The sequence below is a fragment of the Scyliorhinus canicula genome, chromosome 24 (assembly GCF_902713615.1).
Source record: "Scyliorhinus canicula chromosome 24, sScyCan1.1, whole genome shotgun sequence".
NCBI lineage: Eukaryota > Metazoa > Chordata > Chondrichthyes > Carcharhiniformes > Scyliorhinidae > Scyliorhinus > Scyliorhinus canicula.
The window spans coordinates 9,345,439-9,477,681 of NC_052169.1; the positions used below are offsets into that span (position 1 = coordinate 9,345,439).

At 50.0% G+C, this 132,243-nt stretch overlaps 2 protein-coding genes across 2 annotated transcripts in view; both read right to left on the minus strand.

The window, feature by feature from the left end:
• Window positions 1–12,708: 12,708 nt before the first annotated feature.
• LOC119956709 (synaptotagmin-2-like) lies at window positions 12,709–89,545 on the minus strand. The gene is made up of 5 exons (XM_038784043.1): window positions 89,277–89,545; window positions 29,048–29,952; window positions 19,597–19,765; window positions 16,535–16,701; window positions 12,709–13,269 (listed from the first exon to the last, which is right to left on the minus strand). Coding segments are annotated over exons 1-5 (1,392 nt in total). The 5' UTR covers window positions 89,278–89,545; the 3' UTR covers window positions 12,709–13,119.
• Window positions 89,546–128,481: 38,936 nt separating this feature from the next.
• The window catches only part of LOC119956748 (AT-rich interactive domain-containing protein 3B-like), a 184,461-nt gene continuing 180,699 nt past the window's right edge, over window positions 128,482–132,243 (minus strand). The window contains 4 exon segments of the mRNA XM_038784098.1: window positions 128,482–128,868; window positions 128,870–128,931; window positions 132,018–132,085; window positions 132,087–132,105. Coding sequence (XP_038640026.1) covers window positions 128,791–128,868; window positions 128,870–128,931; window positions 132,018–132,085; window positions 132,087–132,105 — 227 coding nt within the window. The 3' untranslated portion in view covers window positions 128,482–128,790.

Below are 132,243 nucleotides of genomic sequence, written 5' to 3' on the forward strand. Positions count from 1 at the left end.
TTGTTCTTTGATCTTTTGTAATGTTAATGTTGCTGGTATGTCACTGAAAGCTACCCTTCTGTTGCCTTGGTACCGTTGTTGGTCTGCAGGGCAACACCAAGCTTGTCTTTATGAAGCAGATACAACATGGGGAAAATATTCCGTCACTTCTCAGAATGTAATCTGATAAATGTTGGCACTGCGCCAGAGAAGGAGGTGTTGTGTTAGGAGGGCGGACTAATAGTTTGGTGAAAAAAGTAGGCGGGCTTTAAGGGAAGAGGTCCAAGGAGGAAATTCTAGGGTTTAGGACCTTTACCAGCAAAGGCAGAACCACCCTTATTTCGGTAAGAAAAGCTTGGGAGGTCAGATTGAGGTCAGTGCAGAGTTCCTGGGAGGGTGGCACACTGGACAAGGTTATGGTGTCGGGGAAGGTGGATGAATTTGACTGCATGGGCGAGTTTTTAAATTTGAAGTTATAGAGAACGGGAATGCAAGTCAATCAGCCAATATTGGGGGGGGGGGGGGGGGGGGGGGGGGGGGGTAGGATGGAACATATGGAGGCAAATTTTGCGTGGTGGGTGGAAGATGGGAGGCCGGCCAGGAAAGCGTTGGTGTCGTCAAGGCTTGTCGTCAAGTCGCTTCTTGATGAAAAGTAAGGACCCAAGGCATTGGGTGAGTCTTTCGTCTGCCTATGTGCTGAGGTAGGGACTGAGTCGGCCAATATTACAGCGGTGAAAGTTGACGATCTTTCCGATATGCGCTTAGAAACCGCTCGCGGTTAAACGGCACACTGAGGGTGCGAGAGGTTGGAATGGTGCAGGTGGGGAGCTTGTGGTGGGGTAACCGTTGAAGACATTTGGCCTTTCGGTGTTAAACTGGAGGAGATGGTAGCTCCAGCAAAATGTGGGAGAAACCGCATGTTCTGATAGAGAAGCCGCTCAACTATGGAGTGCATTGCCATTGGATAGAATCTGCCGTTAAATACACGGATGGCCAAGTCTTGCTTTACTGTATTGATGGGTCTTTGGCAATGAATGAGAAGTTACCCAGTAAAAATGATTACAGATAGATAAAGATCAAACCGATCTTTGCCAGTCCAACATGAACAATAACGATACATCCAACAGCCACCCCGCCAATCAACTTGAATGGGTATACGTTTTTCTCTACGTTTTCAGTACGTTTTCAGTACGTTTTCCCGTACCAGCCTCCCCGGACAGGCGCCGGAATGTGGCGACTAGGGGCTTTTCACAGTAACTTCATTGAAGCCCACTCGTGACAATAAGCGATTTTCATTTTTCATGTCTTTTCCAGAGCTATGGTGGTGCCAGTCTTGTTGTACTGAAGCTCCGTCTGCCTGTTCAGAATAACGTGAGACGCACAAGTCATTTTGTTGCTTTGTCCGCTCAGATGTGCTGAGCACACCTTGTCCCCCACACCTCCCGTAAATTGACCAGTTCGCCATTTGCCTCGGCGGTTGTTCCTGGGGGCATTCGCGATGTGCAAACTGGCTGCCGGGTTTGCCGATGTAAGTAACCGCGCTTCAGAGCGGTTCGTGGGACGTTGGAGCACCTTGAGGACGTGAGAGGTGCCATAGGAATGAAAGTTTGCCCTTTTCTGGGCGACGCAGGGATTGCACAGAATGTGGCTTTCGGGGATCACACCCAGCTTCGTGGTATTTTATCCCCAATGGTGCCAACTTCCCCATGATGCACTGATCGCTAGAAAAATGAAGAACTGCACTTCTTAATGAAAAGCAGGAATCCAAATTGCAGCAAACTTAAATTGATAACTGTATGAAATGGATTCATGCCAGATAATCCCTCTCGGACAAACCTACGCTTTGCAATTCAAAACAATATATATTTCATGGGATATGGATGTCACTGGCATGGGCAGCATTTGCTGCCTACCTAATTTCTCTTCAAACTGCGTGCATTGCCATTCCAGAGGAGAGAGTCGACCACTTTGCTGCGGGTCTGATGTCACATGTAGGCAGGCCAGACAAGGATGGCAGATTTCCTCCCCGAAAGGGACATTAAACGAACCAGATGGGTTTATTGGACAATCGACAAAAATGTCGTGGTCGTCAGTCAGACTTTTAATTCCAGATTTTTATTGAATTCAGATTCCACTACCGGGCATGGTGGGATTCGAATCCAGGTTCCCAGAGCATTCACCCCCTCCCCCACCAAAACAAAATCCAGAGGCGCAGTGTGTTGAAGCAAATCTGTGATTTTTGCCTCTGGAACTAACTTTCTCCCTTCAGCTCTGTGGGAAGACGAGGGAGGCCGGGGTTGTTTGCCCTCTGAGCAGAGAAGGTTAATGGGTGATATAGGGTGGCACGGTGGCGCAGTGGGTTAGCCCTGCTGCCTCACGGCGCTGAGAACCCAGGTTCGATCCCGGCTCTGGGTTACTGCCATGGACATAGAACATGCAGTGCAGAAGGAGGCCATTCGGCCCGTCGAGTCTGCACCGACCCACTTAAGCCCTCACATTCACCCTATCCCCGTAACCCAATAACCCTTCCTAACCTTTTTAATCAGGGGCTGTTTAGCACTGGGCTAAATTGCTGGCTTTGAAAGCAGGCCAGCAGCACGGTTCGATTCCCGTAACAGCCTCCCCGAACAGGTGCCTGGAATGTGGCGACTAGGGGCTTTTCACAGTAACTTCATTGAAGGTTGAGGAGATTGCGTTTTGCCCAGGCGCTGTTCCGATCTGGAATGTGCTGCTTGAAAGGGTGTCGGAAGTGGATTTACCAGGAGCTGGATAAATGCTTGAACAGGAAGTGATCCATTGTTAGGAAAATGAGGGGAGGGGAGTGGATCTAATTGGATGACGTCTGAATATCCGGTAAGACACCTCGGGCCGAATAGCATCCTTCTACGCTGTATGATTCTGTGTAATATCATCCGTTAAGCCCCGTGCGAATGACACACTCTTGACTCTTGCACCAGCTCACAGGAAGACGGCAATCCAATACGACTGTTGGCTGTACCCCTTCTTGATGGATTGATTTGTTAGCTCAGAGAGTTGGGGGTTATGGAGCCCAGGCTGGTGGATGGAGTTCGGATACAAATCATCCATGAGCCCCATTGACTGGTGGAAGAGGCTCGAGGGGCTGAATGGCTTCCTCCTGTACCCGCATTGCCAGGGTGTTAATCGTATGCACATGTGTACCAGGCAGCTAAAATAAAATTGTGATTAGTGAAGTTATGCTTCTCTGGTTTACAATTCCTATGGTCCACGTGCCAATCTAATTCTTTTTTAAGTTAAAACTTAGTACCTCGCGGCTCAGTGATAAAAGAAGGCGGCAATAATTGACTTTTATTCTTCCTCCTGCTGTGAAGGAATGAAGCTTCGGGCAAAAGGAAGCCACCGATAACCCCAGTCAGCGCTAAAAGTGCCTGATTGACGCATTCCTGGCTTAATAGGCTGCAGTTCTCTTTTATTCTGAGTTGACTAGCCTGTAGAGGGCGCAACCAGCTGATTCCAACAATTGTTACAGCAACCACTAGAAGGGCTGAGTGGCCGACTACTCCTGATTCGTGCGTTCTTAATGTCTTTCTTTTTGGGCAGCCAGGTGAGCCGTTTGGTTAACCTTGATGGTAAAATGGGGGAAATTAGACACCCTTGACGATGACGCCTGAGTTGCAAGTCCCTAATGAACTGCTGATCTTCTCATTCAAGCTAGTGTTAGTTCCCAGTGTTTTTAAGATTCACCCCCCCCCCGCAATCCCCTTCTTTCCAAAAATAAATTCCACCCACCTCCCAAACTCAACGTAACAGCATCTTCATGATGTGAAATGACGGGATGTAACCGATCACAGAATCGTTATGGAACAGGAGAAGGCCATTCAGCCCATCGTGTCTGTACAAGCTCTCCAAACGAGTATTGTAACTTAGTGCCTTCCCCCCCTGCCTTTTCCCTGGACACTGTCTCTCTCCAAACAATCATCTAATGTGGCACGGTAGCACAGTGGTTAGCACTGTTGCTTCACAGCTCCAGGGTCCCGGCTTCGATTCCCGGCTTGGGTCAATGTCTGTACGGAGTCTGCACGATCTCCCCGTGTTTGCGTGGGTTTCCTCTGGGTTTTTCCCAGAAGTCCCAAAAGACGTGCTTGTTAGGTGAATTGGACATTCTGAATTCTCCCTCTGTGCACCCGAACAGGCGCTGTAGTGTGGCGACTAGGGGCTTTTCACAGTAACGTCATTGCAGTGTTAATGTAAGCCTACTTGTGTCAATAATAAAGATCATTAATAATGCCCTCTTGAATGCCTCAATTGAACATGGAGAATCCATATATTCTAACCATCCTTTCACAAAATGCACATTTCACACATATATAGAGAGATATAGATACTAAAAAATTGATGTAATTCAAAGTCTTGCACAGACATTGCAATTCAATGTAACGGATTGGGATCAAGTAAATTGCTGTTTTTTTTTCTCTCTAATTCCCTGTGAATAAAATTGAGGGAATTCTTTGCTTTAAGCTATGCAGTCACACGAGAAAGTTATTCAAAGAACTGAGAATAATGGGACATTTTCCTTTGGGAAGAATTTTGCATTTTGCTGCAGGCAATTGTGCAATGCCGGGGCACGTGATTGTCCTCAATTGGAACACTGTCAATTTTATTTTACAATGGGGTGAGGGGTATTGGAGTTCTAACCAAAAAGGAGTTAATCTGACACACACACACACACACACACACATGCACCCTCACTGTCACACGTACACACACACACACCAGGAATTGTGACTGAGTGAAGCATAAATTCTTAATTCGAAATTTACTTCCATTTGCCACGCAGGCTGGTACATAGTTTGCCCTTTCGCATATGTCAAAATGGGAACAGAAATGCAACCATTCAGCCCCTCGAGGCTGCTCCACCAATCATTGAGGTCATGCTTGCGACAATCATACTGGTGATGGAATGTGTGTTTGATTGCTTTTATATTGTAAAGGTACATAATTGGCATGAGATTTTTTTTTGTAATTGTGTTATATACTTAATAACCAGAGCTGTATCTATATTGATGTATCATATTGTGTTTTGCTGAATTATTGATTGCTTTATGATAAAATGCTGGATAATATTCACGCAAGTAATTTTAGTTCTCTTTTCCCGTCTCCTGAAGTTGACATCTTGCACTTGGAAGCAAAATATGACACTTTAATGCCTGACGCATACTTCATGTAGCATGTTCTTTTCATTCTTGGGATATGGGCATCATTGGCTGGACCAGCATTTGTTGCCTGTCCCTCATTACCCTTGAACTGTGTGGCTTGCTGAGAGACCATTTCAGAGTTAACCACATTGCTGTGGGTCTGGAGTCACGTGTAGGCCAGACCGCGTAAGGACGGCAGATTTCCTTCCCTAAAGGGCAAGGCTGTACCCGGTGGATTTTTCTGACAATTGATCAGAGAAATTACAGTGCAGAAGGAAGCCATTAGGCCCATCAAGTCTACACCAGCCCGATAGAGCACCCTACCTAAGCCCACACCTGTACCCTGTCCCAGTAACCCAACAACCCCACCTAACCTTTGGACACTACATGGAGCGTGACCAATCCACCTAACCTGCACACCTTTGTGACTGTGGGAGGAAACCGGAGCACCCGGAGGAAACCCACGCACACACGGGGAGAACATGCAGACTCCGCGCACAGGCAGTGACCCAAGCTGGGAATCGAACCCGGGTCCCTGCTGCTGTGAAGCCACAGTGCCAACCACTGTGCTACCGTGTCGCAATGATCGATGAAAAGATGATCGTTTCAATACCGACGACTAGCTTTCAATTCCAGATTTATTCATTGAATTCAAACTCCTCCATCTGCTGCGGTGGGGTTTGAACCCCACGTTGTCCGAGCATCAGCCTGGGCCCCTGGTCCAGTGATGTTACCACCACACCACCATCTTCCCCTTACGCTACAAGGTTGAAAATCCAGATTTGTTTCTGACCTCATTTTAGACCCACATATATATTTGGCTCCACTCCCTCTCCCACTCGCCCTCTGGGTTAAGACGATGTCCTACTTGCTGTTGAATGAAGAGGAGGCGGGGCGCCTGCTCATGCACTGTATAAAGTCATTGCCATTCGTGACCCCAACAACCATAATTTCTCCATTTTGTTTCTTCTTCCTATTGTATTTCAATATTTTTGATACCTGAATTGTTGTGCTTCCCAGCACATGGTACCAGGCTCAAATGTTACCGCTATGTAACAGCGAGTGGAATATATCTGGACGTGTGCCATCCCAGCACAGAACCTGTGCAGGACTGTCAAACAGCGAATCGCTTTATTGCCCCTTTTAATGCGGGTGTGAAAATCTCACTCACGTGTGAGGACTTGGAACCAGCGAGGGTGAGATGTAGACCTTCTGGAGGGACCCGTTCCTGATCTTTTTCTTTTGCAGATACCACCTGGTCCGTTTAATCTGCTGGACTGGCCCTGGTAATCTAAAGAATGTTTCCGCGAGGAGTTTTCCAATGCTTTGTTTCTCCTCTTGGCTTCGGGGTGGAGTGGAGGGTCGTGTATATATAACTAAGTGTCGAGGCTTACTTTGATGTCACTTTTCTCCCCCATTTAACATCTTTTACGCTTCTGTGAGGCCCCCTTGCCCTCCATCTCCACTGGCTAAACCAGCACAAATTTCTCCACTTACCACTTGTTTCAATCTTCTAGACATTGGAAGCCATTGTGGCTATTCTCTGTATCATCCCATTGGCTGGAATTGTTTATTTTCAGATGGTGACTGATGGCAATGGTGAGTGCTGTCCTCACTTATGTCCATTCGGAAAGCAAAATGATGCAACGGTTCGTGGGGGGGGGGGGGGGGGGGGGGCGAGGGTGTATAATGTAACCAAAATGATTGAGGATGGCGTCGGTGATGCAAAGACAGCAGGACCAAGTGGGCAGGAAAGAAATGGCCAGTTTGACTGGCACAGTGGTGCTGCATTGCCTACCTGACACCAAGTTGTGGATGGCCCTTCTGCTCAAGGTCAGCTCAACAGTAGACGTCCACCTTAACCTCCCCTCCCACGAGAAACACTGATGTCTAACTCGATTCGTAAATAGGGTGTGCAAACGTGATGTCAAACTTGTTTGATATTTGATACAGTGGGGGGGGGGGGGGGGGGGACCTAAGAGTTACAGGAGAGAAGGGGGAAAGCTGGAGTGTAAGATGGAGAATGCAGGAAGGAGAACAATGGTGGCGATCAACTTGTTCCTCAATTTTAAAATTTTTCCTTGGGACATGGGTGTGGCTGGCAAGGCCTGCATTTGTTACCCATCCCGAATTGTCCTTGAACTCTACGATTCTAACTGGATGGCTTGAGGGGCGTTAAACGTCAACCGCATTGGTGTGGGCCTGTAGTCGCATGCAGGCCAGACCGGGTAAGGACGGAAGATTTCCCTTCCCTGCAAGACATTAGTCTTTACGACAATGGTTTCATTGGGGCTGGTTTAGCACACTGGGCTAAATAGCTGGCTTTTAAAGCAGACCAAGGCAGGCCAGCAGCGCGGGTTCAATTCCCGTACCAGCCTCCCCGAACAGGCGTCGGAATGTGGCGACTAGGGGCTTTTCACAGTAACTTCGTTTGAAGCCTACTTGTGACAATAAGTGATTTTCATTTCATTTCACGGTCACCGTTATTGGAGACTGGCTTTCAATGCCGGGTTGATTAACTGAATTTAAATTCTCCCAGCTGCTGTGGTGCATGTCCACAGAAGCCTGGGCCTCTGGAATTTCTAATCCAGTGACCTCGCCGCCACGTCATTGTCTCCATTGATTGGTTTCCCCGACCATTTCGGAAGGAAGTTAACAGTCGGCCATTTTGCTGTGCGTGACATGTCGGACAGACCCGGCCAGGATGGCCTTCCCCAAAAGGCCTCACTGAACCAGATGGGCCTTGACAACAATCAGTGATTGTCGTCAATGGCCATCGTTACTCAGACTGGTGTTATATTCCAGAGTTTATTACTGATTTTAAATTCCATCAGATGCCGTTACTCAAGACTGGTGTTATATTCCAGAGTTTATTATTGATTTTAAATTCCATCAGATGCTGCGGTGGGATTTAGACCTGTGTCCCGACAGCACGATCCTTGGCCTCTGGATTAATAGGCCACGGCACCGGTAAGGGGATGGTTTAGCACACTGGGCTAAACAGCTGGCTTGCAATGCAGAACAAGCAGCAGCGTGGGTTCAATTCCCGCACCAACCTCCTCAAACAGGTGCCGGAATGTGGCGACTAGGGGCTTTTCACTAACTTCATTTGAAGCCTACACGTGACAATAAGCAATTATTATTATTATTTATCCCATCCACTTTTTTTTAATCATAGTTTTTCCTGCTGGAAGTTGTTTGTGTCCATCTTAGGTGTGAACAACATCAGGCTTGGGTTAATGCTCACTTCTAGGCCAGTTGGTGACACAGCAGAGGATAAGAGGAAGACATAGAATCATAGAATTTACAGTGCAGAAGGAGGCCATTCGGCCCATCGGGTCTGCGCCGGCCCTAGGAAAAAGCTCCCTCCCGTAGCCCACACCGCCACCCCATGAAAAGTCTGCAGCGGAATTCTCCGTCGGTGCGTTCCCCCTGTCCGCCGGCAGCGCACTCACACCCGCCCGTCTCCCGATGTGGGATGGCCACAATGCGACAATCCAGCTTCCGGCAGGGGCACGCAGCGATGCAAAATGCGACTGCCGAACCGGCGAATCCCATCCCTGTACTCTTGTGGGCGGCACGGTAGCACAGTGGTTAGCACTGTTGCTTAACAGCGCCAGGCTACTAGGTTCGATTCCCATCTTGGGTCACTGTGTGCAGTCTGCACGTTCTCCCCGTGTCTGCGTGGGTTTCCTCCGGGTGCTCCGGTTTCCTGCCACAAGTCCCGAAAGACGTGCTTGTTAAGTGAATTGGACATTCTGAATTCCCCCTTCGTGCACCCGAACAGGCGCCGGAGTGTGGCGACTAGGGGATTTTCACAGTAATGTCGTTGCAGTGTTAATGTCAGCCTACTTGTGGCAATAATAAAGATTATTATTATTATGAATAATTAATATGCGTCAGGAGATGGGAGAACCAAAACAGGAAAGAAGCATAAATTGATGTGCGCTACACCGGGCCCTCTGTGGACAGAGAAATGCACTTGACAAGCCAAGAGGCAAAATTTGCATTTTTAAAGATTTAATTTTGAGACAACATTTACACAAAATATTGATGAAGAAAACAACCTATAAGCAAGGCTTCAAAAATATACATATATATACATATACTGACCACAATCATTCACTTTTTAAAAATTGATATCTGGTTCACGAGATGCTTAGCTATCAATGACCAATCAACAAACACATTTGATATTTCTATTAGTGAGCCAGTTAAGCCTGTGATATTTACATTCTCTGTAAGTGAGCGTAATGTGGAATAAATAATCACCACTGCATGCTGCCAGTCACTTAATGGGCACTGTCGCTGGCACAAATAGATGGCAGTGACTTGGGAGAAGGAATGGGTTGTGATCACGAGGGGCTCTATGTAATCCAGCCGAGTCAATTCTTTCCCAATCATTTTGGCCAATGCATCCTGCAGAAGGTGTGTGATTGGTCTATTTGGCAATGGAGGACTTGAGGAGCAGGTGTCGACCATTTGGCCCTTTGAAGCTGCTCCACCGTTCGATAAGATCGCGACCGATCGGAGTATGGTCTCAACTCCGCTTCCTTGTCTGTCCCAGCGTAACCTTCGACCCCCTTTGCCAATCAAAAATCTGTCCAATTCAGTCCTGAATTAATTCAAGTGGCCCAGCCATCTCTGCTGACCGGGGAAGAGAGTTCCACCGGCGAATGGCCATCGGAGGAGGAGGAGGGGAGGGGAGGGGAGGGAGGGGAGGGGAGGGAGGGGAGGGAGGGGAGGGGAGGGGAGGGGAGGGAGGGGAGGGGGGGAGGGAGGGGAGGGGAGGGGGGGGAGGGAGGGGAGGGGGGGGGAGGGAGGGAGGGAGGGGAGGGGAGGGAGGGAGGGGAGGGGGGGGAGGGAGGGGAGGGGGGGGAGGGAGGGGAGGGGAGGGGGGGAGGGGAGGGGGGGGGAGGGGAGGGGGGGAGGGGAGGGGGGGGAGGGGAGGGGAGGGGGGGAGGGGGGGAGGGGAGGGGGGGAGGGGGAGGGGAGGGGGGGAGGGGGGGAGGGGAGGGGGGGAGGGAGGGAGGGGAGGAGGGGAGGGGAGGGGAGGGGAGGGGAGGGGAGGGGAGGGGGGGGAGGGAGGGGAGGGGGGGGGGAGCCTCTTATTTTTAAAATGCGTCCCCTAGTTCCCGTCACCCCCACAACAAGAAACATACTCTGATATCCAACCAATCAAGTCCCCTCAGGGTCTTGTATCTTTCAATCCTTCTCAACTCCAATTTGGGGCAGCACGGTAGCATGGTGGTTAGAATAAATGCTTCACAGCTCCAGGGTCCCAGGTTCGATTCCCGGCTGGGTCACTGTCTGTGCGGAGTCTGCACGTCCTCCCCGTGTGTGCATGGGTTTCCTCCGGGTGCTCCGGTTTCCTCCCACAGTCCAAAGATGTGCGGGTTAGGTGGATTGGCCATGCTAAATTGCCCGTAGTTTCCTAAAAAGTAAGGTTAAGGGGGGGGTTGTTGGGTTACGGGTATAGGGTGGATATGTGGGTTTGGGTAGGGTGATCATTGCTCGGCACAACATCGAGGGCCGAAGGGCCTGTTCTGTGTTGTACTGTTCTATGTTCTATGTTCTGTTCTAATCTGTTCAACTTTCTGCATTGGATAAGCCTATCCTCTCAGGAATGAGTTGAGTGAACTTTCTCTAAATTGCTTCTAACTCCATTATATCCAGTTTCAAATAAGGAGATCAAAATTCTGCCCAGTACGCCAAACGTGGTCTTACCAAAACCCTGTACAACCGCAGTAAAATATCCCTACTTTTATATTCTATTCCCCTTGCGATAAACAGCAACATTCCCTTTGTCTTGCGAATCACTTGCTGTTCTTGCATACTAACTTTGTGCACCAGGACATAAGTGGCACAGCGGTTAGCACTGCTGCTTCACAGTGCCCGGGGACCCGGGTTCAATACCGGCCTTGGGTGACTCTGTGTAGAGTCTGCACGTTCTCCCCATGTCTGCGTGGGTTTCCCCCGGGTGCTCCTGTTTCCCCCCCCCCAGTCCAAAGATGTGCACGTTAGGTGGATTGGCCATGCAAAATTGCCCTTCACTGCCCCTTAATGGCAGCATGGTAGCAGTGTAGATAGAACAATTGATTCACAGCTCCAGGGTCCCAGGTTCGATTCCTCTGGGTGCTCCGGTTTCCTCCCACAGTCCAAAGACGTGCAGGTTAGGTTGATTGGCCGTGATAAATTGCCCTTAGTGTCCAAAATTGCCCTTAGTGTTGGGTGGGGTTACTGGGTTATGGGGATAGGGTGGAGGTGTTGACCTTGGGTAGGGTGCTCTTTCCAAGAACTGGTGCAGACTCGATGGGCCGAATGGCCTCCTTCTGCACTGTAAATTCTATGATAATCTGACATGGCAGTTTATGATACGAGTTGTCATCTACTATTAAAAGTAACAAGAGTACCCGATTGTACTGGGCATTCTGCCCTAAGCTTAGTTATTCCTATCAGTTGCATAGCCAATCTATCTAACCTGCACATCTTTGAACTGTGGGAGGAAACCGGAGCACCCGGAGGAATCCCACGCGGACACGGGGAGAACGTGCAAACTCCACACAGACATTGATCCGAGCCGGGAATCGAACCTGGCACCCTGGAGCTGTGAAGCGACAGTGCTAACGACTGTGCTACTGTGCTGCCCTGGACGCGACACCAGTCTGCAATCGATAAGTAAAGCTCCTGTAATGCTGAATGACGCTATTAAACTGCAAATTGCTCCCAGACCTACCAGCTCCAGCTGAAGGGATAGATGGGAATATTTTTCCTGTGTTTGTAAAGCTCAAGAACATTAAAAAAAAACCCAGCTCTAATTTGTTTATGATTGTAATTTGGTCATAATTGAGCACTGAAAGGATTAATGTTCTTTAACTGTAGGTGTGTGCTATCTCTTATTGGATGACTGGGTGTTTATCAGTTGGACCTGATTTTAGTTGATAACACTCTTGCCTACTGCCTCTATAAAAACTTTTGTTGTAGTGACAGTAACGTTCCATAAGGTGGCGCACAGTGTAGTACGGGAAGTTGTAGAAAATGTGGTTTTCTTGCCCAGCCTCCCAACTTCCAACTTGCATTAAACATGAGCTCATCCAGAACTCCACTGATTGAATCCACTGAGCCCCATTCATCCATCATCCCAGTTTTCAAGTCCCTCCATGGCCTCGTCACTCCCCATATCTCCAATCTCCTCCAGCCTGACGACGCCATGATGCATTTGCCCTCTTCCCACCCCCCCAACACACAACTCATTCACATCCATGATTTGTGCTCGTGCCCCCAGCTCTCCCCCCCCCCCCCCCCAGCATTGTAGATGATGGACTATGTATCTTCAGCTGCCAAGGCCCTAAATCCTGGCATATTCTCCGCCTTTTCTTTACCCTTGCAAGACCCTCCCAAAATAACCTACCCCTGGGCACAGCTCTCCTGAAACGTCCAGAGGTGTTCTTCTGTCAAATTTTGGCTGATGACGCTCTTGCGGAGCTCCTTTGAAATGCTTGACTCTGTTAAAGGTGCTATGTCAATGCAAGTTGTTGTTGTGGTAATGTTCCCCCCGTGCTCCCCCCCCCCCCCAACAACTACATGACAACCGCATGATATATTTATTTCACTCTGTGTAGAATGTCTTTTTAAGCAGTTCTCAAGCGCTTTCAATCTCCCAGTGTAGGATCAGCAGCGGCAAATAGGTTTACAGTGCAGACTGTGACCCTCTGGCATCACGCGCCCCTTAGCAACCAACCAGCCATCAGGGACAAAATGGCTGCCAACGGTTACCACGCACGTAGGCCTAGGCCAGGGAAGCGAGAGAGTCTGGAACTGTTTACCTTGCTCCTGCAACACTAAGCTCCTAAAGGACGTAGGGTTTTTAGCACATTGGTTTTCTCACATTTCACTGAATAGGTTAAGAGGAGTTGGCGGGGGGGGGGGGGGGGGGGTATACAAAACACATGCGTACGAAGGGTATCTAGAAAGTGTCTGGCTGGATGGTGTGCCACCTGGCCGATTCCACGTGCCCCCGGCTGGACATCTCCTTCCAATGAGTCCGTCCCGTCTCTGAAGCGTTTGCACCGATGAGCACGTGGCCAAGGACGCCACTGCGGGTATAAATGCGACCCTAGAAATCAAAAACAAAAAGACACTTACACCGAGTGAACCTGCACTGGATCCACTCCTTCACAAAACTTGGTGCTTATCAAAGTCGGAAAGAATGGCGCCAAACGCGAGAACGTCATGCGTCCATGTGGTGGTATGATTTGCATAGCTGTCTGCCATTGGTGCAGAACACTGGCTTACCATTGGCCCTGGTCGGTCATGTGCCTCTCGACCGATTGGTTGAGACCAGTCATGTGACGGCTCCCCGATTGGTCGAGGGGCTGGGTTAACCCCGCCTCCAGAGCGAGGTATAAATACCCAGAACGCCCGGCGGTCGTCCATTTACTGTAGTCGACCGCAGGGCTAACTTCTAGCTTATTAAAGCCTAACTTTTGTACAGCAACTCGTCTCGCGTTCGATTGATGGTTCATCAGTCCATTCCGAGGCTGTGCCCACATCCCTGAGGGGGGCACGCCCAAAGTATCTCCCGCTACGGCCCAAGGCCTTCAGCGAACGCTGGGCAACACGGGGACCTGAGTGTGTCCTTGATAAGAAAGGAAAAATTACAGTTTAAAAAGTTCAATCAGGACGTGGATTTATATGAATGAGATGTTGCTAGAATTAACAAATTTGTGGAAAATGGGTTTGGGGAGGGGGTGGGGGGCAGGATAGGATGGTTGGTTATCTTGTGTCTGAATGGACAGATGATAACCCCTTCATAAATAAAACTGCAGAAGAAAACATACTGGGTCCTCGGTCTGAACAAACCTCTCTAAATTTGTTAAAGAAAGAAACAATAAACAGTCCCCTGAAATAAGAATTCAATATCTGGAAGACCATAAATGATACACCTTCCAAATTCCCAGTGTGCACTCGTGTCACAAAAGATTCTTCCATGAGGAGCACAAATTTGGAAAGAATTCCATTCTCGGATATTCACCCCCTCCTCCGGGAAAAAGAAATCGGGCTGGACTCTCCATGGGTGGGAACCATGAGTTTCGCCAGTAGCGCACGCACGCCCACGGATTTCCCAACGACGTAGGGGCGCCAACACTGGGGAAACCCCATTGGCCCACTGCCGGGTCGGAGAATCCCAGCTGCCCACAGGGGCGCGCCGCACCGGAAAACGGGCGCAGCGGGATGCAGTGTCCCGGCCAATTTTCCTATCAGCTGTTTAGCTCATTTGAATAGGGTGTTGGTTAGGCCGCACCTGGAGTATTGTGGGCAGTTTTAGTGTCCTTACCTGAGGAAGGATGTTCTTGCTATGGAGGGAGTGCAGCGAAGGTTTACCAGGCTGATTCCTGGGATGGCGGGACTGTCATATGAGGAGAGACTAAGTCGGTTCGGATTATATTCATTGGAGTTTAGTAGAGTGAGAGGGGATCTCAGAGAAACTTACAGAATTCTAAGAATCAGACAGGGTAGATTCAAAAAAGAATGTTCTCGATGGTGGGGGGGGGGGGGGGGGGGAGGGAGTCCAGAACTTGGGACCGTCGTATGAGGATAAGGGACTGAGATGAGGAGAACTTTCTTCACTCAAGAGAGTGGTGAATTTATGAAATTCACTACCACTGAAAGTAGTTGAGGCCAAAACATTGTGGGATTTCAAGAAGGAATTAGATACCGCTCTTGGGGCTAAAGGGATCAAGGGATCCGGGGGGGAAGGCGGGATCAGGCTATTGAACTTGATAATCAGCCATGATCGTAATGAATGGCGGAGCAGGCTAGAAGGGCCGAATGGCCTCCTCCTGCTTCTATTTTCTATGTATGAAGCTGGCAATGGACTGATGCTTCTGCAGCACATTTGTTGTAACTGTATCAAAACATCGCATCCTATCTGTCATGAACAAACTTCTTGACTGTATCAAATTCCTAATTAAAAGCCTTCATCCTTAATTCTACAATTACGATGTGGTTCTATTCTATGATGACCCTGCCATGCGGTATCTTTTCTCTTGTAAGATAATAATGTTATTCGACCCTATGAAGATTGCTGAATGCAGAGACAATTTGCCAAAGCTTTTCTGTCTCACGCTCATCATGGCCAATGCAAGAAAGTCAAACAAAATGTCCCACTGTTAGATGTAATTCCCCAATTGGGGCAGCGCTTGCTGAACAATCCTGAGTGCGCCGACAGCTACAATAACAAACAATTTAAGATAATCAATTGAGCTTGTAAGTGTGGCTTATTTGCCAGAACTGATCTATATTCAAAAGCAAGGACACATTCTCTTCAAACAAAAGGAATATGTTCAAGCTTTGCACCTTTATCGAATTACCTGGGAAGCTTGAGGAACGTATTGTCCGCCGTGGCAAAGCCTCGGTCAATCAGAGTCAAGTTGTCAACCAGTCAGGACCCTTTTCAGCTGTCGTATAAATTGTCGTGGTTGTTTGAAATTTGGCATTCTTGTGTTTGTCCCGATGAGTGGGTGGCACAGTGGCAAGGGCGGCACAGTGGCACCGTGGTTAGCACTGCTGCCTCACAGCGCCAGGGACCCAGATTTGACTGTGCGGAGTTTGCACTTTCTCCCCGCGCCTGCGTGGGTTCCCTCCGGGTGCTCCGGTTTCCTCCCACAGCCCAAAGACGTGCCGGTTAGGTGGATTGGACATGCTAAAATTGCCCCTTAGTGTCCAAAGGTTGGATGGGGGTTCTGGGGATGGGGTGGGTGTATGTGCTCCTTCAGAGGGATTCTATGAGTGTGAGATGAAAACTGCCATAGCCCCCATGAGACAAAGCTTAAACGAAGGTCCAAGACAGGGACTGGCGAGACCTATTCTCCCAGTAAGGCCTACACTGGGAGTGCGATGCTATGTAAAGTTTAACCTGTATATACATAAATAAACTTTTCACAGTAACTTTATTGCAGTGTTAATGTAAGCCTACTTGTGACACAAATAAAGATTATTATTAAAAAGTCCACAAATATGTCTCTCTTTTTAACAATATTCCAGTTCTGTGCCACCAAATCTCTGAATCCCGGCCCGGGCCCTGACCCTAACCACCGTCCATAAGATGGTCATGTTCCGATGAGGAAAGAGCGAGGTTCCGTTTGCGCTGCTCCACTAATTGTACCCTTTGCGCCCTTAAATGTGGCTGCATGGTTTCACAACATTGAGCCCCCCATCTCTCCTTTAGAGCTGATCCTTCAGCAAGCCGAGTGCCCTGGGCTCAGCCGGCAGCTGGGCTTCATCCGCTGGTCCGACCTTGGCTGGGCAAGACCTAATGCTGGGCGTGAAGCTGTTCAAAGCGACGGGTTAGACGCATTTAGTTTGCCACTGCCCCTTACCTGCATGACTATGAACTCCAAGGAGAGCTGCAGACCTTCAATGTCACCCGGAGGAACGTCAAACAGAAATGGCGCGTTCCACACTGGGTTGTAGCCGCTCGCCGATTTGGTTTCCTTGGTTGAGAGGATTTTGCCATCTTGGTGGAGATTTATAATGACATAGTGATCTGCAAAGGAAGATCGGGAGATTAGCAATGGCGATACATTACTAATCAGTGGGTTAAGCACGCACCCCCCCCCCCCCCCCCCCCAGCCCCAGTCCAGCCACCCAATGGGGAGGATTAACTCATTCGCTGCATCGTTTGGCACTAAGACACTCGTCCTCTCAAACCATTCAGCGAACGTCAGCAACGAGGGCAACAACCGTTATCCTCAACAACTCGGATCTTTCGCTGTGGATCACCCCAAATGCCTGAAAACACAATGGCCGAATACTTAGTGACAAGCACTCCCTGGGTGAAGGTGGCAGCTGAGCACCGGAACTGTCTATCCCTTGCTGCTTCTGCGAAGCGCACTGTGTCGTCTAGCTTGCGTTTGGCGGCCGTCCAGTTTTCACGCCAGCCGAACGATCCAATTGATTGCCGAGCTGTAAATTTGAACCGGTTCCGTTAAGCGCTACTCCGGCGGATTACTGAAGGGTGGTTGTAGAAAATGCCCCTTGGGCCTATCTCAAATAAAGCAACTTGACCAGGAAAAGCCGATGAGCAAACCGTTTAGGTGAGCTAACGGAAGTGCACGCGTGGGAATAGACCTGACCACTGCTGAGGCTGTTTGCGGGAGTATTGGTCACTGAGATGAGGTATCACAGGGTGACCATTCCTGGAGCGATTGTCCTCGAGTGAGGACTCGCCCTCCGGTGGACAGAACGAGAGCTTTGAAAAAATATATACACACTCTGCAATTTTAATTTCTGCGTAAGCAGCGCCTGCTCACCCCCAGCTTCCATCGCCCCATGACTGCCGGCACTTCCTTCAGCTTCCTCGTTCCGAGACTCCGGAACTCCCCGTTTGAACCACTCCACCTCTCTCCTTCGCCTCTTCCTCCCTCTTTAAGACCTAACTCTTTGACCAAAGTTGCGATCATCTTATCCTGTGTAGCTCAGCGTCAGGTTTTGCTTCGTAACATTTTTGTTTGGGGCCTTGGGAACCTTTTTGCTACATTCCAGGCCCTGTATCAATGCGAGCTGTGTTTCACACCAGGGAGAAGACATGTGTGAACGCCGTACAGCTTTAGTTAACATCCCATGCGTTTTGAGAGGCCTGAATTTTTGTTGTGACATGCGCTCCAAAGTCGGGAAGGGACCAGCCCCTCTGCGGCTGACGTACCTCCAGGGGGTCTTTTTCCCAGTCGGTCTGATTATCTCATTGCCTTCCCTGTCTGTCATGACCAAGGGAAGTTTCGGGAGAGAGAGACAGGCACACAAAATTGGGAATGCTCCTGGACAAAGGCCCAAAATATTCTTTCACAGTGATACACTGTGTTCAGTTTTGATCACCTTGCCATAGGAAAGATGTTATTAAACGGGAGAAAGTGCAGGAGAGATTTACAAGGATGCTGCCAGGACCCAAGGGACTGAGTTACAGGGAGAGATGGGACCGGCGAGGACTTTTACCTTTGGAGCTTAGGAGACTAAGGGGTGATCTGATAGAGGGTGTACAAGATCATGACAGGCATGGATAGGGTGAATGCACTCAGGGTTTTCCCAGGGTTGGGGAATCGAGAACTAGAGGGCATAGGTTTAAGTTAAGAGGGGAAAGGATTGATGGGAACCCGAGGAGCAACTGTTTTTACACAGAGGGTGGGACGTATGTGGAATGAGCTGCCGGAGGAAGTGGTTGAGGCAGGGACACTGACAACATTTAAAAGGCATTTGGACAGATACATGGAGAGGAAAGGTTTAGAGAGGGATATGAGTCGGGATTCTCCCCTACCTGGTGGGGCGGGGGGTCCCGGCGTGCCGGAGCGGCGTGAACCACTCCGGCGTCGGACCGCCCCAAAGGTTCGGCAGTCTCCGCATCGTTAGGGGCCCAGCCCTCACATTGAGGGGCTAGGCCCGGGCCGGAGTGGTTCCCACTCCGCAGGTTGGCGTGAACGGCCTTTGACGCCATCCCACCCGGGGCCGAAAGAACTTCGCCGGCCGGCGTATGTCCGCGCATGCGCCGGAGCGTAAGCGGCTGCTGATGTCATCCCGGCGCATGCACAGGGGAGGGGGTCTCTTCATCCTCCACCATGGTGAAGGCCATGGTGAAGGCGGAAGAAAAAGAGTGCCAGCTCGGCACAGGCCCGCCCGCCGATCGGTGGGCCGCGATCGCGGGCCAGGCCAACGTGGGGGCACCCCCCGGGGTCAGATCGCCCTGCCCCCCCACCGAGGACCCCGGAGCCCGCCCGCGTCACCAATCCCGCCGGTCAGGGAGGTGGTTTAATCCACGCCGGCGGGAGAGGCCTGTCAGCGGTGGGACTTCAGCCCATCGCGGGCCGGAGAATCGCCGCCGGGGGGGGGGGGGGGGCGCCGACATGCGCGGCGCGTTTCCCCCCCCCCCCCGCCGAATCTTGTGGGGCGGAGAATTCGCGACATGGCGGGGACAGGATTGACGCCCCATTTTCAAATGGGGTTAGTTTGAATGGGCTTTTTGGTTGGCACGGACCAGTTTAGGCCGAAGGGCCTGTCTCCGTGCCGTAGATTCTATAACAGGGAGAGTTTTAGAGAAGCATTTTGATGTAGAAACTAGTTGTCTGCTTGGACTAGACACAGACCGACTGCGCTGGAATGATTAAACTCAAGGCCCACCTGATATTTGGAATAGGCCTAATTTTACACCAGGGCAGTGATCTGCAGGCAGCTCCTGACCATCCCCAGGCAACTTGTTGGCAGAACGATTTGAATCTTGCAGCATCACATTTTTTCCACTTTTACACTTTTACTTTAATGCCGCATTTCCGAGGCTAAAGCATTACTCTGTATTGGTTTCTGCTTCCACGGACAGAGATCAGGAAGATTGGGGCACGAGGAATGGGCTGTAAGAGTCTAACCCCACCGGCTCCCGCTCCCTGCACCCTCTCACCTGCTGAGCCTGGCATGCGGGTCAGCTTGCCCAGAGTCTCGGCCTTTCGAACCAGGACCTTGATTCGGTTAGCCAGGGTCTGGTACTGGAGTAGGACGAAGAGTTGGCCCAACAACTTGGGCTGAGCTGTGCTGCTTGTTGGACCCACCACGTCTTGCGAGCTGAGACACTGAAAATAACGCAAGGATTCTTCGTTACGACGGAAACACGAAAAGCGACTCAAAGCACGGAAGGCGGCCACTTGGCCCATCGCGCTATGCTGGCTCCTTGAAAATCCCATCATGCTCACTGCTCAATGCTCCCACCTCACTATTTTTCAACCAATAGGCTCCTCAACCTCGTAAAACCATTTATGGAATCAACATCTCTTTTTTTTTTTGGATCAATGTTTCCAAATCTTGACACCCAAATGAAAATGGTTGCCTCGTTTCCCGTCTGGATCTTTTACCAATCATTTTTATTTCCGGTCTTGAGTTGTTGACCAACATACCGGAGGGAATATATTTTCTCTAGGTACTGGGCAGCACAATGGTTAGCACTGCTGCCTCACAGCGCCAGGGACCCGGGTTTGATTCCGCCATTTGGTGACTGTGTGGAGTTTGCACGTTCTCATCCTCCGGGTGCCCCGGTTTCCTCCCACAGTCCAAACATGTGTAGATTTGGCGGGTTGGCCATGCTAAATCACCCTTAGTGTCCAAAGGTGTGCAGGATAGGTTACAGGGATAGCGAGGGGGAATGGGCCTAGTTAGAGTGTTGTTTGGAGGTTTGATGCAGACTTGATGGGCCGAATGGCACTGTAGGAATGATACGGGGCTGATTTAGCACACTGGGCTAAATCGCTGGCTTTTAAAGCAGACCAAGGCAGGCCAGCAGCACGGTTCAATTCCCGTACCAGCCTCCCCGAACAGGCGCCGGAATGTGGCGACTAGGGGCTTTTCACAGTAACTTCATTGACGCCTACTCGTGACAATAAGCGATTTTCAATTTCATTTTTCATATGGATTCTCTCTCAGAATTTCTTGTCATCCTGAAAACCTCAATAGTGCCCGCTTAACCTTCTCTATTCCAAAACACATTAGAGAGTTAGTGGGGCGTCACAGTGGTTAGCACTGCTGCCTCACAGCGCCAGGGACCCGGGTTCACTTCCGGCCTTGGGCAACTGACTGTATGGAGTTTGCACGTCCTCCCTGTGTCTGCATGGGTTTCCTCCGGGTGCTCCGGTTATCTCCCACTGTCCAAAGAGGTGAAGGTTAGGTGGATTGGATATGCTAAAATTTCCCTAGGAGAGATTACATGGATAGGATAGAATTTACAATGCAGAAGGAGGCCATTCGGCCCATTGAGTCTGCACCGGCTCTTGGAAAGAGCCCCCTACCCAAGGTCAACACCTCCACCCTATCCCCATAACCCAATAACCCCACCCAACACTAAGGGCAATTTTGGACACTAAGGGCAATTTATCATGGCCAATCCACCTAACCTGCACATCTTTGGACTGTGGGAGGAAACCGGAGCACCCGGAGGAAACCCACGCACACACGGGGAGGATGTGCAGACTCCGCACAGACAGTGACCCAAGCCGGAATCAAACCTGGGACCCTGGAGCTGTGAAGCATTTGTGCTATCCACAATGCTACCGTGCTGCCCAACAATGCTACCGTGCTGCCCAACAATGCTACCGTGCTGCCCAACAATGCTACCGTGCTGCCCACGGGGGATTGGATGGGGGATGGGGGATTTACCATGGGGGATTGGACCTAGGTAGGGTGCTCTTTCAGAGGATTAGTGCAGACTCAATGGGCTGAATGGCCTTCTTCTGCACTGTAGAGATTCCATGAGGTTGAGGATCGTATTAGATTATCGAAGAGCTATATAAATGTTGCAAAGAATAGTTTGAGGATTTGGAATGTTTTAGAAACCACAAAGTTGATAAAAAGGAAAAAGCATAGACTGAGAGAGTAATCTGACCTGGAATATATGGACTGATTATAAGAGCTTCCACAAGTATATTGAAAGGAACAGAGTAGCTAAAGTAATCTTTGGTCCCTTAGAAGTGGAGACTGGTGAAATGAAGTTAATGTGGGAGGAATTGTGAGGCTTTGATCATAAGACGAGAGAAGCAGGATATTCCTTGAAAAGGTGCGATATTTGTTAATGTTCAGACAGACTTGCGTACACTCGAATAATAAAATTGGCATGCAGGTAGAGAAAGCATTTAGAAAAGCAAATGGCGGAGGGCAGCGCGGGGGCGCAGCGGTTAGCATTGCTGCCTCTCGGCGCTGAGGACCCGGGTTCGATCCCGGCCCCAGGTCACTCTCCGTGTGGAGTTCGCACACTCTCCCCGTCTCTGCGTGGGTCTCACCCCCACAACCCAAAGATGTGCAGGGTAGGTGGATTGGCCAGGCTAAACTGCCCCTTAATTGGAAAACAAAATGGGTATTCTAACTTTAGTGGGAAACAAAGGAAAGCAAATGACATGATGGACTTTATTGCGAGGGGATTGGAGTACGAGAACAAAGCACAGTCGTTGAAAGAATCATTGAAACGATAACACAAGAGGGAAGCATTGTGATTCCAGTTATTATTTACAGGTTGCACTGTAGCAACTCCCCAAGGTTTCTCCGACCGCACCTCGCGAACCTACGACCTCCACCACCTTGAACGACAAAGGCAGCGAGCACATTGGGAATGTGCTCCAATTCAACTGATAAACAACGATGCCAATCCTCCCCGCGAATCAAGTTGGTTCAGTCGACGTCCAGAATCCATCGTTTAGTCTGGATGTTCAATCTCAGTGATCAGAAGGCGGCTGGTGTGGGAAATGGGAAACCCCTCGATCAGACGGGTTGGTTTTAAGGTACAGCGCCTGTTGGAGTGGGGTACAGGAAACGTGACTCTTCTCGTCACCGATGCTGGGCGTAATTCAGGCTCACACTGAGAGCTACATTACTGCTCTCTTTGATAAGTCCCACATTAATAAAGATAAATGGCCGTTCAAATGCAATGGGGCAGAATTGGAACCAGAAATCAAGTCAATTGCGTCACAAATGAGGATTTATGTTTCTTGTTACCAACTTACTGCTGTCTGGCATGAGTCAAGCTGATTGATAAAAGGTAGTGTGCGCGCTTTCTAAAGTCAAACAGTCACTGGCTAATCATTCATATTATGTCCGCAATTATGAAATATTTACACAAACTGCTGCGTACACGGAGAAGTTACCAATCCGGTGCCCTGTGGTGGAGTGACACGCAGTAAGGGGAAACAGTGGGCTTTAATTATCATCCCATGCTCGCGCATAAGTACATTCACATGAAATGAAAATGAAAATCGCTTATTGTCACGAGTAGGCTTCAATGAAGTTACTGTGAAAAGCCCCTAGTCGCCACATTCCGGCGCCTGTCCGGGGAGGCTGGTACGGGAATCGAACCGTGCTGCTGGCCTGCCTTGGTCTGCTTTCAAAGCCAGCGATTTAGCCGAGTGAGCTAAACCAGCCCCTGTTCTAACATGAGCGAGGGTATTGGTGATAAACACATGGAGGAAATGACATCTGGTGAAAATAATCCATACCAGCCTCCCTGAACAGGCGCTGGAATGTGGAGACTAGGGGCTTTTCACAGTAACTTCATTTGAAGCCGACTTGTGACAATAAGCGATTTTCATAATCTGTTGCTGAGCACTGCTTGCTTCAACTAGTGTTCAAATCTCTGCACGGTCTAGCTCCATCGCTATCTCTGTCACCTCCTCCAGTCCTACAGTGATCTGAGATCTCCACGCCTGTCCGATTCTAGTTATGTTGCGCAGCCACTGTATTCATCCCTCCTCCGTTGGAGGTCGTGCCTTCAGCTTCCTGGGCCCTAAGCTCTGGAGTCCCTCCATAAAGCTCTCCTCCACTGGGACCTTCCTTAAAACCAAACCGTGTGATCGAGGGTGTGGTTTAACGGGGAAAAAAGGCAGAGGCCCGTTTTTGGGGCGTTTCGCGGCACCTGCAGCTCCGAGAACGACCCTGCTATCAAACGGGACTCTGTAACGGGCAACCTGGTACCTAGGCACTGCCAGCCTGGGTGGTAGTGCCAAGGTGCCTGGGTGGCAGTGTTTGTGCCAGGGTACCCCGCACATCTTTGAGTTGTGGGGGCAGACGCGGGGAGAATGTGAAAACTCCACACGGACAGTGGCCCGGGGTCGTGATGGAACCCGGGTCCTCGGCGCCGTGAGGCAGCAGTGTTAACCACTTTGGCAACGTGTTGCGGCTTCTTGCGAGATTTAATGGCCTCGCTGTGTCACCGAGTTGGGCGACGAGGCCGTTTGATCACGCCCTGAGCCTTTCAACCCCTTTTTAATAATCTTTATTGTCGCAAGTGGGCTTACATTAACACTGCAATGAAGTTACTGTGAAAATCCCCTTGTTGCCACATTCTGGTTATAAAGGGAGCAGTTGTTCAGAATATCCCATGGGGGAGGTTGGGGAAGGAGGATGGGAGAGGGTCAATGGGTGAAGCATGAGGGCAAAGGAGAGTTAAAGAAACATGCAGGGCCCGGATTATTTAGAACATAGAACATACAGTGCAGAAGGAGGCCATTCGGCCCATCGAGTCTTAACCGACCCACATACATACAGCACAGGAACAGGCCCTTCGGCCTTCCAAGCCTGTACCACCCTTGGCCCAGCACTTCCTAGTGCCGTATCCCTCAATACCCATCCTATCCAGTGCAGAAGGAGGCCATTCGGCCCATCGAGTCTTAACCGACCCACTTAAGCCCTCACTTCCACCCTACCCCCTTAATCCAATAACCCCTCCTAACCTTTTTGGACACTAAGTGCAATTTATCACGGCTAATCCACCTAACTTGCACGTCTTTGGACTGTGGGAGGAAACCGGAGCACCCGGAGGAAACCCACGGAGACACGGGCAGACTCCGCACAGACAGTGACACAGCGGGGAATCGAACCTGGGACCCTGGCGCTGTGAAGCCACAGCGTTATCCACTTGTTCTGCCCAATTTGTATCATTGTTTGTTTGTTGTGAATGTAGTTTTAGCTGTGGGCTGTTTAACTTGGGTCTGACTGCGCTAACTGATGGATTCATCATCGCTTCCAGCAGGAAAATCAATCAGGCAGCAAGAAAAGTCAATCTCAGCTGCCTCGAACCCAGCCAGAGTTCCTGCTAGGCGAGGCTGGCCCAGCAAACATGGAAAACAAAAGGCGTGAGGAAAATATCTGCGTAATGCCCACCTGCAGCGTCCTGGTGCTGTAGCTGCCAGTTCCAGCTGAGTCCTGACCTGCTACCCACTTCCCAGACCATCCACCCGTTCCCTGTCTCAGCCCCTTGACTCGATCCTTGCCTCCCTATCCAGTGGCTGTACCTCAGCTCTCACCTTACATTCCACCCATGACCTGAGATGATTTCCCCAGGACCTCGCCAGTTTCTCTAAAGCGGATTTCTCACTGATTTGCAAAGTCCGCTTGATTTGGTGGGTTATCTATTCACGGGATGTGGGTGTCGCTGGCTGGGTCAGCATGTGTTGCCCATCCCTAATTGCCCTACAACTGAGAATCCCGCTGGGCCAGTGCAACGGGGCAGTTCAGACTCAAGCACGTTGCTGTGGGTCTGGAGTCACGTGCCGGCCAGACCGGGTAGGGATGACAGATCTCTTTCCCTAAAGGACGTCAGTGAGCCAGAGAACGTCATAGAATCTACAGTGCAGAAGGAGGCCATTCGGCCCATCGAGTCTGCACCGGCCCTTGGAAAGAGCACCACACCCAAGCCCACACCTCCACCCTATTCCCCCATAACCCAACCTAACCTTTTTGGACGCTAAGGGGAAATTTAGCACGGCCAATCCACCTAACCCGCACATCTTTGGACACTGAGGGACAATTCATCACGGCCAATCCACCTAACCCGCGCATCTTTGGACTTGTGGGAGGAAACCGGAGCACCCGGAGGAAACCGACGCAGACACGGGGAGAACGTGCAGACTCCGCATAGACAGTGGCCCAGCGGGTAATCGAACCTGGGACCCTGGCCCTGTGAGGAAATAGTGCTAACCACTGTGCTACCGTGCTGCCCGTGGTAGGTATTTATAACAATCCACGGCCAGTAGAATAGTTTTATATTCCAGATTTATTCAGTGAATTTAAATTCCGCCAGCGACCAAGGTGGGATTTGATCCCGTGTCGCTAAACTATTAGGTTGGATCTCAGGGTTACTAGTCCAGCGACATTACCCTCTTTTGAGTAAAACAGTTAATCACTTAAAATAAATCAGTGGTCAAATGGTTTGCTCCTGCTCCTATTTTCTACGGTTCTATGGGAAGTATCTCTGGACAGGGATAGGATCGGGAAGGGTAGAGGGCAGCACGGTACACAGTGGTTAGCACTGTTGCTTCACAGCTCCAGGGTCCCGGGTTTGATTCCTGGCTTGGGTCACTGTCTGTGCGGAGTCTGCACATCCTCCCCGTGTCTGCGTGGGTTTCCTCCGGGTGCTCCGGTTTCCTCCCACAAGCCCTGAAAGACGTGCTTGTTAGGTGAATTGGACATTCTGAATTCTCCCTCTGTGTACCCGAACAGGCGCTGGAATGTGGCGACTGGGGGATTTTCACAGTAACTTCATTGCAGTGTTGTAAGCCGACTTCTGACAATAATAAAGATTATTATTAAAAGAGTGGAAACCAAAGTTTATTCTGAAAGTTGGTTTCACAATAAAACAGTTGTGAACCATCAGAATGGCTTCTGCTGCCTCTTCCCAGGAAATGGAGGTTCACCCCCCCCCCCCCCCCCCCCCCGCTCTCCCCAATGTACTAAAGCTCACATCAACGGATTCTACTTATTGTCGTGCTCTCTGAGGACCCGCGTGGCGTGGTCAGACTCACGGCGCTGGTGCTGAACTAAGATTTTCATCTGCCTGTTCAGGGGGACATTGCACATCCCAGGGACGTGCTGAAGCAACACAGCAGGCTAAATGGCTGTTCAGCTGACGGGGGCGTCGCAGTTGCGGACTGGGGGTTGTTGCAAAACGGCAATCGTTGCGGAGATCTTCCATTGATGGGGAGAATGTCGAGACCCGACGAAGCGTCACTGGGGGGATTCTGACTTTCTGAATTAGGGCGGCACGGTGGCGCAGTGGTTAGCACCGCTGCCTCACAGCGCCAGGCGCCCGGGCTCGATTCTGTCCTTGGGTTACCCTCTGTGTGGAGTTTGTACGTTCTCCCCGTGTGTGCGTGGGTTTCCTCCGGTTTCCTCCCACAGTCCAAAGATGTGCAGGTCAGGTGGACTGGCCGTGATCAGTTGCAACTCGGTGTTACAAGAATAGGGCAGGGTGGGTCAGGGAGTGGACAGGGGTAGGGTGCTCTTTCGGAGGATTGGTGAAGATTTGATGGGCAGAATGGCCTCCTTCTGCACTGTAGGGATTCTGTGATTTCGATGAATGGATTGTTGCAGTGAGCATACATTGCATCAAAGTGATCCGACTTCAGTAAATATTAACCTGGCTCAAATACTACGGCCTTGACATTATTACAGTGATTGTGGCAAGTGTGAGGGACTCACAGAGGTCCAGTCTGGATGAAGGAAAGCCCTACAAAACAGGCATCGCTCTCTTGCAAGCCTCCCGTCCTTCCAGATGCTAATGGAGCTGCTGTGCACCAGCAGCTGCTGGTTTTGTTTCTGACACCGCGGCACGAACAACAACAGGACCGCCCATAATCAGTCCACACACGCAGTGTTTACTCTGCATTGCCGAGTCCTAACATCAGGTGCCGACAATGTGCTCCTGCATTAATATCCCAAACCATGTGGGGCTGATATTTATCTTCACTAATCTAGTGCCGGCCAGTTAAGCCTTCCCGTCGCCTCATTCAGCTCACGGCACGCAGAGCTGTTTGTCACTGTGGCTCCCACCGAGGAGAATCAAACTGAACGAATATGTCAGCCCTTGTTGATTTCGAATGGAAATGTCACCTTGGTAAAGGGATAAATGTTGAATATTGCTGGAAAGTGAGACGTGTTGCGGAAGCTTTTCATTCTGCACTCATTTGGGCAGCCCGGTAGCACAGTGGATAGCACAATTGCTTCACAGCTCCAGGGTCCCAGGTTGGATTCCCCGCCGGGTCACTGTCTGCGCGGCGTCTGCACGTCCTTCCCGTGTGTGCGTGGGTTTCCTCCGGGTGCTCCGGTTTCCTCCCACAGTCCAAAGATGTGCAGGTTAGGTGGATTGGCCAGGCTAAATTGCCCTTAGTGTCGAAAATTGCTCTTCGTGTTGGGTGGGGTTACTGGGTTATGGGGATAGGGTGGAGGTGTTAACCTTGGGTAGGGTGCTCTTTCCAAGAGCCGGTGCAGACTCGATGGGCCGAATGGCCTCCTTCTGCACTGTAAATTCTATGTATCTATGTGTCTGCGTGGGTTTCCTCCGGGTGCCCTGGTTTCCTCCCACAGTCCAAATATGTGCGGGTTAGGTGGATTGGCCGTGCTAAATTGCCCCTTGGTGCCCAAAAAGGTTAAGTGGGGGTTACTGGGCTACGGGGATAGGGTAGATATGTGGGCTTGAGTAGGGCGCTCTTTGTAAGGGCTGGTGCAGACTCGATGGGCCGAATGGCCTCCTTCTGCACTGTAAATTCTACGATTCTATGATTCATCATCAGGGCGTACACGGGAATGGCAGATTTCAATCACAACAATTTACGCTACAGGAAAAAAGGGTACTGATTGGTTGATTGGCTTACGTGTTGCCATGGAGAAATCAGTGGGGAACTATAGGTGCCCCAGACTCCTGGTAATTCAAAAATGGTGCGGGGCTTGAACATGTTTTGTTCTGGCTTCGGCTGAAGTTACTGTGAAAAGCCCCTCGTCGCCACATTCCGACGCTTGTTCGGGTACACAGAGGGAGAATTCAGAATGTCCAATTCACGTCTTTCGGGACTTGTGGGAGGAAACCGGAGCGCCCGGAGGAAACCCACGCAGACACGGGGAGAACGTGCAGACTCCGCACAGACAGTGACCCAAGCCGCAAATTGAACCTGGGACCCTGGCATGCGAAACAACAGTGCTAACCACTGTGCTGACGTCCTGTCCTTTGGGTTGTGGGGGTGAAACCCACGCAGACACGGGGAGAATGTGCAAACTACACGCAAAAGGGTTTCAAATGCTTCATTCTGGGAACGGTATCTCCGACAGTGCAGCATTCCCATGGTACTATAGGGCAAATTTCAGGATTATTTTAGCTCAGGTCTTTGGAGTGGGACGTGAACTCACAACCTTGTGGCTCGAGAGACGAGAACGTGACCCAACTGAGTCCTGTTTTTTTTAGATTAAGCGCTAGCCAGCAGGGGGATGGACTCTGAGAGTCGATCATTCTGGCCGCAAACACAGATGGAGTAACTAAATCATGCCACCCTTGCCCTCCTGCCCAAACATTTAACGTTGAGCCCACACAACCAGCTATTGGAGCCTCTTACCTTTTTGAGCTTTGTCTTGGAGGAGGTGAGTTCCCTGGTGTAGGTCGTGGGGACATCCAGCTTCCAGTCTCCCTGCTCACAGGCAAAAAGCACCTCGCCAACAAAAGTGTCTTTAAAATTGTGAAACTCTTTGATATAGGCGGCAAAGCGAAGGGTGAAGCACCTGATCTCCTCCAAGGTGTATCCGGAGAATTGAAAGCTCTCTCGGTATTCCGGATTCAGGCTCTTCCTGCGGACGGCGGTCTGCTGTGGTTCCATGAATCTCGGGAGCAGGTAGACCTTCATGTAGGAGTCGCAGCTGGTGCCGAATTTCTTGGGCAGTTTGGTGATGCCCAGGACTGCCACCGTCAAGGTGGCCTCATAAGCAGAGTAGAAGAGCGTGAAGTGCAGCAGAGGTCTCTGTTTCGTCTTAGCGCCCGCCAGCTCGTCAGGCGTGGTCTGGGAATGGCCCAACCTGGGGCCCAAGGTCTTGGAAGCTGCGCTTCGAAAGGTGCCGTGTTCAGTGAAGAGGGAGCAGTCACCCGAGACCGTGCAGCGCCGCTCCAGGATTCTCCTGGTTTTGCTGACCAGGCCGGCTTTCTGGACGGGGGGAATGAACGGAAGAGAGGCTCTGCCATGGGGGCCAGGTGTGTAGTGGGCATCAGGCTCAAAGTCTGCCAGGGCGCTCACATCGCATGCCGGGTAGTCCAAGGCCAGGCCATGTACCTCCTCATACTGCTGCTTGATGGGCGAGCTGGTATTCCCCGGCAAAGGCAAGCTGGTGTCCATCACGATGCGCTCCAATGCCTGGTCTTTGCTGTCGGCGTAACTCCGCTGTTTTCCTCTCCGCCAACAGATTGCGCAGCCAACGATCAGACAGAAGCAGAGAAAGGCAAGGCCAGCTCCAAGGAGCACCTGCAGATGCACTGAACCAAAACAGAGATGTTAATCACAAAATCACAGAATGATATAATGCACAAGGGCCCTTCAGCCCATCCAGTCTGCACCGTCGCGTGAAAAACACCTGACCTGCCCACCTAATCCCATTGACCAAGACTTGGCCCATAGACTGTTGAATGTTATGGCGTGCCAAGTGCTCATCAAGGTCCGTTTTAAAGGATGTGAGGCAACCCGCCTCTACCACCCTCCCAGGCAGTGCGTTCCACAACATCACTACCCTCTGGGGAAAAATATTTCCCACAAATCCTCCCCTAAACCTCCTGCCCCTCACCTTGAACTTGTGTCCCCTCGTATTTGACCCTTCAACTAAGGCAATATCTACTCCCTATCCACCCTGCCCCTCATAATCTTGTACACCTCAATCAGGTGCCCCTCAATCTTCTCTGCTCCAGCGAAAATAACCCAAGCCTATCTTCATAAATTAAATGTTCCATCCCAGGCAACATCCTGGTGAATCGCCTCTGCACCCACTCCAGTGCAATCACATCCTTCCTATAATGTGGTGACCAGAATTGCACACAGTCCTCCAGCTGTGGCCTCACCAAAGTTCGATACAGCTCCAACGTGACCTCCCTGCTTTTGTAATCCATGCCTAGATTGACAAAGGTAAGTGACCCATATGCCTTTTTCATCACCCTATTAACCTGTCCTTCTGCCATCAGAGATCTATGGACACGCCAAGGTTCCTTTGTTCCTCGGAACTTCCCAGTGTTAGGCCATTCATTGACTACTTCCTTGTCACATTACTCCTTCCAAAGTGTATCACCTCACACTTTTCAGGATTAAATTCCATCTGCCACTTTTCTGTCCATTTGACCATCCCGTCCACATCTTCCTGTAACCAAGACACTCAGCCTCACTGTTAACCACCCGGCCAATCTTTGTGTCATCCTCAAACTTACTGATCCTACTCCTCCCCCTGCATAGTCATCTATGTAATTTATATAAATGACAAATAATAGGGGACCCAGCACAGATCCCTGTGGTACACCACAGGACACTGGCTTTCAGTCACTAAAGCAGCCGTCTGTCATCGCCCTCTGTCTCCTGCAGCCAAGCCAATTTTGAATCCTCCTTATCAAGTTACCCTGTATCCCATGTGCATTTGCCTTCTTTACACATCTCCCATGTGGGACCTTATCAAAGGCTTTGCTGAAATCCAAGTAAACTGCATCAACTGCACTACACTCATCTGTTCACATGCTCACAAAATTCAATCAAATTTGTTCGGCAGGGGGGCAGCACGGTGGCCTAGTGGTTAGCACAACCGCCTCACGGCGCTGAGGTCCCAGGTTCGATCCCGGCTCTGGGTCACTGTCCGTGTGGAGTTTGCACATTCTCCCCGTGTCTGCATGGGTTTCGTCCCCACAACCCAAAAAAAAATGTGCAGAGTAGGTGGATTGGCCACGCTAAATTGCCCCTTAACTGGAAAAAATAATTGGGTACGCTAAATTATTATTTTTTTAAAAACTATTTCCCACCTCAACCAACCCCCTTGCCTCTATCTTTCCCTTTACCCCACCCCTCTCCTATCTGGTGACAGCTTAATTTGCCCCTTAATTGGAAAAAATAATTGGGTAATCTAAATTTATAAAAAAAAAAAAATTTGTTCGGCATGACCTCCCTCTGACAAAGCCATGCTGGCTATTCCTGATCAAACCCTGCCCCTCCAAGTGGAGATAGATTCTCTCCGCCAGTATTTTCTCCAATAGTTTCACTACCACTGACGTGAGACTCACGGGTCTGTATTTCCCTGGCGTATCTCTATAACCTTTCCTACATGGTGGGACCACATTAGCTGTTCTCCAGTCCTCTGGCACCTCCACCAAGGCCAGAGAGGAATTACAAATTTGGGTTAGAGCCCCTGCAAACTCCTCCCTCACTTCCCACAGCATCCTGGGACACGATTCATCTGACGGGGGGATTTGTCCACTTTTAAGCCTGCCAACACCTCCAACAAGCAAAGTACTGTACACACCCCTGTCAGCATTAACGGGGCCGAGGTGGAGATGGTTAGCAGTTTCAAATTCCTGGGGGTGCACATCTCCAAAAATCTATCCTGGTCCACTCACGTCGACGCTATCACCAAGAAAGCACAGCAGTGCCTGTACTTCCTCAGGAAACTAAGAAAATTCAGCATGTCCACATTAACTCTTACCAACTTTTACAGATGCACCACAGAAAGCATCCTATCGGGCTGCATCACAGCCTGGTATGGCAACTGCTCGGCTCAAGACCACAAGAAACTTCAGAGAGTCGTGAACACCGCCCAGTCCATCACACACACCTGCCTCCATTGACTCTATCTACACCTCCCGCTGCCTGGGGAAAGCGGGCAGCATTATCAAAGACCCCTCCCACCCGGCTTACTCACTCTTCCAACTTCTTCCATCGGGCAGGGGATACAGAAGTCTGAGAACACGCACGGACAGAGTCAAAAACAGCTTCTTCCCCGCTGTTACCAGACTCCTAAATGACCCTCTTATGGACTGACCTCATTAACACTACACCCCAGTATTCTTCACCCGATGCCGGTGTTTATATAGTCACATTGTGTATCTTGTGTTGCCCTATTATGTATTTTCTTTTCTTTTCATGTACTTAATGATCTGTTGAGCTGCTCGCAGAAAAATACTTTTCACTGTACCTCGTAACACGTGACAATAATCAAATCCAATCCAATACCTTGTCACTCCCTCTGACGATTTGTTTAAGAACCTCAGAATGTCTCTCCCCGTGTTCTATAATGAGCTCTATAATGAGCACCACTGTAAACGTTCACTCCCTCCACCTACTTCAACAGTCGCCCCATCCAGGGCCGGCCCAAGGTACTGGCAACTCGGGCAGTCGCCCGGGGCGCCATGTGTAAGGGGGCGCCAGAGACTCGGGTCCCGCGCATGCGCACTTGGGCCGGTGCCAACCAGCGCATGCGCGGTGGCCGCCCTCCCCAGGGCGGCCCACTCTGCCCCCCCTCCTCAGTCCGCCCCTCCGTCCGCCCCCACCCCCCCCTCCGGCCCCCCCCCCCCCTCCGCCTCCGCCCCCCCCGTCCGCCCCCCCCCACCCCCGCCTCGGCCCCGACCCCGCCCCGGCCCAGACCCCGCCTCGGCCCCGCCCCCCCGCCTTGGCCCCCCCCCCCCCGCCTCGCCCCCCCGCCTCTCCCCACCCCCCCCACCTCGGCCCCGCTCCCCCCCCACCTCGGCCCCCCCCCACCTCGGCCCCGCCCCCCCGCCTCGGCCCCCCCCCGCCTCAGCCCCCCCCGCCTCGGCCCCGCCCCCCCACCTCGGCCCCGCTCCCCCCCGCCTCGGCCCCGCCCCCCCCGCCTCGGCCCCCCCCGCCTCAGCCCCCCCGCCTCGGCCCCGCGCCCCCGCCCGCCTCGGCCCCGCCCCCCCCCCGCCTCGGCCACCCCCGGCCCCCGAACGGCGCTGAAGTTCAGCTTGCCCGGGGCGCCAGCAACCCTAGGGCCGGCGCTGGCCCCATCCACCACAATAAACATTCACCACCTTCAACATTCACTCCCTCCACCACCGGTGCCCAGGGGCAGCTGTGTGTACCATCTACAAGACGCACTGCAGCATATCAATGGCGCCTCAGGCACGCCCCTTCCACACCCGGGACCACCACCATCCAGCAGGACAAGGGCAGCAGACATGTGGGAACGCCACCACTTGCAAGTTGCCCTCCAAGCCACACACTATCCTGGCTTGGAAATCACTGTTTCTTCACTGTGGCTGGGTGGAAACCAAGGCACTCCCTCCCTAACAGCACTGCGGGTGTACCTACAGTCTACATGGACTGCAACGGCTCAAGAAGGCGGCTCACCACCACCTTCTCAAGGGCAATAAATCCTGTCCGAGTCAGCGATGCCCGCAAATATTAAACAAAAGGGGCCTCACGGTAGCATGGTGGTTAGCATCAATGCTTCACAGCTCCAGGGTCCCAGGTTCGATTCCCGGCTGGGTCACTGTCTGTGTGGAGTCTGCACGTCCTGCCCGTGTGTGCGTGGGTTTCCTCCGGGTGCTCCGGTTTCCTCCCACAGTCCAAAGATGTGCGGGTTAGGTGGATTGGCCATGCTAAAATTGCCCGCAGTGTAAGGTTAATGGGGGGATTGTTGGGTTACGGGTATACGGGTTACGTGGGTTTAAGTAGGGTGATCATTGCTCGGCACAACATCGAGGGCCGAAGGGCCTGTTCTGTGCTGTACTGTTCTAAAACACAGCACCTTTCACATGAGCCCCCATCACCCAACCATTTGGAAATGTCAACGGATATTTGTAGCTTGTCAAAGATGACTCTGTTTCAGATATTCAAAAGCAATCGCTCTTCAAAGGAAAAATCAGTTGACAAATACTGAGAAACGTTACTTACAAATTGGGGCTCATCTTACCATGGCTACGTCGGTCCCTTCAATGTGAAATGTGTCAATGTGCTTTACGGAACTATTGAGACTGAGTCACGTAAGGAGATTTACGGACAGGTGACCAAACGGAAATAGATTTTATGGAACGTCTTGTTGGTGGTGTGAGAGTTTGAGAGGTGGAGAGGTTTAGGGAGTGAATTCCATGGCGTAGGTCCTAGGCAGGGGCAGGCACCTTTGATGGATTCATCCCAATCAGGGCTGCGCAGGAGTTTAGACTGGAGGAGCTCCGGTATCCTGGGAAGTTGTGTGGCTGAAGGAGATAACAGGAATATTTTGCACTTGACTATTCATGCTCACGAGCATCACAGATTTTAAACACTCCATCTTTGGTGTCCATTTCATCAGTTGCCTGGGCCTCAGCTCGAAATTCCCAGCCTAAACCTCTCCATCTCTATCCTTCTTTCCTCCTTAAAGACATCCTTTAAAGGGGCAGCATGGTGGCACAGTGGTTAGCATTGCTGCCTACGGCACTGACGACCCGGGTTCGAATCCCGACCCTGGGTCACTGTCCGTGTGGAGTTTGCACGTTCTCCCCGTGTCTGCGTGGGTTTCGCCCCCACAACCCAAAGATGTGCAGATTAGGTGAATTGGCCACGCTAAATTGCCCCTTAATTGGAAAAAATAATTGGGTACTCTAAATTTAAAAAAAAAAGACATCCTTTAATACCGACAGGCGGAATTTTCCCACTGGTTTGATTTTCCACTCCAGCCAGTCAATGAACTTTAGAATGGATTGGACACATTTTCCCAATCACACCCTTTGCGTGACGGGTCCGGGAAACACAGCCCTCCCTTTACCAAGCTTTTAGTAATCTGCAGTCATATTGCACTCAGTGTCTAATGTTGCTTCCTAATTCTCTTGTGAAGGGCCATGCGGAATTTTACTACATTAAAGGTGCGATATAAATACAAGTTGTTGTTCGAACCATCCAACTCTGACAGAAGGAGGCCATTCTGCCCATCGAATCTGCACCGACCCTCTGAAAGAGCATTCTATCTAGGCCCACTCCTGCCGCTCTATCCCCGTAACCTTATCTAACCTGCACATCTTTGGGGTGGGGTGTGGGAGGAAACCGGAGCACCAGGAGGAAACCCACGCAGACACGGGGAGAACGAGCAAACTCCACACGGACAGTCACCCAAGGCCAGAATTGAGCCCTGTCTTCGGCAGGAAAGGTCGGCAAATCACCGCCCTACGTGTAACGCCATTTTCTAACTGGGCAGCGCCATTTTGTTCACAAAGTCCCAAAGCCTTCCCTTGTCAGCGCAAACCTGGAGTCTAAACCGACACAAAACAAGCTCAGAAAAGTCTCTGGCTGGGATTTCTCAGCCCCTCGCGCTGGTGGAATCTTCCTGTCCCTCTGGCTGTCCAGCTGCATCAGCTGTGACGAAACCCGTGTGCTGGACCCGCAAAATCCCAGCCTCTGTATTTGTACTCTATTGGCTAACAGCCCTGGATTGTCGTCATCCTGCAGAATATCAGAACCCATTCACTTTGAAGCAATCCTGCAGGCTTCATTCTCATTAGAATCCAAAGGGTGCAGAAGGAGGCCATTCGGCCCACCGGGTCTGCACCGACCCTCCAGAAGAGCACCCTAACTAGGCCCACTACCCCACCACATCCCCATAACCCCATCTAATCTGCACATCTTTGGACACTGGGGGGAAATTCTAACATGGCCAATCCACCTAACCTGCCCATCTTTGGACTGTGGGAGGAAACCGGAGTACATCGAACATAGAACAGGCCCTTCGGCCCTCAATGTTGTGCCGAGCCATGATCACCCTACTCAAACCCACGTATCCACCCTATACCCGTAACCCAACAGCCCCCCCCCTTAACCTTACTTTTATTAGGACACTACGGGCAATTTAGCATGGCCAATCCACCTAACCCGCACATCTTTGGACTGTGGGAGGAAACCGGAGCACCCGGAGGAAACCCACGCACACAGGGGGAGGACTCCACACAGACAGTGACCCAGCCGGGAATCGAACCTGGGACCTTGGAGCTGTGAAGCATTTATGCTAACCACCATGCCACCATTCCACCCATAAGAAGATGCCTTCCTTAAATAATTCACTTAAACATGCAATTGAAGAATCTGTGCTTTCTCTTAAGATGGGGAGACCCGACGTAGTCACTGGACTAGTCATCCAGACACCCAGGCTAACGCTCTGGGGTCACAGGTTCAAATCCCACCACGGCAGCTGGTGGAATTGAAAATGAATTAATAAATCTTGAATCGAAGAGCTTGTCTCAGTGACAGCGGCCATAAAACCATCATCAATTGTCACAGAAACCCATCTGTTTCACTTCAGGGGGAGGAAATCTGCCATACTTACCCGGCCTGGCCTACCTGTGAGTCCAGACCCACAGCATTGCGGCTGACTCTTAACAGCCCTCTGACCAAGGACCGTGAATGCTTTTATCGCCGTTTGAAGCACGGGATCAAGTCACAGACGTTGAAAGATGGGTTTGGTGCGTCTCCACTGGAGTATCACCTGATGATTTGGTGACATTGTGCATCGTAGCTGATGGAACTGCATAATGAGCCATTAATTTACAGCATATCCCTATAAACTGTATTGGCCTCTTCAGTTAAAGCACTCTGTAGTATAAGGGTCTGGCCCATTGAGGGTTAATGTGTGGCTGGGTACAGTGCCGCCCACACCATGATGCAAGAAGGCACATGACCCAGAACTTGAGCAGTGACGTTCGCAGACTTTGGCATGGCGATAGCCGTTGCCTAACCCTTTACGGTATATATGTATCTAGTTACAAGTAGCTAATAAAGACTTCTTGTTAACCACTGAAGGCAACTTCTGTAACCAACACCCTCCCAACACTTTCAAAAGGGAAATGGACAGATTCCTACATCAATAGTTCTCCCCCGTGTCTGCGTGGGTTTCCTCCGGGTGCTCCGGTTTCCTCCCACAGTGCAAAGATGTGCAGGTTAGGTGGGTTGGCCATGCCAAATTGCCCTTAGTGTCCAAAAAGGTTAGGTGGGGTTACTGGGCTACGGGGGTGGGGTGGAGGCCTAGCCTTAAGTGGGGAGCTCTTTCCAAAGAGCCGGTGCAGACTAGATGGGCCGAATGGCCTCCTTCGGCACTGCAAATTCTATGAATAGGACGTTAAAGAGTGAGTACAAGGCAGGAGGCAAGGAGTGAAAGTTATTTTTGCTGGCCCTAAGCATGGCGATGCTCAAGGGAGTGAGTGCGTTGGGAAATCCTGAGGTCGTGAATGGTGTTACATCTGGGTGCTCATTCAGAGGGTCGGTGCAGACTCGATGGGCCGAATGGCCTCTTTCTGCACCGTAGGGATTCTATGATAAATTCGATATTTGAAGTGACAGATGACAGATTGACCAGATGGACATGCTTGGATCCCATTTTGTTTTAACATATATCGTATGCTTTTATATGTATGGTTTATTCCTTACTATAAAATAGGCTTTATTTTGCTTTGCATTCAAAGTTTCGAATCATAAGACCATAGAATTGTACAGCTCTGTGAAGGTCATTCAGCCGACTGTGCTTCCCTGATTGTTTTAGTCCCTTTCTCCATTTCAGATTTTTCAACCTTGACAATGCCTCTTGATTCTCAGTGGAAGGTTTACATTTAAATACAACTGGTTGCTGTTGCGTTACCATTATCTATCTACTTCCCCAATAATACGTGATATGAATCCTGCTCCCAACTCTATTTTCACAGGGGGGGGGGGGCGATAAAAAGTAATGGAGACTTGGCCTTTCCTGGAACCCTCCTTTGATTGAGGGAGGGGGGCAGTGGGCGAAGGTGCTTACACCGCCCCTCTCCTTCCTGTAGCCACCTCCTACCTGGGGATCTGCTGCCATGGTGTGCCACACTCGCCTGCACTGCCCCAACCTCACACATCCACTGTATCTCATCTGCAACCACTATGTAACGCCTGTTAATCAACTACATGTTGATTAACATGCTCCGCTCGCTTAACACAGCTCCGCTCGCTTAGCACACTGGGCTAAATCGCTGGCTTTTAAAGCAGACCAAGACAGGCCAGCGGCACGGTTCAATTCCCGTACCAGCCTCCCCGAACAGGCGCCGGAACGTAGTGACTAAGGGCTTTTCACAGTAAATTAATTGAAGCCTACTCGTGACAATAAGTGATTTGCATTTCATTTCATTACCAGGGGCTGTTTAGCACAGGGCTAAATCGCTGGCTTTGAAAGCAGACCGAGAACGGTTCAATTCCCGTCCCAGCCTCCCCGAACAGGTGCCGGAATGTAGCGACTTGGGACTTTTCACAGTAACTTCATTTGAAGCCTACTCGTGACAATAAGCGATTTTCATGTAGTTCAACCCCTCTTTCTGCTACCCTCCACTTTGCACCCGAGAAGGGATCTCTGCCATTTTTTTGGTTTGATCAAATAGCTAAAATACTGACACTTTTTAAGATTGATCTCGATATCGGGAGCACCTCTTCAATTGATCGAATTCTATAAACAAATTTCTTGGTGTCCACATTTCCAAGACCTTTACTGTAATGATATGCAGTCGGCAGTACGATGGCGCGGTGGTTAGCACTGTTGCCTCACAATGCTGAGGACCCAGGTTCGCTCCCGGCTCTGGGTCACTGTCTGTGTGGAGTTTGCAGATTCTCCCTGTGTCTGCGTGGGTTTCACCCCCCACAACCCAAAGATGTGCAGGTTAGGTGGATTGGCCACGCCAAATTGCCCCATAATTGGAAAAACATAATCGGGTACACTAAATTTATTTTAAAAAATGAACGGTATGCAGCAACAATGTACATAAAAGTGAAGATAGCCTCCGACCACTAGGTGTCATGCAAGAGGACAAGGGCACTGGAACCTGACAGAAGCAGTCATGATCAGAGTTACAGGAGCTGTTAGTAGCATGGTTAGGAGATCAACAGTTTAGTTAACAATATTTTGGTTTACCCACAGTTTATTCAATGTTAAATATCTAGTCTTGAACTAGATGCTCTGTCGTACACTGATTCATTTATTATCATAGCGCACGAACATAACACTCTATTGTCGTCCATGGATCTTTACATATTGTCCAGTAAGGATAGAGAAAACCAGAAATAATTTTGTGAAGATGCGTTAACAGCAGCAAAACGCAAGCCTGTAACACGGAAAAGACTCGGAAGATGTTACGTTCTCTTCACTCTCATCATTGCAATTTTACATGCACGGGGTGAGATTTCCCGCCCTTCACGCCGGTGGGATCTTCCGTAGGCGTGGGCGGGACCGGCAGATTCCGCAGGCAGCCAATGAATAGCCTCCTCTGCCACTGGAAGACCCATCGCGGTGGGGGAGGGGGAGGAGAGGAGGGGAGGTGGTGCGGAAAATCCCACCCATAGTGCATTTCAGGGGGGGAAAACGGGCTAGAGATCTGTAATCTAGATATATTAAATATCCAGTATATACACAACCTAATTCCTATCTCTGCTATTTAAACAGAGACTTTTCCAAATGCGTATTCCTCCTGTTTACAGTTCCTTAAATTATGCAGACAATTCAAAATGGTATCAATGGAAAATAATGGAAGTTTGCACTTTTAAAGCAGGAAAACAGACACATGAATAGAGCGAACGTCACTCGTTAAAGTAACATCCGTCTTATGTTGCCATTTCCAGTTTACATATTAAATATCAAGTATGTAACAACGGTCTCTTTTTCTCATCTAAATCCATTCATAAGGGCAAAAGGTTATTAAGCCGCACATTTTCTTTTTTTTTAACCTCTTTCGATGCAAAGGCCCCGCTATCCAACTTTTCACCGGAACCATCAATTCAGCGAACACGTGTAGTTGGATCTGAACAGAGGCTTTAATACACTTACAATAGAGCCAGCCTATTCGTCGTTGAACGTCAGGTGAAATGGCAGGCTGGCTCTAAGGCACTGATCTTTATACATCGGTCCCAGGGGGAGGAGTCCTGGGCGGAGCCAACGGAGGAGCCCAGTACAAACTCTCGCGTACTCCCAGAGCGACTCCCCCTGGTGGTCGGATAGTGCAACTGCACTTACAATGGGTAGATAACGAACATATATACATGGAGTGATATTGGTAGCTATATATAGTGTGAATCACATTCACCACACCCTCGATCTGCTTTATCCCAGAAAGATGTGAATGTGGACTTCAAACATGTGAGGATGTCGAGCTGCGAGGCCGACAGGACTAGTGTGCAGCTTTGCTGATCAGGGGACTAGCCTGAATCAACGCAATAGTCCGACCTTCAGCCTGCTTGTCATCATCTGACCTGAGTACATTTGAACTCTCCTGTACCAATTTCCACTCACCCTCCCTGGCCTGCAATGTCCCAGCCTTGCCTTCAATCCCCTCCTGATCCCACTCCTTCCTATTTCTGTCACCTGACCCAGATCCACATTCCGTCCCTTTTACCCTCATGTTGGTGGCCATGCTCAGGCCCCATTCTAATGGATTTTCTCTCTAAAAATCTCCCCTACCCATTCTGCTTAAAGCGCCCCCTTTCCCTATGACCTTTGACCGAACCGCCTCCTTTGCACTTGGCACGCATCTTTCTGATTCCGTTTCTGTAGGGCGCTGTTTTTCTGTGTTAAAAATATTAAAGAATGTTTTTCTTGTGTCCACTAATCGAAACAAAAAAAAGCATTGGGGCGGCACGGTAGCACAGTGGTTAGCACAGCTGCTTCACAGCTCCAGGGTCCCAGGTTCGATTCCCAGCCTTGGGTCACTGTCTGTGTGGAGTCTGCACGTTCTCCCCGTGTCTGCGTGGATTTCCTCCGGGTGCTCCGGTTTCCTCCCACAGTCCAAAGATGTGCAGGTCGGGTGGATTGGCCGTGCTAAATTGTCCTTCATGTCCAAAAAAGGTAAACTGGGGTTACTGGATTACGGGGATGGGGTGGGCTTAAGTGGGGTGCTCTTTCCAAGGGCATGTGCAGACTCGATGGGCCGAATTGCCTTCTTCTGCACTGTAAATTCTATGACTTATATAGCGCCTTTCCTGACCACTGGATGTTTTGCAAACAAGGAGACACTTTTGTAGTGTAGTCGCGGTTACAATGTAGAAAACTTGGCAGCCGATTTGTGCACAGCAGTAAGAACCAGGTTGTTTTCTTTTGTGATGTTGATTGTGGGTCGAATGTTGGCCAGGCCAATGAAACTCCCATCATTCCTCTGACTTTGAAATACTGCCGTGGGATCTTTAACATCCACACGGGCAGATGAATGGAGCCTCGGTTTAATGTTTCACCTGAAAGGCGGCAATTCTGCCAGCGAAGCTGTCCCTCAGTACTCCCCCTGTACTGTACTGGAGTCTCAGTCTCGACTTTTGCCTTGGGCTGGGATTGGAACCTGGTGCCTTGTGACCAACATACGTACATATAATCCCCACAATGCAGAAGGAGGCCATTCGGCCCATCGAGTCAGCATCCACCCTCCGAAAAGAGCACCCTACCTAACCTGCACATTATTGGACACCAAGGGGCAACTTTAGCCTGGCCAATCCACCTAACCCGCACATCTTTGGACTGTGGGGGGAATCCGGAGCGCCCGGAGGAAACGCACGCAGACGCGGGGAGAACGTGCAGACTCCGCGCAGACAGTCGCCCAAGGCCGTAATTGAAGCCGGGTCCCTGGCGTTGTGAGGCAGCAGCACTAACCACTGCGCCCACCCTGCCGCACAAACTCATATTTTTAACTTACCAAACAAATTACACCACAGCTTTTTAACTTTGGAAGGGATGTGATCACCCAGAGCCCAGACTCCTACCTGCTGTAGCAAAGGGTGCAGTGGGTTCCATCCGGCTCAAGTTGAAGTAGCACCGTTGAGCAGGTACATGTTACGGCGATCAGGGTCGGTGGGATGGAAGGAAACCTTAGCCAAGGGTAAGGAAGCACTATCAAAGCTCACACACGCTGGTATCTGCCAATCATTACGTCAGCAATCCCTGTGAAAACCGTCAGCTGTTGCTCCGGCATATGGTCATATCAACACAGCCAATGGAAAAGTAATTCACCGTCTCGCAGGGAAGAAAAGTGCCCAAATGAAATTATGTTGAGAAATGACTGTGGACGGAATTAACCCACTCAGCGTTCCCAAGACCGAAACAATTAACGAATGCAAATTCTTCTTTTTCAGTTTGAAAGCAAAAGGAAAGTTGGCTGGTGGTTCTAAAACAGCTTTGACCTTCTTTCGACTTCCACATGGTAATTATGACTATCATTTTAATGTATAATTGCGTCCATAAAAGTGAGTGTTAATATTTACAGATCAAATCTAGGGCAAGCTAAATTTCGAATGCTTAAAGCCTATCAGCTCCATTGATGAGTCAGTGTGCGAGTTCCAGCTTGGCACAGGCTCCATTGTAAAGTTCTCCTCCTCGTTTTCCAAGGGCCTCGTCCCTCCCCCTCTCTGCAGTCACCTTCAGCCCAGGAATCGTAGATCAGAGAATTTTGCAGTGCAGAAGGAGGCCATTCGGCCCATCGAGTCGGCGCAGGCCCATGGAAAGATCACCCTATCTGAGCCCGCACCCGCCACCCTATCCCCGTAACGCAGTGGGGCGTAAGAGTTCGCACAACTGACTTCCTGTGGCGTTCGCGATCGGAGCGGACACAGCAGAGAGGCCCCCACAGTTCCACGAAAGCGCAGCTTTTTCCGGGGGGGGGGGGGGGGGGGGGGGGCGCGCGGAATGTGGAGGCGCAGGAGAAAACGATTCTCGGACCAGAGCGATAGGATGGTAACTCAGGAAACTGAGGTGAAAAGGCTGGGAACGACCCAGGGGGAGCCTAAGAGGGAAAGTGTGGAGGACCAGGAAAATAGGTCCAGGTGGCAGAATGTTAAAATAGTGGGTCGGCCAGAGGGGATGGAGGGCAGAGACCCAGCAGGCTACGTCACCCAAATGCTGGGCAAGCTAGTGGGAAGAGAGAAATTTCCAAACCCCCCCCAGAAGTCGACAAGGCGCACAGGTCGATCCGACCCAGGCCCAAAGCCGGGGAGCAGCCCAGAGCGACTATTGTGAAGCTGCACAGGTTCGAAGTCAGGGAAGAAATCCTAAAGTGGGCCCGGCAGACAAAATCGAACAGGTGGGCAGGGAAGATCATAAGGGAGTACCAGGACATTGGGGCGGACCTGGACAAAAGAAAGGCTTTTGTGTTGCGGGGGGGGGGGGGGGGGGGGGGGGGGGGTTAGAACCCGATAATTCCCAAACAGACACTGCAAAGAAGGAAAATCAAAGGGGGCTTGGCCTTACCAAACCTACAATTCTATCACTGGGCAGCAACGGCAGAGAGAGTGAGGGGATGGGTACAAGAACCCGACACAGATTGGGTATAAATGGAGGAGGCATCCTGTAAAGGAACGATCCTCCAGGCCCTGGCCACAGCAGCACTCCCATCCTCCTCAACACCATACACAACGAGCCCAGTGGTACCGGCCACGCTGAGAACGAGGACCCAGCTGAGACAGCACTTCGGGATAACCAAAATGTCCCCCATGGCTCCCATATGCAGCAATCACAGAGTCCCCCCCCCCCCCCAGCCATGCTGGATACCACCTTCAAAAGGTGGAGGTGGGACGGGGGCACACTGACGGTCAGGGACATCTACGTAGGGCGCAGACTGGCGACACTAGACGAACTGACGAGGAAGTGGAAACCAGCAAAAGGACAGGAAATGAGGCACCTCCGAACAAAGCACTTCCTCTGCAAAGAGACAGTGGGGTATCCCGGGGCCCCAGAAACCACACTACTAGAGGACCTGATAGGCACAAGCAACAAGAAGCAGGGGAGGAGGGGGGGGGGGGGGGGGGGGCTGGCTATGTCGGAAAGTATACGGACAGCTACTGGACAGAGCCCGGACTCCACTGGACGAGAGCAGACAAAAATGGGAGGACGAACTGGGGACAGAGGTAGGATGGGGACTCTGGAGCGAAGCACTGAGCAGGGTGAACTCCACCTCCTCCTGCGCAAGGCTAAGCCTAATGCAGCTAGAGGTGGCGCACAGAGCGCACCTGACCAGAACCCGAATGAGCAGGTTCTTCCCGGAGGTGGAGGGTAAATGTGAATAGTGCCAAAGGGACCCGGCCGGCCACACCCACATGTTTTGGGATTGCCCCAAGCTTGCTGGGTTCTGGACAGCCTTCTCCGAAGCAATGTCCAAGATTGTGGGGGTGAGGGTGAAGCCAAGCCCAATAGTGCCAATCTTCGGGGTATCGGAGCAGCCAGAGTTACACATAGGGAAGGGGGCCGCCGCCCTTGCTTTCGCTTCCCTAATCGCACGCTGGAGAAATGAAATGAAATGAAAATCGCTTATTGTCACGAGTAGGCTTCAATGAAGTTACTGTGAAAAGCCCCTAGTTGCCACATTCCGGCACCTGTTCGGGGAGGCTGTTACGGGAATTGAACCGTGCTGCTGGCCTGCTTGCAAAGCCAGCGATTTAGCCCTGTGCTAAAAATCCTGCTCGGCTGGCGATCGGCAGCACCACCCAAAGCTGCAGACTGGCTCGCTGACCTCTCGGAACTTCTCCACCTGGAGAAGGTTAAGTACGTCATCCGAGGGTCACAGGAAGGCTTCCTGGATACTTGGGGGCACTTTGTCGGCCTGTTTGAGACCAGCAACGAGGAGTAAACTAAGACACCAAGATAGATGAGGTACCAAAAGACTGCGCAACCCGGGGGAGGGGGCGGGTGGGGGGGTTGGGGGGGGGGGGGGAGGAAGGAAGGTGGGGAAACCACGAGAGATGGGTTAGCCCCTCCCTTCCCCCCCCCCATTCTGTCCAGAAAATCACAGCCGAAGCCGGGGGGGGGGGGTGGGGGGGGGGGGGGGGGGGTGTGGGGGGGGGTGATATAACGGGGAAGGGGGAGCAACCATAGACAGATCCAGAGGGCAACGAAATGCACATAGGGTCAGTTAAACAAAGGACAAAATAAACTTCTCTGTATAATCAAGGAAATTAGCGCGGGCGAGAAAATTGTGATGTGTATATATACAACTGTTTATAAATATGGGAAATGCCAACAAAGAGATTTTTTTTAAAAAGAGCTCGCACAACTGTTATGTTGAAGAGGTGCCGGGGATTTTTCCCGCCCCCCGCAGTGTGCTGGACTGATACTTATACTTCAACCAGCAGTTATTAAGGAAACAAAGCTCCAGTTAATACAATAATAATGATCTTTATTATTGTCACAAGTAGGCTTACATTAACACTGCAGTGAAGTTACTGTGAAAATCCCCTAGTCGCCAAATTCCGGCGCCTGTTCGGGTACACTGAGGGAGAATTCAGAATGTCCAATTCACCTAACAGCACGTCTTTCGGGACTTGTGGGAGGAAACCGGAGCGCCCGGAGGAAACCCGCGCAGGCACGGGGAGAACGTGCTGACACCGCACAGTGACCCAAGCCGGGAATCGAACCTGGGACCCTGGCGCTGTGAAGCAACAGTGCTAAACCACAGTGCTACCGTGCCGCCAGTAAAATCATACTGTTGTTGTGGATCAGTGTGGAAATTGGCCGTCATTACTGGGCTTCAAAGGGCAGCACGGTGGCCTAGTGGTTAGCACAACCGCCTCACGGCACTGAGGTCCCAGGTTCGATCCCGGCTCTGGGTCACTGTCCGTGTGGAGTTTGCACATTCTCCCCGTGTCTGCGTGGGTTTCGCCCCCACAACCCAAAAATGTGCAGAGTAGGTGGATTGGCCATGCTAAATTGCCCCTTAATTGGAAAAAATAATTGGGTAATCTAAATTTATATAGAAAAAAAAAAAAAAAAAAAATTACTGGGCTTCAGAAAAGTACTGGTGGTTCCTGAGGTCATGAAAGACACAATAGAATTGCAAGTTTGTTTTCTTTTTCCACCTATTTTTCAGTCCCCTTTTAGGAGGAGCCCAACTCTTTGACTAAGGCCTAGACTGTCTATCTTAATATCTGTTTCTGTGGCCTCGGTATCAAATTTAGTTTGATTCCATTTCTGTGAGGTACTCTGTGATGTTTTTGTATCGAAAAGGGGCTATGGAAATGCAAGTTTTGCTGTATTCTTAGTCAGCTTCGAGATCGGAAATTTAGAAATAAATCTTCAGTCTGAAGGCAGGTTCTGAACTCTGCCAGAGAGATCAATGGCATTATCATTGCTGAATCCCTCCCTTCTACCCTCCCACGATCAACTTACTGCAACCTACCATTGACTAGAAACCAAACTGGATTAGCTATATGACTGCTGTGACTACCAGAGCAGGTCAGAGGCTGGGAATCCTACAGTGAGTAACTCACCCTCTAACTCCCCAAAGCCTGCCCACCATCTACAAGGCACAAGTCAGGGGTTTGATGGCATGCTCTCCACTTGCCTGGATGAGTGCAGCTCCAACAACACTCAAGAAGCTCAACACCTCATAGGAGAATGTAGCCACTTAATTGTCCCCTGTCCACCACCTTCGACATTCACTCCCTCCACCACTGATGCAGGAGAGTGTACCAGCTATAAGATGCACTGCAACATCTCAGCAAGGCTCCTTCGACAGCACCTTCCAAACACGCCACCTCTGTCACCCAGAAGGGCAAAGACAGCAGATACATGGAACAAGCTGCATTTCCTGTCCAAACCACACACCATTCTGATTTGGAAATATATCGTCCATTCCCTCACTCTCGCTGGGTTGAAGTCCTGAAACTCCCTCCCGAACAGCTCGGTGGATGGACCCAAACTTGTATGGGTGGATATGTAGTATAATGAACTAAATCGGAGACTCGAGGGGATATGTAATATAATGGGATAAAGCGGAGACTCGAGGGGAAAGTAGTATAATGGGATAAATCAGAGACTCGAGGGGAAAGTAGTATAATGGGATAAATTGGAGAATCCGAGGGGATATGTAGTATAATGGGATAAATCGGAGACTCGAGGGGATATGTAGTATAATGGGATAAATCGGAGACTCGAGGGGATATGTAGTATAATGGGATAAATCAGAGACTTGAGGGGAATGTAGTATAATGGGATAAATCGGAGACTTGAGAGGTATGTAGTATAATAGGATAAATCGGAGACTCGAGGGGAATGTGGTATAATGGGATAAATCGGAGACTCGAGGGGAATGTAGTATAATGGGATAAATCGGAGACTCGAGGGGATATGTAGTATAATGGGATAAATCGGAGACTTGAGAGGTATGTAGTATAATAGGATAAATCGGAGACTCGAGGGGAATGTGGTATAATGGGATAAATCAGAGACTCGAGGAGGGGATATGTAGTATAATGGGATAAATCGGAGACTCGAGGGGATATGTTGTATAATGGGATAAATTGGAGACTCGAGGGGATATGTAGTATAATGGGATAAATCAGAGACTCGAGTGGAAAGTAGTATAATGGGATAAATCAGAGACTCGAGGGGATATGTAGCATAATGGGATAAATCAGAGACTCGAGTGGAAAGTAGTATAATGGGATAAATCAGAGACTCGAGGGGATATGTAGTATAAGGGGATAAATCAGAGACTCGAGGGGATATGTAGCATAATGGGATAAATCAGAGACTCGAGGGGATATGTAGTATAATGGGATAAATCAGAGACTCAAGGGGATATGTAGCATAATGGGATAAATCAGAGACTCGAGGGGATATGTAGTATAATGGGATAAATCAGAGACTCGAGTGGAAAGTAGTATAATGGGATAAATCAGAGACTCGAGGGGATATGTAGTATAATGGGATAAATCGGAGACTCGAGTGGAAAGTAGTATAATGGGATAAATCAGAGACTCGAGGGGATATGTAGTATAATGGGATAAATCGGAGACTTGAGAGGTATGTAGTATAATGGGATAAATCGGAGACTCGAGGGGATATGTAGTATAATGGGATAAATCGGAGACTCGAGGGGATATGTAGTATAATGGGATAAATCGGAGACTCGAGGGGAATGTGGTATAATGGGATAAATCGGAGACTCGAGGGGATATGTAGTATAATGGGATAAATCAGAGACTCGAGGGGATATGTAGTATAATGGGATAAATCAGAGACTCGAGTGGAAAGTAGTATAATGGGATAAATCAGAGACTCGAGGGGATATGTAGTATAATGGGATAAATCGGAGACTTGAGAGGTATGTAGTATAATAGGATAAATCGGAGACTCGAGGGGAATGTGGTATAATGGGATAAATCGGAGACTCGAGGGGAATGTAGTATAATGGGATAAATCGGAGACTCGAGGGGATATGTAGTATAATGGGGTAAATCAGAGACTCGAGGGGAATGTAGTATAATGGGATAAATCAGAGACTCGAGGGGAATGTAGTATAATGGGATAAATCGGAGACTCGAGGGGATATGTAGTATAATGGGATAAATCAGAGACTCGAGTGGAAAGTAGTATAATGGGGTAAATCAGAGACTCGAGGGGAATGTAGTATAATGGGATAAATCAGAGACTCGAGGGGAATGTGGTATAATGGGATAAAGCGGAGACTCGAGGGGATATGTAGAATAATGGGGTAAATCGGAGGCTCGAGGGGATTTGTAGTATAATGGGATCAATCGGAGACTCGAGGAGGGGATATCTAGTATAATGGGATAAATCGGAAACTCGAGGAGGGGATATGTAGTATAATGGGATAAATCAGAGACTCGAGGGGAATGTAGTATAATGGGATAAATCGGAGACTCGAGGGGATATGTAGTATAATGGGATAAATCAGAGACTTGAGGGGAATGTAGTATAATGAGATAAATAGGAGACTCGAGGGAATGTAGTATAATGGGATAAATCGGAGACTCGAGGGGATATGTAGTATAATGGGATAAATCGGAGACTCGAGGGGATATGTAGTATAATGGGATAAATCAGAGACTTGAGGGGAATGTAGTATAAGGGGATAAATTGGAGACTCGAGGGGATATGTAGTATAATGGGATAAATCGGAGACTCGAGGGGTATGTAGTATAATGGGATAAATCGGAGACTCGAGGGGAATGTGGTATAATGGGATAAATCAGACTCGAGGGGATATGTAGTATAATGGGATAAATCAGAGACTCAAGGGGATATGTAGTATAATGGGATAAATCGGAGACTCGAGGGGATATGTAGTATAATGGGATAAATCGGAGACTCGAGGGGTATGTAGTATAATGGGATAAATCGGAGACTCGAGGGGAATGTGGTATAATGGGATAAATCAGACTCGAGGGGATATGTAGTATAATGGGATAAATCAGAGACTCGAGGGGAATGTAGTATAATGGGATAAATCAGAGACTCGAGGAGGGGATATGTAGTATAATGGGATAAATCGGAGACTCGAGGGGAATGTGGTATAAGGGGATAAATCGGAGGCTCGAGGGGATATGTAGCATAATGGGATAAATCGCTGAATCCAAGGGGTATGTGGTATAATGGGATAAATCGGAGAATCCGACGGGTATGTAGTATAATGGGATAAATCGGAGAATCCGAGGGGTATGTAGTATAATGGGATAAATCGGAGAATCCGAGGGGTATGTAGTTTAAGGGGATAAATCGGAGAATCCGAGGGGTATGTAGTTTAAGGGGATAAATCGGAGAATGCGAGGGGTATGTAGTATAAGGGGATAAATCGGAGAATCCGAGGGGTATGTAGTATAATGGGATAAATCGGAGAATGCGGGGGGTATGTAGTATAAGGGGATAAATCGGAGAATCCGAGGGGTGTGTAGTATAATGGGATAAATCGGAGAATGCGGGGGGTATGTAGTATAAGGGGATAAATCGGAGAATCCGAGGGGTATGTAGTTTAAGGGGATAAATTGGAGAATCCGAGGGGTATGTAGTATAAGGGGATAAATCGGAGAATGCGGGGGGTATGTAGTATAAGGGGATAAATCGGAGAATCCGAGGGGTATGTAGTTTAAGGGGATAAATTGGAGAATCCGAGGGGTATGTAGTATAAGGGGATAAATCGGAGAATGCGAGGGGTATGTAGCATAATGGGATAAATCGGAGAATGCGAGGGGTATGTAGTTTAAGGGGATAAATCGGAGAATCCGAGGGGTATGTAGTATAATGGGATAAATCGGAGAATGCGAGGGGTATGTAGTATAAGGGGATAAATCGGAGAATGCGAGGGGTATGTAGTATAAGGGGATAAATCGGAGAATGCGAGGGGTATGTAGTTTAAGGGGATAAATCGGAGACTCGAGGGGAATGTAGTATAATGGGATAAATCGGAGAATCCGAGGGGTATGTAGTATAATGGGATAAATCGGAGACTCGAGGGGGGGATATGTAGTATAATGGGATAAATCGGAGAATGCGGGGGGTATGTAGTTTAAGGGGATAAATCGGAGAATCCGAGGGGTATGTAGTATAAGGGGATAAATCGGAGAATCCGAGGGGTATGTAGTATAATGGGATAAATCGGAGAATCCGAGGGGTATGTAGTTTAAGGGGATAAATCGGAGAATCCGAGGGGTATGTAGTATAAGGGGATAAATCGGAGAATCCGAGGGGTATGTAGTTTAAGGGGATAAATCGGAGAATCCGAGGGGTATGTAGTATAATGGGATAAATCGGAGAATCCGAGGGGTATGTAGTTTAAGGGGATAAATTGGAGAATCCGAGGGGTATGTAGTATAATGGGATAAATCGGAGAATCCGAGGGGTATGTAGTATAATGGGATAAATCGGAGAATCCGAGGGGTATGTAGTTTAAGGGGATAAATCGGAGAATGCGAGGGGTATGTAGTATAATGGGATAAATCGGAGAATCCGAGGGGTATGTGGTATAAATGGATAAATCGGAGCATCCGAGGTGGTACGCAGTTTAAGGGGATAAATTGGAGAATGCGAGGGGTATGTAGTATAAGGGGTTAATTCCAACTGTGATATGTTGATGGAGCACATTGTTTATCCTCAGAGAGAATAATACAATTCCTTATAATCAAGCTTTCACTTGTGGAACAAGATAAAACCTCACCACAGCAGATTGTGTAAATATTCCGCGTTTATACCATAAGAACAAGAGTATTCTAAAGGCCGCTCCTCCTGCAGGATGTCTATAGGCTATCCTATGTTCTGCGGGATCACCTCATGATCCTGCCATCTCCATACCAGGAAGGAGAAGGACATCAGCTAGATGGAAATACCAGAATATCCAGTTTCTTTCACGTTACATCCCGACTTGCAAAAATGTCACCGTTCATTCATCATCGTGTGTACATCTGGATTAGATCTGTTTCTTCACAGATCAATAGTTGTCTTAAATTCATCTAGAGATTTTGTTAATTGACCTTAAGAAGCCTCGTTACATTCAGACAGTGACTACACTCAGAAAAATACCACCTTGGCTGTAAAATACTCCAGGATATTCAGTGGTCATGAAAAAAACTGATTGCCCAAATTGACCTCAGGCAGCACGGTAGCACAATGGTTATCACTGTCGCTTTGCAGCGCCAGGGATCCAGGTTCGATTCCCGGCTTGGGTCACTGTCTGTGCGGAGTCTGCACGTTCTCCCTGTGTCTGCGTGGGTTTCCTCCGGATGCTCCGGTTTCCTGCGACAAGTCCCAAAAGACGCGCTGTTAGGAAATTTGGACATTCTGAAATCTCCCTCTGTGTACCCGAGCAGGCGCCAGAATGTGGAGACTAGGGGCTTGTCACAGTATCTTTGCAATGAAAGCCTACTTGTTACAATAAAGATTATTATTATTAAATCTTGATCTATGGTAACAGCCTTTGGGTAGACTTAGAAATTGATTGATAATTCCATCCATACTTCCTCAGAATTATTCCCACTGATTGACAGCAATTTGCCAACAGCAGGGCAAAAAGTTAAGCCTGTCTTTCTGAAGTTTTGGACCTTTAAAAAAACAAATGAAGGTCCTCGTCCACATGTTTCAAGGTAGATATTTCACTTGAAGAAATCTGAACCGTGATGAATAATTGTGCGTGTAGACCGTTAAACTTGAGGACAGCGACAAGAAACCACCTCATTCTTCTCCACCCCACCCGCCCAGTCAAATATGGTCAGTACAAATAATTCTTGATGTGGGGATGCCGGCGTTGGACTGGGGTGAGGACAGTAAGAAGTCTTACAGCACCAGGTTAAAGTCCAACAGGTTTGTTTCAAACACGAGCTTTCGGAGCGCAGCTCCTTCCTCGGGTTACAAATAATTCTTATCAAGTCACAACAGCGTGAATGGGATTGGATTAATTTGTGCCAACACTTTGCCTCAGTTTGGACGTACATGAACTGGAGGTGGCACCAGAACTCCAAGAACAATATCATGATTGTTGTTACAACTGGAAAGCTTGAAAGAGCAAGGTCACCTATACCATTGAGATGATGCTGGCCCCTTGAAATGTAATTTTCATCAAAGTAAGTCAGAGCTAGATCTGTTAATAATGGGTGTGGTGCTCTGGAGGACATTGAGTATACTGAGTCCGAAGATGTGCAGGTTAGGTGGGTTGGCCATGCTAAATTGCCCCTTAGTGTCCAAAGATGTGCAGGTTAGGTGGGTTGGCCATGCTAAATTGCCCCTTAGTGTCCAAAGATGTGCAGGTTTGGTTAAGGGGATTAATTGGGATAGGGCAGGGGAGTGGGTTTGGGTGGAGTGCTTTTTCAGAGGGTCGGTACAGAAGTGATGGGCTGAGTGGTTTCCTTCTGCACTGTAGGAATTTAATATGCTTTCCATTTACCTTTCCAGACTATCCATAAACTGCAATCCATTGTGGTTTTTCTTATCAATTGAGAATGTGAACTAGCCTTCTCTTTGTGTCAGGTTTCAATGCAGGTCTGATTCAAGCAGTGTTGACTTTATTAGTAAGTAATCATTGCATGTTCCAAATCTATCCATGTTTGATCATCGTTTTTTTTTGTTGCTTTATTCTTTCCACAGCCTCAGAGGGGATTGACCTTAACTAAAGGTATAACTGGGAACCAAACGCAGGGTTTGCCATTGTGAATCCAATGCGTTAAGGTTGTACACTCCAAGCCACCTTATGCCTATCAGGAAAAAAAGACTTGTCATTACATACGATCAGCGCAAGATCTCAAACACCTCCCTAAGTATTTTACAATCAGTAAAATGCTTCTGAGGTGTCATGTAAGGAATGCACACAGCCAAGCAGAATTGTGATAATGATCAGATTGCCTGTGTTAGGGCTCGATTCAGCCAATTGGGAACAAAGTCCCATAGCGAGTGCGTTTAGCCGCGTGTTTACCAGCGCTCGCAGCACCGAGAAACACACGGCTATTCAACACAGCTCGTGTTGTTGAAGGGTCCTCAGTGGGGAATGCGTGGGTGAGGCCACACGTACCCCCGTTTTCTACACTAGGGAGGTCCGCTCGCCAGAACGCCCCAGTGTAGCAAGAGATAGAGATCCCATTTATAAATGGTATCCCAATCTCCAAGGACCCTGAAGCGACATCCAACCCCCCCCCCCCCCCCCCCCCAGACTGAATGCACTATGGGAGGGTTGCCAGCTGGCAGTGCCACCCGGGCACCTTGGCAGTGACCAGCTTCCAACCAGGTGGCACTGCCAGGGTGCCCAGGTGGCATCAGCAGGACCAGGCCACCCCTCTGCCTAAAGGGCATGCAGCTGGGGGCCTGGGGTCCCCTGGGAGACCCCCCCCCCCAATGGTGCCTGTTTATGGGGATCAGTTTTATCCCCCAAAAAATATACTTTATTCATAAAATCTCTAATAAACATTACAGAACATTTCAAATTGTCTTGACTGCACATTTCCATCAAAGTTACACATTCACTTGTCTTTCTTCCATTCAATTGGGATGACATTACACACATATCCTTCTTTACGTTACAATTCTTTCTTAAATATTTACGTTGTCATGTTTCTTTTATACATTGGAGTGTTGAAGACCCGGACCGAGGGGTTTTACACTGTTACCCACCCCTCGGTGTACATTTGCTGGTCAGACCTTACACAGTGGTCTCTCCTCATTGCGCATTGGCGGCAGCTGCCCCAAGCCTGAGTGCGTCCCTCAGCACGTAGTCCTGGACCTTGGAATGTGCCAGTCTGCAACACTCGGTCGAGGACAGTTCTTTGCACTGGAAGATCAGCAAGTTTCGGGCAGACCAAAGAGCGACTTTCACCGAGTTGATGACCTTCTAGCAGCAGTTGATGTTTGTCTCGGTGTGTGTCCCTGGAAACAGTCCGTAGAGCACAGAGTCCTGTGTCACAGAGCTGCTCGGGATGAACCTGGACAAATACCACTGCATCTCTCTCCAGGCCTTCTTTGCAAAGCCTCATTCCACAAGGAGGTGGGTGACCGTCTCATCTCCCCCACAGTCACTCCGAGGGCAGCACGCGACGGTGCTGAGCCTTCGGGTGTACATGAAGAATCTGACAGGGAGGGCCCTTCTCACCACCAGCCAAGCTAGGTCTTGGTGCTTGTTTGTTAGTTCTGGTGATGAAGCGTTCTGCCAGATGTGCTGAACAGCGCTCGCCCGAGGTTTTGCGAGGCGAAGGAGGTGAATCCCAAAGCCACGGGTACCCTGGGAATCAGCACATTAAAATGAGACTAAAATGAGTCTCTCGTCAAGAACAAAGGTGCTACCCACTGAGCACAGGTAACACCTTACAGTCAACACAAGGGAGATGCCCAATAACTTGACATTAATACCTGACTGATATTCCTTCCTCGAGCCAAACCTGTGCCGTAACATTGTGTTCGGGTGATGAATGCTCGTACACTTATCTATTCCTCATCACTGTGCTTTATAGTCGTGATAGAATTTAATTGGCGACACTTAGCTCCGACACACTTTAAAAATAAACTCATAAACAGATGGGCAACGAGAAATCCGTCAATCTCGTCCCAATCTGCCACATGACAATGACCCTATCAGTTGTTTGTTTACGGAAGCAGACAATTAAACACACCTTCAGCCCACAATTGGTGGAAAACTGACAACCTTTACTGACACTGTGGTGACATAATCCCTTTCGATTAGCCAAGGTAAGATAGGCATTGAAACTGTCAACAACAAGGCCAGTGCATTCTCAATGCAGATCAGCTGTTCACTAAACAGATGTAACTTAAAGCTTCAGTCAGTGGGAGTCATGCTCCTGCTCAGAAGTTGTTGGTTTCATCCATTTATCACGGAGCGTAAGGTTGAATGAGGACAGCAACTTGTACCAGAGCAATGTTGACTTTGGAACTAGGATAGGATTCCAAAAGTGTTTGGTAAGTACGATTGTACCATTGTTAAATTCAAATTGTCAAAGAAAGGAGGAGCTGGAACTACCGACAGAACAGGAACTTAGACACTTCCAGGTAAAGCACTTTCTCCGCAAGGACACTGTAGGATACTACAGAGACCACATTACTAGAGGACCTGATAACACGGACAGTAAGGAAAGGGAAAACTGATGGAAAATCTATGGAGAGCTACTGGACAGGGCGAGACTGCCACTGGACAAAGCCAGACACAAATGGGGAGTCGAACTGGGATGGGGACTCTGGAGCGAAGCACTGAGCAGGACCAACTCCATCTCCTCCTGCGCAAGGCTCAGCCTCATGCAGTTCAAAGTGGTGCACAGGGCGCACCGGACCAGAACCCAAATAAGCAGGTTCTTCCCGGAGGTGGAGGATAAATGTGAACGGTGCCAGAGGGGCCCGGCCAACCACACCCACATGTTCTGGGCTTGTCCCAAACTTGCTGGGTTCTGGACAGCCTTCTCCGACGCGACGTCCAAGGTTATGGGGATGAGGGTGAAGCCACGCCAAATGGTGACAATCTTCGGGGTATCGGAGCAGCCAGAGTTACACATGGGGAAGGGGGCCGACGCCCTCGCTCTCGCTCCCCTAACCGCACGCCGGAGAACCCTGCTCGGTTGGCGATCAGCAGCACCACCCACAGCTGCAGACTGGCTGGCAGATGGCAGAATCTCTCAACTTGGAGGAGATCAACTACACCACCTGAGGGTGGGAGGATGGCTTCCTCAAAGCATGGGGACAACTCGGCGGCCTGTTCCAGCGCCTGTTCGAAACCAACGGCGAGAAGGGAAATAAAGTGAGAGGTGGGAGAAGACGGACAGGAACACACAACTCTGGGGAGAGGAGGAGGAGAGGGAACTTAGGGGAACCACGGAGAGTGAACAGAGTAAGGGGGAGGGGGCAGAAGGCCCTCCCCCATAACCCGCAAGGCAGGCAGCAGAAAACATAAAGGGAAGAGGGGGGAAGGGGAGATTAGGAACTAGGGGACCGTATACCCTGAACAAAAAAGGGGATACCAAGGACGGCGGGGCGGGGGAGAGAACGGAAGGGGGGGGGGAAGACCCGCTGAGCCAGATAATATCAATATGTATATAAGAACCACACGTGCTGTAAATATTAAACGTAAAGTGTTACTGTGTATTGTTATGGGCCAGGGTTTAGAGAACCCCAAAAGTGTATCATGGAGTTCACCTGACCCACAAATTTTAATAGATTGTGGTATGGGGAGCACACGGGCCCACTCTACAGGTATGGGACAGCAGAAATGGAAAAGTATTTTTTAAAGCAAAACAATGTTTATTCTGTGAACTCAAGTTTAAGTGAGCATCTTAGCAACCATTGATTCAAATACAACCCCCAAAGAATACAACACTAAGTAATCCTTTAAGCTTTCCTTTTAACATCCATACAACTTAAAACACCTTTTACCAGAAGCACGTCGGGTTAAAGTCACCACTGTTATTAGTTTTAAATCATCAGGATCGATTTACAGTCTTTAGATTACAGAAAGAGATTCATACCCCTTCTGGCTGTGACTGCAGCTACCCAGCTCTGAAAACGAAACTAAAAACACACCCTGCAGCCTGCTCAAAAACGAAAGTAAAAAGCTGACAGACAGCCCAACTCCACCCACTCTCTGACATCACTGCAGTAGCAAACACCCATTTCTTAAAGGTACTCTCACATGACAGTATAAATTAAAAATACCAATAAAAATATATTTTTTTAAAAATTAAAGAAAACAACAACTTTGTATTTATATAGCACCTTTCAGGTGGGATGTTCTGGCCATTCCTGCCGGCGAGATCTCCCCATCCCGGCGATTGCGTTCCCCAAACCGTGGGCTCCCAGGTGGAGGGTGCGAACAATGGGAACCCGCTATTGACAGCGGGCAGGACAGGAAGATCCCATGGCCAGCCAATAGCGGGCCTCCTCTGCTTCTGCCGCTTCAAAACCATACAGTGGGGGTGGGCAGGGGGGAGGGGTGAAATCCCGCCCTGAATATAATGAAATATCTGTGGTGTCACCAGGGACTGTATGCCGGAAGGGTGATACTTTGTCATCATACTCTCCAGTTTCTTGGCAAAATGGCCGCAGGAGGTCAAGCCGGATGTCACGTGGCAGGCCGAGGGAAAAACTCCCTATCAGGAATCAATGCATCCAGGATCAGCTGTGTAGCCTTTACCAGACTGTATAAGCAGAGGACTGAGCCCTGTTAGGGGGGGGGCGGAAGACAACTTGGTGAAGGTGAGGATGGTGACGCGGAGAACGAAGGATTTGCTGTGCGCGTAAATGTGTGTTTGTGCCTGACCCCGGACTCTATGTAAACCCTGATTTGGATTGAACCATATGGGAACCCACTTTGATGATCTAACCTTCTTCATCCGCGTCTTGACCTTGCCTCTGCGATGCCCTCCTGAAGGATTAGCGCTGTTGTGTGCCGTGTCGCGTTCTCCCTGGGGAACGGATATGGGCGTCTAGGTTTAGGTGTGTAAAGTTAGGCTCAAGGAAGAGATAGGTGTTTATTTCCTTTCGCTGCGCATCTGAAGACCTTTAAATAAATGTTCCTCTATTTGTTTTGCATTTGGACAACTGTGTGAGCTTTTGGGAATTATGCGACCTCTGTCCCACCTGACACGATCCCCCAGCCCCTTGCGACATCACACACACACGAAGGAACATTAGGAAACAAAATATGAGCCACGTAAGAGATATTGGGCTGAATTTCATGGCTCTGTTACAGAGAGGGTGGGGCTGGAAAATGCAGCGAGCTATCGAAGTCTACTGATTTTGGACTGAAAAATCTCACCGGTGGAAGATTCCACCTGTTGGCTGGAATTTTCCCAACTCTCCCGTCGACGGGATCTTTCAGTCCTGCTGAAGGGCAACAGACTTTCGATTGACCTGACGCATTTTTCAGCCCCCCCCCCCCTCACAGCGAAAGGGCTGGAAAACTTCTGCCCATGAGGTCAGATGACTGTACAACCTGATCAAAGAGGCAGTCTTTAAGGAATGTCTGAAGTGAGGCGGAGAGGGTATCCCTGAATTGAGGGCTATGATATTCCGGCCCAGGCCTGGCGGCTCCCTCCGCAATGGATGCTGTGGGCCAGCTAAAGGCCCAAGGCTTTGGCCGGAGGGGGGGGGGGGGGGGGGGGGGGGCGATAACCAGTCCTGGGAGGCACCCGAAGGCACGTCCGCCGATTGGTGGAGCGATTAAAATTGGGTGGGCGCAGGAGGCCGGAATTGGAGGAGCGCCGGTATGTCTGGAGGGTTGTGGGGCTTCAGGAAATGAAAGAGGGAGGGAGGGTTTTGAAAACCAGATTGAGAATTTAAAACTTGAGGTGCTACTTTACCAGGAGCCGGTGTAGGTCTGTGAGCTTAGCGGCGATGGGTGAATGGGACTTTGTGTGAGTTTGGATATGGACAGTAGAAGTTTGGGTGACGTCAATGTGGTGATATGCATCACTGTAGTTACACAAGGGGTTAATGTAAATACACTACGACTAAGTAAACACTAGAAGGAGCACCGGAGACATCATGACATGCAGACATACAGCCAATGAACACTTAGAATAGGACACGACCAATGGGCAGTCAAGACACCCAGAGGTGACACTACCACAAGGGGGCTACCCATATAAAAGGACAGGGCACACATCCTCTTTCTCTTTCCATAGGCGACACTCAGAGAGACAGGGGCAGATCAGGAAGCATCACACCCACCGCATGGCTTAGAGCAGACTGGTTAGTTAGATTGAGTTACTATAGTTAGATTAGCAGGAGAGTCGAACTCAAGTAGGAGAATTGTTAACTGTTTAATAAATGTGTTAAACCTATCTTCAAGTCTAAACCTTTGTTTGTCAGAGTATACATCAAGGAAGCAGCTTATGCTACATGAAGAAGCATAACACAACAGTCAAATTGATTATCATTTCCAGTATGCGCACGTGTTTTGTACTCAGGGTTATGAGCTCTTTGGTCATAGCAGAGGGGATATTTTGAAGCTGAACACTCAGGGATATTAGCCATAACATGAGAGCAGCTGCATCTGTTAGGATATTCCAAGTTTGGTTTCTGACAGGGTGAAAAATACTAAAGGATAAATATGGCCACCGTCTTGACAGAGAATCTCAGGTAGCACGGCTGACAAACCCAATCCTGAACTCTGCCACGGTGGGAATATAGGACGAAGATTGCGAGCAACATTCAACCTCTGGGGGGCAAGGTGGAAGAGAAATTGTGAAGCAGCGCTATCCCATCGCAGCAGCTGGGGAATTAAAATTCGATAAAGAAATCTGGAACTGAAAGCTAGACTGGTGATGGTGACCATGAAACCAGTGATGATGGGTAGACTATCATCTGTATATTATACGAATAAATCATTATCATCTGCATGTGTATTAGAAGTTATACGTTTTATTGTTGTAGTTATCGCATCCGGCCAGCAGGTGGGGCGAGTACGGAGTCCCGGGACCCGGATGCACCATGTGTTCCATCACAAAGTGTTTGTAAGGAATTGACAGCAGTTGTATATTGGAGTATCTCTCTAGTATCTTAGTGTAAGTTAGTATTAGACAATTATTTCCAACTGTATTCGTCTTAGATATTTTAGTTATTCATTAATGTAGTGTTAGCGATAACTAACTTTGTTTATGAAACAAAGTCTAATGTTCTTTGTTCACACTGCAATATCGAGATTCCACATCAGCCCCATCGGAAAACTTTACACAGTCACCTGTCCAAAAATCTCCTTACGTGATTCAGTGTCAAGTTTAGTTTGGCCACGGTCCTGTGAAGCACATCGGCACATTTTACATTGTAGGCACCAGCCCATGGTAAGATGGGCTTGAATCAAGATTCCACATTAGCCCAATCAAAGAACAATACAAGTCTATTGCTGGCCATGCAATGATTGTCGTAAAAACCCATCTGGGTCACTAATGTCCTTTAGGGAAAGAAATCTGCCGTCCTTACCCGGCCTGGCCTACATGTGATTCCAGAGCCCCAGCGATGTGGTTGACTCTCAATTGCCCTTTGAATCGGCCGAGCAAGCCATTCAGTTCAAGGGCAATCAGGGGAAATGTTGGCCTTAAGTACAATGCCCTCTGCCCATAAATTATTATAACGATAACAACCCCAGCAAAATACCAAGGTGTGCACAGGCCAGGGTTCGATTCCCGGCTTGGGTCACTGTCTGTGTGGAGTCTGCACGTTCCCCCCGTGTCTGCGTGCGTTTCCTCCGGGTGCTCCGGTTTCCTCCCACAAGTCCCGAAAGATGTGCTGTTAGGTGAATTGGACATCCTGAATTCTCCCTCAGTGTACCCGAACAGGCGCCGGAATGTGGCGACTAGGGGATTTTCACAGTAACTTAATTGCAGTGTTTTTTTTTTTTTTTTATAAATTTAGAGTAGCCAATTATTTTTTTCCAATTAAGTGGCAATTTAGCGTGGCCAATCCACCTAACCTGCACATCTTTGGGTTGTGGGGGTGAAACCCACGCAGACATGGGGAGAATGTGCAAACTCCACACGGACAGTGACCCAGGGCCGGGATTCGAACCCGGGTCCTCAGCGCCGCAGTCCCAGTGCTAACCACTGCGCCACATGCTGCCCTTACTTAATTGCAGTGTTAATGTAAGCCTACTTGTGACACTAATAAAGGTTATTAATATTATTAGGTGGATTTTGACATTGTCCAATTATACAAAATAGGCAAAGACGAGGCAGACTGCTATGTTATTTCCGATTCAATTTGGGTAAAGATATATTCCCACTTCTCACCCACCAGCACAAAGTTAACTATAACCCCACCATGAGAATAGGCCATCACGGTCAAACAGGGAATGAGTAGGAATTGGAAGTAGCAGCTTATGGGGGGGGGGGGGGGGGGGGGGGGGGGGGGGGTGCAGAGAATGGGATTTAAATGGTTTAAAGGGACGGAGAAAATGACCCAGAGCTGCTGTTTTTGCTTCCCACAATGAATGGAGAAAGAAGAGATCTGAAAGTGTTTTTTTATAAATTTAGTGTACCCAATCATTTTTCCAATTAAGGGGCAATTTGGAGTGGCCAATCCACCTAGCTGGCACGTTTTTTGGGTTGTGGGGGTGAAACCCACGCAAACACGGGGAGAATGTGCAAACTCCACACGGACAGTGACCCAGAGCCGGGATCGAACCTGGGACCTCAGCGCCGTGAGGCAGCAGTGCTAACCACTGCACCACCGTGCTGCCTGAGATCTGAAAGTTAACGAAAAGAATCAAAATGGTGTTGAATGTTTAAGAAAGCTGGTTGGTCCCCGAGTAAGTCCCGCGGTGCTGAAACATTGACGCTAAGTCTTAGTTACGTTGCAGATTATGCTATGTTCCCACGCACCCGTTGAGGAGTGGCACCCATCGCTGGCAATTCAACCCGCACCCCCACCCATCCCAAGTGGCACAGCAGCAGCCCGGGCAACCCTCTTACGGGACAGGTGGGAAACGTTTTTCAAAAGGGACACACAGTGTCTGAGAGAAGATGATGAAAAGGGAACAGAGAAAGCCCACACGTACTGTTCGTGGCTCGGTGGGCTAATACATTTCGAATCAGAAGGTCATGGTTCAAGACCAGCTCCAAGGAAGCACAATCTTTTGGGTGAGATGGCAACCCCTGTCTGCCTCGCCGGTTGGAAGTTAAAAGAAAAAACGATTTGAAGACGATTTGGCCAATATTTGCCACTCAATCAACATCCTGAGGATGGATTCTCTGTCACACGGCTCTTGGTGAAAACTTGCTGCGGCAAATTGGCCACCGTGTTTTCTACATTCTGACAGCTGCTCCTCACGGTAGCGTAGTGGTTAGCACAGTTGCTTCACAGCGCCAGGGCTCCGGGTTTGATTCCCGGCTTGGATCACTGTCTGTGCGGAGTCTGCACGTTCTCCCCGTGTCTGCGTGGGTTTCCTCCGGGTGCTCCGGTTTCCTCCCACAAGTCCCGGAAGACGTCCTTGTTAGGTGAATTCAGACATTCTGAATTCTCCCTCCGTGTACCCAAACAGGCGCCGGAATGTGGCGACGAGGGGCTTTTCATAGTATCGTCATTGCAGTGTTAATGCAAGCCTACTTGTGACAACAAAGATTATTATTATTCACCGACACTTCAATGATTGCAAAGTGCTTGAGTCTCCGGAAGGCGTGGTGTAAAAGCGAGCCTTTCTCTGCCATCACTCGATTCCTTTATATTTTCTGCTTTGTAAGGAAAGCAATCCTAGTTCTTAAAGGGTTAAATGCAGGGGCTGCATGCTCACCTGAACCCGTAGCAAGATGTTCAAACGTTTCCAATGCGCAACAATGAAATGAACACCTGCGTGTCACGTGACGTGGGCCACGTAATCAGCTGCCACAATTGTCTTTCATGTCGACCCGATTCATCTCTTAGTGCGTTCATCTCCTCACTTGAAATCAAAGGTTGCTCCTGCTTTTGAGTTTTGTGTGAATGCTCCAGCTGATGAGCTATTCCGATGCAATTAGCAATTCTGGCCAGCATTAAAGAGAAATGTCATGGCAGGGTTATTAATGAATGCATAGGATGTGAGTCAACACTTGCATTTGTTGGGTTTTGCTGTCAAAACACGCGCTGGGATTTTAAACGCCTTGGTACGGTGGGTACCCTGTTGCTGTCTGTTCGCCCATACCCAATCTGGCTCTTGCAGACTTTCAAAGTAACGGCGTCACTTATTTGAGAGGGAGATGAGGTATAACATATAGATTGAGGAGGGTTTGACAGGAAAGATGCGAAGAGGATGTTTCCCTGTGTTGGGGGAATCTAGAATCATGGGGGCACAGTTTGATAATAAGGAGTCTATTTGTTAGCCACCCCTCAGAAGATGGTTAGGGTTTGGAATTCTATTTCTCAGTGGACAATGGAGCCTTTGAACATATTCAAGGTTGAGTCAGGCAGATTTCCGATTGACATGGGAGTCAAGGCTTATGGGAAAAACGCAGGAAAGTGGAGCAAGGCCTTATCATGATCTTATTGGCTGGTAGGGCAGGTTTTGAAGGGCCGAATGGGCTACTCCTGCTCCTATTTCTTGCATTCCTATGTTCCTTTCCACCGAGTGATGCCAAGGGTCATCAGGGAAAGTTGCCCAGGATTATCCAATCTATTTATTAGTCGCTGCAGATCTTCACTGCAAACATTCTCGTATATTAGGACGTGGAAGCTTTGGAACGGGTGCAGAGGAGATTTACCAGGATGTCGCCTGGTATGGAGGGAAAATCTTCTGAGGAAAGGCTGATGGACTTGAGGTTGTTTTCGTTAGAGAGAAGAAGGTTAAGAGGTGACTTAATAGAGGCATACAAAATGATCAGAGGGTTAGATAGGGTGGACAGCGAGAGCCTTCTCCCGCGGATGGAGGTGGCTAGCACGAGGGGACATAGCCTTAAATTGAGGGGTAATAGATATAGGACAGAGGTCAGAGGTGGGTTTTTTACGCAAAGAGTGGTGAGGCCGTGGAATGCCCTACCTGCAACAGTAGTGAACTCACCAACATTGAGGGCATTTAAAAGTTTATTGGATAAGCATATGGATGATAAGGGCATAGTGTAGGTTAGATGGCCTTTAGTTTTTTTCCATGTTGGTGCAACATCGAGGGCCGAAGGGCCTGTACTGCGCTGTATCGTTCTATGTTCTATGTTCTATGTTCTATATTGGGCATGATTTTCAGGTCTGTTGGTGCGCGCAAATCCCGTTATGGCTACAGTCGTGCAAGAGGGCCATAATGGGATTTGCGTCGGCGATAGCTCGGTTTGAGATCTTCCCCGACCTTGCCGGTGAGGTGATGGACGTGACCCTGACTTCCAAGAATGTGCATGCATTGAAATCCCTTTAAATGGGTTTATGCCATACCCGTCCAGTTCCGTGTGATGTTCAGTCTCCAATGGCGTGACGTTACACTGGCACGATTCACTATCGGCTTTCCCAATCGAAAACCAGTCCAGATGGCCATGCCAGGTTGCGGAGGTGTCAGGAAGCCCCACTGTTGAGCGGCGAGGCTGGGTGGTGCCCCCTATAGCGCCCTGGCATGGGTTGGGCGAAATGCCGGGGACACTGAGAGGGGGGGGGGGGGGGGGGGCGAACCCTTCTCCATTGGGGGAAGGGGGTTTCCTTTTATGTGTGGTGGAAGAGATTGGGGTGCACGCTGGAGAGCCCATGGGGGGGGGGGGAGAGAGAGGTGGCCAAGAGTGTCCCCCGATACTTCCATGGTGGGGGGGGGGGGGTTTCCCCGAAGCTTGTGGAGTCCTCCATGGCCCAGGGTGGGATTCGGAGGGAGTTCCGTGTTCTAGCTGGTGGGTGTGCCCTTCAAAGATGGTGTCCCCGATCTTTGTGTAACAGGCTTGTCGGCTCCACGGGGGCTCGACCAGCCAAGCGTGACAACGTTAAACACGGCCACCGATCTTCTTCTTCTCTGACAAAGTGTCAGAAGACGTGGACACAAAACCGGCCTGTGTTTCTGGTTAGAAATAAGCCAGTTTTCTGTCAGAACCTGACACTTTGCCATTTTTTGGGGGGGACATTTTGCCCCGTGTGTCTGAGGGAAACATTCATGCTGATCGTCGACTTTCTATTTATATTCCTTTTGCCATTGTCACATTGGAGAGTACCAAAACAGTTCGAATGTGTGGCTTTAAGATGTCTTATCTATTGCCCTTCCCCAATTGTCCTGGAGGAGGTGCTGGTCAGCCACTTTCTTGAATTGGTCATGATTTTTGGTGTACGTACCCACATTGTTGCCGAGGATTTTGACCCAGCAACAATGAAGGAACGGCAGGGCGGCACGGTGGCCCAGTGGTTGGCACTGGTGCCTCACGGCGTTGCGCACCCGGGTTCGATCCTGGCCCTGGTTTGTTGTCCGTGTGGAGTTTGCACATTCTCCCTGTCTCTGCGTGGGTCACCCCCCCCCCCCCCCCCCCCCCCCACACACAGCCCAAAAGATGTGCAGGGTAGGTGGATTGGCCACGCTAAATTGCCCCTTCATTAAAAAAAAATGCTGAAGGAACGGCGATTATATCCTTTATCGTGTCAGGTGCCTCGGCCATTGCTCAGTTGTCCGTCAAATTTTATTCTCATTGATCCTTTTCCCAGGGGTGACATTTGAACAGTAAAGAGATCGCCGGCCTTAAAGGCGATTGGGACAGAGACTGAAAGGCTCCGAGTGGGCGTACGTTGGCTGGTTTGATGGTGCATGTTGCTGGATTAGGCAGGTTTGTTTGGCTGGCCTGCCTTCCACTGGCCTTTGTTGTAATACTGGATTAAAGGCATGGGATTCTCGATTTTGGAAGTCTTGAGTTAGAGCGGAAAATGGCAAAAGTAGTATGAAATGAAATGAAATAAAAATGGCTTATTGTCACGAGTAGGCTTCAAATGAGGTTACGGCGAAAAGCCCCTAGTCGCCACATTCCGGCGCCTGTTCGGCGAGGCTGGTACGGGCTGGTATCGATTTCAGTCTATGAATGGATGGGAGCAGTTGCATCTTGTTAAAAAGTTCCAAATGTCTTTTATACGGTGGTTTACTTTTGTGCACATTAGCTGTTTACTGACTCTTGGATATCCAAAGCTAACATTACTTTATTATCTACAGTAATATCCTGAGACGCCATCCAACCAATTCAACAAAAGTAACATGATTTATTAGATTTGATTCTTGAGATACATGGGTTAAAAAAAAGGAAGGACTGACTTACATTTAGATGCTGCCTCTCACAACCTCAGACCATCCCTTTCCTGCCGAGGAAACATAGTCACTGCTGTAACGTTCGGAAACGTGGCAGCCAAGTTGCGCACAGCAAGATCCCACAGACAGCCACGAGATACTGATGACATCATCTAATTTGTGGTGTTGATTGAGGGGTACCTATTGGCCAGATGCTTTTCCCTTGTGCCACAGGGTCCTTTGCGCTCACTCGGAGTACCTCACTGAGCTCAGCGTTCCGCCCGAAAGGCAGCGGAACTCCTCACTGGAGTGTCTATGCTCAAGTTCCTGGCTTGCACTTGAATATTGAACCCACGACCTCCTGACTCTTGAGGTGAGAGTGGTGCTAACTGAGCCCTGGTAACCAACTGGGAGGACAGTGGCGGCAAAGGTAAGTGGGGTAGTTCAAGAGGCAGTTTGAAGGCACGATGCCCTGCCCATTGATCTCTCTGTAAGTATGAAGTAGATGGGCCAAATGGTCTCCTGCAGCACTTTGCGATCTTTGTAATCCCCCTTTTGTTTCCCTTTAAGCAGACTCCGTATGAATAAGGCACATTAGACTGTAAAATGTAGGAGCAGAAGTAGATCATTTGGCCCATCAAGACTGCTCCACCATTCAATGAGATATTGACGGATCTGATATGATGATCCTCAACTCCACTTTCCCAACTGATCCCCATAACCCTTCGATTCCTTTACTGATTAAATTAAGTTACGAATGCTCGTGAGAAAGAGGCAGGTACAGCGTCTGTGAACATTAACGCAACCCACAGAGCAGCGAACATTGACCTCACTAATAAAGGTTCATGAGCAATGATCAAAGTAACAACCAGGGCGGGATTCACCCCAACCCGGCGGGGGGACGGAGTGGCGTGAACCACTCCGGCGTCGGGCCGCCCCAAAGGTGTGGTATCCTCCGCACCTTCAGGGGCTAGACCCGCCCCAGAGTGGATGGCGCCCCGCCGGCTGGCGGGAAAGGGGCTTGGTGCCACGTCAACCGGCGCCGAGGTGCCTCCGCTGGCCGAAGTGAGTCGGCGCATGTGCGGGAGCGCCAGCGTGTGCTGGCGTCATCCCCGCGCATGCGCAGAGGGATTAGCTTCCGCACCGGGAATGGAGGAGGACCACGGCCTCCGGTGCAGAAGGATAGAGTGCCCCCACGGCACAGGCCCGCCCGCGGATTGGTGGGTCCCGACCGTGGGCCAGGCCATCGTGGGGGCACCTCCCGGGGCCAGATCTCCCCGCGCCCCCCCCCCCCCCCCCAGAACCCCCGGAGCCCGCCCGCGCCGCTATGTTCCGCCGGTAAGGGACCTACTCTAATTTACGCCGGCGAGACTGGCAAAAAACGGGCAGGACTTCAGCCCATCGCGGGCCGGAGATTTCGGGCAGCCCCGGTGCCAATTGAGTCGCGCCGGACCCCGCCGGACCCCGCCATTCTCCGAGGCGGGCGGCGCTCCTCACGGTGGTCAGAGAATCCCGCCCCATCTCCACATTAGTTGAGGTGAGAGATTCTGTGACTGAGATTTAACCCTATCTTGAACCCTTTGCCATCCGAAATGTTTTGCAAAAGGATTATTGGTCTGTGATGACCGCACTGTCTGCTAGTCAAAGCTTAAGCTGAGCTGTGAAATTCTGTTTAGCTTTTTGGTTAAACTATTTGATTTAAGACCAGGAAGAGATCAGCCATGATCTGACTGAATTCAAAGGGCTGAATTGCCTCCTTCTGCTCCTAATCCCTATGTTCCTAAATACAAGTACAGAGTATTGAAACATTGACTCCATTGTGATTTTTGAAAGAATTAAGCCAGGCCCTATTACCTCCATAGTTCTCGACGTCTCTTAAGGTGTCTCGCAAGGTGGCACAGTGGTTAGCACTGCTGCCTACGGTGCTGAGGACCCACGTTCGATCCCGGCCTTGGGTCACTGTCCGTGTGGAGTTTGGACATTTTCCCTGTGTCTGCGTTGGCTTCACCCCCACAACCCAAAGATGTGCAGGTTAGTTGGATTGGTCAGGCTAAATTGCCCCTTAATTGGGGGAAAAAATAATAATTGGGTACTCTAAATTATTTTTTTTTAAAGTCTGATGATCCACCAGCTTCCGGATATTTATAACTTGATCACTTTTTTCAGATCTTTAACTTAAATAACGAGAAACGACCCAATGCTTCTTCAGCACACTGTACACACTGCATAGGGCAGCACGTTAGCTTCACAGCGCCAGGGTCCCTGGTTCGATTCCGGCTTGGATCACTGTCTGTGTGTAGTCTGCACGTTCTCCCCGTGTCTGCGTGGGCTTCCTCTTGGTGCTCCGGTTTCCTCCCACAGTCCAAAAATGTGCAGGTTAGGTGGATTGGCCATGATAAATTGCCCTTAGTGACCAAAAATATTAAGTGGGGGTTACAGGGTTAAGGGGATAGAGTAGATATGTGGGCTTGAGTATGGTGCTCTTTGTAAGGGCCGGTGCAGACTCGATGGGCCGAATGGCCTCCTTCTGCACTGTAAATTCTATGGTTCTATAATTTCCTGAAACCCATATGTGGTGAATGTAATATATATATATATGATAATTCACACTGTCTTTGTAAGCGCAGTAGCGCTATCCTACCACTAGCTGGAGTAGCTCTGGGAGTACTCAGGAACTTGTACTGGGCTCCACCCTTGGCTCTGCCCACGACTCCTCCCCCTAGTACTGCTGTATAAATACCCTTGTCCAGAGTCAGCCTGAGTTCACTAAGAGTTCATCAACGGGTAACAGGCTGGCTCTGAAGTAAGTCGTTTAAAGCCTAGATTCATATCGGAAACCCGTGTCTGGTGAATTGATGGTTCCATCACCATGTTGAGAGAATGGTGTTATAATGAAATGAAAATCGCTTATTGTCACGAGTAGGCTTCAATGAAGTTACTGTGAAAGGCCCCTAGTCGCCACATTCCAGCGCCTGTTTGGGGAGGCTGGTGCGGGAATCGAACCGTGCTGCCGGCCTGCCTTGGTGTGCTTTAAAAGCCAACGATTTAGCCCAGTGGGCTAAACCAGCCCCTATAAGGGTAGCACCGTACATTCAAGGGCAATCCTTTTCACTCGGAGGATCCGGAAATCACTGCCTGAAAGGGTGGCAGAGGCAGAAACCTTCATTGCATTCTTAGGAAAGCCAGAAGCTATAGGGCAATGGGCCAGGAGTTGGAAAGTGGGATTAGGCTGGATGAGCTAACTTGTGAGTTGGTGGAAGGATGATGGGCCGAATGGCACCCCCCCCCCCCCCCCCCCCCCCCCCCCCCTCTCCAAGTTGTAAGTTTCTCTGATGCCATGAAAAGCTAACGACGGACGCCTGTCACAAAAATAATGCCGAGTACTGGCCTGAAGGAGGACGGCGGGGTAAAAATGAAAGATAGACTTACTGCCGAACACATAAGGCACTGGAGCTGAAGAGTCCACATCTGAAGTCAGCCACAGGGAAGGAGGTAGCAGGACTGGTACTGATCAAACACGGACAGCAAGCATAAAGGGTCGGAAATATTACACCAGGGGAAAAATGCACCAAAATAGCCAGATTTGCATTAGAACAAGTGGACCACTGTATGACGCATTTTCAGAAACTTGATAGATGAAACGTTGGCCTGAATGTTTCTGCTTTTGCAGGTAATTTAATAAGGTATGTTCCTTGCAGAGAGTGGCTCCTCAGCCCTGCTGGATGCAACCAGTGTCGAGGCTAATGAAAAAAGATCATCTCAGTTTCTCCATCAGGAACACGTAGTGACGAAGCACAGTCTTTCGAGGTAAAAGCCAGCCCTGGCCAATATAACCAGGTAAGTGAACATCCCGTCCCTTCCCAGCCAAGAACTGAGTTGGGAAAGGCTGGAATTAAGATTAGAGGAGGAATAATTGCTCCTGGATTTGAAGATGGCTGAATCACTGCACAAAGAACGGCCAATTCGGCACAGTGCCAGGATTGTCAGGGTAAGGGAGAATGCAGGATCGATAGATATCTTTCTTTGATAGATCTAAATCAATGAGTTTGCAGCTAGATCTTCATAATAGACGAATGGTTTGAAAAGTATATAAACACTTGCCGCATATACCGGCCTCCAACTCACAGTTAGCCCATGATTCTTTGCTGTGAAAGTTTCATAGACCCCATAGAATTTACAGTGCGGAAGGAGGCCATTCGGCCCATCGAGTCTGTACTGGCCCTTGGAAAGAGCACTCTCCTTCAGCCCACACCTCCACCCTATCCCTGTAACCCAGTAACCCCACCTAACCTTTTTGGACACTAAGGGCAATTTAGTACGGCCTTGTTGGCCTTGCCAACGATGCCCGTATCACAACCCGCATCGCTGATTGAGAGATAGAAATAAAAAGGAGGCACAGAGGAATGAATGGGGGATGAAATTCATTTCGACAATTTCAGTGATTTTAGCATCCTAAGCCATTTGAAACATCAGCAGGATAAGACTTTGGGTCCTTGCACATCCACTCGAAAACCCAAATAGGACACCTTACTCGCCAGGAAAGTACACTTCCCTCTTTTTCGCTTTACTCCAGCTTTCTGGAACCTTTTCAAAACCTCCTCCAGGTTAGTTAGGTGCTTCTCTTCTGTGGTTCCTGTGATTAGCATATTATCCAAGTACATGACTACCTTAGGCTAATGTCACGATAGGCTTTCCATTGTGCATTGAAAAATTGCACAAGCAGGCAAGATCCAAATGGCAGTCGATGTAAATTGGCCCTTGGAAGCGTCATCCAGCTCAAACTGCTGGTATGCATGACTCATGTATAACATAGTGTATGTTAGACCCCCCCCCCCCCCCAAGCCAACTTTGGTATGAGCCCTCTATTTCATATATAGGATACCTGTCTAATTTTGCTGCCTGCTTTATCGTTACTTTGCAGTCTCTGCATATTCTTAATGTGTTATTCAGCTTGACCACTGGCACAATGGGAGCTGCCCACTCTGCAAATTGCGCAGGCATTACAATACCCAGGTCTTCTAATCACCCAAGTTCGGTCTCCAACTTCTCATACAATCAGTAAGGCACAGGTCTGGCTCTATAGCATTTTGGTTTTGCCTCCGGATCCACATGTATTTTGGCTTTTAAGCCTCGGATTTTGCCCAATTCGTCTTGAAGTACCTCTTGGTATCTTCTGAGGACTTCATGTAGGCTCCCTCTTTTAATTTTAAAAACTTCTAGCCAATTTAGTTTAATGTCCTGAAGCCAATCTCGGCCCATCAAGCTTGGTCCTTGGCACGCAGTTGGGCAGTTTAGGCCTGTAACTTAAAGGGTTTGTTATTGGTCCCAATATCTGTACAGCTTCATCCGTGTACGTAGACAACTTGATGGCGGTGTTTTTTTTTCATCTCAGGGATTGCGACTTTCCCTGTTGGTATCGGTAGATTTGCCCTCCCACTACTGTGCGGACGTTCCTGCGTCTATCTCCATTTCGAGTGGATGACCATTTTGCTTTTTCTACTCGCTCTTCAAAAGTTTTAGAGTCAGGGGCTTCTAGAATAGTCGAGCTCCTTATTAGCTGGTAGGTTTGGGAACCACAGATTGTTAGCAGTATTACCCTCCTCTTCTCTTCCCTCCCCCAATTTTGTTTGCTTTGAAAAAGTATTGCAAGCGTTCGACGTATTGAACCCAGTCTTCCATATTATGGTCAAAGGACTCTAATTTTCTGAATAGAGGCATTGTAGTAACGTACTGAGTCTCAATGGACCTATCTTGACAGACTTGCGCACGAGCTCTGCTTTGTCTTCCTTTGTGGCGACTTGAAGGCACTCCAGTTGATCCTCGTCGCCAATGCAATATGTCGAGGATGGGCGACTACCATGTCTAGTAACTAAATAAATGATTTATTGTAAGGAATAAACTATGTAAAGCGTATAAGAAAGGTACTTCCCACTACTTGCATTCCAGTCCCAGATTGGCTGGGAAAACCCGTACTCAACTTCAGGATTCGCTCTGTGGCCTGATTGGTGAGACCGACACCCCCCCCCCCCCCCCCCCCCCCCCCCCCCCACCACACACCCCGGCCGAAAACGTGCTTCCTTAAAGGGTCTCGCCACTACAGTTCAAAATGTAAAAATTCCATCAGTGATTGGTTAATAGTTCTCTTTGCAATAAACCAAATAGCTAACATTTTGGCTGGTCCGTACCGGTAAATCGAGCTGTTGATCAATCCATTGTAAGTATTAAAAAGCCCGACAAGCTCGGGGCGGCACAATGGCCGAGTGGTTAGCACCGCTGCCTCATGGCGCTGAAGGCCCGGGTACGATCCCGGCCCTGGGTCACTGTCCGTGTGAAGGTTGCACATTCTCCCCGTGTCTGCGTGGGTCTCATCCCCACAACCCAAAAAGATGTGCAGGGTAGGTGGATTGGCCAGAATAAATTGCCCCCTGATTAGAAAAAAAAGTTTTTTTTAAAAATGATTTGAAATTTGGCATTCTTGCATTTGCCCTGAGTGTGCAAGATGTGAAACCTGGGCCATATTTATCTCTTTTCGGCACCATGCGAGTTCTGTATTACCAAATGAAGGAAATCAATATTAGTAAGGAAATTATGTTGGGGGAAATTGATGAGATTGAAGGTCGATAAATCCCCAGGGCCTGATATCACAGAGTTCTTAAAGAAGTGGCCCCAGAAATAGTGGATGCATTGGTGGTCATGTTCCAAGATTCCATAGGCTCTGGAACAGTTCCTACAGATTGGAGGATAGCTAATGTAACCCTTCTATTTAACAAAGGGAGGTAGAGAGAAAACAGACCAGTCAGTATTGGGAAAAATGCTAGAATCCATCAGAAAAGATTCAATAGCAGAGTCCTTGGAAAACAGTGACAGGACCGAACAGCGTCAGCATGGATTAGAGTGTAAAATTAAATAAATGGGATTTGGGGTAGTGTCTTGAGATGGATAGAAAACTGGTCGGCAGACAAAAAACAAAGAGTTGTAATAAACGGGTCTAGTGGATACAGGAAAGATCCGTGCTAGGCCACCAGCTATTCACAATGCCTATTAATGATTTAGATTAACTAAATGTAATATCTCCAAATTTGAGATGGCACAAAGTTGGGTGGGAGGGTGAGCTGTGAGGAGGATGCAGAGATGCTTCAGTGGGATTTGGACAAGTTGATTGAGTGGAAGGGCAGCACGGTGGCGCAGTGGTTAGCACTGCAGCCTCACGGCGCTGAGGTCCCAGGTTCGATCCCGGCTCTGGGTCACTGTCCGTGTGGAGTTTGCACATTCTCCCCGTGTTTGCATGGGTTTCGCCCCCATAACCCAAAAGATGTGCAGGCTAGGTGGATTGGCCACGATAAATTGCCCCTTAATTGGAAAAAATTAATTGGGTACTCTAAAATTTAAAAAGAAAAGTTGATTGAGTGGGCAAATGCCTGGCAGCTGCAGTATAATGTGGATAAATGTGAGGATATCCACTTAGGTAGCAAAAACATGAAGGCAGATTATTATCTGCATGGCTATAGATTGAGAGATGGGGCATACACAACGAGACCTGGTAACCTTGTACACCAGTCCCTGAAAATAAGCGCGCAAGTGCAGCAGGCAGTAAAGAAGGCAAATGGTATGGTGGCCTTCAGAGCGAGATGATTCGGGTACAGGAGCAGCGATGTGTTGCTGCAATTATACAGGTTAGACCACACCTGGAATATCGTGTGCAGTTTTGGTCTCCTTATCTGAGGAAGGATGTTCTTGCTATGGAGGGAGTACAGCGAAGGTTTACCAGGCTGGTTCCTGGGACTGACGTATGAGGAGAGATTGAGTAGGTTAGGATTGTATTCGTTGTACTTTAGAAGAATGAGGATGGATCATAAAGAAATCTATAAAATTCTACCAGGACTGGACAGGAAGATGTTCCTGACAGTGGGGGAGTCCAGAACCAGAGGTGATTGTCTAAGGATATGGGGTAAACCATTTAGGTCTAAGATGTGTGAAATTTGCACTTTCTCCCCATGTCTCCGTGGGTTTCCTTTGGGTGCTCCAGTTTCCTCCCACACTTCAAAGGCGTGCAGGTTAGGTGGATTGGCCATTGACCAATTGACCCTTAGTGTCCAAAAGGTTGGGTGGAGTTGCTGGGTTGCAGGGCTGGGGTTGAGGCCTGGGCTTAAATGGGGAGCTCTTTCCAAGGGCTGGTGCACACTCGATGGGTCGAATGGTCTCCTTCTGCACTGTAAATTCTATGTACGAGGGGAAATTTCTTCACTACCACGGAAAGCAGTTGAGGTCAAAACATTGTATGTATTCAAGAAGGATTTAGCTCTTGGGGCTAAAGGGATCAAAGGATATGGGGGGGGAAACGGGGAACAGATTACTGAGTTCGATGATGAGCCATGATCATAATGAATGGCGGAACAGGCTCGGAGGGCCGAATGGCCCCCTCCTGCTCCTATGTTTCTATGTTGTAATGCAGAAAACAAACTCCCATGAACAGTAGTGTGACAGTCGCCAGGTTACCTATTTTTGTGATCTTTTGACTTGGGGTTGGGGGGGGGGGGGGGTTAATATTGTCCAGAGCAGCAGAGAGAGTTCCCAAGCTCTTCTCTGCCATGAGAGCTGGCAGGCCGGGCACCGAAGGAGTGTGCCTTGGGCCGGGTAGCACTCCCCTCAGCGCTGCACGGGAGTGTCAGCCTCGAGTCCTATGCTCCAATCTCTGGAGTGGATCTTGAGCTCAGAAGCGAGGGACAGAGGACGAGGGTGCTGCCCACCAAGTTGTGGCTAAAGCCTAAAGCTGTTTAGCACAGGGCTAAATCACTGGATTTGAAAGCAGACCAAGGCAGGCCAGCAGCACGGTTCAATTCCCGTATCAGCCTCCCCGAACAGGCGCCGGAATGTGGCGACTAGGGGCTTTTCACAGTAACTTCATTTGAAGCCTACTCGTGACAATAAGTGATTTTGATTTCATATCATAGATTATCATAGAATTTACAGTGCAGAAGGAGGCCATTCGGCCCATCGAGTCTGCTCCGGCTCTTGGAAAGGGCACCCTACCCAAGGTCAACACCTCTACCCTATCCCCATAGCCCAGTAACCCCACCCAACACTAAGGGCAATTTTGGACACTAAGGGCAATTTATCATGGCCAATCCACCTAACCTGTACATCTTTGGACTGTGGGAGGAAACCGGAGCACCCGGAGGAAACCCACGCACACACGGGGAGGATGTGCAGACTCCGCACAGACAGTGACCCAAGCCGGGAATCGAACCTGGGACCCTGGAGCTGTGAAGTAATTGTGCTATCCACAATGCTACCGTGCTGCCATATAGTCATATAGGGTTAGTTTGCAAATTAATATTTCGCCCAAAGATGACCCTGCACACAGAAACTGGCTCCACCTCCAGGTCACAATAATGAGCTGGGTGAGCTACTGATCCTTGCGGCCACTGTGCAGCCCTTAGTAGAAGCTTAGAGGAATTGAGTGCGGTTGTTGCACCCAAGGGCACCTTTTAAAAGTTTCACGTAGTTTAAAGTTGAATGTTTTTTTCATAATAACTTTTCAGTTTGTAGATCGCAAAGCAAGTCGATTATTATTGCTCTGTCTCTACTGCCAATAGAATTGCCAGAAATGAAACTGATTATTTTATTTGTTTCATTCATGGTTCTTGGATGCTGTTGGCTGCCCCAACATTTACCTCCCTTCTCTCATTGCCCTTGACAGGGTGATGGTGATCTGCATTCTTGAACCAGGAGGTGTGGGTACACCCACAGTGCTGTTAGGGAGGAGCCTTGGGGAGTTGCTGCACTGCATCTTGTAGATGGTGCACACTGATGCCACTGTGTGCCAGGACACTGCGACAACGAATAAACGGGCATCGTGCGACTATCAACAGGCAGGACTGTTCCCTTCCAGTTGGGGAACACTTCAGCAGTCAAGGACATTCAGCCTCTGATCTCCGGGTCAGCATTCTACAAGGAGGCCTTCAGGAGACGCGACAACGCAAAATTGCTGAGCAAAAACTTATAGCTAAGTTCCGCACGCATGAATGCGGACTCAACCGGGATCTGGGATTCATGTCGCATTACATTCGGCCCCCACCAACAAGCCTGGACTTGCAGAGGCCTACCGACTGAACTGGCTTGGGACAATTCACACCTCTTTAACCTGGAGTTACCTCTCTCTCTGCATCTTTGATGATTTGATTGCCTGCAGGTGCTCGCATTCCGGGGCATCTCTGACTGTGTCTATATAAACATTTCTGGAACAAGCCTTTCCATTCACCTGAAGAAGGAGCCGTGCTCCGAAAGCTCGTGTTTGAAACAAACCTGTTGGACTTTAACCTGGTGTTGTAAGACTTCTTACTGTGCTCACCCCAGTCCAACGCCGGCATCTCCACATCATGGTTAGGGAGGAAGTTCCAGGATTTTGACTGGATCACAGTGAAGGAACTTGCATGGCAGGTGAGTGGCTTGGAGGGGAACTTGCAGATGGTGGTATTCCCAGGGTCTCTGCTGCCCTTGACCTTCTGGGCAGTATGTGTTTGGGAAGTGCTACTGAAAGAGCTGGAGGAGCCTTGGGGAGTTGCTGCGCTGCATCTTGTAGATGGTGCACACTGATGCCACTGTGTGCCAGTGGAGGGAATGAATGGCGAAAGGGATGTCAGTCAAGTGGGCTGCATTGTCTTGGATGATACGCTGTTTCTTTTTTTAAAAATTTAGAGTACTCAATTCATTTTTTCCACTTAAGGGGCAATTTAGCGTGGCCAATCCACCTACCCTGCACATCTTTGGGTTGTGGGGGCGAAACCCACACAGACACGGGGAGAATGTGCAAACTCCACACGGACATCGACCCGGAGCCGGGATCGAACCTGGGACCTCGGTACCGTGAGACAGCCACTGTACCACCGTGCTGCCTTGATACCCTGTTTCTTTTTTTTTTATAAATTTAGATTACCCAATTATTTTTTCCAATTAAGGGGCAATTTAGCGTGGCCAATCCACCTACTCTGCACATTTTTTTTTGGGTTGTGGGGGCGAAACCCACGCAGACACGGGGAGAATGTGCAAACTCCACACGGACAGTGACCCAGAGCCGGGATCGAACCTGGGACCTCGGCGCCGTGAGGCGGTTGTGCTAACCACTAGGCCACCGTGCTGCCTTGATACCCTGTTTCTTGATGGAGATTTACTTATCCCGGCCAAGTGGAGGTTATTCCATCAGCCCTCTGATTTGTGCCTTGTGGACAGGCTTTGAGGAGGCAAGAGGTGAGTTACTCGACATCGCGTGCCTAGCATCTGGCCTGCTCTTGTATAGCATTTATATGGCTGGTCTGGTTCAGTTTCTGGTCAATGGGAACCCCCAGGATATTGATGGTGGGGGTCTGCACAATGATAGTAGCATTGAATGTCAAGGTGAGATGTTTAGATTCACTCTTGTTGGAGGTGGTCATTGCCTGGAACTTGGTTGGCGTGAATGCTACTTGTCACTCAGTATTAATAATCTTTATTGTTACAAGTCGGCTTACATTAACATTACATTAATTTGGGCCTCACGGTGGTATGGTGGTTAGCATCAATGCTTCACAGCTCCAGGGTCCCAGGTTCGATTCCCGGCTGGGTCACTGTCTGTGTGGAGTCTGCACGTCCTCCCTGTGTGTGCGTGGGTTTCCTCCGGGTGCTCCGGTTTCCTCCCACAGTCCAAAGATGTGCGGGTTAGGTGGATTGGCCATGCTAAATTGCCCGTAGTGTAAGGTTAATGGGGGGATTGTTGGGTTACGGGTATGTGGGTTTAAGTAGGGTGATCATTGCTCGGCACAACATCGAGGGCCGAAGGGCCTGTTCTGTGCTGTACTGTTCTATGTTCTATGAACACTGCAATGAAGTTACTGTCAAAAGCCCCTAGTCACCATATTCCAGTGCCTGTTCGGGTACACAGGGGGAGAATTCAGAATATCCAAATCATCTAATAGCACGTCTTTCGGGACTTGTGGGAGGAAACCAGAGCACCCGGAGGAAACCCACGCAGACACGGGGAGAACGTGCAGACTCCACACAGGCAGTGACCCAAGCCGGGAATCGAACCTGGGACCTTGACGATGTGAAGCAACACTGCCAACCACTGTGCTGCCGTGCATAAGCCCAAGCCTTAATGTCACCAGATCGTGCTGCACATAGGCAAGGGCTGCCTCAGTATCTGAAGAGTTGCGGATTGTGCTGAACATTATGCAATCATCAGCGAACATCCTCACCTCTGACCTTATGATTTCCCAAAGAAATTAAAGAAAAACAGGGTGGCTTACATTGCAAAAGGCAAGGGAGGAGTTCATTGTTCAGCATACTGTACTACATGTTAAGGTCGCGATCGATTCGTTGCGTAGGAAAAGGCAGGGTGAGCCAAAAGGACATTGAGAGCATTGATAAATCAAAAGTGTTATTGTTAATGTAAAAGCTTTGATCCTCCACCCTCAAGCACAGAGCCCCCGGGGCACAATTGTTTAAAAAACAGGTCAAAAATATTGAATGAGGGGCAGCACGGTGGCACAGTGGTTAGCATTGATGCCTCACGGCGCTGAGGACCCGGGTTCGAATCCCGACCCTGGATCACTGTCCGTGAGGAGTTTGCACATTCTCCCCCTGTCTGTGTGGGTTTCACCCCCACAACCCAAAGATGCGCAGGGTAGGTGGATTGGCCACACTAATTTGCCCCTTAATTAGAAAAAATAATTGGGTACTCTAAATTTATAACAAAAAAAATATTGAATGAAAAAATGAATGAAATGAAAATCGCTTATTGTCACGAGTAGGCTTCAAATGAAGTTACTGTGAAAAGCCCCTAGTTGCCACATTCCGGCATCTGTTCGGGGAGGCTGGTACGGGAGGCTGGTATCGGATAGCAAATACATCTGCGCTGAATGCAAGCACCAATTCTCCCCGTGTCTGCGTGGGTCTCACCCCCACATTCCAAAAAGATGTGCACTATGAGTGGGTTGGCCATGCGAAATTGCCCCTTAATTATTTAAAAAAACACCAAAAGGGAGCAGGTCAGGCAGCACTGTGGAATTCTGCTGCTTACAGCAAAGTAAGAAATGATTTGTAATCCCATTTATACAATCAGGAGCGATTGTGCGCTGCCAATGACAGAAGTGATTAGCTTTGATATGCATTTTGGCGTTCATGGGTTTGAATGGTACTACTGCAATCACTGTGTATTTTAGCGCTAATGTATCCTTACTGCAGAATTAATGTCATTACTTTGAACCCTTTTCAGGGGGCTTTGAACATTTTCAGAGATTGGACTTAAAGAAATGATTACTTTACTGAGATTCAATGATTATTTGCCAGTGTAGCTGAACCACTAAAATGCCACCTTCCAGCTTTGTCTGGAGCAACCTTGATACTTTGCCAGCTAATGATTGTTGAGAGGATGTCTCTCAATGGTACAGTCAGGCTACCGTGTGGGTGACCCTGGAGTACGAGCATGCAATGCCCCACCAGTTCATTAGGCACGCGCCCTGACCAATTAACTCCATTCACTGCAGGGCAGTGGTTAGTGGTTAGCACAACTGCCTCACGGCGCTGAGGTCCCAGGTTCGATCCCGGCTCTGGGTCACTGTCCGTGTGGAGTTTGCACATTCTCCCCATGTCTGTGTGGGTTTCGCCCCCACAACCCAAAAATGTGCAGAGTAGGTGGATTGGCCACGCTAAATTGCCCCTTAATTGGAAAAAATAATTGGCTAATCTAAATTTTTAAAAAAACTCCATTCACTGCTTGCTTTGACCTGATCTGACAGTTATGGCTGAAGTCACTGTTTATGTTGCCAATAGTTATGCTCTTGTGGATGTAAAATATCCTGTGGCACTCGGCTGCCTCGACAGTGAGCATTGGAGACAAGCCAAATCTAATATGCATCCAATATTTCGTATTGTCCTGTGAGAGTATCTTTAAGAAATGTGTGTTTAAGAAATGTACCTTTAAGAAATGGGTGTTTATCAGTGATGGCAGAGTGTGGGTGGAGCTGGGCTGTCTGTCAGCTTTTTACTTTCGTTTTAGGCTGTTTGCTGCAGGGTGTGTTTTAGTTTCATGTTCAGTGTTGGAGCTGAAGCCAGACAGAGCAGGTGTGCTGTTGATCTCTCTGCCATGAAAAGACTATTTTGTGATCATTTGGTGAATTCAGAATTATAAATGTTTTCAGTAGTGAATGCAAACCTGATGTGCTTCTGTTAAAAGGTGTTTCTTCTGTCTTCTGCATGTTGTTTGGCAAGTTATTAAGGATTACGTAGAGTTGTATTCTTTGGGGGTTGTATTTGAATTGATGGTTGCTAAGATGTTCACTGTATGTTTTAAAAAGGCCAACTTGAGTTCGTAGAATAAACATTGTTTTGCTTTAAAAAATACTTTTCCATTTCTGCTGTACCACACCTGTAGAGTGGGCCGTGTGCTCCCCATACCACAATCTATTAAAAGTTGTGGGTCAGGTGAACTCCATGATACACTTTGGGGTTCTCTAAACCCTGGCCCGTAACAGTATGCACTCCTTCCTAACAGGCCTTGAGACAGGAGCGGGGACCAAGCCCAATTTTCCGTGCCTTAACCTGAGTCTAAATTTAGTAGCCCTACTCCAGCACTGTGGAACATCACTAGCTTTGCTTTCTAGGGAAATGGGTGACGTCGCAGTATTGTCCCTGGTCTTGTAATCCAGGTTAATGCTGTGGGGATCCGGGTTTGAATCCCACCATGACAGATGATTTGAGTTCAATAAAAATCTGGAATTAAAAGTCTAGCGATGACCGTGAAACTATTGTCGACTGTCATAAAAACCCGTCTCGTTCACTAAAGAGCTTTTAGGGAAGGAAATCTGCCGTCCTCACCCTGTGACTCCAGACCCACAGAAATGTGGTTGACTCTTAGATGGTGTCTTGTGAGCGTCCCTTTAAGAAAGGTTTGGGTCTTACCACATGAATGTGGCACGGCTTCAGTGATGTAATTTGTGGGTGGAGCTGGGCTGTGGCTGTCAGGTGGGAGGGGGTTTAGAGTTTGGGTTTCAGTTTGTTGCCTTGGACTGCAGAAGAGAAGCAGTATTTCCCTGTTTTCATTTTAAAGCTGTTCCAGGGAACTCAAAAGCACATTGGGTGCGGCAAACTGCCTTGGTAACTTTAAAGATGGAGTTGTTTTCCGGAAGGAGATTGAATCTGCTGGTTGGAGGCTGGATCAGAATCTCCGGGAAAGGACCAGCCCCATTCAAGTGAGATTACAGTGTGCTGGGCCACGCCCTTGAAAGGGGTTTATTGGATTTTGTATTGAATTGGAACAGTTACTAAGGGGGATTCATTAAGACTTATATACATAGATTATTGTAGCTGTTGTGTGTTGTTTCATGTTTGTAATTGATGACAAATTCTTGTTTTATATATGTTAACTACCTTCCTATAATAAACTTTGTTTTGATAAAAGCGCCTAGGAAGTCTGATGAATCACACCCTAAGTGAACGTTCTTGTGCCCATCCTCGCCAAATCCAACATAAACGTTATTGGCCAGGTGTGCTTCATAATGCACTTTGGAGTTTCTAAACTCTGGCCCATAACAATGGTCTTGCAAAACACTCTATTCCAGGGCAGTTAGGGATGGGCAATAAATGCTGGCCTAGCAAGTGATGCACATATCTTGATCGAACAAAAAAAAAATTATTTTGGACTATCACACATTGAAAATTACATTGAATCACGCAGCACAGAAAGTCATAGAATTCACAGTGCAGAAGGAGGCCATTCAGCCCATCGAGTCTGCACCGACCCTTGGAAAGAGCACCCTACTTAAGTCCCACACCTCCACCCTATCCCCTTTATCTCCGTAACCCAACCTAACGTTTTTGGACACTAAGGACAATTTAGCATGGCCAGTCCACCTAACCTCCACATCTTTGGACTGTGGGAGGAAACCGGAGCACCCGGAGGAAGCCCACGCAGACACGGGGAGAACGTGCAGACTCCGCACAGACAGTGACCCAAGTCGGGAATCGAACCTGGGACCCTTGGAGCTGTGAAGCAACTGTGCTAACCATTATGCTACCCTCATTTAGCTTTATCATGTTTTTACCTGCCCTTTAAAAAGCTCCAGGTTTTAAGATGGGAGTTCGAAACATGGTTTTTTTTGCAGTGTTTAGAAACTGTTTTCAAATTTGGTGCCTTTGTTTTTGCTGCCTGACGTCATGTGAGGCTTGTAATTAAATTAAAGTGTTTTCCTACACACTGCATTTTAGCCCTGCAGAACATGATGCCTTTCATAGAAATGAATGGAAGGAAATGTCAGATGATAATTAGCAATTAGATACAGAAAGCACACACCTTAACGAGATGAAAATATCGAGCATCAAGGGACTTGAGAATGACTTTCTAAAAATAGACTTCATTCAAAGGAACATGCCTTCCTGATTGGTCTCCCAGACGCTATTATGAACACAATAGGAGATCGTTATGGTTGTCAGAACCCACGTCCCAAGGAGATCTCTGCAAAGCTGTGCCATCTTTGCTTCAAGTAGAGCTATCGAAAGCTGTGAAGGGAAGCGGCAAAGAAAATTGATCCAGGCAAATGGTTCATTGCGCTGAAGGGTTGACGTACCAGAGTTGAGGGTGGGGGACTGCAGGGGATCGGGTGGGGGACTGCAGGGGATCGGGTGGGGGGGGGTTGCGGTAACATGAGGGTGCATCCGTGGAGGGCAGGTAAATGGACTGCGGAGGTTTGAGAAAGCGGCTCATCACCACCCTGCTCAAGGGCGAGCCGCCTAGCCAACAGTGCCTGCATCACATGATGGAATAAAACAAAGTCCAGAGTAGCAGAGCTGTAGGCAGCTGACGACGTGAATGGATCCTCACGACAACAAGGGCAACTTACCTTTGAAATGTAAAGTCTGAGAGATGTACAGCTAACTGGCTTCCAATCCAATATTGCCAAAGTTCAAAGGACACATCGATTGAACAGCAACTTTCAAACGGCAATTGGAATAAAAACTTGAAATGAAATGAAAATGAAATGAAAATCGTTTATTGTCACGAGTAGGCTTCAATGAAGTTAATGTGAAAAGCCCCTAGTCGCCACATTCCGGCGCCTGTCCGGGGAGGCTGGTACCGGAGTAACACATTTGTAAGGCAAAGGAAAAGAGCAGGGGATGGGGTTGATGGGCTAGCTTTACAAAGGGGCTAGCACAGACACAATGGACCCAGTGGCCTCTTTCTGCACCGCAACATTTTTAAATTCTATATACTCGGCCTTTTGGCTAAGGTCAAGAGTAGTATCAAACGCGAGATCAGGTGCAATGCCTGGCCTTGTCAGCTTAGATGTCTCGCTTGTGGGGACCATGAATTGGATTCAATTTGAATTGGTTTCTGGAGCAATGAGGGAGATGGATCCGGGGCCTCAGCCCATGCACTCTGCGCATTGGCTTCGTAACTCCGAGAAAGGAATAACATTTAGAAAGAGATGCAAGTAAACATTCTTTTTTTCAGAACTTGGGCCATTGGCTCAGTGAGCCTACTCTGTCATTCAGTTAGGTAATGGCTGACCCGATGTGCCCTTCACTCCACTTTCCTGCCTGTCCCCCAGAAACCTTGATCAGTCAAAAATCTGTCACACTCAAGCCTTAACATAGAACAGCTGGGAAGCAGGGTAGCATGGTGGTTAGCATAAATGCTTCACAGCTCCAGGGTCACAGGTTCGGTTCCCGGCTGGGTCACTGTCTGTGCGGAGTCTGCACGTCCTCCCCGTGTGTGCGTGGGTTTCCTCCGGGTGCTCCGGTTTCCTCCCACAGTCCAAAGATGTGCGGGTTAGGTGGCTTGGCCATGCTAAATTGCCCGTAGCGTCCTAAAAAGTAAGGTTAAGGGGGTGGGGTTGTTGGGTTACGGGTATAGGGTGGATATTTGGGTTTGAGTAGGGTGATCATTGCTCGGCACAACATCGAGGGCCGAAGGGCCTGTTCTGTGCTGTACTGTTCTATGAACTCTAGTACAGAACAGGCCCTTCGGCCCTCGATGTTGTGCTGAGTCTTGTCCGAAACCAAGATCAAATTAGTCCACTGCCTGTCATTCTGGTGTGCTCCATGTGCCTATCCAATAACCGCTTGAAGGTTCCTAAAGTGTCCGACTCCACTATCACAGCAGGCAGTCCATTCCACACCCTGACCACACTCTGAGTAAAGAACCTACCTCGGACATCCCTCCTATATCTCCCACCTTGAACCTTATAGTTATGCCCCCTTGTATATATTCAATGACCGACAGCCTTCACTGCTGTCTTGGGGGAGGGGATTCCATAGACTAATGACCCTCGGAGAGAAGAAATTCCTCCTCACCTCCACCTTAAATGGGAGACCCCCTCATTTTTATAACCGTGCCCCTTGGTTCTAGATTCCCCCGTGAGGGGGAAGCCTCCTCCCAGAATCCACCCTCTTATTCCATCTTATTCTTCACTACATGCTGCCACGTTTGACATGTGGGAGGCGGAAGCAATGAGATGCAGAGCTCACTGAAAGGCCATCATTCTCTGGCCACGATTGAGAGAGCTCAGCAATAGGAATTGTTGGCCTGTGCGTCTTCAGCCGACTGGGCCGTCTGTGCTGATTCACCTCTCCTCTCCTCCTTCAGACGCTGCTAGAACTGAACAGTAACCCACCCCATCGTTTTTCAAACTTTATCTTGTATTTAACAGCATGTATGAAGGCTGGGTAAACAAAAAATAGAGGCGATCCATTCAAGACTGGAGCAAATTTAACAGATATAGAACATAGAACATAGAACAGTACAGCACAGAACAGGCCCTTCGGCTCTCGATGTTGTGCCGAGCAATGATCACCCTACTCAAACCCACGTATCCACCCTATACCCGTAACCCAACAACTCCCCCCCTTAACCTTACTATTAGGACACTACGGGCAATTTAGCATGGCCAATCCACCTAACCCGCACATCTTTGGACTGTGGGAGGAAACCGGAGCACCCGGAGGAAACCCATGCACACACGGGGAGGACGTGCAGACTCCACACAGACAGTGACCCAGCAGGGAATCGAACCTGGGACCCTGGAGCTGTGAAGCATTTATGCTAACCACCATGCTACCGTGCTTCCCCACTAGATAACAGCTGGCAGGAGAAAGGAGGCCTTGTGGAGGGACAACAGTCCTTCCGTGCCTGCAGGAGGCTGAATGTGATGATTATGCATCAGGCTATTCTGTACAAAGTGTCATACACCACCTCCGACCACTGGGTGGCTGTGTAAACCCACCACGTGACCCTGTGGCTGGGGATTTGGAAGTAGGTCGTGTTGGAGGTTAGGCAAGTTTTGCAGGAGCTCCACAATAGCTAATTCGTGTTAGTAGTTTATTATTTTATTCATTCCAGTTATCTTGTATCACGCAGTCGTTTCAAAATAAATTATTTAAACTAGATGTTCTGTTGTTCATCATTCACTTTGGCCAGTCTACAGAACATGACAGCTGAAGAACAGATTATGAATCAACTGGCTGGTAACCCTGCCTGGGGGATGTAGGGGGGAGAGAGTGTGTGGCCACTCAAAGCTTTTGGGGGGGGGGGGGGGGGGGCGGAGGGAGGTCTCTGACACAATACGAATTTAGATAGCACTTTGAATCATCCCGCTCCTTTACCATCTTCCAGATCTATAGCTCTGTAATAACTTGCAGGAAAAGATATCAGCCATGATTGAATGGCGGAGCAGACTCGATGGATGGGCCGAGTGGCCTAATTCTGCTGCGATGTCTTATGGTCTTACGATCTTTTCAGAGAATGGCAGAGCTTTTGGAGAGCTAGCGCGATATCATGGACAGAGTGGCCTCAATTTCGGTCACACAGAAGAACACAATTAAGAACAGGAGTGGGCCACTCGGCCCCTCGAGCCCGCTCCGCCATTCAATAAGGTCATGGCTCATCTCGCTGCGGCCTCAACTCTACCCTCCTGTCTGTCTCCCTAAGCCCTCGACTCCCCTTGTCGATCAAAAAAATCCAACTTGGCCCTGAATATGTTCAGTGACCCACCCTCCACCTCTTTCTGGGGGAGGAAATTCCACAGCTCAACGATTCTCTGAGAGAGAAAAAGAAATTTCCCTCGTCACAGCCTTTAAACGGGAGAACCATTATTTTTAAACTGTATCCCCCACCCTGCCAAATCCCCTCAAAGTCCTAAGCAAGGACAGAGGGTGATGGAAGACCTCAACAGGCCTGGCAGCATCTGTAGGGAGAGAGGTGCAGCGTTAACATTTCGAGTCCGTATGACTAATCCTCAGAATCTTAAGTTTCAATAAGATCAATAAGCCCAATAATGCCTCCACTTCCAACGGAAGCTAAAGAAATTTGGCATGTCTACATCGACTCTCACAAACCTCTACAGATGTGCAATAGAGAGCATCCTATCCAGCTGCATCACAGCCTGGTAGGGAAACTGCTCGGCCCAAGATCGCAAGGAACTGCAGAGTGTGGTGAACTCAGCCCAACGCATCACACAAACTTGCCTCCCCCACATTGATTCTGTCTCCACCTCCCGCTGTCTCAGGAAGGCAGGCAGCATTATCAGAGACCCCCCCCTCCCCACCCAGGCTTTGCCTTCTTCCAGACCCTTCCATCAGGCAGAAGGTACAGAAGTCTGAAGACCCGCACATCCAGACATAGGAACAGCTTCTTCCCCACAGCTACCAGACTCCTCAATGACTCCCCCTTGGACTGATCTGTTCCCTGTAAGAACACTATTCATGACGCCCTATGCTGCTCCGGTTTCCTCCCACAGTCCAAAGATGTGCAGGTTAGGAGGATTGGCCATGATAAATTGCCCTTCGTGTCCAAAAGGTTATGTGGGGTTACGGGGATAGGGTGGAGGTGTGAGGTTAAGATGGGTGCTCTTTTCAATGGCCGGTGCAGACTTGATGGGCCGAATGGCCTCCTTCTGCACTGTAAATTCTATGACTTTAAGCAGCCTCTGTACAACTATAGCAACATCTCCCTATGTTTACATTCGGTTTCCCTTATAATAAATGGCAATACTCCACTTGCCTACCTCATCACTTGTTGTACCTGCATGTACTAACATTTTGTGATTCACGTACCGTGACACCCAGGTACATGAATTTTTCGGTTCCTACAGAATCATTTTTAGAGGCTCCTGAATCCCTTCCCATAAAATAAACTTCATGCATTAGAGATTGTGTACTCGTTGAAGAACAAATAGGGCAGACATCCCACCCCCCCCGCCACAACGGCAGAGTTCCCAGCCCACTTGGCTCAAAATCTGTTTCTTCAGCCTCCTGCGAGCATGGGAAGACTATGCCCCCCCCCCCCCCCCCCCCCCCCCAATGCCTTCTTTCTTTCTGCTAGCTGTTATCTGTTTAAAAATTTGCTCCAGCCATGAACGGGTACTATTTTTTTTTACTTGGAGGATTGGCTTGCTGTTCAGTTTCTGTTCTTCCAACAGGAAAGTACATACTTAAACGGTGCTTAATTCCTAGGACAGACAGACCCGAGGAATGTCAGTGAAAGAGTTAAGCACTGCACATCTTAGTGATATAGAAAGCAGCCACGTAACGATAAGTGCTTACTTAAAGGGCATGATCGAAAGCACATCACAAGCTTACTTTCCCAATTCTCGTAATACCACTGTCTTATTTCAAACCACGGAATAATCTTCATCAGTGTCACAAGTAGACTTAAATTCACACTGCAATGACGTTGCTGTGAAAAGCCCCTAGTCGCCACATGCAGGCGCCTGTTCGGCTACACAGAGGGAGAATTCAGAATGTCCAATTCACCCAACAAGCACGTCTTTCGGGACTTGTGGGAGGAAACCGGAGCAGCCGGGGGAAACCCACGCAGACACGGGGAGAACGTGCAGACTCTGCACAGACAGTGACCCGAGCTGGGAATTGAACCTGGGGCCCTGGAGCTGTGAGGCAACTAGAGTTAACTATGAAAGATTGGGCAGCACGGTGGCATAGTGGTTAGCATTGCTGCCTACGGCGCTGAGGACCTGGGTTCGAAACCCGGCCCTGGGTCACCAGATCGTGCTGCACATGGGCAAGGGCTGCCTCAGTATCTGAAGAGTTGCGGATTGTGCTGAACATTATGCAATCATCAGCGAACATCCTCACCTCTGACCTTATGATTTCCCAAAGAAATTAAAGAAAAACAGGGTGGCTTACATTGCAAAAGACAAGGGAGAAGTTCATTGTTCAGCATACTGTACTACATGTTAAGGTCGCGATCGATTCGTTGCATAGGAAAAGGCAGGGTGAGCCAAAAGGACATTGAGAGCATTGATAAATCAAAAGTGTTATTGTTAATGTAAAAGCTTTGATCCTCCACCCTCATGCACAGAGCCCCCGGGGCACAATTGTTTAAAAAACAGGTCAAAAATATTGAATGAGGGGCAGCACGGTGGCACAGTGGTTAGCATTGCTGCCTCACGGCGCTGAGGACCCGGGTTCGAATCCCGACCCTGGATCACTGTCCGTGTGGAGTTTGCACATTCTCCCCGTGTTTGCGTGGGTTTCACCCCCACAACCCAAAAATTTGCAAGCTAGGTGGATTGGCCACACTAAAATTGCCCCTTAATTGAAAAAAATAATTGGGTACTCTAAATTTTTTTTTTTTTAAACTATGAAAGATTCACTACAGGTATTGAAAAGCAACAGAAAGATTCATTGTTGGGGTAATCAGATACAAGGAACTCAGCACGCAAGGGGTTAATAATTATGTGTACATATATTCCAGGCCGCTACAACTGCGAGAAACAATGCCGCTCAATGTATTAACTGCAGCTGGGCTGCACACTTAATACGTATTAAAGCTGAAATAATTGATAGGGATTCTACTGCTTGTAAATCCATCACAAACTCTTAGTGCATCTCTGACAAATGTACATATCCATCAGTTTTAAAACAATGCATTCACATGCCAACTGTCCCAGCTAAGCCACACGTCGTTGGAAATTTAAGTTCACGTTACTTACTTGTTGTTCGTTCTGAAGGAGCTTCACACTTCCACAGTGAGCTAAACTTTAATCTTCCAGCTCACAACTGACAGGAAGTTGACGAAATGTTCGAAGCAAAAGACGCAGGCCAGCAATTGCTTGTGTGGGGTGGGTGGGGGTATGCCAGCCCACGAGCTTACCCACCTCTGCTTCTCTGAGTAAATGTGCCTTTGATATTTAAGACGCAAACCAGGCTAATGCCTCTGATCACCATGGCGTTGAGGTCTGCCTATGTCCAATTGATTTTTATTCAGTAGCTTTTCAGCAATGATTTGGACAAACCTGTGGGAGGTTTAGACAAACAGCAAAGTATGATTCATCCTCTCCTCGACCCATTCTCCACTTCGTTCAGAGAGAATGTTCCGACGGCAAAGCGAGAGGGGCCAGAAACCAGGGGAATAAACAGTTCTCCTATCGCATTCATTCATCCCACCAAGAATTGAAAGGTTTTTTTTTTATAAATTTAGAGTACCCAATTATTTTTTCCAATTAAGGGGCAATTTAGCGTGGCCAATCTACCCATCCAGCACATCTTTGGGTTGTGGGGGTCAAACCCACGCAGACACGGGGAGAATGTGCAAACTCCGCGCGGACAGTGACCCAGGGCCGGGATTCGAACCCAGGTCCTCAGCGCCGTAGGCAGCAATGCTAACCACTGCGCAACCGGGCTGCCCGAATTGAAAGGTTTAACCATTAAAAAACTCAGCCGATTTGGTCATGTATTATCTCTTGCCTTCCGCTAAAGGTCGAATGTAAAGGGTTGCAATAGTCACAAGTCCACAAGGCACTTATTTAATCAAGCATCGTTGGAATCATTTTTGTTTTCAAAGGCAGCCAGGCTTTGCAAGTATAAAAGAACATGATGGAAACGCACACGACAGGGATAAGAGCATCTGAAAAGAGAAAGGTTCGAATTACGGGTCAGGAGTTCAGATAAAGCAGGCTGCACTGAAAATAAGATTTCCCCTCTCATCCTTTCTGACGATGCACATTTCCAACGTCCTTATTTTTATTTTACTCTCCTAGGGGTGTATTTTCAGGTAGGGGGAGGGCTAAGTTGACATCGTTATCACACCTATCTAGGTAGCACAGTGGTTAGCATTGTTGCTTCACCGCACCAGGATACCAGGTTCGATTCCCAGCTGGGGTCACAGTCTGTGCGGGAGTCTGCACGTTCTCCCCGTGTCTGCGTGGGCTTCCTCCGGGTGCTCCGGCTTCCTCCCACAAGTCCCGAAATAATAATAACCTTTTATTGTCACAAATTATGAGGTTACTGTGAAAAGCCCCTAGTCGCCACATTCCGGCACCTGTTCGGGTAAGCTGGCACGGGAATCGAACCCGCGCTGCTGGCCTTGTTCTGCACCACAAACCAGCTGTCTAGCCCACTGAGCTAAACCAGCCCTGAAAGTCGTGCTTATTAGGTAATTTAAGCATTCTGAATTCTCCCTCCGTGTACCCGAACAGGCGCTGGAATGTGGCGACTAGGGGTTTTCACAGTCACTTCATTGCTGTGTTAATGCAAGCCTACTTGTGACACTAATAAAGATTATTATTATCTAATGCAAGTGATCCCAACAAATTTCTCATTGCTCTCAGCCATTGGTGGAAGCAACTTGCAAGAGTACCTCCTGTTTATTTTCTTTTTCCCATTTATTTTATTTTTAGCCGTGGATGTGCCTTTAAACTGAAGACCCAAAGTGAGCCTGCTCGCCAAGACATTGTGCGGCTTTTACCAACCACCCCGCCACGTGGTTGCTGGTTTAGCTCAGGGGCTGGTTTAGCTCACAAGGCTAAATCGCTGGCTTATAAAGCAGGCCAAGCAGGCCAGCAGCACGGTTCGATTCCCGTACCAGCCTCCCCGGACAGGCGCCAGAATGTGGCGACTAGGGGCTTTTCACAGTAACTTCATTGAAGCCTACTCGTGACAATAAGCGATTTTCATTTCACGTGTTTTTCAGCAGAAAAGGCGGCCCGCCAGTGGGATCTACCAATCCCTAAATGCCTTATTCACCCCTGCTGAATCTCCAACCAGGTTCCCATCTCCGTCATTTACTTTCCCTATCTCCCTGGCTGCCTCCCTCTTTCTAAGCTGCTGTGCAAGAATTCTGCTGGCCTTCTCTCCATACTCATAGATCACCCCCCTCGCCTTTCTCAGCTGCTCCACCGCCCTCCCTGTGGTTAACAAGCTGAGCTCCATCTGTAGCCTTCGGCGTTCCCTTAAAAGCCCTGCCTCTGGGGTCTCCGCATACCTCCTATCGATCTGCAGTATCTCCTTTGCCAGTCGGTCCGTCTCTGCCCTGCCCACCTTCTCCCTATGGGCCTGTATCGAGATCAGCTCCCCTCTGACCACCACCTTCAGTGCTTCCCAGACCATTGCTGCTGAAATTTCCCCCGTGTCATTGACCTGCAGGTAGTTCTGAATACATTAACTCAGCCGCTTGCACACCCCTTCGTCAGCCAAACGTCCCACATCTAACCTCCAGTGCGGGCGCTGGTTACTGTTTTTACTAACCTGCAGGTCAAGCCAGTGCAGAGCATGGTCTGAGATTGTGATCACCGAGTACCCCGTGTCCACCAGCCCTGCCAGTAAGGCCCTGCTCAAAATAGAGAAATCAATCCGAGAGTACACTTTATGCACGTGTGAGTAGGAGGAGAACTCCTTCACCCTCGGCTGCCCAAATCTCATGGATCCACCCCCACATCTACTCCATCAACCCCTTTTTCCTTTGCCATTGCTGGCACCGTGCCCGTTTTCGAGCTTGACCGGTCCAAGCCAGGGTCAATAACTGTGTTGAAGTCCCCTCCCATGACCAACCTGTGCGAGTCCAGGTCTGGTATCTTCCCCAGCATCCTCTTTATAAACTCCACATCATCCCAATTTGGCGCATACACATTTACTAATACCACCTGCACCCCCTCCAGTTTCCCACTGACCATAATGTACCGACCCCCCACATCCGAGACTATTCTACCCGTCTCAAACACCACCCGCGTATTGATCAGGATCGCGACCCCTCTAGTCTTTGAATCCAGTCCTGAATGAAAGACCTGACTGACCCAGCCTTTCCTCAATCTAACCTGGTCAGTTACTCTAAGGTGCGTCTCCTGCAACATTATCACGTCCGTCTTCAGTCCCCTAAGATGCGCAAACACAAGTGCTCTTTTGACCGTCCCATTTAACCCTCGAACATTCCAGGTGATCAACCTAGTTGGGGGGCTCATTGCCCCCCCCCCCCTTTTTTGACAGCCTGATAGCCGATCAGCTATCCCCTTTTTTGGGCCTGCCTCCAGCCCATGCTCCGCGCCTCCACCGGTCCGCCCCCAGGCAGCCTCCGCCCCCAACCTCCTCTCTGTCCCTTGGCCCAAGTCGCTCCCTCGTCAGCAGAACATTCCCCCCCCCCCCCCAACCCAGTATCAACACTCTGTAACCCAACCACTTTGATAAACCAAACATATGCACCCCCCCACTGCGCTTCAGTGAGCTAGCTGGATGGCCCCATCCCTGGCGCCGGATAATCTCCCACCTATTGTTCCCTCCCCATCCTCCCCCCCCCCTCCCCCCCGCTCATACAAACATACTCCGACATTAAACATTCCCCACACAATTGCCCGACAGAAAAACACCAAAATCTAAACAAGCACACCTCTGTCCCCCAACAGTGCAAATGAAAACCTTAAGTCACTCTGGTCCACTGGTCCCAAATCAGTACAGAAGGCATTACAAACAGCTTCCACAAAATGAAAAACGAGAAACATTTTTGAAATGAATCTCGCTACCATTGCCCTCGGGGGGGGGGGTCTCCCGTTCGCGGCTTACTCGCGAGTGCTCTGTGAGCCCGGTCCACCTCCAAGGGCCGGGAGAATGCCCCACCCCCGAGCAGCTTCTAAAACATATCTGCGATGTATGCCCCAGCGTCCGCTCCTTCAGACCCCTCCATGTCCCAGCGTCCGTTCCTTCGGACCCCTCCGGGAGACCAACGATTCTCAGGTTCTGCCGGCGGGACCTATTCTCTAGCTCCTCCACCTTCTCCAGGGGCTCCTTCTGCTGGTCTCTCAGCATCCCTACCTCCAACTCCACCGCAGTTTGATGTTCCTCCTGCTCAGCCAGCGCCTTCTCCACCTTCTGGATCGCCCGAATCCTGGGCGTCCAATCTAAGCTCCAGCCGCTCAATCGACTCTTTTATCGGGTCCAAGCAGTCCCGTTTCTGCTTAGCGAAGCCTTCCTGAATAACTTGCATCAGCTGCTCCGTTGACCGCTGGGAACAATTCTTCGAGGGCGCCCGATGGTAAGAGGAAGCCCGGAAAAGGATCCTGGGAAAGGAATAAATAGCGATCCCGAGCACAAGGACCAATCCCACCTCCCGGAAACAGCTGCCAAGTGTACAGTCGGAGATGCGGCTCTAGGAGCGGGCTCATTAGCCATGCAAGAGCCCACGGTATTTCTTAGGCGGACAATCATACTCGTTAGCGAGCGATTGCCAAAGAAGAAGGTGGTGGATAGGCTTTGGCAAGTCAGGAGGTGAGTAACTCACTGCAGAATTCCCAGCCTCTAACCTGCCCTTGCGGCCACAGTATTTATATGGCTGAACCAGTTCAGTGTCTTCCTATCTTTCAAGTGTGTTACCAAAATTGGGAGGTTAGAACTATCGGAAATGCTTAATAGTTTTGGGCTCTTTCCTCTAACAAGTAGATGTCTGAGAGATCACCATGATTTAAAATTATGAAGGTGTTTGGCAGCATAGACGTGGAGAGGATGCTACCAGTTGTAGGGGAAATTAAAACTAGAGACCGAAAATATAAGTTAATCAACGATAGATTCTGTAAGGAATTCAGGAGAAATTTATTTGCCCAGTTACTGGTTAGAACATGGAATTCGAGCAATTTTTTTTTCTTTCTTTCTCAGAAATTTAGGATACCAATTCTTTTTTTCCAATTAAGGGGCAATTTAGCGTGGCCAATCCGGCTACCCCGTACATCGTTTTGGGTTGTGTGTGTGGGGGGGGGGGGGGGGGGTGTGAGACCCACGCAAACACGGGGAGGATGTGCAAACTCCACACGGACAGTGATCCCCGGGGGCCCGGATCGAACCCGGCTCCTCGGCGCCGTGAGGGTGGACTTGAGTCATCGAGGTAATTAGTGGAGGTGGCTTTCAGGGGAAGTCCATGGGAAAGAAGGGTTTGGAAGGCCACGCTGATGGGGAGAGGTGAAGGTGGGAAGAGACTTGTGTGCAGCGTAAACACCGACAGGAGCCAGTGGTGTTGATTGGCCCGTTTCCGTGCTGTTGGGTCTATGGGCGGGAGTTCTCACATCCCCTCCGCGGTGCGATTTCCGACAGAGAAGATTGCCCCCCCCCCACAGGCCGCCGGTGGTATCTTCCAGTCCTGCTGATGTCGATGGCATCTTGCGTGCGAGAAACCCGCCACATTGGGCGGGTCGGGGGGGGGGGGGGGGGGGGGGGGGGGGCGTTGTTTTCAGCGGGATCGGAATATCCTGTCGGCGGCAAGGGTTGGAAAATCCCCCCCAATCTATTTTTACCTGTGCTCTTCGGACTCTGTAAACCTGGGTCCCAGAATGACGGGATCAGGAAAACATAAAGTGCCTCTCCTACTGTCAGCTCTACCTTACAGCATAACGTGCCTCTCCTACTGTCAGCTCTACCTTACAGCATAACGTGCCTCTCCTACTGTCAGCTCTACCTTACAGCATAACGTGCCTCTCCTACTGTCAGCTCTACCTTACAGCATAACGTGCCTCTCCTACTGTCAGCTCTACCTTACAGCATAACGTGCCTCTCCTACTGTCAGCTCTACCTTACAGCATAACGTGCCTCTCCTACTGTCAGCTCTACCTTACAGCATAACGTGCCTCTCCTACTGTCAGCTCTACCTTACAGCATAACGTGCCTCTCCTACTGTCAACTCTACCTTACAGCATAACGTGCCTCTCCTACTGTCAGCTCTACCTTACAGCATAATGTGCCTCTCCTACTGTCAGCTCTACCTTACAGCATAACGTGCCTCTCCTACTGTCAGCTCTACCTTACAGCATAACGTGCCTCTCCTACTGTCAGCTCTACCTTTCAGCATAATGTGCCTCTCCTACTGTCACTCTACCTTACAGCATAATGTGCCTCTCCTACTGTCAGCTCTACCTTACAGCATAACGTGCCTCTCCTACTGTCAGCTCTACCTTACAGCATAACGTGCCTCTCCTACTGTCAGCTCTACCTTACAGCATAACGTGCCTCTCCTACTGTCACTCTACCTTACAGCATAACGTGCCTCTCCTACTGTCACTCTACCTTACAGCATAACGTGCCTCTCCTACTGTCAACCTCTACCTTACAGCATAACGTGCCTCTCCTACTGTCAGCTCTACCTTACAGCAAACGTGCCTCTCCTACTGTCAACTCTACCTTACAGCATAACGTGCCTCTCCTACTGTCAGCTCTACCTTACAGCATAACGTGCCTCTCCTACTGTCAGCCCTACCTTACAGCATAATGTGCCTCTCCTACTGTCAGCTCTACCTTACAGCATAACGTGCCTCTCCTACTGTCAGCTCTACCTTACAGCATAACGTGCCTCTCCTACTGTCAGCTCTACCTTACAGCATAACGTGCCTCTCCTACTGTCACTCTACCTTACAGCATAACGTGCCTCTCCTACTGTCAGCTCTACCTTACAGCATAACGTGCCTCTCCTACTGTCAACTCTACCTTACAGCATAACGTGCCTCTCCTACTGTCAGCTCTACCTTACAGCATAACGTGCCTCTCCTACTGTCAGCTCTACCTTACAGCATAATGTGCCTCTCCTACTGTCAGCTCTACCTTACAGCATAACGTGCCTCTCCTACTGTCAGCTCTACCTTACAGCATAACGTGCCTCTCCTACTGTCAGCTCTACCTTACAGCATAACGTGCCTCTCCTACTGTCAACTCTACCTTACAGCATAACGTGCCTCTCCTACTGTCAGCTCTACCTTACAGCATAACGTGCCTCTCCTACTGTCAGCTCTACCTTACAGCATAACGTGCCTCTCCTACTGTCAGCTCTACCTTACAGCTTTTGGTCGCTAACTCTTCCACCTCACCCAAACCCGTGCAGCATCATTAGAGCCCAAGCAGGTGAGCGACCCCACGTCGAGGTTTACGGGATCTTGCTGTGCCACGCTCTTTCTATGCGATGGATTTGACTCGGGCTTAATAAAAACGTAGTTCGTCGGCTGCAAAGTGCTTCCGCACGTCACGAGGTGGGAAAATGCCACTCCTTTCTTCTTCCCGCATTTCCCACGACTGTAGGTGGGAAACCTGGGAAAAATCCCACTGGTGCCGGGCTTCCTGGTGATCCTGCGCAGAGCCACAGCGGGAGATTGGTCAACCTCGGTGTCTTCGGTTGGAAAGACAGCCTCCTTGAAACATCGTAGCTCCTTTTCATTTCTCGGGATGTGGGTAAGGGCCAGCGTTCGTGGCCTATCCCATATTGCCCCTTGAGCGGGCGGCCGTTTCTGAGAGGCGGTGAAGAGTCAACCACGTGGCTGTGGGTCTGGAGTCACGTGTAGGTCAGACCGGGTAAGGATGGCAGATTTCTTTCCCAAAGGGCACATTGGTGAACCACATGGGTTTTTGTGACAATGGTTCGTATTACTGAGACGAGGTTTTACATTCCATAATTAAGCGTGCAGGTGCAGCAGGCGGTAAAGAAGGCTAATGGTATGTTGGCCTTCATTGCGAGAGGTTTCGAGTATAGAAGCAGGGATGTGTTGCTGCAATTATACAGGGCCTTGGTGAGGCCACACTTGGAGTATTGTGGGCAGTTTTGGTCTCCTTCTCTGAGGAAGGATGCTCTTGCTCTCGAGGGAGTGCAGCGAAGGTTTACCAGACTGATTCCAGGGATGGCGGGTATGTCATATGAGGAGAGATTGACTAGGTTGGGATTGTTCTCGCTGGAGTTCAGAATGAGGGGGAAATCTCATAGAGACGTATAAAATTCTAACAGGACTAGACAGGGTAGATGCAGGGAAGATGTTCCCAATGGTGGGTGTGTCCAGAACCAGGGGTCACAGTCTGAGGATTCAGGGTAAACCATTTCAGACAGAGATCAGGAGACATTTCTTCACACAAAGAGTGGTGAGCCTGTGGAATTCATTACCGCAGGAAGCAGTTGATGCTAAAACATTGAATATATTTAAGAGGCGGCCAGATATAGCGCTTGGGGAGAATGGGATCGAAGGCTATGGGGAGAAAGGATTAGACTATTGAGTTGGATGATCAGCCATGATTGTGATGAATGGCGGAGCAGGCTCGAAGGGCCAAAAGGCCTCCTCCTGCTCCTATCTTCAATCTATCTTCCATGTATAATTTATTAGTTGAATTTGAATTCCGCCAGATGCTACGGTGGGATTTGAACCCATATTTCCAGAGCATTAGTCAGATCCTCTTGATTACTAGCACAGTGACATAACCATTACGTCACTGTCTCTACATACCCATATACTTATATATGCATGGTTTATATATGTATCTATAATCATATACAATCAATCCTAAGGCCTGTTGATACTAATATGATCAGCTAAGGAAGTTTCCCCTTATTGACTGAGTTCTGAATAGAACCAGGGGACAATGCATTGACTTGTTTATTGTGGAATATGCCTTGAGTCAGTATCATTGCTGGAAAGGCCTCCTCCTTCAGCCTTTTTATAGTTTTGACACCACTGACGTGTGACAGGCAGGAGCCAAGATGTGGGACAACAGCAAGCACAGCAAGCCACCAACTAATTGTGATGAATTCGAGCCAAAACGGGCAAATGGACAGACGACTGACAGCTCAATCAAGGACCCTGATGCACCAGGGCTGAAGCACCGGGAGTCTCGCCCGCTCGCTCTGCTAATGCAGCAACAAGGGCTCATTAATTCCAATCAGTTGATGACATCTTTCCCCAGCAGGATCCTCGAGCATTGATGTCATTCACAGTGGTCTCCATGGTAGTTCAAGCCATTTCCTGTCTATTAATGTGCTTGATTGTTCAATGGAATTGTTGTGAATGCGTGCAGGATGACAGCCACCTTTGGCGTGAGCTGTGAGGCTTCAGTTCACGGCAGGGCTGTAATTGATGCCGGGAATCTGAGGCATTGGCAAGAGAACCTCTGAGGTCTTTATCTTTATTTTTGATTTTCTTTCGTTTCTTTCCCAAAGGTGCTCACTCTTCGAATCAAAGAAGCTGACAGCGCAGAGGGAGTTAATCCGCCCCCTCCTGCCAGTGCTGGCTCTTTGAGGTGAGAGAGACTTGCATTTGTATAGCGCCCTCCACGACCTCAGAACTTCCTGTGGCGCTTCGAAGCCAATGAAGTGCTTCTGAGGAATCCAAAGAAAAAGGCGAGCTTTGATCTTGCCCTTCCAGTGACCTCGCCAAATGTTTTTGGCCAAAGGACCACGTTTTGATGTTGGAGGTAGGATCTTCCCACCATCCCGACACGTGTTGTTTTGGTGGCAGAGGCGGCCCGCCAGCAGAATCCACCGGCCCTGCTGTTGCCAATGGAGTTTCCCGGTGACTGCTACCCTCGTCACCGGGAAACCTGCCCGCCGGATTGGGACTGAAATTTCCCGCCAATAGCTTTTTAAAAATTCATTTACGGGATATGGGCGTTGCTGGTTAGTCCAGCATTTATTGCCCTTCAGAAAGTGGTGGTGAGCTGCCTTCTTGAACCGCTGCGGTCCATGTGGTGTAGGTACAACCACTGTGCTGCTAGGGAGGGAGTTCCAGGATGTTGCCCCAGCGACAGTGAAGGAACGGCTGATATATTTCCAAGTCGGGGTGATGGGTTTAGCTCACTGAGCTAAATCGCTGGCGTATAAAGCAGACCAAGCAGGCCAGCAGCACGGTTCGATTCCCGTACCAATCACCCCGGACAGGTGCCAGAATGTGGCGACTAGGGGCTTTTCACAGTAACTTCATTGAAGCCTACTCGTGACAATAAGCGATTTTCATTTTTTTTTTCATGGGTGACTAGGAGGGGAACTTCCAGGAGGTGGGGTTCCCAGGTATCCTGGGTGGCACGGTGGATAGTACTGGTGCTGAACAGCGTCAGGGTCCCAGGTTCCATTCCTGGCGTGGGTCACTGTCTATGTGGAGTCTGCATGTTCTCCCTGTGTCTGCGTGGGTTTCCTCCGGGCGCTCCGGTTTCCTCCCACAAGTCCCGAAAGACGTGCTTGTTAGGTCATTTGCACATTCAAAATTCTCCCTCTGTGTACCTGAACAGGTGCCGGACTGTGGCGACTAGGGGCTTTTCACAGTAAATGTAAGCCTACTTGTGACAATAATTATTATTATTATCTGCAGCGGTCGTGGGTTTGGAAGGTGCTGTCGAAGGAACCTTGGTGAGTTGCTGCAGTGCATCTTGTAGATGGTACACATGGCTGCCACTGAACGCTGGTGGGAGAGGGTTTGAATGTTTTTTCCCATTCTCGGGGTGTGGGCATCGCTGGCAGGGCCAGCATATGTTGCCTATACCTAATTGCCCTTGAACTGGGTGGCATGCTGGGCTATTTTAGTGGGCAGTTAAGAGTCAACCATATCACTGTGTGGGTCTGGAGTCACATGTAGGCCAGACCAGGTAAGGACGGCAGATTTCCTTCCCTAAAGGACATTAGCGAACTGGATGTTTTTTTTTTACAACAATCGATAATGGTTTTGTGGTCGTCTTTAGACTTTTAATTCCAGATTTTTATTGAATTCCCGTTTTACCATCTGCCCGGGTGGGATTTGAACCCAGGACCCCAGAGCATTACACTGGGTCACTGGATTACCAGTCCAATGACAAGACCACTACGCCACTGCCTCCCCTCCCTTTGTGGAAGAGGGAGCAATCAAGCGGGGCTGTTGTGTCCTGGATGGTGTCGAGCTTCTTGAATTTTGTAGGAGCTGCGCTCATTCAGTCTCCGTTGTAATGTAGGGAATGGGACAACAAAGGCACATGCGGCAATCTCCCACATGCACAGAACTGCGGTAACAGCCAAATAATTTGTCTTTGCGGTGTTAACTGAGGGACAACTTGAGGGGCTGAATGGTGGCACAGTGGTTAGCAACCGTGCGTACCATCTTCAAGAAGCACTGCAGTAACTCACCAAGGTTTGTTAGACAGCACGTTCCAAACCCTGATCTCTACCATCAAGAAGGACAAGAGCAGCAGATACCTGGGAACCCCACCACCTGGAGGTTCCCCTCAAGTCACTCACCACCCTGACTTGGAAATATATCGGCCGTTCCTTCACTGTCACTGGGGCAACATCTTGGAACTCCCTCCCTAACAGCGTCACATGGCAGTTTATAAACTCCCCAACCCTCTCCCCAACCTTCATCATGTCCCAACCCCCTCGGTCACCTTCATAAACTCCCCAACCCTCTCCCTCACCTTCACCAACTGCCCAACCCTCTCCCTCACCTTCACCAACTCCCCAACCCTCTCCCTCACCTTCACCAACTCCCCATCGCCCTCACCAACTCCCCAACCCTCTCCCCCACCTTCACCAACTCCCCAACCCTCTCCCTCATCAACTCCCCAACCCTCTCCCTCACCTTCACCAACTTCCCAACCCTATCCCCCACCATCAGAAACTCTTCAGCCCTCTCCCTCGCCTTCACCAACTCCCCAACCCTCTCCCTCACCAACTCACCAACGCTCTCCCCCACCTTCACCAACTCCCCAACCCTCTCCCTCACCCTCACCAACTCCCCAACCCTCTCCCTCACCTTCATGAACTCCCCAACCCTCTCCCTCACCCTCACCAACGCTCTCCCCCACCTTCACCAACTCACCAACCCTCTCCCACACCTTCACCAACTCCCCAACCCTCTCCCCCACCTTCATGAACTCCCCAACCCTCTCCCTCACCCTCACCAACTCCCCAACCCCCTCCCTCACCTTCATCAAATCCCCAACACTCACCACCACCTTCACCAACTCCCCAACCCTCTCCCTCACCTTCACCAACTCTCCAACCCTCACCCCCACCTTCACCAACTCTCCAACCCTCTCCCTCACCTTCACCAACTCCCCAACCGTCTCCCTCGCCTTCACCAACTCCCCAACCCTCTCCCTCACCAACTCCCCAACCCTCTCCCTCACATTCACCAACTCCCCAACCCCTCCCCCCCCTTCACCAACTCCCCACCCTCTCCCGCACCTTCACCAACTCACCAACCCTCTCCCACACCTTCACCAACTCCCCAACCCTCTCCCTCACCTTCACCAACTCACCAACCCTCTCCCACACCTTCACCAACTCCCCAACCCTCTCCCCCACCTTCATGAACTCCCCAACCCTCACCCTCACCAACTCCCCAACCCCCTCCCTCACCTTCATCAAATCCCCAACCCTCTCCACCACCTTCACCAACTCCCCAACCCTCTCCCTCAACTTCACCAACTCCCCAACCCTCTGCCTCACATTCACCAGCTCCCCAACCCTCTCCCTCACTTTCACCAACTCCCCAAACCTCTCCCTCACATTCACCAACTCCCCAACCCTCTCCCTCACCGTCACCAACTCCTCAACCCTCTCCCCCACCTTCACCAACTCCCCAACCCTCTCCCTCACATTCACCAACTGCCCAACCCTCTTCCTCACCTTCATGAACTCCCCAACCCTCTCCCTCACCTTCACCAACTCTCCAACCCTCTGCCTCACCTTCACCAGCTCCCCAACCCTCTCCCTCGCCTTCACCAACTCTCCAACCCTCTCCCTTGCCTTCACCAACTCCGCAACCCTCTCCCTCACCTTCACCAACTCCACAACCCTCTCCGTCACCTTCACAAACTCCCCAACCCTCTCCCTCACCGTCACCAACTCGCCAACCCTCTCCCTCACCTTCACCAACTCCCCAACCCTCTCCCTCACCTTCACCTACTCCCTAACCCTCTCCCTCACCTTCACCAACTCTCCAACCCTCTCCCCCACCTTCACCAACTCCCCAACCCTCTCCCACACCTTCACCAACTCCCCACCCTCTCCCCACCTCCACCAACTCCCCAACCCTCTCCCTCACCCACTCCCCAACCCTCTCCCTCACCTTCACCACTCCTCAACCCTCTCCCTCTCCTTCACCAACTCCCCAACGCTCTCCCCCACCTTCACCAACTCCCCAACCCTCTCCCTCACCTTCACCAACTCCCCAACCCTCTCCCTCGCCTTCACCAACTCTTCAACCCTGTCCCCCACCTTCACCAACTCTCCAACCCTCTCCCCCACCTTCACCAACTCCTCAACCCTCTCCCTCACCTTCACCAACTTCCCAACCCTCTCCCTCACCAACTCCCCAACCCTCTCCCTCACCTTCACCAACTCCCCAACCCTCTCCCTCACCTTCACCAACTCCCCAACCCTCTCCCCCACCTTTACCAGCACCCCAACCCCTCCCTCACCTTCACCAACTCCCCAACCCTCTCCCTGAACTTCACCAACTCCCCAACCCTCTTTCCCACCTTCACCAACTCCCCAATCCTCTCCCTCACCTTCACCAACTCCCAACCCTCTCCCTCACCTTAACCCAACTCGCAAACACTCCCCTCTCCAACTCCCCAACCCTCTCCCTCAGCTTCAAGAACTACCCAAGCCTCTGCCCCACCTTCACCAACTCCCCAACCTCTCCCTCACCTTCACCAACTCCCCAAACCTCTCCCTCACTTCACCAACTCCCCAACCCTCTCCCTCACCTTCACCAACTCCCCAACCCTCTCCCCCACCTTCACCAATTCCCCAACCCTCTCCCTCAACTTCACCAACTCTCCAACCCTCTCCCTCGCCTTCACCAACTCCCCAACCCTCTCCCTCACCTTCACCAACTCCACAGCCCGCTCCGTCGCCTTCACCAACTCGCCAACCCTCTCCCTCACCTTCACCAACTCCCCAACCCTCTCCCTCACCTTCACCAACTCCCCAACCCTCTCCCTCACCTTCACCAACTCCCCAACCCTCTCCCCCACCCTCACCAACTCCCCAATCCTCTCCCTCACTTCACCAACTCCCCAACCCTCTCCCTCACCTTCACCAACTCCCCAAACATCTCCCCCACCTTCACCAATTCCCCAACCCTCTCCCTCACCTTCACCAACTCCCCAACCCTCTCCCCCACCTTCACCAACTCCCCAACCCTCTCCCTCACCTTCACCAACTTCCCAACCCTCTCCCTCACCAACTCCCCAACCCTCTCCCTCACCTTCACCAACTCCCTAACCCTCTCCCTCACCTTCACCAACTCCCCAACCCCCTCCCCCACCTTCATGAACTCCCCAACCCTCTCCCTCACCTTCATCAACTCTCCAACCCTCTGCCTCACCTTCACCAGCTCCCCAACCCTCTCCCTCGCCTTCACCAACTCCCCAACCCTCTCCCTCACCTTCACCAACTCCCCAACCCTCTCCCTCACCTTCACCAACTCCCTAACCCTCTCCCTCACCTTCACCAACTCCCCAACCCTCACCCCCACCTTCACCAGCTCCCCAACCCCTCCCTCACCTTCACCAACTCCCCAACCCTCTCCCTCAACTTCAACAACTCCCCAACCCTCTCTCTCACCTTCACCAACTCCCCAACCCCCTCCCCCACCTTCTTGAACTCCCCAACCCTCTCCCTCACCTTCATCAACTCTCCAACCCTCTGCCTCACCTTCACCAGCTCCCCACCCCTCTCCCTCACCTTCACCAACTCCCCAACCCTCTCCCCCACCTTCACTAACTCCCCAACCCTCTCCCTCACCTTCATGAACTCCCCAACCCTCTGCCCATCCCCAATCCCACTCAGGCATCACACAAGATCTGAGACATTAAAATGGAGTCACTTTCGCTAAAGATTGGATTGAATTTGGATTTGTTCATTGTCATGTTTGGGGCAGCAGGGTAGCATGGTGGTTAGCATAAATGCTTCACAGCTCCAGGGTCCCAGGTTCGATTCCTGGCTGAGTCACTGTCTGTGCGGAGTCTGCACGTCCTCCCCGTGTGTGCGTGGGTTTCCTCCGGGTGCTCCGGTTTCCTCCCACAGTCCAAAGATGTGCGGGTTAGGTGGATTGGCCAGGCTAAATTGCCCGTAGTGTCCTAATAAAAGTAAGGTTAAGGGGGAGGTTGTTGGGTTACGGGTATAGGGTGGGTTTGAGTAGGGTGATCATGGCTCGGCACAACATTCAGGGCCGAAGGGCCTGTTCTGTGCTGTACTGTTCTATGTTCTATGTGTACCGAAGTACAGTGAAAAGTACTTTTCTCCGTGCAGCTCAAACAGATCATTTAGTGCATGAAAAGAAAATACGTAATAGGGGAAACACAAAGTGCCAAGCGATGCGTCACACTAAGCTGAATCACTCTATAAGACGCTAATGTTTCATAGCGGTGACTCTCACACTGGGGTTCATGGGCTCCTGGGAAAAATTGTTCCCTGAGTGGGTGTGGACTTTAAGGGTGTGCGAAGGTGATGAAGTTTTGGGACTGCAGGGGCTGCGGCTGGGGGCAGGGGGGGGGGGGGTGGGGGGGAGGGGGGGGGGGGGTTCCATAATTGTTACAACTGGACAGGAATATCCCCGAATGGAACCCTGGCTCAAAATACTGTCAATTACACTTGTTTTTTTTAGAAAGCGTGGAAGAAACAGAGTCACAGGACCGCTAATTACTTTTGACAACAACAAAATAAAATTATTATGTGTGAAAAGTTTGATTACGATACAATACAGCTTTGCTACCCCTTAGCATCACAAACATACACAGATTTTGAGGTTAACATTGGTTAGAACTTACATCTTAGGCTGTACTGGTCTCAGTAACCCACAGTCCCTTTAAGCACACCGACTGGCTGTGGTAAGACACACACTCCACTCTGAATGAATGATCATTGTGTCACGGCGGCACAGTGGTTAGCACTGCTGCCTCACAGCGTCAGGGCTGCAGATTCAATTCCTGCTTTGTGTGACTGTGTTGAGTTTACACATTCTCCCCCTGTCTCAGTGGGTTTCCTCCGGGTGCTCCGGTTTCCTCCCACAGTCCAAAGACGTGCAGGTTAGGTGGAGTGGCCACGCTAAGTTGCCCTTTAGTGTCCAAAGATGTGAAGATTAGGTGGGGATATGGGGTCCTGGGTAGGGTTCTCTTTCGGAGGGTTGGTGCAGACTTGATGGGCTGAATGGCCTCCTTCTGCACTGTGAGTCTATGAAATTCTATCTCCTTTTCGCTTGAACTCTCCTGGACAGTACCTTGTTCAACTTCTTGATCACTGTACCCCTTAATATCAGGCTTCCTCGCACATGCTGGTTTAGCTCACTGGGCTAAATCGCTGGCTTTTAAAGCAGACCAAGCAGGCCAGCAGCACGGTTCGATTCCCGTACCAGCCTCCCCGAACAGGTGCCGGAATGTGGCGACTAGGGGCTTTTCATAGTAACTTCATTGAAGCCTACACGTGACAATAAGCGATTTTCATTTCATTTCATTTTCCACATTTTTTCTCTCCCAACTCCCTGGTTGTCTGGACTTTGCCTGGTTCTTTTTTGAAGCTCCTTTGACCTGTCCAATTTTTCTTCTGGAAGAGCTAACAAATGTTCACCCTCTGGCTTCCTATCTTCAACTGCAAAATTTCCAGCTAAAAACTAAACTCAAAAACCCTTCCCACATTAAAGGTGCTCCCTGTTGCTAAGCAACGACTTAAGCTTCTGCAAACTTGTTTTCTTTTCACCGTAACCCCCTCTAAGCACAACAGTTTGAACTGAGCCGACACCCACACAAACAAACATCTTTGCCCGGCATGAATCTAACTATCGGTTTACACTTCCTTACACAGAAAGACTAAATTAAACCCACTTAAAGCTATACCTTATTTCTAATATTCAGCAGTACAAATATAAATCCTTTCAAGCTACCTCTGTTTTCCTGATACAATGTTCATCAGTAAGAAAATGCATCGTGACTGAGGGCGGGCTTTGCGCAAGCTAGGGGGCAGGAGGGGAGAGTGTCAAACGTTACACCAAGTATCAACAGATTCAGTATTGAGGAACATCCATTACTCTGATATCTGCAAGCAATTACCTGTTTTCTCAAAAATATAATAATAATAATAATCTTTGTTCGTGTCACAAGTAGGCTTACATTAACACTGCAATGAAGTTACTGTGAAAAGCCCCTAGTCGCCACAGTCTGGCGCCTGTTTGGGTACACAGAGGGAGAATTCAGAATGCCCAATTCACCTAACAGCACGTCTTTCGGGACTTGTGGGAGGAAACCGGAGCACCCGGAGGAAACCCACGCAGACACGGGGAGAACATGTAGACTCCGCACAGACAGTGATCCAAGCCAGGAATCAAACCTGGGACCCTGGCGCTGTGAAGCAGCAGAGCTAACCACTGTGCTACTGTGCCGCCGCATATTTATTATTAACGTAATTAATCACTTATTATTTATCAACTTATTATTAAAGTACTCTAAATTATAGTGTTAAAATTAATTTGCGCTGCTTTTTCATTATAAGCATAAGATCATTTTGTTGGGAGTGATTCTTAATCCATTCCATGAACAGTCCATTAACTAAAGTGGTATAAGGACCACTGCACCATACTGTTGTTTGTATGTTACATCACACTTTGGTACACCAGGTTTTAACATTGATCCGTTTTGGGAGATTAATGGCATTGAGGGATATTGTGTTGAGGTAGATGATCAGCTATGATCTAGCCGAATGGTGAAGCAGGCTTGATGGGCCGAATGGCCTACTCCTGCTCCTATGTCCTGATGTCTCCTCAAGTGATATTGATATGAGGTGGCATCAGGATGTCGCTGCCCATGGTGCTGACCAAGAACCTTCATGAGAAGTCAGAATGAATGTGGGCATCATTGGCAAATCACTTTACTAATCGCCCTTGGGAAGGTGGTGGTGAGCCACCTCCTTGAACCGCTGCAGTCCCTGTGGTGTAGGTGCACCCATTGTGCTGTTAGGGAGGGAGTTCCAGGATTTTGACCCAGCGACAGTGAAGGAACGCCCAATCCATTTCCAAGTCAGGACGGTGAGTGACTCGGAAGGGAACTTGCAGATGGTGGTGAGTCCACGTGTCTACTGCCCTTGCCCTTCATGGTGGGCCAGGGAATGGGTTTGGAGGGAACCTTACAGAGTGAGGGCAGTGCATCTTGTAGGCAGTGCACTGTGCAGGGAGGTGGAGGGATTGAACGTTAAAGGTGGTGGACGGGGCGGCGATCAAGCGGGCCACTGTTCTGGGTGTTGCTGAGCTTCTTCACGGAATCACAGCATTATTACCGCACTAAAGGAGGCCATTTGGCCCATCGTGCATGCACCGGCTCTCCCATTCCCATTCTCCTGCCTTCTCCCCGTAACCCTGGACATTCTTTCTTTTCAGATAACGGCCTAATTCGAATGCTTCCTGAGTGTTGTTGGAGCTGCACTCATCCAGGCAGGTGGAGAGTTTTCCATCACACTCCTGACTTGTAGATGGTGGACAGGGTTCCGGGAAATGAGTAGAAATTCCCACATTTGACCAGCTCTTTGAGGTCATTTACGTGACTGGTCCAGTTGAGTTTCTGGTCAATGGTATATAACTCTTCGATGTTATGATGTTAACTTTCTGCTAGAGGAGTCTATCTCTGTTCCGGTCATGAGCTAGCCAAGCTCCCTCTTGAAGGGGAACAGTCATGCCAGCTGCGCAGCCCAATACAGAGGCTCACAACTCTCGGGATAAAGACAAGAAGAAGCCACATCCAGGGATGCGCTTGCTCTGCACGAATGAGACACTTTTACCACCTCAAGGGTTGTTTTACAGCCTTTTTGTTCACTCTGGGATTCACTGCAAATGAATCACCGCGTCAAAACACAGCGCCAGATACACGTTTGCAAAGGAAAATGACACAGTAACAAAACTTCCTACACAAAAAAAAAACCTTGGCCTGCCTCTTACCCGGCACATTTGCTGCTGAACCGGTGTTGGTGTCGCTGAAACAAAGGGTTGCGTTTGACTTTCCGGCCACTGGCATTTAGGAAACTTAATCTTCTTGACATGGGAAGGTGTGAACTGGAGACAAAATCGCCGGTAAACGATTGTGGTTCAGGCAGTTACTTACTCAGTCCCGTGAGGGAGAAGCATTCAGTCTGTTTCAAGTGGCGTTGAACAATATATTAGTCGAAATGAAAATAATGGACAATAAACGAGCGCTCGACAAACAAACCGCCCTCACTCGGATGTTTACTCTGGTTCCCTCACGTGGTTTCGGAGAGGTGTCAGTGGGAGCAGCTGACTGAAGAGAAGCAAATATGTTTTCGAATCCCCAGTGTAATCTGACCTGCTGCTCGCCCTCCGAATCCCCTTCTTTTCAGGCTGAACCACGTGGCTCCACCACCACAGAGCAGAGGCCAGGCCTTTGAGCAGCCGTCCGCACAGGAGGACTGCAGCTCAGCACGTGCCGGTGCTTGGGACGGCACAGTGGCTAGCACTGCTGTCTCACAGCGCCAGGAACCCGGTTCAATTCTCGCTTCGGGTGTGACTGTCTGTGCGGAGTTGGCACATTCTCCCCGTGACTGCGTGGGTTTCCTCCGGGTGCCCCGGTTTCCTCCCACAGCCCAAAAGATGTGCAGGTGGATTGGCCATGATAAATTTCCCTTCAGTGTCCAGGGTTATGGGATGGGGCTGTGGTCCAGGTAGGGTCGGTGTCGACCTGATGGGCCGAATGGAGTCCTTCTGCACTGTAGGGATTATCATAGAATTTACAGTGCAGAAGGAGGCCATTCGGCCCATTGAGTCTGCATCGGCCTTTGGAAAGAGCACCCTACCCAAGCCCACACCTCCACCCTATCCCCGTAACCCAGTAACCCCACCTCACCTTTTGGACACTAAGGGGCAATTTATCATGGCCACTCCACCTAACTTGCACAACCTTGGACTGTGGGAGGAAACCGGAGCACCCGGAGGAAATTCACGCACACACGGGGAGAACGTGCAGACTCCGCACAAACAGTGACCCAAGCCAGGAATCGAGGCTGGGACCCTACAGCTGTGAAGCAGCTGTGCTAACCACTGTGCTACCGTGCTGCCCAGGGTATATGATTCAATGATAGCCCCCTCGAATTACTCCAGAAACTGCCTTCACCCTTCACATCCCCATCAACCCCATCTCCCCAACTTCACCCTCTCATCTCCCCCTCCTTCACCCCCTGCATTTCCCCTCCTTCAGACCCCATTTCCCCCCTTCACCCCCACTCCTTCACCTCACTCTCCTCCCCCATCTCCTCTTCCTTCACCCCCCCCCCCCCCCCCCCCCCCCGCCTTCCCAACCCTAAGTCCACCACGCAGGGACTTGATGGAACAGCTGATTCTCTCTGAACAAAACGAACACGTGCCCATCCACTGTCTGTTATCGCAGCAGCAATCAGGCGCCAGAGAGCAGCAGTCCATTCGAGACCACCCCCACCAACAAAAATAATGAGGATTTAAAGGACCCTCGTAGCTCTCAGAAACCGATCCAAGATTCGCAGCAGCGTCTCGGGGCGTGTGACTCCAAGATCTAATTTTACGAGCCCACTGGGGGTCCCAACCCTTACCTTGCGAAGCCTTGAATTAAGGATCCATCTGCCTTATCAGTTATGAATATATATATAGTTTTTAAATTTAGTGCACCCTATTTTTTTTTCCCAATTAAGGGGCAATTTAGCGTGGCCAATCCACCTACTCTGCACATCTTTGGGTTGTGGGGGCGAAACACACGCAGACACGGGGAGAATGTGCAAACTCCACACGGACAGTGACCCAGAGCCGGGATTCGAACCTGGGACCTCAGCGCCGTGAGGCAACAGGGCTAACCCACTGCGCCACCGTGCTGCCCTTGTTATGAATATATTGACGCTGATGGGGAAACAAAAGCTATCTGATTGGGAAGAGCGGTTGGAGTGTAGCTCGATGTAAACCCGGTGTAGCTAGCAGAGGAAGCGAGATCTCAGTCTGGAAGCTCAGAGTGAGAAGGGAAGAATCCAGGTTGAATGGGAGGCCGGGAAGGCGATAGAAACTGACATTTATGAATTAAACCAGGAGAATTAAGTGTGCGTCGAGCGAGAGGTGACTGATATATTTATTGCTTAAAGTGTGATAGGATCAAAGAGTTCTCCGTTTGAAGAAACATTTTCTCACGGTTCAATTCCCGTACCGGCCTCCCCGAACAGGCGCTGGAATGTGGCGACTCGGGGCTTTTCACAGTAACTTCATTTGAAGCCTACTCGTGACAATAAGCGATTTTCATTTAATTTCTTGGGCCGCACAAGCATTGACATTAAAAAAAAATCACCCATCAATCCCAGCTACAACTATGTCCCCATAATACTCTGCACCATAACTACCTCAGGACAAACACCACAATATTAGTTTGAACTTGGCTGTGAACCTTAATTAATAGTTACTGAACTTGTTACATATTGTTGTCTTATCTGGAAATACCTATAAAGAGCTAGGAACTAATTAACCAGGAACTAATTGGTTATGTACCAGTGGGGCCACATTTCAACGCTGGATCAGGTATTCAGGTGGAGTGTAACCAAACCAATTCAAACCGGCCCTTCTCTTGTACAAGTGAGGGTGGCAGGTTGAAGATAAAGAGTATCTCTCCAAGCTTAAAGTGAGGTGATTACCAACATCTGGGAACCAAACGATACCAAGAACACGTAGCAGAACTAAATATTTCAAAGTGAAATGATAGAATGTGGTCAATATCTGCCCAGATAACGGAACTATCTAGGCATACCGAGAGTATCTCCATCACTAGTACATTTACCTTAAAGTGGGCAGCCAACCATATTTGGTTCAATTCTCGTACCGGCTGAGGTTATTTATGAAGGCTCCGTCTTCTCAATCGTCCCCCCTCGCCTGAGGTGTGATGACCCTCAGGTTAAATCACCACCAGTCACCTCTCCCCCCGTCAAAGGGAAAAGCAGCCTGTGGTCATTCGGGATTATGACGTCTTTATTTACAGCAGAGGAACAAGCCAACAGATCGATGGTTTGTCCTCCGCAGGAGCCTCCACCCACAGTGCCGCAGTGATTATCATAGAATTTACAGTGCAGAAAGAGGCCATTCGGCCCATCGAGTCTGCACGGGCACCTGGAAAGAGCACCCTACCCAAGGTCAACACCTCCACCCTATCCCCATAACCCAGTAACCCCACCCAACACTAAGGGCAATTTTGGACACTAAGGGCAATTTATCATGGCCAATCCGCCTAACCTGCACATCTTTGAGCTGTGGGAGGAAACCGGAGCACCCGGAGGAAACCCACGCAAACACGGGGAGGATGTGCAGACTCCGCACCGAGTGACCCAAGCCGGAATCGGACCGGGCACCCTGGAGCTGTGAAGCAATTGTGCTATCCACAATGCTACTGTGGGTTAGTACTGCTGCCTCATGGCGCCGAGGTCCCAGGTTCGATCCTGGCTCTGGGTCACTGTCTGTGTGGGGTTTGCACGTTCTCCCCGTGTTTGCGTGGGTTTCTCCCCTCACTAATGGTGTAGCGGTATTGTCACTGGACTAGTAATCCAGAGACGCAGGCCCTCTGGGTTCTGGGTTCAAATCCCGCCATGACAGATGGTGAAATTTGAATTCAATAAGAATCGGGAATTAAAAGTCTAACTGATGACCATGAAGCCATCGTCGACTGTCGTAGACACCCATCGAGTCCACTAATGTCTTTCAGAGAAGAAAATCTGCCGTCGGTCTGGCCTGAATGTGATTCCAGACCCAAACAGCGATGCAATGGACTCTGAACTGCTCCCCCCCCCCCCCCCCCCCCCCCACCCCACCCACGCCACGACTCGCCTTTCCAAAGGCTCGCATTTCGGTCAAAATCTGTCCAACTCTGTCTTCGATGTGACCACTGCTCTCTGTGGGGAGAGAACTCCAAATACAAACAGCCCTCGGAGAGAGGAGATTCCTCCTCAGTTCCATCTTCAACGAGAGACCCCTTATTTTGAAAGTGTGCCCCCTTACGCTAGACCCCCCCCCCCCCCCCCGCCCCATGAGGGTAAACATCCTCTCAGTCTCTACCCTGTCAAGCCCCCTCAGAATCTCATAAGTTTGTATAAGATCACCTCAACTGCTCCTTATGCTAGCGTGTTCCACATTCAGACCATTCCCGAAGTAAAGATGTTTCACCCGGATTCTCGACTGACCTCCTTAGTGACTATTGTGGTGATATGCATCACTGTAAATACACAAGGGGTTAATGTAAATACACTGGGACTAAATAAACACCAGCGACACCATGACACACAGACATTCAACCCATAGGTCAGTAAGATAGGACACAGCCAATGGGCATTCGAGACACATCCAGAGGTTACACTACCACAAGGGGGCTACCCATATAAAAGGACAGGGCACACATGTCTTTCTCTTTCCATAGGCGACACTCAGAGAGACAGGGGCAGATCAGGAAGCATCACACCCACCACATGGCTTAGAGCAGACTGGTTAGTTAGAGTTACTGTAGTTAGATTAGCAGGAGAGTCGAAGCCAAGTTGGAGAATAGTTAACTATTCAATAAATGTGTTAAACCTATCTCCAAGTCTGAACCTTCTTTTGTCAGAGTGTACATCAAGGAAGCAGCTTATGCTACGTCAAGAAGCATAACACGACAACTATCACATGAAGAAATCTTACCCTCAGTCTCTCCTTTTGATGGCGCTGACTCTCGCTGGGGTACCGTATTTTGACATCCGCAAATGCCCAGAGACTCACTAGGGAAGTTGTTCATGATGTGCAGGAGTACTTCATCTCTCCCCTCTTCTCAGATGTAGTCAGGGGACTCCGAGTAGTGATGAGAAGCAGGAATCTCAGCTGACTAATTCAACCCTCCCCCCCCCCCCCCCCCCCCCCCCCCCACCTCGATAATGTATAACTCAAACAGGTCTTAAGCTATCGATTTGACTGATGAATTCACAGAATCCCTACAGTGCAGACGCAAGCCATTCAGAAGCACTGACTCTCCGAAAGAGCACTCTACCTCGGCCCACTCCTGCGCCCTAACCCCCGTAACCCCGCCCATTGATCTTGGCCAACACGCCTAACCTGCACGTCTTTGGACTGTGGGGGGAAACCGGAGCACCCGGAGGACACCCACGCAGACACGGGGAGAACGTGCAAACTCCACAGTCACCCGAGGCCGGAATCGGGTCCGGGTCCCTGGCGCTGTGAGGCAGCAGTGCTAACCACTGTGCCACCCCAATGATGAAGAAGGAGAGAAAGTTCAAATAGGAAATGGAAAGACACACACTAAGACCAGAAGAGCCTGTTATATTGACCGACGTCGAACAAATACACAGAGCTGAACACCCCCTTGATAATCTCAGACCATTTGTTCTTGTGTAAAGGAAAAATAGTCTGCAGCAGAAATGACTCCAAGGATTTGTATTAAATGTTCCAGACTTTCAAAGCCCTGTGAAGTTATTAGAACACCACACATTCACCTATACAAATACAGACTCAGCCAGCTTTTTAATTTGTGTATTTGTTCGCGTGATGTGGGAGTCGCTGGCTCGGCCCAGCATTGTTGCCCATTCCTAATTATCCTTGAGAAAGAGATGAGCCTCCTTCTTGAACTGCTGCAGTCCATCACCACCTCCTCAAGGGCAGTCAGGGGTGGGTAACAAATGCTGGCCTGACCAGCGATGCCCACATCCCATGAATGATTTTGTTTTAAAAGTCCTGACCACCCAAAGCCTGTCCACCATCTACAAGGCACAAGTCTAATGGAATGCTCTCCACTTGCCTGGATGAGTGCAGCTCCAACAACACTCAAGAAGCTCCACACCATCCAGGACAAAGCAGCCCCGCTTGATTGCTCCCCCTTCCACAAACATTCAAACCCTCCACCACCGACAGTGCCAGCCGTGTGTACCATCTACAAGATGCACTGCAGCAACTGACCAAAGCTCCTTCGCCAGAACCTTACAAACCAGGTGACCTTGACCACCTAGAAGGACAAGGCCAGCAGGCACATGGGGTATTCCACCACCGGGGAGGTTCCCGTCCAAGCCCCTCATCAACCTGATTTGGGAATATATCGGCCGTTCCTTCACTGTCGCTGGGTCAAAATCCTGGAACTCCCTCCCTAACAGCACAGTGGGTATGCCTACACCTCAAGGACTGCAGCGGTTCAGGGAGGCAACTTACCACCAGCTACTGAAGGGCAATTAGGAATGGGCAATAAAGGGCAGCACGGTGGCTCAGTAGGCTAGCACTGCAGTCTCACGGCGCTGAGGACCTGGGTTCGAATCCCGGCCCTGGGTCACTGTCCGTGTGGAGTTTGCACATTCTCCCCGTGTCTGCGTGGGTTTCGCCCCCACAACCCAAAGATGTGCAGGGTAGGTGGATTGAACACGCTAAATTGCCCCTTAATTGGAAAAAATAATTGGCTAATCTAAATTAAAAAAAAAAGAAATACTGTAGCACAGGCATTGTCAAACCCGACACTAATAAAGATTATTATTATTAATTTCCCCTTCCTACTGGACAAGGACTAAATAGGACGACCCCTACGGAGAGCCGCCAGTGACACATCTGCACTTCCAGCAACTGCCATGTTGCAGTCCCTGCAGACAACCACCAGGGGGCACCAGGAGTGTGTTTATACCCTTACCATTGCAACATCTCCTCGGCTGGATCTGAACTTCCCCCAAACAGTATACGACAAAATAAGCACACTTTACCAGAGTTTGTTCTCAGGACACGGGCGATGTTGGCAAGGGCGCATTTTATTTTTTTCCCATCCCGGTTTACCCTGAGGTGTTGGCAGTCAGCTGCTTTGAGCAAACAGCAATCGCTTTGAACTGGAAACGCAATGTCAGAGGATTTAAATTGGCCAGCGGGAAATTGGACGTGAATATCAGGAAGAAGGTATTTTCCCAAAAAGAGCGCTAAACCCTTGGGCTTGGACTTCCTGGCAGGCCAACACATTAAGAACGTTTTAAAAATAGATGAATGTTTCAATGGGGATTTGAGGGAAGCTAGCGGAGTTATAACTTTGAAAGATGTCTCAATTGATAATTGCCTGACTACCGGGTAGATTTTTAAATATAATTTAGAGTACCCAATTCTTTTTTTCCCAATTAAGGGGCAATTTAGCGTGGCCAATCCACCTACCCTGCACATCTTTTGGGTTGTGGGGGGTGAAACCCACGCAAACACAGGGAGAATGTGCAAACTCCACACGGACAGCGACCCGGAGCCGGGAGTCGAACCTGGGACCTCGGCGCCGCAAGGCAGCAGTGCTAACCATTGCACCACCCTTACTACGGGGTGGATGAGAAGGTATTGTTATGCATGGGGCAGCATCTCTGCCTCAGAGTCACAAGCTCCGGGTTTGAGCCCCGTTCCATAGCTCAATGCCCAAGGAAGGCGTATTCATAACATGGCCAGGCAGGATATTAATCAACCCGGAGAATCCTTTCAAATACGCGCCAATGGCAGGCAGCAAGAGTTTCAAGAAACCCCCATCCTCGCATTTCCACAGCCCCTTTTATGTCCTCAGCCATCTTCAAAGCACCTTATAGCCAATGAAAGGTAATCACTGTTGCAATGCATGAACCGCAACAATTTTTACACAGCAAGCTCCCACGATGGCAACAAGGTAATTGGTCAGATGACTTGTTGATGTGGGAACGATGACGGTTCAACCCTCTCATTCTCTTCAAACAGTGCGATAACGTCTTTTGACTTCATCTGAGAGGGTAATTAGCATTTCACGGGGGCACAGTGATTAGCACTGCTGCCTCACAGCGCCAGGGACCCGGGTTCGATTCCCACCTCAGGTGACTGACCGTGAGGAGATTGCACGCTCTCTCCGTGGGTTTCCTCCGGCTGCTCCGATTTCCTCGCCACAGTTCAAAGATGTGCAGGTTAGGTGGATTGGCCATACCAAGTTGTCCCCTGAGGGTGAGGTTACAGGGTGGGGGATTGGGCCTAGGTAGGGTGGTCTTTCAAAGGGCCGGTGCAGACTTGATGGGCCAAATGCCCTCTTTCTGTGCTGTAGGGATTCTCAGGAGCCACTGGTGGTACTCAGCGCCGTGGTTGGAAGGGTCAGCCTAGATTCTGTGCTCAAGTCTCTGGACTGCGACTTGTACCCACAACGTTCCTGGGCCGATTTTACCTCCCCCCTCCCAGAAGATCCAGCTCATGGTGGCCCCGCCCCAGTGATAGCTTCACTGGCAGCGCATCCGGCGAGCAACACCAACCACTGTCAATGGCGACACTGGAAGTTCCACCTCTACCACCAGAAACATTGGGTGGGGCCAATCCCGCCCACCGAGTCAGAGGCCGGTAGCTTGACAAGAGGATTTAGGGGCCAATTTGGGCCATTAGGTCAGAGGTCGACTGTAATCTCCCGCTTGGCCACCGGGCGGTATCAGCAGCAATAACCAATGTTTGGGAACTGGCTCTTCAGGATCACTTTGCGGACCATTCCCTGCGCCCCCCCCCCCCCCCCCCCATATCAAACCTGGCCCCACCTGCAGCCCCAGGTCGCCCTGTGGAGGGTTTGGCCAACCCAGGCAAAATGAATGTCCGTGAGAGGCGGGGGGTTGTGACCTGCAGTTGATGCTGACCTCGGGGGTCCGGATGATCCGGAATGGAAGGTCCTGCCCGTCAGGCCTATGGCGCGGGAGACGGCCATTCAACCCATCTAGTCCAATGCTGGCAATTAGGCTCCGCTCGAGCCCTCTCCCTCCCTCACTTTTCCTCGCCTGCATCGGCACATCATCTCAACCACAGGCGCGTGGGGAATGTGTGGCGGGATAGATGCGGGCAGGTTGTTTCCACTGGCGGGTGAAAGCAGAACTAGGGGACATAGCCTCAAAATAAGGGGAAGTAGATTTAGGACTGAGTTTAGGAGGAACTTCTTCACCCAAATAAGGGGAAGTAGATTTAGGACTGAGTTTAGGAGGAACTTCTTCACCCAAATAAGGGGAAGTAGATTTAGGACTGAGTTTAGGAGGAACTTCTTCACCCAAAGGGTTGTGAATCTATGGAATTCCTTGCCCAGTGAAGCAGTTGAGGCTCCTTCATTAAATGATTTTAAGGTAAAGATAGATAGTTTTTTGAAGAATAAAGGGATTAAGGGTTATGGCAGGGGTGGGCAAACTACGGCCCGCGGGCCGCATGCGGCCCGACAAGGGTTTTTATGCGGCCCGCCAATGAGGTGCCCGGAATCATAACCGGCATTTTTGAAAAGCCGCTGGGGAAAAGCCGCTGAAGTAAATGCGCTTATTCAATAAGCGCATTTACTTCAGCGGCTTTTCCCCGGCGGCTTTTCAAAAATGCCGGTTATGATTCCGGGCACCTCATTGGCGGGCCGCATAAAAACGCGCGTAGTGGGGTGGATGAGTGGGGCTGTCTCATTGGTCGGTTTAGTTGGGTGTGCGACCAATAGGAGTCCAGGTTACAAACAATAAGCCTTATTATTGTTTGTAACCTGGACTCCTATTGGTCGCACACCCAACTAAACCGACCAATAAGACAGCCCCACTCATCCACCCCACTACGCGCGTTTTTATCGTTGACTCGGCTAGGCTGTGCTTCTGTCAGTGTTAAGGATCAGCACAAGCAACTTGACACCTGATTTCAACAAACTGGTAAATGACTGCAGTCAGATGCATCATTCTCATTGACATTGTTCTGTTACTTACTGAGTTACTTTGTTTTTCAAATAAATGTGCTTTTCTTTCTTTAAAGACCTTTTATTTTGGCTATTTAAAATATTAATTATTCTACTTAATATACTATGCGGCCCTTTAAAATTGTGAATTTCTGAATGTGGCCCTTGCACGGAAAAGTTTGCCCACCCCTGGGTTATGGTGTTCGGGCCGGAAAGTGGAGCTGAGTCCACAAAAGATCAGCCATGATCTCATTGAATGGCGGAGCAGGCCCGAGGGGCCAGATGGCCTACTCCTGCTCCTAGTTCCTATGTTCTTATGAAACCGGTCAACAATTCAGCAAAACCACAAAACAAAAGACACACACGCGCGCCGGGAGCGGTAAAAGTTTATTTGGATAAAAAACATTCACGCGAATGTCAAAGACAGACGACCAAAATATACAGAAATATCATAAGTAGCATAATTTGAGGTATTGATGTTATCTAGTCTATTTCCCAGTCAATACATAATATAGACACAATAGTTAACACACACAAAGAATAAAAATTAATAAAAAGACTTTCAGTATGTTACTGTGTGGCCAGACTACATTCCAAATCTTTGTTGGTGAATTCTCAGATCTTATATTGCTTTCGCATTTGCTTACATTTTTGTACACAATGTAGTGGCAACGACCAAAATCTATCTTGGCTCGTTTTTTTTGCCGTTTTGTCAAGTCCCACTTTTTTTTTTAAATTAAAAAATATTTTAAAATCTCTGAACATTATGATAAAGAGTTGTAAGAGGTAGCTATAAAACTTTTCGTCTTTCACTTCGTAAAGTTAACAGTGAAACAGAGCAACTTGTAACACTTAAAAAATAAAAATCACGCGGAGGCGAGCAGATGGGTCATTCGCTGTCGCTTTAGGGTTTGTTTTTTCCCCCTGCTCTCTGCCCCTGAGTACCACAAGATAGGCTTTGAAATTTGACCAGGTTTAAGCTGGGATCTGACACCAGTCGGTTGATACACGTTTCAAAGTGCTCCCTGAATACTGGTGCTTACATTAATATTGGCTCAATGATGAACTGCACACCGGCTAGCTCTGCTGTCAGCATGGGTCCCTATAGATGGCAGGACTGTTGCAAACCCTTCCCTCCACCCCTTTGTGGTTTGACTACAGCCATCCAATGAGGTTTCAATGTTACTTCCCACTCATTGGCATCTATTCCAGGCTCCTCAAACCCAAAGCTCGGGGTCACCAGATCCTTGCTCCCATGGTCTACCTTGGCCCTTTCCCTATGGGCTGCGCCGTGGTCTTGACCTTGAGAGCCGTGAGCACATTGGAGAGATATACCAGAATCTGGGCGGTCAAAGCTACCCAAAACTGCCATGCAAAACAGAGAGGCCATTCAGCCCCCTCGTGCTTCTTTGCATGCTACCCAAGTTGGCCCCACCACCTACCCCCTGTTCTTCCCCTCTAGCTTTGTGCTTGGCCACATGAATCACAGTTAAAACGTTCAAATAGTCCTTCCCATCGACCCAATTCCCCACCCCCAACAGAAAACAAGTCTGCTGAAAACCGTCACGTCCTCGTTGCAGCCACCAGGTTCAATACCCCCGTCCCATTGCAGATTGACTTGCCTCTTTCACCATAACCCGCTGATAAGATCGGGCCTTTAATGAATTGGGGGCAGTTCAATGGGTTTCACCTACTCTGTGACATCCTCCCAATTGATAAGTGGTTTGAGTGTATCAGCTTAATAAGCTGCTCCGCAAAGTCCAATACAGCCAGTGCTGGACGTTGTGAAACATCCCATAGATTGTACCGCGCGTGTGTGTGTGTGAGAGAACTGGAAGACACAATGCAGCAGCTGCCCATGCCATCCGAATCGCAGCGCACAAACGTCCCGCTGTGCTGACACTTCAAGGGGCCGTTGCCCTTGTCACGGACAGTGCAAATTCCACAATGCGCTGCCACAAATGTCTACAGGTTTCATATTTGCTCGTGAAACATGAGAACAATCATTGGCCACCCCTAAGCTTGCACAAGGCAGGACCTTGACAATACAGTCAGCAGACGATAACAAACGGTGCACTCATTGAGTGAACGGTAATCTATCAAAACCCAGACGTAATGAAATTTTCATTGCAGCCAGGAGAATAAATTTGCCTTTAAAGCTAACCGAGCCTCTGGACTTGTCGGAGTTGAAGGCCACACGGTGGGATAACCTTTCAGAATTATGGCTGCTTAATCTAGAATTGCACAAGTGCCATTAAAATTCTCGAGCTGGGCCTTAGATACCAGTCTCTGTTCCCCTGAGGCCTGCTATATGACTTTAGACCTGGAGATAACGGGCAATAGGCCGCATTAAGCTTAAAAAGAGGGAGGGGTGGGGGGGGGGGGGGGGGGTGTGAAAGTCCCTCTCATGAAAAATTGTATAAAGACGATTCCTATCTAACTTTTACCCCTGCTGACTAAAGATTTGGGCTGTAGGGTTTGTTTGTCATTAATGAGCTCAGTCAGAGGGCAAAGTTTTGACAATGTCAAGGCTGAGAGGCTGCTGAGTTCTGGGAACTCAGTTGACGGGGCCATTCGGGCACGGTGGGCGCCGTTTCATGGAAATGAAACAGAGTCCCGTTTTATTTCCGGCACGTTCAGCCGGAGGCTTTCCCGGCGCTGGCAACGACCCCGCTCTTTAAAGCGACTCTGTTTCTTTTCCCGGGCCCGCCGGGGGGGGGGGGGGGGGGAAGGGGGGGTCAATTCCGCTCATTTCCTGCACTGACGGGCTCTGCTCACCAATGCAGGAAGAAATCAGGGTGCCAGATCTCTGAACACCACCCCAATGTAACATTTAGGAGGTCCTCAAGCCCACCCCTCTCCAGCTGATAAGGGCAAGGCAGCCCCTCGGGCACGATCCCCGGCACAGGCAAGGTGGCACCTGGAATGGCCAGGGTGGCACCCAAGTGGCATTGCCAGGCTGCCCGAATGGCGGTGCCACAATGCCCGGGTGGCATCGGGGGTGGGTGGGGGGGGGTGGTGTCCGGGTACCATCCTGCCCAGTGCCTGACCACCCAGGGGGCCCCAGAATACCTGGCAGACCCACCAAGAGCCGGTACGGCTGCTCTGTGTTGGTGGAAACCATGCCAAACGGCGTAATGAGATTTACCGGCCTCGTTGGGTCCAGAGTCGGGCGTGACGAGGCCGGTAGATTGAGGCCTCCATCTATTGATACATTCTTGGGTTCAGTGGCTCAATTTTTTTTTTACTGTAAATTTAGAGTACCCAATTCTTTTTTTTTTCCAATTAAGGGGGCAATTTAGCGTGGCCAATCCACCTAACCCGCACATCTTTGGGTTGTGGGGACGAAACCCGCACAGACACGGGGAGGATGTGCAAACGTCCCGTGCTCATGGCCGTGAGCTATGGCCGACAGAAGAATCGGCGCATGTTCGGCGATGAATGGCGCGAGCGGGGAACCTCGAGGGGCAACGTTCCTGGCAGACGGAGGAGGCCCCGTCGAGAAGAGGAGCTTCAGCGCACAGGAAGAAACAACGGGAAACCACGTCACGGACTCTCCTTCCCAGTCATATTGCTCACTGAAACTGAGAAGGGGTGGGGGGGGGGGGGAGGAGACTCTTACGAGCAACTGAAGAGGAAACGCAAGAGCACCACGTCCGCAGAAATGAGCTGATGATCGGCCCTCAGGCAGACCATGCTGTCATAAATATTGGATGCTCCTTCTGTGCTGTACCATTCTATGGGTGAGGCCCTCCCTTACGGTCTTGTTTGCACGAGTTATGGCGAGCTAGAATTTCCACGTCCCAGCCCCATCTGTAAGGAGGAAAGGAGGAATGTGCAAGGGGACAAGGTGGAGGAATGACAATCGGTGATCTGCCCCCTCCACCCAAGTCTAAATCTATAGTACACAAGGCATGGATACACTTGGGGAAACGCCCAAAACGTGGGGACCTCAGCGATGACCCGCTTCAGTCTGTGACACAGAAGCCTCGAGGCGGACTTTGCGTTTTTATTTTAACCCTTAAAGCTCGCTGGTCTTCGACTGATAGCAAAATAAGTGGTGTGCAGTGCAGTCAGCGACAGTCACAGGCCACGTATAATCAAACCTCTTTGGTGCTCACCCACTACCCCCTCCGGCGCCCGCAAAAGAGCACCCAACCAGTGGGACGCAGGTGGCCCGCACGCCACCCAACCTTTCTTTTATTTTGGCAGCTTCTACGCAAACACGCAGGAATATCGACATCGACGGAAGACAGGCCCTCAGCCCCCTCCCCATTGTCAACACTACATGAAACAAAGGTGGGGATACAATCTTTGGAGGCATTCAATAATGTTCATTTTCTTTTGTTTGGGGGGGGGGGGGAGGTTTGGTGAAGAACATGGAACATTTGAGCGGGTTCTTCATAAAATCTCTTCTTTGGTGTAACCAGTTTGGAAAATGGTTAATTTATCATAACAAACTTGCCAGCATCAAAAAGTACAACAGCAATTGACGGTTGAGGTATATGTGCCTATGTATAGATATATATATATATATTTACGTGCGTGTGTGAAGAGACACGGGAAAAAAATCTGAGGTATTTCAAGTTTTCATCTCTTAAGCGTAGGGACCTGGATATCGTGGTGCCTCAGCACAGCACTGACAATCATATCTGTTCTCCTTCTGAACAAGAAAGGGCGCAATTCTCAGTTGGCGACAACCCCCCTTGCGGATCGGATGCCCCGCGAGGTCAACGGTCGGACGGACAAGTTGCAACCGGTTCGTGACGCGGCACTGAACCACTACCCCCCCCCCCCACCCCCACCGGCGCTCAACGATGCGAATAACATCGCCGTCTGACCAATACGGGTTGCCGCAAAAGAGGATATTTAATTAGTGTGGCGACCATGGAAATTTAATCGCGGCCTTTGTCGAGTTCATGACATTTGACCTCTTCCGGCTTGGTAAAGGGGGGGGGGGAGAACGGGGGCACTTTGTCAGGGAATCGGGAGCAATCTCCGATCCACTGCGTTTACTGGTGCTCCGGGGCTGAGCTTTCTGACTCAGTCGCACATTCAAAGGGCGAGGCCTTAACCCCTGAACAATCCCGACCCCCCCCCCCCCCCCCCCCCCCCGGTTATTACTTAATCCACGCGCCGTTATCGTATTCCTTACTCCAACTGATGCACATTCTGTTGGAGAGAGCAGGGATGAACGCGCTGAGGCGACCCGGTGACTCAGGGCGGGAAATCCGTGAGCAGACTGGCCTCGTCCCACCCGTCAATACTCGAGCCCGTTCCTTTCACAAGTGCGGTCCGTTTGGAAGCCCTATTTGAGATAAATCTTTCCTGCATTGTCTTGTACGGCCTCGGAACTCAACAGCGACAGGGAAAGGTCAAATGCAACATGGGAGGGGGGGGGGGAAGAGAAAAAAACACGTTAGTCGTCAGGCTAACATCTCCACAAGGGTTCTCTTCGAAAGATGTCCATTTCAGATATAAAAAGCTTCATAACAAAGCGTGACTGAACAAAGACGTCTCCATTTCCATCGGCCTATCCACCGTTCGAAATATGGAGGTCGGTGTTAAAAGCAATTCTAATCTATGCAAATTGAAACGGACTTGCTAGGGGCAAGTTGAAGCACTGGCACATCTTAATCCAGTGTCCTCAAAATATTAATTGCTTCAAGCTGACTCGGAAGTTCTTGGATGTGAAATGGGAATGGCAAGGTCTGGAGAGGAAGGGCCCTGGTTAGTTCACGAGGCGTTCTAATGGAGTTGGACTCTTTGAATCACGCGACTGATGTATGAATGGAGAGGGTAGTGCTCACACTTCAATGTGGGGGAGGGGCCAATTTTGTTCGGATAATTTGGTGGAGAATCTGTTGGACCCCCTAATCGCTGATTTGCTTGGCCTGGCTGGCAATATGCGCCCCAGCCTCCCATCCTCTCTCCCCACAGTTCTATAGACCATCGCCGTGCCATGCCGAGAATTAAGGCACGATGGGTCCATTGGACAAGGTATCAGGGGTTGGGAATGGAGGGGGGGGGGGGGGAGGGGTAGAGCCCATTTCTTCCCCCCCCCCATGAAAAGTATAAATCAGAGGCCTTTCTCACAGGCCCCATTCCCTCCCCCTGTTATAGGGACTGTAGGCCAAGTGGAAGAATAACACTTATTAGGAGAATGCTCACACAAACACATACACACACCTGCGCACTCAGACCGGGCATTGCAAAATTTGGCGTTGATTGAATGACTGGGGCGTAGGCCACGTGAAGAGGAGGGGGGGGGGGGGTCAGTTAGACCGCTCTGTTACCATGGAGACAGTTGTTCAGGGGCCACTCTGGCACAATTCCTGAATGGACACGGGCAAATTCTTCTATTGCACCTCTGAACTCTCGGTCCACCCACCCAACGCCAACCGGGAACCACAAGACTCCGCCTACACCCGAGTCACCAGATATTGACACTCGAGTGTCCCAGTGCGGATGTAATTCATTTGAACCCCCCCCCCCCCCCCCCACTATAAATCAAGAGGGACTGAACTTGGTTGCAGGGTGAGGCAATGCATGTTTGCAATGGGTATCTGTCAATAAATATCAAGCTGCATAAAGATTGAGTCCAGTTCGGATTTTTGGAGGGACACAGACTCATGAGCTCCCTACAAGAGAGAATTTCTGTTACATTCATTCAAGGGATGTGTGTTACACTGACTAGGCCGCAATTTCTTGCCCATCTCTGACTACCTTTGAGATAGCGGTGAGCTGCCTCCTTGAGCCGCTGCAGTCCGTGTGGTGTAGGTACACCCACAGTGCTGTTAGGAAGGGAGTTCCAGGACGTTGCCCCAGCGATATATTTCCAAGCCGGGGTGGTGAGTGACTTGGAGGGGAACCTCCAGGTGGGTGGGGTTCCCGGGTATCTGCTGCTCTTGTCCTTCTAGATGGTAGAGGTCGTGGGTTTGGAAGGTGCTGCCTAAGGAGCCTTGGTGAGTTGCTGCAGTGCATCTTGTAGATGGTACACACGGCTGCTACTCTGCGTCGATAGTGGAGGGTTTGAAAGTTTGCGGAAGGAGGAGTAATCAAGTGGGGCTGCTTTGTCCTGGATGATGTTGAGCTTCTTGCGTGTTGTTGAAGCAGCACTCATCCAGGCAAGTGGAGAGTATTCCATTACACTCCTGACTTGAGCCTGGCAGAGGGTGGACAAGTTTTGGGGGGGGGGGGGGTTCAGAAGGTGAGTGACTCGCCGTAGAATTCTGAGCCTCTGATTGAATTCCAAAGGAGACATTCAGTTGTCTCTGAATTGACGCTCCTCCCCACCCCCAAAATAGAAACGAGCCGGCCCAATTTGCGCACAGCAAGATCCTGCAGAGCAACAATGTGCTAATGGTCAGATAATCTAGTCTGTGCGATGTTGTTTGAGGGATAAATGCACACCAGGACACCTGGGATAATTCCCTTAGTTCTTGTTTGAAACGATGGGATCTTTCCCATCCCACCCGTACGGGCAGGCGGGGCCTCAACCTTTTAATGTCGCACATCAGAGAGACGGCAGCCGCAACCGCCCAGCACTCCCTCAGCACTGCGCTGGAGCGTCAGCCCGGATACATCTTTGTGCTCACGTCCCCGAGTGGGATTCGAACCCAGGACCTTGCAACTCAGAAGCAGCAGTGCTGAGCCACAGCTGCAAAAGGTAAAGGACGGGGGGTTTTTTTTTTTTGAGGACCGGTTTCTACGGTGGGGTTTCGATGGGGTTGCCGCTGCCCTCAGTCAAGTTGCCCGAACGTAATTGTCCCTTTCCCTCATACGGGTTTTGTGGAACATCGGCCTCATTCCCGCTGGTCCCCTCGTACTCAGGCCGCCAGACGGGACTCCCCTTCGGTGGCAAGTACTGGGGTGAAATCAGGCCTTGGGTGGTCAGTGGCCGGTTGGCAACGTGAGGGGCTGGGTCCTTTACAGGAACCTAGAGATAGCTTAGATCTCGCTCATGCACAAGCTGGGGTTGCCAACGCTTCCAGGGTTGGCGTGGGGCTTACAGGAATTTTAAAATTATCCTCCAGGATGCTGCCGCAAGAAAAGGCCAAGTGTTCAAAATGATTGCGGGTTTTCTTTCAATGCTTCAGAACATTGGTCGTAAAAGAAATGGTCGCGGGGGGAGAAGGAAAAGGGCAATTTGGATGATTCGTCATTGTCAAGTCAACAATCCGTCATCAAAAGGGTATATCTGGATTCCAATTGGTCCAGAAAAGGCAGGATGCTGCCTTGCGGGGCAGCCAATAGCAGGAGCTGCAGTTGGTTGTAGGAAGTCATGTGATAACGCCCCCAGGGAACACACACACGCATACACACACACACTGCAACCCAACTCACTCAAAGGCGTCGGTGACCTGTGCGACCGTGGGCACGTTTCCAGGAGTCTAACAACCTGACGGTTTGTCTCGTTTGCAGTCGACTTGGGCAGGACCAACTGGTTTGGAGTAATCCCTTTGGAGCGACGGCCTGTTGGCAGTTCGCAGGGTTCAGGTGAAGGGGCACGGGCGGTGGGCGACTACGTTTAAGACTTTCGACAACCTGGTTTGCAATCCAACACCTCCCGTGGCATTTTCCATTCTGGCTTTTTGGATTGGCACTTCCTTCAGGCCTTACCGGGCGCGCTGATCGAGCCGTCTCCTCCCCCCCCCCACCCCTCGCCACTGACGCAAAGTGACTCTCGGGGATCTCCTGGGTGTCTGACCATCTCCCGTAAGGAGCGTCGGCACATCTACACTGTCAAGCTGCTGTTCTCAAGTCACTTGACAAAAGGCCTCTAACCTGACGGTCATGGGGAAATCCCCCCCAGTGACAAAGGCTAATCAAGTGATCGCAAAACATGATTTCAAAAAAATATATATAAACATTATGCTCCCCTCAATATAAGTGCCATGTCACGGAAAAAAGGGACGGGGCTTGTTCATTAGTGTTTGCCCACCGTCCACTCTCTGCACACAGATTCTGGGCACTCAACTGTGTACACCCAGCGGTGGTACCCATGGTGTGGGAGTGCTGTGCACACAATGTATTTATCTTGTCCCCAGTCCCTCCTCCAGCCCTCCAAAACAAAAAGGCAAACAGGCACGGCGGTCGAGGATCCGGGTTCGAATCCCGGCCCTGGGTCACTGTCCGTGTGGAGTTTGCACGTTCTCCCCTTGCCTGTGTGGGTTTCGCCCCCACGACCCAAAGATGTGCAGGTTAGGTGGGTTGGCCATGATAAAATTGCCCCTTAAGTGTCCAAACGTTGGGTGGGGTTACGGGGGACAGAGCGGGGGAGTGGGTCTGGGGTAGGGTGTTCTTTCGAGAGGTCCTAGACCTGGTGGGCGGAATGGGCTCCTTCTGCGCCGTAGCGGTCCTATGACTCCATAAACAATGGCTCCCCTGTTGGACCAGGCCATAGTCAATCTAGGTCCTTGGCATTCCCAGCTACTGCTAGCATCAGCATCCAACCCCCCCCACCATGGGCTAATCAAGGGTCAATGAGCCAGAGTGTCTCCTCCTGATTGCTAACTAGCGACCTCTGGTGGGCATACTGGGTGAGAAAGAAAGATTTGCCGCTGCCAAACTTCTCGACCAATGACGTCCTTTTTGAAGTGTAGTCAATTTGCGGGGAAAGAAGTTCCTTCAAACAGCAGCGAAATAGTGAACAGGGAATCAGTTTTTGTGATGTTGTCTGAGGGATAAATATTGGTCAGGGTGCTGGGTGGAGAACCCCCCCCCCCCCACTCGTCTTCTTCTCAATGGTGGCCACGTGATCTTCCCCAATCACCCGAGAGTGCAGGCGGGGAATTCAGTTTTGGGTGTCGTCCGAATGACGGCACCTCTGGCAGTGTGGCGCTCCCGCAGCGCTGCAGGGGGAGCGTCAGCCTAGAATGCGTGCTCAGGTCTCGGGGGGCGCGAACCGTCAGGACATTATTGGAGAGAAGCAATGCCTGTGGACCCACAGCCCAGAGAAAGATGTCCCCGACACAAGGGCTTCACTGTTACGCTCGACAAATTGATGAGTCAAATTGCAATGCAGCATTCTCCGTTTACGACTTATTCCCGATTGGATTTTCCAGATGGCAGTGAATAATAACCATAAATCAGGAGGTCGCAACCTCACCCTGGACCTCCTCCCCTTTGACCTTTCAACAGTTGTCGGAAGCCAACAAAAAGGGACACTGTCACTTTCAGGTAAAGTCAAATTTAAATCACACATATAATTGGCTGCATATTTATATAATATATTAAAAAAAAATCTTGCGTTGGCATGCACTTCCTGTCAGCCCTTTCCATTATTAATCCCTATGGCCATCTTTATAATGGGAATGATCCATGTAAACATGTCACGCTGTAATTACACCTTCCTACCAGTGGTGGCCCCGCAGCGCCACTACTGGCCGGAGGGTGTAGCTGCAGAGTGGCCGACTGACATTGGGCAGGTCCCATTATAAGTGTGGATGTATAAATGTATAATGGATATATAAAAATATGAACTGTACATAAATCGGGGGGGGGGGGGGGGGGGGGGGAGGAGAGAGTTACATCGACACACCCGGTCTTATTAACCTCAAGCCCCCTTTAACCTGAAGACAGTTTTGACCTCTCCCTGTGCAACGCCATGAGAGATCGGCTAAACATTCTAAAATGAATTGTCGCGTTAAGTTCCTTGAGCTGAAAAGATCTGTGCAATCCTTTTCTGTTCTCTCTCTCTCTGTTTTTTTTTTCCCTGCGTCTTTCTTCCGCTTTCTTCTTCTTCTTCTTCTTCTCTCCCTGCCCTTATTCTAGAAAAATACAAATCGGGACAAGTCCATTTGCCGACGCCGTGGAGGCGGGGTGCCACCTTCAGGGGGAGCCGCTGGTGGAGGGCTCGGCGAGGTGGGGCCCTTGACGGAGGTCGGACCTGGAGGTGCTCTGCGAGGCCAGAGGCGCTGCTGCTTGGCCCTGCGATCACGTGCACAGCTGGTCTCTGGGCGAACAGCACTCCTGCGCAGGGGACAAAGATGGAGGTTTGCTCTTTTTTGTTAAATTTGGGATTGCCCGCTTTAAACCGCGAGGGAAAACAACAGATTCCGCGCAAAAGAAACAAAGAGAAAACCTGCATTGACGTAGCGCCCTTCACCGCCCCAGGATGTCCCAAAGCCTTTTGCAGCTATTGGCGTTCGTCGCTGTTTTAACTCAAGTGGCACCAAACGTGGTCCCACAGGCAGGAATAACCAGCAGGTAAATCTGTTCATGTGATGCCTGGACACAGAGGATACCACGCTCCCCCCCCCCCCCCCCCCAAATCGCTCTCTGTGGTGTCTTGACCTATCAGAGAGGGCAGGCGGGTGTGATCACCTCCTCTGCAAGGCGGCCCCTCCGCCAGTGTGGCCCTCCCTCCGCGCTGCACTGGGAACGCCGTCTTCGATGAGCTGCTCTGGCCTCCAGGGTCCGACGTGAACCCACAGCCGCCGGGCTCGAGAGGCGAGAGAGAGATACCCACCGGGACGTGGGCCGCGCAGTTCCCCACTCGCGTGTCGTCTCCCACCCGTGCACCCGGCCCCCCAGCCCTTGGCAATTCCGCGCCAGGCTTTACTAATCTTGCGACAAACTAAATCAATCAACTGAGTCAAGGGGGTGTTGTGGTCCGAGAAGGCTTCCTCCCGGGGCAGAAACAAACGAACTTTAGCAAGCCGGCGGTATTGCGATCAGCATCGATGATGTTTACAGTCGGTGATGTTTTTTCCCCCCCAGGGCTCAGGGTGAGCCAGTGAGGGGAGCCAGTGAGGGCAGCCAGTGAGGGGAGCCAGTGAGGAGAGCCAGTGAGGGGAGCCAGCTTAGGGCAGCCAGGAGGGAGCCAGCTAGGGCAGCCAGTGAGGGCAGCCAGTGAGGGGAGCCAGTGAGGAGAGCCAGTGAGAGCCAGCTTAGGGCAGCCAGTGAGGGCAGCCAGCTTAGGGCAGCCAGTGAGGGCACAGTGAGGGGAGGCAGTGAGGGAGGGAGTGAGGGAGGTAGTGAGGGGAGGTAGTGAGGGGAGGCAGTGAGGGGAGGCAGTGAGGGAAGCCAGTGAGGAGAGCCAGTGGGGAGAGCCAGTGAGGAGAGTCAGTGAGGGGAGCCAGTGAGGGGAGCCAGTGAGGGCAGCCAGTGAGGGGAGCCAGTGAGGGGAGCCAGTGGGGAGAGCCAGTGAGGGGAGCCAGTGAGGGGAGCCAGTGGGGAGAGCCAGTGAGGAGAGCCAGTGAGGAGAGCCAGTGAGGGGAGCCAGTGAGGGGAGCCAGTGGGGGAGCCAGTGAGGGGAGCCAGTGAGGGGAACCAGTGAGGGCAGCCAGTGAGGGCAGCCAGTGAGGGCAGCCAGTGAGGGCAGCCAGTGAGGAGAGCAGTGAGGGCAGCCAGTGAAGAGAGCCAGTGAGGGGAGCCAGTGAGGACAGCCAGTGAGGACAGCCAGTGAAGGCAGCCAGTGAGGGCAGCCACTGAGGAGAGCCAGTGAGGGGAGCCAGTGAGGGGAGCCAGTGAAGAGAGCCAGTGAGGAGAGCCAGTGAGGGGAGCCAGTGAGGGCAGCCAGTGAGGACAGCCAGTGAAGGCAGCCAGTGAGGGCAGCCAGAGAGGAGAGCCAGTGAGGGGAGCCAGTGAGGGCAGCCAGTGAGGGCAGCCAGTGAGGGAAGCCAGTGAGGGGAGCCAGTGAAGGCAGCCAGTGAGGGCAGCCAGTGAGGGGAGCCAGTGAGGGCAGCCAGTGAGGGCAGCCAGTGAGGGGAGCCAGTGAGGGGAGCCAGTGAGGGGAGCCAGTGAAGAGAGCCAGTGAGGGGAGCCAGTGAGGGGAGCCAGTGAGGGCAGCCAGTGAGGGAAGCCAGTGAGGAGAGCCAGTGAGGGCAGCCAGTGAGGGGAGCCAGTGAGGGGAGCCAGTGAAGAGAGCCAGTGAGGAGAGCCAGTGAGGGGAGCCAGTGAAGAGAGCCAGTGAGGGCAGCCAGTGAAGAGAGCCAGTGAGGGGAGCCAGTGAAGAGAGCCAGTGAGGGCAGCCAGTGAAGAGAGCCAGTGAGGGGAGCCAGTGAAGAGAGCCAGTGAGGGCAGCCAGTGAAGAGAGCCAGTGAGGAGAGCCAGTTAGGGCAGCCAGTGAGGGCAGCCAGTGAGGGGAGCCAGTGAGGGGAGCCAGTGAGGGCAGCCAGTGAAGAGAGCCAGTGAGGAGAGCCAGTTAGGGCAGCCAGTGAGGGCAGCCAGTGAAGAGAGCCAGTGAGGGGAGCCAGTGAGGGGAGCCAGTGAGGGGAGCCAGTGCAGAGAGCCAGTGAGGGGAGCCAGTGAAGAGAGCCAGTGAGGGGAGCCAGTGAAGAGAGCCAGTGAGGGCAGCCAGTGAAGAGAGCCAGTGAGGGAGCCAGTGAGGGCAGCCAGTGAGGGCAGCCAGTGAGGAGAGCCAGTGAGGAGAGCCAGTGAGGGGAGCCAGTGAAGGCAGCCAGTGAAGGCAGCCAGTGAAGGCAGCCAGCTTAGGGCATTGACCAACACGGGAGTCATGGCCAGAACCCCTGGCACTGACGGGTAAAGGAAGCGACGTTGCGGCTTTATACAATCACGGACTGGCCAGCAGTCCTCTCACTTCGCGTCACCATCCATCTCGGATGGTAAAAAAAAAATCCCACCGTGGGTTACGCTACCCCTGATGGTTTCTGACTCGGTATTGCCTCAACTTCTTTAAAAAAAATTAAAAGCAGCATTGCCCATTTGAAAGGTGCTTCTGAAGCCAGAATGGCCTCAATGCAGCCGGGAATTAAAAGCCCAGCAGAATTTTGTGAGGGCAGAGCGTGCACAGGGGGATCCCAGCGGGGCTTGCGCGTGGGGTCCTGTACACCCATCGGTCCACTCGCACGCCCCAAATATAAATAGGGACAGATTATCGAGGTCCTGACAAAGATTGGGGCACATGCCAGACATAAAACATGTCCACAATAAACTCTCTGACAATGCACTTTAGAATTGTAAAGACCATAAACAGGAGAGTGTACAGCAGACCTGTACACCTTGTCAAGCATTAAACCGTCGTGCACCTGATGGCTGCTTAATCACCTCTGACTTTGAACTGAACCCTATGGATTAAGGGGAGTTAGCATTACCTGTATAGAGGGTGCCATTAATCTCAATGGACATATTAATGCTGCTGATACCTTCGTCGACAAGTTCAGGCGAGTTCCTGTCGATCGTGGGGAAGAACAAAAAGTAGAGGGAGGGAGAAAGCAGAGACACACTAGAAATAGCAGACATGTTTCACAAGTGGTCAGCCATTATGGAAGGGCAAACACCCGCTAATGTTTACTTAAGTGTAACTAGTGTAAAGGTAAA

Bases quoted from the DNA above. Each gene is read 5' to 3' on its own strand.
- LOC119956709 (XM_038784043.1), bottom strand. The intron at 16,702-19,596 runs GTGAGAGGGTGC...CTTCCTTTGCAG, and splicing joins CCGCATGCCAGGCTCAGCAG to ATCACTATGTCATTATAAAT. The intron at 13,270-16,534 runs GTAAGGGGCAGT...TTTGATTTCTAG, and splicing joins TGGAGTTCATAGTCATGCAG to GGTCGCATTTATACCCGCAG.